The sequence below is a fragment of the Pan troglodytes genome, chromosome 3 (genome assembly GCF_028858775.2).
Source record: "Pan troglodytes isolate AG18354 chromosome 3, NHGRI_mPanTro3-v2.0_pri, whole genome shotgun sequence".
NCBI classification, from domain to species: Eukaryota; Metazoa; Chordata; class Mammalia; order Primates; family Hominidae; genus Pan; species Pan troglodytes.
Genome location: NC_072401.2, coordinates 47,578,253 through 47,680,822, shown reverse-complemented (window position 1 = coordinate 47,680,822; position 102,570 = coordinate 47,578,253). Strand labels below are relative to the sequence as shown.

The 102,570-nt window shown below is 42.4% G+C and overlaps 1 protein-coding gene and 2 pseudogenes across 4 annotated transcripts; all 3 read right to left on the bottom strand.

Moving 5' to 3' along the window:
* Positions 1-15,182: 15,182 nt before the first annotated feature.
* TMEM150C (transmembrane protein 150C) lies at positions 15,183-95,294 on the bottom strand. 4 transcript variants are annotated; one of them, XM_063809499.1, is made up of 9 exons: positions 93,970-94,074; positions 68,160-68,412; positions 36,659-36,748; positions 35,139-35,192; positions 34,975-35,007; positions 34,807-34,874; positions 28,140-28,267; positions 22,172-22,349; positions 15,183-17,729 (listed from the first exon to the last, which is right to left on the bottom strand). In XM_063809499.1, the coding sequence occupies exons 3-9, from the start codon at positions 36,736-36,738 to the stop codon at positions 17,521-17,523; spliced, it is 750 nt and encodes a 249-aa protein (XP_063665569.1). In that variant the 5' UTR covers positions 36,739-36,748; positions 68,160-68,412; positions 93,970-94,074; the 3' UTR covers positions 15,183-17,520. The 4 variants fall into 4 exon arrangements, with proteins under 4 accessions (XP_063665569.1, XP_054538907.1, XP_517190.2 ...); XM_054682932.2 differs by lacking the exon at positions 68,160-68,412 and adding an exon at positions 41,733-41,854 and having other exon boundaries at positions 93,970-94,063; XM_517190.9 differs by lacking the exons at positions 68,160-68,412; positions 93,970-94,074 and adding an exon at positions 94,227-95,294.
* On the bottom strand, positions 22,850-24,694 carry LOC107966598 (large ribosomal subunit protein eL8-like; annotated as a pseudogene).
* Positions 26,809-28,024, bottom strand: LOC104006081 (small ribosomal subunit protein eS6-like; annotated as a pseudogene).
* Positions 95,295-102,570: the final 7,276 nt, after the last annotated feature.

Below are 102,570 nucleotides of genomic sequence, written 5' to 3'. Positions count from 1 at the left end.
CTAACTAATCAAGAAAAACTCACGAATCCTGGAGGAGCAATTTTAGAAATGCTTTGAATAAGGAAAAAGAAGTCTTAGAACTATGAGAGGACAGGGGATATAAAAGATTTTATGTTGATAATTTTGATCTAGTAGCCAATTAAGAAATCTAGGGACTATGAAAATATATGAATAAAAAAGAAAGGAAATGAGTTTAGGTACATCTTAGAAATGGGAATAATTTGTAAATGTTGATAAAACCACAAATAGTAACAAAAGGATGAACTTAATACCTTTTTTGGAAAGCTCATAGGCAGATGGCAGAAAGGGGTATATCTTAATGTTATTTAAGGAGTAGTTGGAAAATGAAGAAATGAGAAGATTAGGCACTAGGATCTAGATTAGAAAGGAATTGAATAAAAAGGAAGGCACACAGCATCTAGCCAGCAAAGGATTGAGGTGGAGAGGCATTTTACCACCCATGTACACTGAGTAAGGAGGACAGAAAATCAATAGATTTCAGGAATTAAGAGAAAATTGAAGTATCAGATTTATTTTGCAAAGTAAGGGAAAAACTAGTTGAATGGAATCGTTTTTAGATCCTAGGAAAACCATTCACAAATGATGGAGAAAGGTCTTAGGAAGAATTTGAAAGATAAAGTAGATTGGCAAGAGAGGAAAAATACCTATCTAAGAATGTAAGCAGTGACACACAATGTATACATGTATTGAAACACCACAGTGTACCCCATAAATATGCAGTTATGCATCATTAAAAAACTTTTTTTAATGTGGATAATGAGCTAGAAGATGAATTCAGATGAATTCATAGTCCTTATGAGGGGAAGGAAGGCAAAAAGCCTCTGGAACTTCCAAAAAGAGGACAAAGGCACTAAATTTCCTCAGCCTCTTGTTTGCAGAGAATGTGGAGGACAAAAGCGTCTTAAAGTTGTGGCTCTTTTTATTCCTGTTTATTAATCCAGATGTACCTCTGTTCTCTTTCCTACAGTGGCGCTGATTTCTAATCTTGGGTCAAAGCCCAGGTTGGTTTTTTAGAAGAGAAGCCCTTGACAGAAGATTCTCTAATCTTATCAACATTTCTGGAGTAGCAGGACTTCCTTTTGGTCTGGAAAGCGGGTTTTAGTTGCTACGCAGAATGTCAAATGTGTAGTTGCACAAGGAAAGGTTGAAAGCCACTGGCTTATTGCCAGGGCAGATGCACGGCAGCCTTTCCCCAGCAGATGGTGCTGTTTCTCTAGACTTGATATGAAGTGTGAGGCTCCACCCCTCCTCCTCCCCTCCCCCAACCCCCGCCCCGTCGCCCGCCAAATACAGCAGATGGAGCTAAGAGAGAGAAAACTATATTTTGTTTATCCTTACAAGCCAAAAGCTTGATGTTGCAAGAGTTGGAGTAGTTTGGAAAAAATGGCAGTAATCCTGAATGAAATCCAACTATCTAATATTCCTTTTCCTCAATAAAAAATTAGTGATTTTTAGGCCCCTTTTCCAGCGGCAGTGTTAAAAAGGGATTGTTTTCAGGGCTTTTTTTATTCCCACGAGTACAAAGTTGAGTATAATATATTCCAAAAGTTTGTTAACCTACCACCTGTGCCCAGATGGCAAAGTGATATTATCCTCAACCTAATATTTAAGAATAACGTGGAGTTTTTACTAAAACACTTGGAGTAACTGACAGAAGTAAAATTTCTACCTTACAAATTCAACCCAAATTTATTCCTTAAATATTTATTAAGCATTTACCTTGCATCCCAGATCTGCTATGAGGAGACAAAGTTCCTCTCTACTCCCATTGTGCATACATTTTTCGAGAAGGGAGACAATGGTGACTAAGACAAGAAAAAATTAGATACTAGTAAGCGCTCTGCAGAGAACATAGGGTAGAATAACTTTACGGGGGGGTGATGAGAAGGTGACATCTAATCTAAATGACATGGAAGACATGTAGGAAACTAGGAGAACTGGTGTTCCATGCAGATGGAACAGCATAGCACAGATCTAGGGCAAAGCTTGGCCTTTTTCAGGAATTGAGAGCCCAGTGGCTGGATACCATCAGAGAAGTGGGCTGAAGCCAGATGATAGTGCTTTGTACTCCAGTAAGAAGTTTGAATTTTATTCTAAGTATGGTAAAAAGCCCCTGGAGGATTTTGAGCAGAAGATAACCTGAGTGGTTTACATATTTAAGGAATTCTGTATGGAATGGAGAATGGTTTATAAGTGAGCATGACTGCATGCAGGAAGGTGAGTTAAGTATATCAGGGTTGAGTGCTGCAGGCAAAAATCACAAGGAGTTAGGTGTGTACAACATCAGTGGAAGAACTGGGAGAAGAGTCAGGGCAACTACCACTGGACTGTGGAGTTAGAGGACACCTTACAGTGGTTAGCTCAGGAAGCCTGCTACCATTGCCACTGTAGCTTATGCCCACAACGCTGGCCAGACTCTGGAATGCCAGGCCCCATTGCTGCAACCTCTCCAAACAGAACACTTCCATCTCTGACTTTGCTTACCAGCAGCGATAACAATAGGAAGATTGCCTCTGTCTTGCTTCTCTTGACAAACTTTGTGCTAGTGCATTTAATTGACAATATCTAATTCCAACCTCAAACTACATGTAAGGGTGTCTAAGGAGTGCTTTTAATTTTCCAACTTCTGGCCGGGTGCGGTGGCTCATGCCTGTAATCCCAGCACTTTGAGAGGCTGAGATGGGCAGATCACTTGAGGTCAGGAGTTCAAGACCAGCCTGGCCAACATGGCAAAACCCCATCCCTACCAAAAACACAAAAAATTAGCCAGGCATGGTGATGGGCGCCTGCAATCCCACCTACTCGGGAGGCTGAGGTGGGAGAATTGCTTGTACCTGGGGGTATAGGTTGCAGTGAGCTGAGATTGTGCCACTGCATTCCAGCCTGGGTGACAGAGTGAGACCCTGCCTCAAAGAAAAAAGAATGATAATTTTCCAACTTCTCCAATTAGGGGGTAAAATTGGCACTTGAGAGAGTCAATCTACTGGGTCTGAGAAGGCTGTTGTAGTAATGAAGGTAAGGGATGGTGGTGGCTTGCCTTAGGGTGGTAAAAGCAGAAATAGAAGTGGAAAGATTCAGAATAGGTTTTAGACATGACAGTGACCACTTACTGATTGATTGGATTTAAAAGGGTAACTCTTACATTTTTAGCTTAAGCAACTGGATAGATGATACTACTGGAAAAATAGCAGTGCTGCTGATAATAATGTAAAGCCGATGTAGATCCTGATGTCAACATGACCGAAGAGCAGTTGGATATAAGTCTAGAGTTCAGAATGCTGGCCTGGCTGGAGATCAGATTTGAGAGTTCACTGGCATAGAGATGCTATTAAAAGCCATGGGATGGGGTTGCTTAGGAAGAGTCTGTTGATAGAGAAGAGAGTCTAAACAGCCCGTAGGCTCCAACACTAGAGGTCAAGCCAAGCAAAGAAACCAGCAAAGAAGATGGGAAAGTATTGGGCACTGAGGAAGGAAAACCAGGAGAGTGGCAGGGGAGCCCATTAAAGAAGGAACTATTCAAATTTATCAATTGCTGCTAAGAATTCAGTTGAGAATAGCAGTGGCCCTGCAGTCTAAGTGGAGTGGTGGGAACAGAAGTAAGATTAAGTTGAGGAGGTCAGGAGGGCCTATGAGGTCTAGCTAAAGATTTATCCATTTTGTTGATCTTTTTAAAGAAGAACATTTGGTTTTGTTGATTCTCTATTTTGTTTATTTCCACTCTAATCGTATTTCCTTCTGCTTGCTTTGGGTTTAATTTGCATTTCTTTTTCTAGTTCCTTAATGTGGAAACTTATGTAATTGCTTTGCGAGTTTTTTTTTCTTTTTTTTGACCTACAGAGTCAGCTCAGCTTATTATTTTATTTATTTATTTATTTTTTCAGACAGGGTCTCACTTTTTCACCCAGGCTGGAGTGCAGTGGCACAATCTTGGCTCACTGCAACCTTGACCTCCCAGGCTCAAGCGATCCTCCTGCCTCAGCTTCCCAAGCAGCTGGGACTACAGGTGGGCACCACCATACCCAGCTAATTTTTTTTGTATTTTAATAGAGAGGGGGTTTTGCCATGTTGCCCAGGCTGGTCTCAAATTCCTGGGCTCGAATGATTCGCCTGCCTTGGCCTCCCAAAGTGCTGGCATTATAGGCAGGAGCTACTCTGTGCCCAGCAGCTTCTTGTCTTAAAAACATGAAACACATTTAATTTTTCTCAGGAAAGGACTTAGTTATCCTTAATATTTTATTTTGAAGCTACATGAGAGGCAATCAGGTACTAACACAGGGTTTGCATAAGGATATTTCAAGTCTTATTTAGAATTTGGGTATTTAACATGTACTAGTTGCTGCAGACATCATAAAAAATAACTATAATCAGCTGGGCACGGTGGCTCATGCCTGTAATCCCAGCACTGTGGGAGGCTGAGGCGGGCGGATCACAAGGTCAGGAGATCGAGACCTTCCTGGCTAACATGGTGAAACCCTGTCTCTACTAAAAATACAAAAATTACCCGGGTGTGGTGGCGGGCGCCTGTAGTCCCAGCTACTCGGGAGTCTGAGGCAGGAGAATGGCATGAGTCTGGGAAGCAGAGCTTGTAGTGAGCCGAGATTGTGCCACTGCCCTCCAGCCTGGGCAACAGAGCAAGACTCCATCTCAAAACAAAACAAAACAAAAAAAAAAACAAAAACTGTAATCGAGAACTTCCTCAAGACCTACAAAGCTGTTTGATGGGACTAGCATGAGGACAATTGTATCCTCCGAAATTGATTACAATAGCACTGTTTCTTAAATGCCTTGAGTGACTGAGCAGCTCATATATAATAGACCAAATATTTAAAAAACATCTGGGGTTGGGGGTTGGCAGCTACCAGTCATTTATTTTAGAAATAGTAAGTACTTACCTATATGCCAAGCACTGGTTCTAAGTACTGGCTGCATATATGGCAGACACAAATCTCTGTCCTCCTGGAGTTTATATTTTAGCAGTAGAGAGAGTCAGATAATAACAAAATAATAAAATGTGTCAGTATTATGCACGTTAGAATTTTAACTGATTACAGGCTATGTTTAAAAAATGCTATACCCAGGAGATCAAGGCTGCAGTGGGCTACGATGGTGGCACTGCACTCCAGCCTGGGTGAGCAAGATCCTGTTTAAAATAAAAATGCTATACAGCAAAATAAAACTGGAAAGAGGGATAGAGTGTACAGAGGTGGCCTTGCAGGGAATGAATTTCAGAGAGGTCAGGGGTGTCAGTGAGAATGTAACATTTGAGTAGGTGAAGAAGGTGAGAGATTTAAATATATAGGGGAAGATTGCCCAGGGCAGAGGTCACAGCAAGTGCAAAGGCCCTGTATTAGTTCCTTCTCACACTGCTATAAAGAATTGCCTGAGACTGGCTAATTTATAATGGAAATAGGTTTAATTGACTCACAGTTCCACATGGCAGGGAAGGCCTCAGGAAACTTACAATCATGGCAGAAGGGGAAGCAAATACATCCTTCTTCACATGGTAGCAGCAAGGAGAAGTGCAGAGTGAAGGTGGGGAAAAGCCCTTTATAAAACTATCAGATCTTGTGAGAACTCACTGTCATGAGAACAGCATGAGAGTAACCACCCCCATTGAGAGACAGGACTAGCTGGATTTCCTAGGCCGACTAAGAATCCATAAGCCTAGCTGGGAAGGTGACCGCATCCACCTTTAAACACGGGGCTTGCAACTTAGCTCACACCTGACCAATCAGGTAGTAAAGAGAGCTCACTAAAATGCTAATTAGGCCAAAACAGGAGGTTAAGAAATAGCCAATCATCTATTGCCTGAGAGCACAGGGGGAGGGACAATGATTGGGATATAACCCCAGGCATTTGAGCTGGCAAAGGCAACCCCCTTTGGGTCCCCTCCTGTTGTATGGGAGCTCTGTTTTCATTCTATTAAATCTTGCAACTGCATACTCTCTGGTCCGTGTTTGTTCTGGTTCGAACTGAGCTTTCGCTCGCCATCTATCACTGCTGATTGCTGTTGTTGCAGACACTGCCACTGACTTCCACCCCTCCGGATCCAGCAGGGTATCTGCTGCACTTCGGATCCAGTGAGGCGGTGCCCATTGCTGCTCCCAATCGGGCTAGAGGCTCGCCGTTGTTCCTGAGCAGGCTAAGTGCCTGGGGTTTGTCCTAATCAAGCTGAATAGAGCTACAACACTCACCACATGGCCCAAGATTCCATTCCTTGGAATCCGAGGCCAAGAACCTCAGGTCAGAGAACAAGAGGCTTGCCGCTATCTTGGAAGTGGCCCGCCACCATCTTGGGAGCTCTAAGAACAAGGACCCCCCAGTAACATTTTGGCAACCCAGATGGGAATCTCCAAAGTGGTGAGTAATATGAGACCCCTTTTGCTTGCTATTCTGTTCTATCCTTCCTTAGAATCAGAGGAAAATACCGGGCACCTGTTGGCGAGTTAAAAAACGATTAGCGTGGCTGCCGGACTTAAGACTCCAGTGTGAGGCTGTCTGGGAAAGGGCTTTCTAACAACCTCCAGCCCTTCTGGGTTGGGGGCATTAGTCTACCTGGAACCAACTTCCACTTTGAATTTTCCTGGGGAAGCCGAGGGCCAAGTAGAGGCAGAAAGCTGTTGTCCCGAACTCCCAGTTAAGATCATGGCGCAGCCAGAAGTCTTTACTCAACAGTCGCCCATGCGTGCGCACCTACCTTTCCTTCTGACCCCTACCTCCTGGGTCCTGACCACCACTTTCTTGAAAGTGTAGCCCCAAAATTCTCCTTACCTCTGAATCTACTTCCTCCGATCCCTGCTTCCTAGGTACTAATGCTTCAGACTTTCACTTCCTCTCCCAAGCATTAGAGTGAGTTGTATCTCCAAAGGGATCTAGGGAAGCTCGATGCTGTGTCCTTAGGCATCTAGGCTATGAACCCACGGAGTCTTGTCCCTGGTGCCCCTCCCAATTTAGGTATATAGCTCTCGACATGGGCAGTTATGTGAGACCCGTTCCCCACCACCCTTGCCAGGGCCCCAAGTTTGTAAATGGCTAGGAGGATTGCTCTCCCATTGTGTAAGATGCTCTCCCATTGTGTAAGATGCTCTCCTCCCCCAATTTCTACCCGGCTTACCCCCCTGCAATACAATCACTAAGCCTTGGTTCCTTGGCCAGGGCCTTAGAACTGATGACCCAGTACTTTAACAACTGGAACTGGGTCTACAACAACATAATAGATCAGGATGAAGGCGAATTGAGTAAATTAAGAGGGAGGCGCATATTCCTATGGTGGATGGGGGCAATGAGCGAACATCCTTCCGCTGTGTTCCCAAAATCTATCTACAAAGAAAAGGGAAGGAGAGAGAGAGAGAGACAGAGAGGAGAGAGAGAGAAAAAAAGAGAGATTCAAAGAGAGAGAGAGAGAGAAAGTCAAAGAGAGAAAGAAAGAGATCCCAGTAGTAGCAACTTCTTTGCTAACAAAAGAAAGTAGAAAATTAGCCTTTAGAGGAAACCTCATTGTGAGCACACCTCACAGTTCAGAACTATCCTAAGTCGAAAAAAAAGCAAAAAGGGTAGCTTACTAACTCAAAAATCTTAAAGTACAGAGCTATTCTGTTTAAAAAAAGATAATTTAACATTAACCACTGAAAATTCCCTTAACCCAGCAGATTTCCTAACAGGGGATTTAAATCTTAATTACCATACAAAGGTCCGACCAGACCTAGGAGGAACCCCCTTTAGGACAGGAAGATAGATGGTTCCTCCCAGGTAATTGAGAAAAAAAACACAATGGGTATTCAGTAATTGAGGGAAACTCTTGTAGAAGCAGAGTTAGGAAAATTGCCTAATAATTGGGTCTGCTCAAACGTGGGAGCTGTTTGCACTCAGCCAAGCCTTAAAGTACTTACAGAATAAAAAAACTATCTCAATCCTGACTCAAAAGGTTATCCACGCCCTCTCTGAAATGAATTTGCATAAGAACTGTTGTTTGTGGGAATGCATCTTGATGGGGCAACTGGGTTGTTAGGAAATAGGAACCCAGCCCAGCTCTAGAACTCACCTCTGAGCGCAAAGGCAATGTTGGGCACACTGGTAAAGGACCACTAGAATCCAGCAGCCCAGACCCCTTTCTTTGTGGTCAAGAAAGGCGGGAAAACAGGTGCAGGACTGCTACGTTGGTGAGCGTAACTAATCTGATAAGCAGAGGTCCATGGGTGGTTACGCACCCTGGAAAGGAATAAGCATTAGGACCATAGAGGACGCTCTAGGACTAATGCTCATCGGAAAATAACTAGGGGTGCTGGCACCCCTGTGTTATTTTTTCAGATGGGAAATGTTCCCCCTAAGGCAAAAACATCCCTAAGATGTATTCTGGAGAACTGGGACCAATTTGACCCTCAGATGCTAAGAAAGAAGCGACTTATATTCTTCTGCAGTACCGCCTGGCCATGATATCCTCTTAAAGGGAGAGAAACCTGGCCTCCTCAGGGAAGTATAAATTATAACACCATCTTACAGCTAGACCTCTTTTGTAGAAAAGAAGGCAAATGGAGTGAAGTGCCATATGTACAAACTTTCTTTTCATTAAGAGACAACTCGCAATTATGTAAAAAGTGTGATTTATGCCCTACAGGAAGCCCTCAGAGTCTACCTCCCTATCTACCTCCTTACCCCGGCATCCCCCCACCCCCCTACTCCTTCCTCAACTAATAAGGACCCCCCCTTCAACCCAAACTATCCAAAAGGAGATAGACAAAGGGGCAAACAATGAACCAAAGAGTGCCAATATTCCCTGATTATGCCCCCTCCAAGCGGTGGGAGGAGGAGAATTTGGCCCAGCCAGAGTGCATGTACCTTTTTCTCTCTCAGACTTTAAAATAGACCTAGGTAAATTCTCAGATAACCCTGATGGCTATATTGATGTTTTACAAGGGTTAGGACAATCCTTTGATCTGACATGGAGAGATATGATGTTACTGCTAAATCAGACACTAACCCCAAATGAGAGAAGTGCCGCCATTAACTGCAGCCCGAGAGTTTGGTGATCTCTGGTATCTCAGTCAGGTCAATGATAGGATAGCAACAGAGGAAAGAGAACGATTCCCCACAGGCCAGCAGGCAGTTCCCAGTGTAGACCCTCATTGGGACACAGAATCAGAACATGGAGATTGGTGCCGCAGACATTTACTAGCTTGCGTGCTAGAAGGACTAAGGAAAACTAGGAAGAAGCCTATGAATTATTCAATGATGTCCACTATAACACAGGGAAAGGAAGAAAATCCTACTGCCTTTCTGGAGAGACCAAGGGAGGCATTGAGAAAGCATACCTCTCTGTCACCTGACTCTATTAAAGGCCAACTAATCTTAAAGGATAAGTTTGTCACTCAGCCAGCTGCAGACATTAGAAAAAAACTTCAAAAGTCCGCCTTAGGCCCGGAGCAAAACTTAGAAACCCTATTGAACTTGGCAACCTCGGTTTTTTATAATAGAATCAGGAGGAGCAGGTGGAACGCGGTAAACGAGATTAAAAAATTAAAAAAAGGCCACCGCTTTAGTCATGGCCCTCAGGCAAGCGGACTTTGGAGCCTCTGGAAAAGGGAAAAGCTGGGCAAATCGAATGCCTAATAAGGCTTGCTTCCAGTGCGGTCTACAAGGACACTTTAAAAGAGATTGTCCAAATAGAAATAAGCCGCCCCCTCGTCCATGCCCCTTATGTCAGGGGAATCACTGGAAGGTCCACTGCCCCAGGGGACGAAGGTCCTCTGAGTCAGAAGCCACTAACCAGATGATCCAGCAGCAGGACTGAGGGTGCCCAGGGCAAGTGCCAGCCCATGCCATCATCCTCTTAGAGCCCCAGGTATGCTTGACCATTGAGGGCCAGGAAGTTAACTATCTCCTGGACACTGGCACAGCCTTCTCAGTTTTACTCTCCTGTCCCGGACAACTGTCCTCCAGATCTGTCACTATCCGAGGGGTCCTAGGACGGCCAGTCACTAGATACTTCCCCTAGCCACTAAGTTGTGACTGAAGACCTTTACTCTTTTCACATGCCTTTCTGATTATGCCTGAAAGCCCCACTCCCTTGTTAGGGAGAGACATTCTAGCAAAAGCAGGGGCCATTATACACCTGAACGTAGGAGAAGGAACACCTGTTTGTTGTCCCCTGCTTGAGGAAGGAATTAATCCTAAAGTCTGGGCAACAGAAGGACAATATGGATGAGCAAAGAATGCCCATCCTGTTCAAGTTAAACTAAAGGATTCCACCTCCTTTCCCTACCAAAGGCAGTACCCCCTTAGACCCGAGGCCCAACAAGGACTCCAAAAGATTGTTAAGGACCTCTTGTTTCCAATCTGGAGATAATCCATATCCCAAACCTCACCTGTGTAAATGTTAGCAATTCTATAGACACAACCAACTCCCAATGCATCAAGTGGGTAACTCCTCCCACACAAATGGTCTGCCTACCCTCAGGAATATTTTTTGTCTGTAGTACCTCAGCCTATCATTGTTTAAATGGCTCTTCAGAATCTATGTGCTTCCTCTCATTCTTAGTGCCCCCATGACCATCTACACAGAACAAGATTTATACAATTAGGTTGTACCTAAGCCCTGCACCAAAAGAGTACCCATTCTTTTGTTACCGGAGCAGGAGTGCTAGGCAGACTAGGTACTGGCATTGGTGGTATCACAACCTCTACTCAGTTCTACTATGAACTGTCTCAAGAACTAAATGGTGACATGGAATGGGTCGCCAACTCACCGGTCACCTTGCAAGATCAACTTAACTTCCTAGCAGCAGTAGTCCTTCAAAATCAAAGAGTTTTAGACTTGCTAACTGCCGAAAGAGGGGAAACCTGTTTATTTTTAGGGGAAGAATGCTCTTATTATGCTAATCAATCCGGAATCGTCACCGAGAAAGTTAAAGAAATTCGAGATCGAATACAACGTAGAGCAGAGGAGCTTCAAAACACCAGACCCTGGGACCTCCTCAGCCAATGGGTGTCCTGGATTCTTCCTTTCTTAGGACCTCTAGCAGTTATAATATTGTTACTTCTCTTTGGACCCTGCATCTTTAACCTGCTTGTTAAGTTTGTCTCTTCCAGAATTGAAGCTGTAAAGCTACAAATGATTCTTCAAATGGAGCCCCAGAGGCAGTCCATGACTAAAATCTACTGCGGACCCTTAGACCGGCCTGCCAGCCCATGCTCCAATGTTGATGACATCCAAGGTACCCCTCCGGAGGAAATCTCAACTGCACAACTCCTACTGTGCCCCAATTCAGCAGGAAGCAGTTAGAGCGGTCATCGACAGACCTCCCCAACAGCACTTAGGTTTTCCTGATGAGAGGGGGAACTGAGAGACGGGACTAGTTGGATTTCCTAGGCCGACTAAGAATCCATAAGCCTAGCTGGGAAGGTGACAGCATCCACCTTTAAACACGGGGCTTGCAACTTAGCTCACACCAGACCAATCAGGTAGTAAAGAGAGCTCACTAAACTGCTAACTAGGCTAAAACAGGAGGTAAAGAAATAGCCAATCATCTATCGCCTGAGAGCACAGCGGGAGGGACAATGATCGGGATATAAACCCAGGCATTTGAGCCAGCAAAGGCAACCCCCTTTGGGTCCCCTCCCGTTGTATGGGAGCTCTGTTTTCACTCTATTAAATCTTGCAACTGTACACTCTCAGGTCTGTGTTTGTTCCGGTTCGAACTGAGCTTTCGCTCGCCATCCACCACTGCTGATTGCTGTCGTCGCAGATGCCGCCGCTGACTTCCACCCCTCCGGATCCGGCAGGATGTCCACTGCACTTCTGATCCAGTGAGGCAGCGCCCACTGCTGCTCCCAATCGGGCTAGAGGCTCACCATTGTTCCTGCGTCAGCTAAGTGCCTGGGGTTCATCCTAATCAAACTGAAGAGAGCTATAACACTCATTGCATGGCCCAAGATTCCATTCCTTGGAATCCGTGAGGCCAAGAACCCCAGGTCAGAGAAGAAGAGGCTTGCTGCCATCTTGGAAGTGGCCTGCCACCATCTTGGGAGCTTTAAGAACAAGGACCCCCCAGTAACACCATGATTCAATTACCTCCCACTGGGTCCCTCCCATGACACATGGGAGTTATGGGAACTACAGTTCAAGATGAGATTTGGGTGGAAACACAGCCAGACCATATCAGGCCGGTGGCCACAGCATGTCTGACTGTTGGAAGAACACAAGGAGGCAGAGGGATGAACAGAGAGAAGGAAAGGTATAAAGGCAGACCTTGTTAGGCCTTGTAAAGCATTTTAATGATTGGGGTTTTTAGTCTGAGTACAAGGAGTTCTGAGTGCTGAGTGATGAGTGCTGAAGGGTTTTAAGCAGAAGAGAGATGACGATGTAGCTTTTTTTTTTTTTTTTTTTTAGACAGGGTCTCACTCTGTTGCCCAGGCTACAGTGCAGTGGCACAATCTCAGGGCCCCCTGCAGCCTTGACCTCCCAGGCTCAGGTGATCTTCCCTCCTCAACCTCCTGGGTAGCTGGGACTACAGGTGTGTGCCACCATGCCTGGCTAATTTTTTGTAGAGTCGGGGTATCACCATGTTACCCAGGCTGGTCTTGAACTTCTGGGCTCAAGTGATCCTCCCTTCTGGGCCTCCCAAAGTGCTGGGATTACAGGCATGAGCCACGTCAGGCCTAATTTAGCTTTTAGAGAGATCATTTTGACTTCTGTATTGAGGACACACCTTAGCAAATGATGGAAGAAGAGAGACTAATTTTTATATGTTATTATAAAAATCCAGGAGAGATAGCAGTGGTTTGGACTAGATAGTGGCAGTGGATGAATTCTAGTATACTTTAAAGGTAGAGCAGACAGGATTTGGGGTGTGCGAGAGAGAAGAGATGAGGATTGCTCCAAAGTTTCAGTGTGAGCAACTGAAAGACGGGTTGTCTCTAACTTGGGTGGGAGGAATGCATTTAAAGAGACTAGATCAGAATGTGTTAAACTTGGGAAGCCTTTCAAGTGAAGATGCTATAAGGGTAGTTGAAGACACAGATCTATGGTATTGAGGATAGAGGTCTGGCCTGGAGCACCTGGGAAACGTCAGCCCATGGCAATATTTAAAACTGGAATACCGGACAAGGTCACTCAGAGAGTGAGTGTGGGTAGGAAAGACGAGTTGCCAGGACGGAGCCATGGGGTACTCCAGTGTTGGGATGGCAGGGAGAATGTGGCCCAGCAGAGGAAGCTGGGTGGAGAGAGAAGCAGGAGGCAAATTAAAAGGGCACAATATTCTGAGAGCCAAGTAAAAATGTTTTAAGCAGAGAGGTGGCGAGGGGGTGATCAAATTGTGAAATGTTGCTTATCGATCTAGATATGGTAAGAAAAGCACTGAGAATCAAATAGTGCCAACCCCACAGATGGTCTCTTTCCTCTCTTTCTGAATTATGATGGCTTCTCTAATGATTCTTTGGAACTTGCGCCTCAAAGGAATGACAATGACTAAAGAAGTTGAGGATCCTGTGGCGGTCACTGGGCTGTTCACAAATGCATCTCCCATTGTGGGCACATGGTAGGAGTGCCATGCTTAGAGAAGGCCACTCGGTTTCCTTTGCCAGTGAAATGTAAGCTAAGGAAAGTTTGCCATTCCTGGCAGGAGCTCTGAGAGCCAGGGAGCAGTCTGCCACATTTCCTTGGCAGTGAGCAACTGTGGGAGCATGTGCCGAGAGGAAACGTCTATCAGCCATGGTCGGAGTTGTTACAATGAGCAGAATCCCCTGCTGAACTTGGATAGACATCCAGTATGAGAAATAAACTTTAGTTTTATTAGTTTTATGTTGGGACAGCAAAACCTAAACTATCCTGAGGACGCAATGCCTAAATACAAAAATAATATAAACAGTGGTATCCAGTCTCCATTGATAACCAGTAGATTATATATTTCAGGATACGAAATTTTACTTTTCCACACCAGGGATAGAGGAAATCCAGCAAATAACATAGATGATAAAACTTGACCTCATTGTAAGTTCGCTTTTTTTTGTTTTTTTGGAATGGAGTCTCGCTCTTTCTCCCAGTCTGGAGTGATGCAGTAGTGTGATCCCGGTTCACCGCAACCTCCGCCTCCTGGGTTCAAGCAATTCTCCTGCTTCAGCCTCCCAAGTAGCTGGGATCACAGGCATGTACCACCACGCCTGGCTGATTTTCGTATGTTTTAGTAGAGACAGGGTTTCACCATGTTGACCACGCTGGTCTTGAACTTGTGACCTCAGGTGATCTGCCTGCCTCGGTCTCCCAAAGTGCTGGTATTACAGGCGTGAGCCACCTTATGGGACCACTGTCTTATATTCAGTGTTTTTTTGACTGAAACATTGCTATGGGTGCATGGCTATATTCGGTCTTTGTCCCCAGTTCCTGCACAGAACTTCTAAAACCTTTGACATTTACTGAGAGAGGTGTCTTTTGTTCTACATAATAAGCCTCTTTTGATCACACTTGGGTTTATGCTAATGAGGTTACTTAGGGTGGGGCCCCTGGATAACCTCAGGCTGAGGCTGGTCAGCAGAAACGCCTCCTGACCTTTGAGCTTTGGGGAGAGAGGGCGTCTGGAGATCCAGCTCCATAAAATAAACTCTTGAATGGTAAGATTTGGAGAGCTCCCAGGTAGATGAACACAGCGAGGTGCTGGGAGGATGATGCGCTCTGGGTGGGCGTGGAGCTCCAGGCACCTCCCCATGCCTTGCCCTATGCTTCTTTTTAATTTGGCTCTTCCTAAGTTGTAGCCTTCATCATAAACCTGCAAATGTAAGGATTTTCCTGAGTTCTGTGAGCTGTTCTAGCAAATTATTTGAACCTTAAGCGGGCAGTGTGTGGGAGCCCCTTTGACTTTGTAGCCAATATGGACAGAAGTGAGGGTCACCGGTGGACCCAGTATCTGTGACTGGCAGTGGAAGCGAGGCAGTCTTGTGGGACTCAGCCCTTAAACCTGTGGCACCTGACACTAACTCCGGGTAGTTAGTGTCAGAATTGAATTGTAGATACTCAATTGGTGTCCGGAAGAATCAGAGAATTGGTTGATGGTGTTGGAAAACACCCTACCAATATAACACTTAAGTTCATTTTTAACATAATATCTGACTGGGTTTTCACATGTTTTAATATTAGAGAAGAAATGGTGGTGTAAGAGACAAAGAAATAACAATTATGCATAAAAGAATTTTATTTAGTGGCCAGATCCCAATGAATAATGTCAGTCATTGCTTGGTTCTGCTAAAATGTGGTATTAGATATATTCTTAAGAAAGTGTACAATTGCATCACCAAAAGCTGTTTAATTTGGATTGTGTAGAATAAAAGAAAACTACATAAGTCTTTGTTCTTTGATAAAAATTTTAAAATATAAAAATGAAAAAAAGAAACCCAAAAGTGGTATTCAAAACTAACAAATGTCACCTTGGACTATTTACAGTAAGACGCCTTTTTGACAGGAGAATCTTGTTCTCAGCTTGTTCTTTTCCTCACATTTTACTTACAGGGATTCTCACTCCCCCATCTGATCCCTATTCATAACTTCTTCCATTCCTGTCTCACATGAAACAGCCATCTTCCATGCTCTCTCACTCATCTTTGAGTCTCTCGCTGACACTCCTTTTTCCTACTCTTAAATTATTAATAATTCTATTCAACAGACATTTATTGAGCACCTAGTATGTGCCAGGCACTGTGTTAAGAGGTGGGGAACAATACAGAGATGAAAAGACATTGACCTTTTCCTCAAGAAATTCAGACTTTGGGTTGAATTAAAAAATGTTTTTCTTCTTTTTTTTTTTTTTGAGATGGAGTTTTTAGCTCTTGTTGCCCAGGCTGGAGTGCAATGGCATTATCTCGTCTCACCGCAACCTGCCTCCCAGGTTCAAGTGATTCTCCTGCCTCCGCCTCCTGAGTAGCCAGGATTACAGGCATGCGCCACCACGCCAGGCTAATTTTGTATTTTTTTTAGTAGAGACGGGGTTTCTTCACATTGGTCAGGCTGGTCTCGAACTCCCAACCTCAGGTGATCCACCCGCCTCAGCCTCCCAAAGTGCTGGGATTACAGGCGTGAGCCCCACACCCAGCCTAAAAAATGTTTTTCATATTATATTCCAGGTAATCCCAGACCTCTATGGGGTAAATCTGGGGATTTCTTGAAAGAAAGTGCACTCATGGAGGGTCTGTCCACTTGGCTCACTCCAACACAGTTTGAATTTGGAATTCTGCTCTTCTTCATGAAGCACAGTCTCAAAAGCCCACACCTACGGTCTGAGTTCTGAACTCTCAGCAGGTGGGAACTGGGAACTGCGGGTTGGCTAGCAGGGGGGCCAGCTGTGTCAATTTGGTTTTTAGGAAGGGTATTCTTTTAATTGGCTTCTACAAATTCCAAATTTGAAAAGCCCTTAATCCAAAAAAAAAAAAAAAACCCTACTAAATTTGAGCAAAAGATACATATTAACAAAGTCTCCCCTGATTTGGACTTGCAACAAGATACTGTAAGGTGCCTATCTTTGATAAATGTCCAACAGCAGCTCTTATTACCTCTGCACATCATATTTCTTTCCATTTTTCTGTGATATTTTCTTAGCTTCCCACGTAAGCCTGCAGGTGACCTCAGTTTTTCTTTGATCATGGTTGAACCCAAAGCAAGCTCAGCTCTTGCATTTGGTCTACATCTTTGTCCATGAGGCTTAGAGAGACTCATGGTAGTTACTTAAAAGAAACTATGAAATATAAAACATTGTACATGGCATACTATGAAAGCAAACACTAAACCATACCTTCACTGCCCCCATCTTGTTCCAGGCCTGGTAGACCACGTCCCTACACATATTCACATTTGGAAATCATTCTCAGTCACAGTGCATCAAGTCCAGATCACGGCGGCAGGCTTTGCTCTCACAGTCTGTGGCATATGTCTCTCCTGGGATCCACACAGCCGACCACTGAACAACAATGAAGGGGGCTTTCGTGGGAAAGTTCTTCTCACTATGCCTTTCCACAGGCGACACAGGGTCACATCTCAATACAATTTCCGTCCTTCTATGATACACTATTATCCACTCAAGAATATTAGCGCCAGATTCAGAACTTCCTCACGAGCTGGTTCCAAGCCCTTTGGACCTGAAGGCAACGTCGGGAGTTGGCATTACTCCCAAGGAACATTTGGCCTGCCCTACTCGGTAGGGTGCTTGAGACATGTGGAGAGAATGGGAAGAGGAGGGAGTGCTGGGAAGGGGACGGATAAGAAGTGATCATGCACAAGCTTCTTGCTCTGTCGTGCATATATTTTCAGTGTAACAGCGTGTATTTCGACACATAAGGGCTTGTGCTTTTTCATTAAAGAAATAACTCGCCCTGAAAAGCTCATTTGGCAAATGTGGCCATGAATGTGTGTGTGTGTGTGTGTGTGTGTGTGAAATGAGGTTCTATGTCAAGTCCTGTGAGTGTGTCCTACTGGCCCCTCCCCCACTGTCACACCCACCTCACCAGCAAGGAAAAACTGATGGTTTACACCTGGTCAGTCTGATATTCAGAAGCTTCTGACAGGCTTTCTGAGAAGCTTAGGAAATTCTCCTGGTACTCAGAGCAAACAATCTCATAGCGGTAATGCCGGAACTCCACGGCAAAGGTGCCAAAATAAGACAGGAAGCACATGACCAGGCCCCACTGGACCCTGGCTGCATACATGTGGATGCTTTGGGCCATGAGGATGAAGTCTGGGGAGAAGCAGTCAAGGAAAATACCCTCATCAGCCACATTAAAACTGGAATCTTTTCAGGGCAGAGACAGATTATAGGAAAAGTCTGGCTTTCCTCATCACTAGAAAAACTGGTAGCCTGCTAGAGCTTGTTGAACACAAAAATCTATATGAATAATAAGTTAACATTGTTGGGCTCATATTTGGTGGTAGACATGCTTTTAGGTGCTTTCATGGATAGTATCACTTAATCCTCACAACAATCCTATTATCATTGTTTTTGTTTCTCATTTTTACATGTTCTATTTGCCCTTAAATACTCTCTTATCCAAATAATTGTCAGTTTGTTTAAAAATAGGGAAACTGAGACCAAATGGGTAAGTAACTTGCCTGAGGTCACACAGGTATTAATTGGCTGAGCTGGGCTCAAACAAGCACTCTAACTCCTGTGCCATGTATTCAATAGCCGTACTCTGTAGCTGCTTACAAAACTGGGAGATTAGGAAAAGGATTACACTTCCAAAGTAATTAGTTGGCCAGAAAAATTAAGCTATTTAAAAAAAAAATCACTGCAAATGGTGAGCCAAGACCGGCCACTGCACTCCAGGCTGGTGGACAGAGCGAGACTCCATCTTAAAAAAAAAAAAAAAAAAGAAGAAGAAAGCACTGCAAATGACTATGAATTCATAGTTATCGTTATATCTGCAGAAATAATTTTGAACATATCAAATTACTAACTGCCGACATGTAAGTTGTGTTTGGCTCTGCAGTGCTACTAACCGTGGACTATGAATTCATAGTTATCGTTATATCTGCAGAAATAATTTTGAACATATCAAATCACTAACTGCCGACATGTAAGTTGTGTTTGGCTCTGCAGTGCTACTAACCGTGTCTGAGTGGCTGGCCTGTCTCTTCTAATTTTCACTATTGTCTTTCAGACAATACTGTATAGACTAGTTTCATTCCTCGTATCACGTCTAAACTTGTATGATAAACAGATGAGGCCAGGTGGGGTAGCTCATGCCTGTAATCCCAGTGCTTTGGAATGCTGAGGTGGGAAGATCACTTGAGCCCAGGAGTTTGAGGCTGCAGTGAGCTACAATTGCACCACTGCTCTCTAGCTAGGGTGACGGCAAGGCCCCATCATTAAAAAAAGAAAAACAAATGAGACTCTTATGCCTGGATATATATATGGAGTGTGTGTGTGTGTGTGTGTGTGTTGTGTGTATCTGTATCTGTATATACACAACAGAATAAATGGAGGGAGGAGCTGGGAAGAAGGGTAAAAAGTTCATAGTAGCTTTAGTGAAAGGCCAAGTGTCTGAGGAACTAGATGCATTTACTTAGAAAGATCAGAAATGTCTCCTTAGAATTAGTTCTGTCTTCTGAAATTAGACCTGAAATCGGGAAATTTTCAGAGAGCAAGAATGTGAAATTACTTCAGCCAAACTTTGCTTTGCTAACTGGGCCTTCATCCATTCACCTGAGAACCAAAGAAAAAAAAAAGATTCCACGTGTTCAGAAAGAGCATGAATCAGAATCATTTGGTGAAAGCTCAAAACTTGGGATAGGCTGGGCAAGGTGGCTCATGCCTGTAATCCCAACACTTCGGGAGGCCGAGGAGTGTGTATCACTTGAGCCCAGTAGTTCGAGACCAGCCTGGGCAACATGGCAAAACCACGTCTCTATTAAAACTACAAAAATTAGCCGGGTGTTTTGGTGTGTGCCTGTAATCCCAGCTACTCTCTAGGCTGAGATGGGAGGATGGCTTGAACCCAGGAGGTGGAGGTTGCAGTGAGCCAATATCATGCCCCTGCACTCCAGCCTAGGCAACAGAATGAGACCCTGTCTTAAATCACAAAAAACATCTCGGAGTGATTTAAAGTCTGCACACTCTTTTGAACAAGGATGCAAAATATTGCCAAAGCAATATTAACTTATTACTTAAATTAATGGAGAAAGCATATCTCCTTTTATCTTATATTGGCAGAGTTTTGATCTTTTTGTTCATAAAGTATTTATTAGGTTGCTAGCAAGAACCAAGTTTTTTGGCTTGAACTTAAGTCCTTAAATGTTCTCTATCTAATGTGACTGTAGAACTTTGGAAAATCAGCAAAATGGTGGAACAGGAATTTGTGAATGAAGAAAAAATAAGTAGTCCAAATACTCCACTAACTAGAAAATGGGCTCTGAACTGTGTGTGTTTTCCTATTTTATTCTTTCCCCCCCTCATCTTAGGGTCTGCTTCTATTCATATTTTAAAGCTACTTTCTCTTTGAATTGATATACTTTATTTCTTTCTAGCTATTTTTGAACTTTTTATTTATATTTATTTATTTATTTATATTTCAATAGGATTTTGGGGAACAGGTGGTGTTTGGTTGCATGAATAAGTTCTTTAGTGATGATTTCTGGGATTTTGGTGCACCCACCACCCAAGCAGTGTATAGTGCACCCAATTTGTAGTCTTTTATCCCTCATCCCCCTCCTGTCCTTTCCCCTGAGTCCCCAAAGTCCACTGTGTCATTCTTATGCCTTTGTGTCCTCACAGCTTAGCTCCCACTTATGAGTGAGAACATAGGATGTTTGGTTTTTCATTCCTGAGTTACTTCACTTAGAATAATGGTCTCCAATTCCAACCAGGTTGCTGCAAATGCCATTGTTTCATTCTAAAGCTACTTTCTCTAAGGTGGGGTCTGAAGTGGTTAAGAGTGCAAGAGCTGAGCCTGAGTTTAAATCTTGATCCACCACACATTATCTGTGTGATCTTGTGCAAATTAAACTTCTCCGTGATTCACTGTTCTTACATGTTAAGTGAGGATAAAAAGAGTTGATACATTTAAAGTACTTAGAATAATGCCTAGCACACTGTCTAAAAATTGGTGATTATTATGACTGAAGATGTGTAGTTGCATTTTCTGTACAATCTACCCTTTAGGAACCTTGATTCCTTTCTCTGGTTTTCTGAGGAGGGCCTTACTGGAGTGAACACTTCTTTTATTTTTGCCTTTTATTTTATTTTATTTTTTGAGTCAGGGTCTCACTCTGTCACCCAGGCTGGATTGCAGTGGCATGATCACAGCTCACTGCAGCCTCAAATTCCTGGGATCAAGTGATCCTCCCCGCAAGCCTCCCAAGTAGCTTGGACTACAGGTGCACACCACCACATCCTGCTAATTTTTCTAAAACAAATTTTTATAGAGACCAGGTTTTGCTATCTTGCCCAGGCTGGTCTTGAACTCCTGGGCTTAAGCAATCCTCCTGCCTCAGCCTCCCAAAGTGCTAGGATTACAGCATGAGCCACGGCACCAGGCCTTTATTATTTATTTATTTATTGTTAGAGACAGAGTCGATCTTAGCTCGCTGCAGCCTTAAACTCCTGGGCTCAAGCCAGCCCACCTCAGCCTCCCCAGTAGCTGGGATTACAGGTGCTCGCCACAACACCCAGCGGATTTTTAGATTTTTTTTTTTTTTTTTTTTTGTAGAGACAGGGTCTCCCTTTGTTGTCCAGGTGGATCTTGAGCTCCTGACTTCAAGTGATCCTCCTGCCTCCGCCTCCCCAAGTGTTGAACGCTTCTGATTACTCCACTCCATGGAATGAGTGACTGATCTGATTGGTGGGATGGGAACTGGCAGGCTTCTATTGGGCCACACTACCAGTAGGTGAGGCCACTGCACTCCATCCTAAGCTAGACTCTCTCTGGGATCTGTGTGGGGCTAAGCGGAGTGAGGTGCTCTCCTCTGCCTTTCCCTGGTTTCTCTGCTTGTTACTGGATGGTTAAGTTGAATTCCAAGGTGTGAGAGAGGAGACCTGCAGCATTTTCCTTTCCAGGTTTACTAGGATAAAGGCTGATTTCTTCATCCCCATCTGGCTCCTAGCATCTATTCTCAATTGGTTCAAACTCTGAGCGGAGGAAGGGAAATGAATAGCACCCCAAAACCTCAAATATTTGAGGAAAACTACACATGCAGCCTTAATCTAGTGCTTGAATTTGTCTTCCAGAAAAGCTTCATTATTTTCCTGAAATATATAAATGTATTGGTCCTCTGAAATTCATTTCAGAGCTAATAAATGAAATGAAATAACAGGGCCATTAATAAAGTCACAAATGCATTTTTTTAAGCTGGAGGAAAAAATGGCAATTCTCTTTTGGCTGTGCATTCTCTGATTTTCACAAATAAGAACTTTTACATCATTAGTGAAATGAGAATGTATGACACCATTCCTGCAGATTGAAACAATCTGGAGAGGGCAGACCTTGTTTTATTTTTATTTCTCCATCTCCCCTTTGGCATGAAAAATTGGTCTGAGGGTTTTTGTTTTTATACCTGTTTACCTTTGCCTTAAGATTCTGAGAAGATCTGGCAGAATATCCTAACCCACTGGGTTCTTCTACAGAGACAACTTACTTGTTTTCATCTTACTGGCAAAAGAAGCTTTCCACATTCAAAGGATACAGAGGACCACACAGAGAGTGATAGATGCCGACAGAATAACCCGTGGAATTCCAACTCTCCGTCCTTCATTCTTGATGTTGACCTTGAGTGTCAGCGCAGCCTGGATCCAGCAGGTCAATGTGCCAAATCCAAAGGTCAAGGAAGTTCCGACGTTATGGATTTCTTCATCATTTGTGAGCTTAGGGATGAATGGATAATGACACATGAAGGCCCATTCAGCAAAGAAGACAGGCAAGTTGAAGGAATATATGAGGGGAAAAGATAGGAAAAGAAATATCCCAATAATGGGATGATAGATTGTAGAAAGATTAGCTCTTTGTTCTATTCTCAAATGGTTTGAACTCTGAGGGGATGAAGGAAATAAATAATACCCCCAACCCTTAAAAACATTTGTGTAGAAAAAGTAAAAGAAAACAGCAGGAGAGTTACAGAAAAAGAAATGTTTCTACAAGCATACACCCCAAACTTTTCCAGGATAAGAAAATTAGACCAGGAATTTGGACATGGTTTTTTTTTGTTTGTTTGTTTTTGTTTTGGTTTGTTTGTTTGTTTTGAGACAGGGTCTTTACTCTGTCTCCCAGGCTGGAATACAGTGGCGTGATCACGGCTCCCTGGTTCAAAGCGATCCTCCCACCTCAGCCTCTGGAGTAACTGGGACCACAGGTACATGCCACCATGCCTGGCTAATTTTTTTGTTTTGAAGGAAAATTTGTATTACTTTAATTGTTTTTTAAGTACAGAAAACTCAACAGTGTACATTTAACCCAGCTTGGTGGCAAGTTCTTTAGCCTTTGCCTTTTTGAGCTTAGCAATGTGAGCCACAGACTTGGGACCCAGGACATTGCCTCCCCAGTGACGGCAGATCTCATCGGATCTGTTTTTGTAATTGGTCCTGATAGCTTCCACCCGCTTAGCCAAAGCTCCTTTGTCTTCCAAGTTAACCTGTGTGAAGACAACAGTGGTGCAGGTCTTCCTGTGGACTAGACGTCCCAGTCTTGCCTTCCTCTTGATAATGCAGCAAGAGACCCCCATTTTATGACACAGGGCAGGCAGGAAGACAGATAGCTCGATGGGATCCACATCGCGTGCAGTCACCACCAGCTGAGCCTTTTTGTTTTCCACCAAGGTGGTGACAGTGTTAACTCCTGCTCGAAGGGCAGGTGGTCTCTTAGTGGGGACGTCCTCTTTGCAGGCAGCTTTCTTCTCAGCCTGGGCCAACAGCTTCTGCTTCTTCTCTTGCTTTGTCTCTGGTCTGTACCTGTGGGCTAGCTTAAGCAGCTGAGTAACTGCTTGGCGTCCAGGGCCTGGGTGAACTGGTTAATTGCAGAAAGCACTTACAGAGGTTAATTGCAGCCGCTTATAGAGGATGGCTGTCTGCCACTGCAACCTGATATAGCGGGGCAATTTCACAAAGCGAGTGAGGTCACTTTTGGGCTGGATGTCCTGTCCAATGCCAACATTCTTAGGCCTTTTCTCAAACCAGGGATTCACCACTTTCTTGGCCTCCTGCTTCTTCACGACAGCAGGGGCCGGAGCCACCTTCTTCACTTTGGCCTTCTTTCCTTTCAGCACCTTTGGCAGCAGCAGGAGAGCGCTAATTTTTTATTTTTTTTATTTTTATAGAGATGGTGTCTCCCTGTGTTGCCCAGACTGGTCATGAACTTCTGAGCTCAAGTAATCCTCCCGCCTCGGCCTCCCAAAGTGCTGAGATTACAGGCGTGAGCCATCAATCCTGGCCAATATATATTTACTGATGGAGGACAGCCAATTCTAGGCAAGTCAATATTTAATTGGCACAGACAACTAAAACCCTTTAAGCTCTGTTCTTCACTCTTGCAAAACTGGCCCGTCTATGTAATGTGACTAATTCATTGTGGGTTTTTTTGTTTTTTTTTTTTTGTTTTTTGAGATGGAGTGCTCTGTCGCCCAGGCTGGAGTGCAGTGGCACTCAGTTCACTGCAATCTCTGTTTCCTGGGTTCAAGCGATTCTCCTGCCTCAGCCTCCCAAAGTGCTGGGATTACAGGCATGAGCCACCATGGTGCCTGGCCTAAATAATTGTTTTTTGTTGTTGTTGTTGTTTGTTTGTTTGAGACAGAGTCTCACTCTGTCACCCAGGCTGGAGTGCAGTAGTGCGATCTCCACTCACTGCAACCTCAGACTCCTGAGTTCAAGCGATTCTCATGTCTCAGCCTCCCAAGTAGCTGGGATTACAGGCATATGCCACTATGCCCAGCTAATTTTTGTATTTTAGTAGAAATGGGGTTTCACCATGTTGACCAGGCTGATCTCAAACTCCCAACCTCAGATGATCCACCCGCCTCAGCCTCCCAAAGTGCTGGGATTACAGGCATGAGCCACCACACCCGGCCCTAATTCATTGTTAATGAGAATTTTTTTTAGTTTTATTTTCCCATAGTAATAAGAAAAACTGTCACCTATGAGCTTTTGCCACATATAGAGACCCACAGTAGGACAACAGTATTTGAAGATTCATACTCAAGGCTTTTATAGAGGACTCCCATTTAGGTTATTGCCATTGGCGGTTATAGATGTAAACTCCCCAAATCATTACCAACTGATATTTAAAATATATATCCATCACTTAAAACTCTTTGTATTTTCATGTGTATATATACATCTATACATATGTAAATATATATATTTTTCAGATTATCACCATTAGATCATAATTTTTTCAGTCAATCATACTTCACCAAGACTATCCACTTCTCCAAAAAAAAAAAAAAAAAAAACAAAGTCTATCCACATCTTCATCAAACCTAGCGTATATGTTTGTATATATATATGTATTTGAGATGGGGTCTTGCTCTGTTGCCCAGGCTAGAGTACGGTGGTATGATAAAAGTTCACTATGTATTTACATATTTTTTAAAAATTTTCTTCCTTTTCCTTTTCTTCAACATACATTTTTTAATTGCACATATAAGAAAGTAAAATCTATTGTTAAAGACATGGCTTTTAAACCCATTGTGAAAGTATTATTTTTTTGAATTGCTATTGCCTTCAGATGTTTTGTTGTTTGACATTGTTGTTCATAAGGGTTGCATCAAATCAATGTTACTTTCTTTTTACAATTTTTTCTATTGTTTTTGGCTGTAGGATTTTTGCCTCTTTTTTGGAAGAAGCCATGTTTTCTCTCACAGTTCAAAAGACATATTTTCAAAATTATTTAAAATAATGATATCTGAAATCAAATTTTGCTTCTAGAAAATTGGTTTTCCATGCTATATAAATCTATTAATTTATTATTAATCTTTAAAAAAGATAATATAGTTACATAGTTAAACTTAAAAAAATTATAATGAGGGATAGATTGAAAAGTCTGTCTCCCATCCCATATACTAGCCACCTGGTTTCTCCATGGGAAACTAATTTGTCATTTCTCATGTATTCTGTTATATTCCGGCAAACGTTCTTCATAAGTAGTGTCAACATTCATGGTCTTGAGTATTTGTGGTTCACCAAAGCCACCCAATCTTGGGGATTTTTCTAGGACTTTCGTAAAGAACAAAATGTGTTCTTCTTAGTAACTCATCAAAGCCCTGGTTGAGAGAAACAATAGTGACTGAGCACTTTACAACATGCCTGTACCCTCAGCACAGGCCAGCAAGTAGGGGAAAGACTCCCAACAAAATTTCAGTTAAAATGCCCCATGCCTTACATTTTGGATCTTAACAGGATAAACTCTCAAATATTCTACTGGTAATCACTGCCTCAGCCAATATATTCTAAGAATGCAGCTTTCTGGTTGCCTAGCTGGATATAGATGGGAGATAGAATAGTTAGAGGAATTGGTGGGATTGCCCATTTATAACTCACCAAGCAAAAAATATTTACTGGGTTGCTACTATGTGCCAGGGGAAGTCTTTGGGAATGAGTGATCCTGGTTTAATGAATCAGCAGTGCTGAGGGTAGGACAAGAAATGGCCTTAGAAAATCCACTACTATTTTCATTAGGAACGTTACTAAATGAACGATAGAATGCTGAGGTCTTGAATGCCTGTGCCATTTGGGGTGTCATTCAACAGACAGGGGGAAGTGTCAGGATCAGTGTTTGCCCTCAAGGAGGAAGTTTCTAGCTGTAATATAAATAGCATAGGTTGGAGGTTGGTGGGGAGGGAGGGAAATCAGTCAACCACTGTCATAGTACAGAGGTTTCCTTGTCTATTTTACAAATAAAGTCATTCTTGTCAAGAGTTGGGTAATGGTATTGGCAAGGAAAATTATGCTTAAAGGTTGTGACCTTGGGCTTCTGAATTTCTAGGAAGAAGAGTTAGGAGTAGCATATCTTTATACAAGTCATAAGTGTTCTGGAGAAATTCTGGGCTTTCAAACTTGACTTCCACATAAACTTGCTAATCTGAAAAGCATCCTTTTATCCAGTAAGGATGTTTGGTGTTTAGTTATAGAAAGGTAATGATCCTACTGGTTTGCTAGAAAGGTACATTAGGATCCAATTTGTTACGAAAAAAAAGTATAAACCACTTGGAAATCCTCTGTAGAAAATATACAGCTGTTCTAGTAGCTGCTTTTCTCAGTAGCCACACTGTATTTCATAGGCATATTTAACACCCTCGCACGTTTAAGAGAACTCAGGAAGGCCAGGCTGAGAGACTAGAAAGGCTGAACTCTGGAGAACCCGTGCATGTTAGGAACCAGTGTTCCTAATTTTTTGTGTGTGTATGTGAGTCTGATCTTATTTGTTACTCAAAAAATCTTTTTCCTGACTAGATTCAGACTTAGAAGCAGAAGCTCGCAGAGAGGAAAGTCTGCGTCTCTTCACAACTTGTTCCTTGCGCTTCTCTTTAGCCTCCTTCATTCTCTTGGCCGAAAGTTTAGCATATTCTGCAGCCTCTTCCCTGGTTTTCTTAGTACACTGCTTCTTCAGAGCAATAGGCTGCTGTTTGTGCTGCAGGACACGTGGAGTAACAAGACGCTGAATCTTGGGTGCTTTGGTCCTAGGTTTCTTACCTTCTTTGTTTAAGGGCTTTCTTACAACATACTGGCAGACATGATCTTTAGAGACACTGAAAAGTTTGACCAGGCGCGGTGGCTCAGGCCTGTAATCCCAGCAACTTGGGAGGCTGAGGCGGGCAGATCGCGAGGTCAGGAAATCAAGACCATCCTGGCTAACAAGGTGAAACTCCGTCTCTACTAAAAATACAAAAATTTAGCTGGGTGTGGTGGCATGCCCCGTGGTCCCAGCTACTCAGGAGGCTGAGGCGGGAGAATTACTTGAACCCGGGAGGCGGAGGTTGCAGTAAGCTGAGATCTCGCCACTGCGCTAAAACCTGGGCGACAGAGCGAGACTCCGTCTCAAAAAAGAAAAGAAAAGTTTGCGGATTCTGCTAGCTCTTTTAGGCCCCAGGTGACGAGGCACCCTAGTATCAGTCAGTCCAGGTATAGCCTTCTCTCTTTTTTTCACAGTAACAAAGTTGAGAATGCTCAGATTGGCATCCACAGTGCAACCACGAACTACTTTTCTCTTTCTTTCTCCAGCTTTCCTTGGTCTGTAACAGGAATGTAACAGGGAGGCGGGCATGGCCATGGGTCAAGATACCCTGCTTGTTGTTCCCACCAACAAACAAGAAACCTTGTTTGTTGTTCCCACCACTGATTTGGACCACATAACCCTTCCATTCTTCACCCAGAGCATAAGCAGCAACTTCTGTGGCCATATGCTTCTCATAAAAAGTACGAAGTTTCCGTTCATCTTCCACTTTAATGAGTTTCTGGCAGCCAATGGCTAGGAAGGAGATGTTCAGCTTCATCTTGAAGCAGCTGAACAGCTCCGAGTTGCCATGGAAAAGAGTCCTAGTTTTTAAAAAAAAGGTTTGTGCAGAATTATATGGGCCATATGGTGATTATACCTCAATAGCTTTGATAGTCTCAGAAGTGAAGGTCTTACCAGTGTCAGAGGGAGGTGAAAAAGGCCAAATCAAGTACCTGAAAATTACCAAGTAAGGTCATTCCGAAGGAAGCCAGACACAGAGCCACCAATCCACTAATATTCAGCCACGGGTTTAAAACCTTCGGTTTCAGTTGTATGAAGCGCAGAACAGCTACCACAAGGGCTAGGAATAAAGCAAAGTCTTAAAATGGAAGAAATTAAATCACACACCTAGACTGTGAGGCAGAATTCTATTATTATTATTTTTTTATGCTGCACTATTTTCTTAGGTAAGAGGCAGAATTCTAAAGCCGCAATGTGCAAAATTAAACTTTTCACCACAGCACATTTTACATCTCTGGAATGATCCACAATTTTTCAAAGAAACTTTCCATGCAATGCTTATGATTATTTAGATGTTTTATTATACTCAATCTGGGGAAAGCAGAGAGGCAGAGAGGACTCGAGGCAACAGGGCTGTATGTTACTTGGGTGAGGCAAGGATGATAGGACTGTGAATAGTGTTGTTCTCAGAGTTTTCAAAAACAAGGTCAGCACAGGACAGACTGGCTTAGGAGAGCACTGCAGAGGCTTGGCACACAACAAATAAGATGGGATAAAGACAGACCGACTCAGGCATCCTTTAGCTTAGAACAATGTGGAAAATAATGATAGGGCAGGAACATAATGGGAAGAAGACAAGGTTACCACATCTAGACAAAATTGCTGGTGCCAGCACCATAAACCATTCCTGGGAAGAAAGATAATGGAAAATGTACAAGTTCCTTTATTACTGGTTTTACTCTCACTTCCCTTCGATTCTACTTGGAGGTGTTCACTGTCAAACAACAAAGATAGTTAATCCAAATTACAGAAGTGACAATATTCATACTTATGAAATTTGTATTTTAACATAGCAGATTGAGGGATTTGGTATGTACTAAGAATCGTACCTAGTATATCAAGAAAACTCAATTCCTGAAAATAATATTAATTACTCATTTTAAATGTCCACTCTATCTTTTGAAGCAAATTGGTATCTGAGAATTTGAAGAGAGAATGAGGGAAGTTACTTAGATTTCAAATCTGACTTCTAATAGTAACCTTGGGATAGTCCATACTCAAGGCCCTAATCTAAGGATGAACTTTTTTTTGCCTAGTGCAGAAGTATTTTCATATTTATACGAAGAGTTGGGAGAGGTTAGTCTATAAATGATGAAAAATCACTTTCGATTAATGTAAATTATATCTACATGTAAGGAAACAAACTTACTACTAAGATAATTTATTTTGACGTTAAGATTCAGCAGGAAAGACAATTAGAAATTCAAGAATTACCCTATTTATACAGCAATTAAGTTGGTAATTATTTGCTAAAGGTTTTACTTTGATTACAGGCCATTATTAGTAGCCATTAATAAAGAAAGTCTATCCATAAATTTGCATTTCTCGAGTATGTTAAATTTCATAGTGTAACCCTATGGCTTTAAGCTTGATAAGTTGACTTTTAGTTCTAAGTACTTCTGATCAAAGAGTGGTATAAAACTTGATTAATATTTGGATTTTAGAAACAAAATAGAGATAAATCATGATTTATAAAAATCTCAAATTGTTCAGCCCTGATATATCTTTCAGTATATGCTTCAGCTAGTACCGACTGTTGATTGGAAAATTAATACATTATACCTGAGTTGACAGTAGTTTCTCAAACTATTGGTTTGAGGGACCTAGGTAGGAGTTATATCCGAAGTCTTTAACAATGACAATAACAATCCTAGAGGATGAAAAATAGGCACAATGTCTTATCAATTTTAGGATAGGAATAGGAGGAGGAAGTAGGGGAGAGGAGTAATTCAACACACAGCACTCCTTCACAAAGTGATCATCGGCTAAAGAAGCCATTAGATTAAACCTAGAGACTCAACACAGGCACCACGGGACATCCTTCTAGTAAGTTGTGTATGGCTGTTAGGACATAATAACAAGACACTAAGACAGCACACTTAATTTTTTTTTTTTTTTAAACAGAGTCTTACTCTGTTGCTCAGGCTGGAGTGCAGTGACATAATCTCAGCTCCCTGAAACCTCCACCTCCTGGGTTCAAACGATTCTCCTGCCTCAGCCTCCCAAGTAGCTGGGACTACAGGCCCATGCCACCACACCCAGCTAATTTTTGTATTTTTAGTAGAGACAGGGTTTCACCATATTGGTCAGGCTGGTCTTGAACTCCTGACCTCAGGTGATCTGCCCACCTCAGCCTCCCAAAGTGCTGGGATTATAGGCATGAGCCTATAATATAGACGGAGTCTCTCTCTGTCGCCAGGCTGGAGTGCAGTGGCGCAAACTTGGCTCACTGCAACCTCCGCCTCCTGGGTTTAAGCGATTCTCCTGCCTCAGCCTTCTGAGCAGCTGGGACTACAGGTGCACGCCACCAAGCTCAGCTAATGTTTTTTATTTTTAGTAGAGATGGAGTTTCGCCATGTTGGCCAGGATGGTCTCTATCTACTGACCTTGTGATCTGCCTGCCTTGGCCTCCCAAAGTGCTGGGATTACAGGTGTGAGCCACCGCGCCTGGCCGGCTAATTTTTTTTTAAATGACCACTGAAAAGTATTACTCTGAGAACTCTCTGCTGGTCATTTTGTGGGATAGGATGGTGCTGGAACTTGACCTAAGCCCTAAACCCAGTTCCTGAAATGACTCTTCATGTTGACCCACCCAGTCAAAGAGTTTGTTCCTTTATGCCCAGGGGAACAGAGTCGTTGGCTGCTCTCTTCATTATCTATTTCTGTCCAGTAAACACAGGACATGCAACATCTCCTGGTCCCTGCGTTGCTAGCTGTCCTATTTGTAATATGAATGGTAAGTCATCTTATCATGAACAAATTATGAAATTCAGCAGGAAACAGAAACCTATTTGAAGACAGGGATTTAACCCAACACTCCTAGCTTCCAGAATTGCATTCTAAACACCACACTTTGCCATTTTTTACCTCTTAACTCCATTATTAATCAGATCAGGGGAGGCATACTTTCCTTTTAAAATAGATTCTAGCTGAATTTTTAGAATGATGGATCTAATAAAGATTCTGCCCCTATAACAGTTTTACTAACACTTAGGTATGAATGGAGGCAGATTTGGACTGTTATGAAGTCCATTTTCAACCAAGTAGTGATTTAATTATACCTTCCTGAAAAAGACTTACGGGCCATTTCAAAGCCATCTTTATATATGCTAACTTTTACCACATTCACGTTCTGATCAATAGATATTTTTTTGTTTCATTTAAATTTTTAGATTTCACTAACAGTTTCAGAAAAGATTTTAAAAACTCATCCTTCTGTGGTTTTGGTATTTGAAACAGTCCTTTGCCATACAGGTGTCCCCTACTTAATTTTCCTGTCTATTTTCAAAAGAGCACAAATAGAGGCCGGGCGCGGTGGCTCATGCCTATAATCCCAGCACTTTGGGAGGCCGAGGCTGGTGGATCACCTGAGGTCAAGAGTTCGTGACCAGCCTGACCAACATGGAGAAACCCCGTCTCTACTAGAAATACAAAAAATTAGCCAGCTGTGGTGGCACATGCCTGTAATCCCAGCTGCTCGGGAGGCTGAGGCAGGAGAATCGCTTGAACCTGGGAAGCGGAAGTTGTGGTAGGCCAAGATTGCGCCATTGCACTCCAGCCTGGGTGACAGAGACTCCATCTCCAAAAAAAAAAAAAAAAAAAAAAAAAGAGCACAAATAGAATAATGGCTGATTTTTCTAATTACATTTTAAATTCTGAGTCTGACTGGGTTTTTAAAGTTCGAAACTCAAATAACGTCCCTTCCTTGCAGTTCTAAACTGGTACCTGGCCAAATTTTTGTTTTGTTTTGTTTGACTCTTTATGCATCAATGATTCCTATTTATGACTGCGGTAGAACACAACTGTCAATATGTTTTGCCTGAAGGAGGGAGAGTGGCTGCTATTTGGTGACTGACATCATTCAGCTATTAACTTTATCCTCACAACCTCCCCAGGGCAGAAAATTATATTCCTTTGAAGAAATTTGTCTTAGGTCTTTTTCTCTCCCACCCTGTGGAAAGAAATGCAGTTTCAAGACAAAAAGCACAACTAATTCTCTAAAGAAAATAATTGAGCATTCAATCTTTGATTAGTCTGTCAAAAAAGATAAAATATCTTTGCTAATTTTAATACATGCTACACTGACTCATTTTTAGATTGTAAAGTATAATCTATATGGCTGCTGAAAACCAGTGACTAATAGGCGGTGTGGGTTATTTCTTAAAGTCAGTTATGTAGACTAAAATAATAGTCTGAAGTCTAACAAGGGCAGGCCTGGGGAGATGAAGGTATTCACAGTTTAGAAGAGGAATCATTAGTAAACTGATTCTTTTTCACTCTCAGAGTTGATAAATAAATACTTGTTGGTTTGCTCCCATTGAACACTAATCTTAATCAATTTTATGTCTACCAGATGGCACTCAAAATGATGAAAGATAATACAGAATAAACACTGGATGTTGTAATACCTTCGAGCAAGAGCTAGCAAAAGCTTAATTGCTTCTTGGTGGAGCAGGAAGGACTGGAGAATAAGATGATGACAAATGTCATCTGGAAGAGGGGATCTTGCTTTCATTGCTTTGCTTTTGGAAATGCTTTTGTAATTAGTCAATCATAAGCCTTATAACTGGATAAACTTGTGAGCTATACAAACTGGGTTTTAAAAAAGTATACACTTAAAGACCACTGGGAAATATCAATTTGTCTTAAGCATACAAAGGAAACAATATGTGGCTTCCAATGTGCTCACTGGTTTGTTTAAAGCCCAGTGGAGGACAGACAGCTGGTGACAGCTTTTTTATATTTCAGGCTTGAGTATCACGCTTAAATGAGGTAGTATTTGCAAAGCACTTAGCATTGTTCCTGGAATAGAAATGATGGCTATTAATCATTGTTGTTGCCCCCTGTGGGAAGATCATACGAATAGATGGCAGCCTGCAGGCCTACGTGCTATAATGGCAGAGGGGCCAGGAAAGGTCCCTGACCCTACCATTCAAGGTTCACTCTTGGGGCTTTGTGCTCTGTTAAATGCAAATGCAAATGCAAATGCAAATGTTCCTTAGCAGCTATTTATGTCTTGGGATGAATAAGTTTATTAGGTCTTTTCAGAAGAATGGTGTCGAGAGTAGAAAAAAGGAGCACGTATAAAGCTCCTGGCAGCTCTGAGGCTGAAAGCAGTGACAACCAAACCTGACTGCCCAGGACTGGCCCTGGTGCCCACAGGTGCACCAGATACTGCAGGTGCCATCCTTCTTGATACTTGTGAATATCTAGGATGTGGAAGTCCTGATTGCCAGGGGCATAAAGAGGAGAGCTTTTTTAAAGACTCGGCAACCCCAGCATCAGGGTATATTTAACTTTCTCCTTAGTGGTAGTGTAGCAGCCCAGGCCTTCCGGACACCTCCTGCTTTGGCAAATGGGTTACGCTTTGGGGATGGCTGGGGAGGGCTTTGACGGAAAGGTGGTTAGCTCCAGGGGAGAATCTTGCTAACTGCACAGAAGCTCCCCAGCGTACTTCTTTTTGAAGCTTCAGGTTCAAGAGAGGCCTGATGGGCCTGACGGGAAACATTCTCCATGTTTCTCATGTTCTGGGCTTTCTAAACCAGCTAAGTTTCTGCCTGTGTTGCATGTTGGACCACCTGTCTCCCTTGATTTTCCACTGACTTCTAAAGGTATTCCCATTCTTATAGCAAATATTAAAAAAGAATACATTAAGAGCGAGTAGGAATTTTGGGGGGTGGAGGTGAAATAACGGGTTACTTCTTTGGGAGACACGTCCCACAAAGGTTGAATATTCCCTCAGTAATAATACTACCTCTTACTTGGAGTGAAAGTCTCACCATCAAAAGAACAACTTCCAGAACACCATTGTGGGAAGGGTGGGCTGTCTTTGGTCCTTCCTAACAGCATCCTGACAGTGATAGCCAGTTGACTCTTGGAGAGACACTGGGAAAGCCTGGCACTGAGGAGATGGTATACAAGGTAGATTCGAAAAAGGATAGAGTGCATGGCTGGTTCCCACCATCTCTGGAGGACTATGCAGGGTCATGGACGCACTCACAGAGGGACAGAATATTACAGGAGGGTCTTGGGCCCCAAAGAAAAAGTGAGGAACTGGGGCTAGATATGAGTACTAAAGGTTTCTTCTTTTTAAGCTTACTTCTCCATTTGCCAGCTTACTATGTCTATAGGCACAGGAGAGAGTGTAATCCTAATGCTGATGTTGACCTTTAGGTTTAAAGACAGTATCTACACACATCAACAAATATCACAAAGCCCATGCATTTTTTTCATCTTTGCTAGTGAAGGAATAAATAAAGCATTCTTTTCAAAGCAAATGTATTATACAATATTACATTCTCATACAGGATTTTATATCATGAAATATATTATTTTATGCAGCAAAATAGATCAAGTCAAGAGTATCTGAAATGATAAAGATGGTAAAGGGAAGAGAAAATGTAAGGACAGCAGGGTGAACGTAAATGGATGTACGAGAGAAAAAGACCTTTAAGACAAAGAGCTGGCTTCAGCATATTGACATCGTATGATACTAAATGATCAAATAAGTCCCCCATTGTTTTGACAAGGGTTTGGGAGAATTTAAAATACAAAAGAAATGTACCAAAGCACATAAAGCGTTCTTTACCCTCTTCTTACCTAGGAAGGCTGCCATGTTCATAACTTGACTAAACACACAGCTTGCAGGAGGATCATCACCTGCAATGCTTGAAAAAGATGAAATGTTTTATAGTTACTATATCAAAATCTATAATCCTCCTAACTTTTCCTATGGTCCCACAGGACAGAAGAGAATTGCTGGGTTACCTTATATATGGTGCATGCTTCACACCAGGTTTCCTGGATAACAAAAAAAAAAAACACAGAAGCTCAGGTTAAAGCACTGTCATTTGTGCAGTTTAACCTTCCCAGTGGGAAAGTTTTTGCTAAATCTCTTGATGAACAACGAATTACCCACAGATAAACTTTACCTTTCAGCTGAATTTAATGGTAAAATTTTGTCATCTTCCACAGCTATGAAGTATCTATCAAAAAAGAATAAGTTTATAGAACAAAGAAATTGAAAAAAAGAATCATTTGTTTCCCAGTTTTATTAAACTAACTGCACTAATTCATATTCATTTTTTCTAACTGAGAAATGCTCTTTTACAATTCTTTACCCATAGATCATCTAGTTCTTTGAAGCTCAAATGTCATTATTAGTAATATTTCCTTAATTTTCAAAACATCCCCAAAGTAATGGCCATGCTTATAAACTGGAAACTAGAAAACAAGGAAATAGAACTTACAACTTTGAGCAAACTAAAATTAGGGTTCAGTTTCTAACTTCTCGGGAATATGTGTCCTACCTTTCCTAACAAACTTTGAGGAACTAAAATAATTTTCTTAAAGTGAATATTACCTAAAATAAGCAAGTGTGGGAACGTTCTGTGGTAAGCCAGGACTTCCAGTGTAATGATATTCATTTTATAAACATATCAGGCCGGGCGCAGTGGCTCACGCCTGTAATCCCAGCACTTTGGGAGGCCGAGGTGGGCAGATCACGAGGTCAGGAGATCGAGACCATCCTGGCTAACATGGTGAAACCCCAACTCTACTAAAAATACAAAAAATTAACTGGGTGTGGTGGTGGGCGCCTGTAGTCCCATCTACTTGGGAGGCTGAGGCGGGAGAATGGCGTGAACCCAGGAGGCAGAGCTTGCAGTGAGCCAAGATCATGCTACTGCACTTCAGCCTGGCAACAGAGCGAGACTCCATCTCAAAAAAAAAAAAAAAAAAAAAAAAAAAAAAAAAAAAACATATCAGACCCAATCATGAATAACTGGACTATGAACTGAACTGCAGACGGAATCCATGGCATGTTAGTGTCAAATTCGAAAATCTTGCAAATAATTAATTCATATAACCTGTTTACAAAATGTTCATTACAACAAGAACACATGAACACAAAATAAACTAGTATTCTTCACCACTGGCTTTGCATAATTATTACTCACTCTTGTTACTTACTTTGGTTAATAGAAAATGGGAAAGGAAATGAGGACTTTAGCAAGGTTGAATTAGTAAAATATATTATTTTCAAGTATTTATAAATACAGTCATAAAGATATGCCATCTAGTATTTTTTTGGGGGGTGGGGACAGTCTTGCTCTCTTGCCCAGTCTGGAGTGCAGTGGCGCGATCTCAGCTCAATGCAACCTCTGCCTCCAGGGTTCAAGCGATTCTTGTGCCTCAGCCCCCCGAGTAGCTGGGATTACAGTCGTGTGCCATCACGCCCGGCTAACTTCTGTATTTTTAGTAGAGACAGGGTTTCCCCATGTTGGCAAGGGTCTCAAACTCCTGACCTCAAGTGATCCGCCTGCCTCGGCCTCCCAAAGTGCTGAGATTATAGGCATGAGCCACCGTGCCCGGCTGCCATATACTATTAAGGTTTACATTTGTATCTACATTGCACCTGAATCCTTAAATAATTAAATGAGCAAATACTCACACTATCCACAATCCAGCTGAAGTAAACAAAGTAAATACAAGAGGTAGGAACATCCATACGCTGCATTTCTTCCCATCCATGCCTGTACCACTGAAATAAAATAAACACGTATTAATAATTAAGGCAAAACATTTACTTCACTCTTTCAAGATGGAAAGTTTAGTCTAACTGGGCCAAGCACGGTGGCTTACACCTGTAATCCCAGCACTTTGGGAGGCCGAGGTGGGCGGATCACGAGGTCAGGAGATCGAGACCATTCTGGCTAACACAGTGAAACCCCGTCTCTACTGAAAGTACAAAACAATAGCCGGGCGTGGTGGCGGGTGCCTGTAGTCCCAGCTACTTGGGAGGCTGAGGCAGGAGAATGGCGTGAACCTAGGAGGCGGAGCTTGCAGTGAGCCGAGATCGCGCCACTGTACTCCAGCCTGGGCGTCAGAGCGAGACTGTCTCAAAACAAACAAAAAAGAAAGTTTAGTCTAACTGAAAAAAAAAAGTGTATTTTATGAAACCATGATTCAAATTGGTATCATTATTCTCACCTACTCATGTGGGAAATCCCTGAAACAGTTAACATGGATGATTGTTATCTAGCTTAAATGTTCCAGAGTTTTAGTTAAGAATTAATAGAAATTTTATTTTAAAATTTTTTTTGTAGAGATGGGGTCTAGCTATGTTGCCCAAGCTGGTCTTGAACTCCTGGCCCAAAGTGATCCTCCTACCTTGACCTTCCAAAGTGTTGAGATTACAGGCATGAGCCACAGTGCCCGGCCAGAAAATTTTTCATAAAAACATTTATCCTTGTATAAGTATTGATACATTTAAGAAAAGACAAAAGAGTTTGGGTTAGGTTAGGACTTTCGCTAGAAGAGCTAAGTACCAAAGGTATACTTCAACCTACTTTTAGTACTAATATGAACATTTATGTATGTATGGAGCTGATCTGTACATAAATCTATAGGTTGGCAGACAAAGGTGTTAAAAACAAATGGTTACTAAATAAATTAGCAATTATGAGGAGGAAATGACAAATGCTTTGCAAATCTGAACTTTTCTCATGACATGTTATTGAGCAGCAACCGCAGGAGACTAAAGATGAATGTTCTGTAAAACAATGCATTGTGTATAACTTTAAATTAGTGCTAATAAATAGACTGAAAAAAATACATATGTCTGGCGTTTTGGAGGTTACAAAAATATAGAAATAAAAAATCCCCCCTCACACAAATGAAGTGAAAACTAGAAGCTCCAGAAGTATCTATGAAAAATTATCAGTATTAAACATAAAGAAATAACTATCACTTTATGTCTTAACTGCCAGACAAAATCTATCGGAGACACTGGATGCCAACATAATCCTTATGGCAAAAACACCTGTTCTAAGGAAATTAAGTGCTCTAGTAACCTCCACTGGGGACCTGACAATCAGAAGAACAATGTGATTAAATGGCATCTCTAGGGAGATATCAATGCTCTTTATTTTGAGTTTTACAATTAAAACAAGTTGTTGTTTTTTTTACAACTTTTTACAATTAAAGAAAGTTTGTTTACTGGTTTGAACCAGCACTGCCCCATTTGTGAATACCTCCAAGACATCTGCTTTCATATGCTGGGACTCTCTGGACCTTCCAAGTGTTGAGACAAGAGAGGAAACATGATGCTCCTCGCTTCAGGCTGGCGAACCAATCCCATCTGCAACATCTCAGGAGGTCTTAGTTCCCAGAACTGGTCTACCTGATTACGTAGATCTTTCAGACTAAGAGATAGACACTGGGCCTAATAAAGTGTCTTTCAACAGTTGTGCCTTTGTCTAAACACATATCTGGGCAGTGGCGTTAAATAAATTACAGAATCTAGTTTACAGATCTAAATTACAGAATAGAGTTGAAAGACATTAGAGCCACTTTCAATAATTTAATTTGCAACTAATCTAATCCAATACAATCCAACTCAAAATTATGGACACCCTACCTGTGCCAGGTACTATACCAGGTGGCAGAAATACTGAGGCAAGGTCTAATGAATACGACTATTTATACGTAACATTCTACGCAAGATATAAAAGCTATTGTATGAACTAGTGGTTCATGGCTTTCTAGTTTATATAATACAGAAGAACAGTGAACATTTTAAGCATACACAGTATTGCTAGTCAGTCTCTATTCATTTATTTATGTCCACAAAGTTGTGGGCTCATAATAAAGCTATCCATTATGCCAACAAAAATAATTCCATAAGTAGCCAAATGTAGAGGGAGCACAGAAAATAGGAGTGATGATTGAGTAAGTAAACCAATTATTCTAGGTCTGCCAATGAAACAGGGTCCTCAAATAGGATGAGTACAGCCAAGATGCTTAGGAGATCTGGTTCCCAACCTCAGCTTTCCCAATAACTGACTAATAGGGTCTGGGTCGTTACTTAAATCTGTGACACCATTTTCTTATGGTGTTACAGAATCTAGGAGCTGAAACCTAGATTGTGAGATTCAACTAAATGAACACTATTGAATTTAAAGAAAGGGAGAAGGATGTCAAGGACAGAGTGGCAGTACCTTGGAGGTTAAGCCAAGTCTGGTATTTTATACCTTTGCAAAAACAGAATGATCCAAAGTACTCAGAATTATCAGCCCCAGAGAAAATGTTAACTATTGTTACAACAGATTGATGAATAAATCAGAATGACAACTTGTTAATGTACAATGGGAGGCACAATTGTCAAATGGACAAATACTCATGCTGGCTCCCCTTTTAGGAATGTCTATATGGGAAATCGAAATTTTCAAGCAGGGAGGTAGAGTGAAGAGGGTTAACAAGATAATTCTAAGACTATGGCATCAAGCTACAATAGCTTTATATACTAATTTCCTGGCCCAAGGTACTGGGATGTCCCATTTAGCCACTGATTCTCATTTACCTGCGCTTGTCAGCTTATATTGTGACTAAAGAATTCGCAATAGAGAAACGACTCTGATGTGCTCGCTGCTCCAGGTACTGGGGAAGGATTCCAGGAGGTTCCTGGAGATGAATGTTTAATTTGGTTTAGTTTCACAGGACTCTCTGAGCTGCCTTGGCTTGACAAGTTCAGATACCTGACTGAAAGTACCTTTTTGCAAAGGATAAACAATATATTAAATTAACTCTCTCTCTCTTTTTTTTTTTTTTTTTTTTTTTTTTGAGACACGATCTCGCTTTGTCACCCAGGCTGGATGGGGTGCAGTGATGCGATTATGGCTCACTGCTGCCTCAACCTCCTGGGCTCAAGTGATCCTCCCACCTCAGCCCCCAAGTAGGTGGGACTACAGCTGCACACCACCACACCTGGCTAATTTTTTGTATTTTTTGTAGAGACAAGGTTTCACTACGTTGCCCAAGCTAGTCTAGAACTCCTGAGCTCAAATGATCCACCCACATGAGCCACTGCCATAGGCAAATTAACTTTGTTAACTTTGCCTTACTGCTGCCTGAGAATTAAAGTTAAAAGTAGGAGATGGATCTTTTTCTTGCATCCTTCCAGACACCATGAAAATAAACTGGCCCATTGCTTCTAGTCACATTAGAAAGTGTCACCCAAACTTTACTTATATTTCCTAGCAAGAATAAGTTCCACTCTTTCCCTGAGCTAAATCACAAGTTTCCTCCCAGCTAGAAGAGTACATTTCCCTCTTTAAGGAAACAGGGGGAGAAGAATGGAATATTCCATACTCCTAAAATAGTTTTGTCTTTGCATTTTTTCTTTAAAGAGATGGCATCTCACTATGTTGTCCAGGCTGAACTCAAACTCTTGGGCTCAAGAGATCCTCCCACTTCAACCTCCCTAGTAGCTGGGACTGTAGGCATGCACCGCCACACCTGGCTTGTATCTTTACATTCTGAATTGTGCTTTTTTTTTTTTGACATGGGGTCTCACTCTGTCGCCCAGGCTGGAATGTAGGGGTGCAATCTCTGCTCACTGCAACCTCCGCCTCCTGGGTTCAAGTGGTTCTCTCACCTCAGCCTCCTGAGTAGCTGGGATTACAGGCACCTGCCACCACACCCAGCTAATTTTTGTATTTTTAGTAGACATGGGGTTTCACCATGTTGGCCAGGCTAGTCTTGAATTCCTGACCTCAGGTGATCAACCTGCCTTGGCCTCCCAAAGTGCTGGGATTATAGGTGTGAGCCACTGCACCTGGCCCGTACTTCTTTTTTATTCTACATAATATTTACTCTATTGATATTAATCTTCCAATAATACTTCACAGTAAAAAAATTAAAGATAATTCTTCCCATGTCCTAAATGGTTAATTATATCTAGGACAACGTCACCTCATGAGCTTCTAACAAATGGAGGAAAAAAGCAAGAACTGCATAAACCTTCTTGAAAGGGTTCTGGCATTTAGATTTGCTTTGGAAGACTCTCCTCCAAATGGTATCATTTATCCAAATGATTTGCAAAGCTGTTATCCAGATGGTCAACTCTTCCTAGAGAGCCAATACTGCAAACTCTCTGTATATTTCTGTCGCATGTTCTTTTCTTCCAATAAATGTCATTCCCTAAGTCTGAGTTATCTTCACTTTCTTTTACTCAATCTGTGGTGTGAGTGAGACTGCACAGTGGGGCTCTTCAACACTTCGAGTCAGATGATGAAAATCCCCACCTTCTACCGCTCGCTTTGTGACCTGGCATCCCTGCAGTTCTCTTTGTTCCTCTCAGAGAAAATGACCTGTAGCATGAGGTCTGCAGAGGCTCCCACTATTGACATTTTTGTTGCTCTGGAAGTCTTCAAGCTGCAGATAGCCAAGAGAACACCTGGCCACTTGAAAATGTACGATTTTGTGGAAGTGAACAGAATGTTACTATAAGCCCATATTAATTTATTATTTAAGACTCTTAACTCCTTTAGTTGGTTTGAAAAGGGGGTCTTTATAAAGTCAAAATTCACGGCCGGGTGGGGTGGCTCAAGCCTGAAATCCCAGCACTTTGGGAGGCTGAGGTGGGTGGATCATCTGAGGTCAGGAGTTCGAGACCAACCTGGCCAACATGGTGAAACCCATCTCTAGTAAAAATACAAAAATTAGCAGGGTGTGGTGGCACGCACCTGTAGTCCCAGCTATGCAGGAGGCTAAGGCAGGAGAATCGCTTGAGCCCAGGAGGCGGAGGTTGCAGTGAGCCGAGATCGCTCCACTTCACTCCAGCCTGGGTGACAGAGTGAGACTCTTTCTTAAAAAATAAACAAACAAACAAATAAATAAATAAATAAAGTCAAACTCACATGATTATTCATACTTCTGTCATCAAATTCAAAACAGATAGTTTGTACAGTGTTAGCTACTGAAGCTACAGAGTGAAAGAACATAGCATACCATTACCCATGCTAATCCTTGAGGACAAACTTTCTATTTTATCAAGCAGCAAATGGAAATGGAAGCTACAAATGGAAAAGTAAAGCCCAATCTTCATTTACAGCTTTAAAAACTTTATTAGGGCCGCGAGGTCAGGAGATCGAGACCATCCTGGCTAACACGGTGAAACCCCATCTCTACTAAAAATACAAAAAATTAGCCGGGCATGGTGGCACGCGCCTGTAGTCCCAGCTACTTGGGAGGCTGAGGCAGGAGAATCACTTGAACCCGGGAGGCAGAGGTTGCAGTGAGCCGTGATCGCACCACTGCACTTCAGTCTAGGCAACAGAGCAAGACTCTATCTCAAAAACAAAAAACAAAAAAAAACTTGATTAGTGAGAACCACTTACAACAATGACTGTGAAGTGTCATTGTGGTTAATATTTCCAAGGGCTGGAAAGGACTTGCTTATTTTAAATAGAAGGACTTTGTCCTCCCTGGGGCAATGGAGAGAGGTAGCTATAGTTCACAGACTCTGGAGCCAGGCTACCAGGGCTTGGAATCCAGCTCTGCCTCTTATTAGTTGTGTGTCCTTGGTTAAGTCTTCTCTGTGCCTCAGTTTCTTCATCAGCAAAGTGGAAATAATAATGGTATCTACCTTACAGGGTTTTACTGAGGATTGAAAATATGTTTAAAGCACACAGAACAGTGGCTGGCATACAGCAGACATTTCAATAAATGTTAACTGTATTATGCTGAAAGCGCTGTTGGGGGTCTTTGGTTATCTTTTTTTGTCTTGTAATTTATCAGGAAATGAGCTTCCTGCTACAGTAGTTTTTCATTCTGCTCTCAGGGCCAACTGGAATGAAGCAGAAATGATGAACGAGTCACCCACTCATGACCACGACTGTCACAGTGCCCATGAACCAAGAGCATCCTTGGTTTGTTTTTTAACCACCTGTGAATCTTATTTTTCTTTTGTGTCATGGGCAAGTGTGAAGGGCTTTTATTATCTTATCATTCATTTGTAATTACAAGGGGTAATGATGAGGACTGTTTATTTTGTTTTTCCCCTAAAATGTTTGCAGGCTCTCGGATATAAATCAGCCTGGGGAGATATGAAACACGACCAACAAATGTCACACTTGTTCTGCTAACAAAGAAAATTTTGTTTTCACTGAATCCTAAGTTTGGGAAGGCATAATAGTCAGGTGACCTGGTGTCACTTTAAGAGTATATGACTTCCCTCCATCCGCAGATATAAACAATATTATTCAATTAATGAGGCCAATCCCCCTGTTCCTACAACATTTTTCATAAGTGCTGGCAAGAAACAATATGTAGTAAAGGATTTCTATTAAACATTACCATTCCCAAAAGAATATGATGATTCCTAAGAAGAACCAATGGCAACAAGTTTTTCTCCAATGCTGTCTTGATTTCTAAAGGCAATCACCTTCATTCAACTGATAGATGACTATAGGACTATAGGGATCCTTTCATGCCAGTGACCTAAGGATTCTTTTTCTCAGAAATCAATGGAGCACATTGTCCCAACACTTTTTTTTTTTTTTTGAGATAGGGTTTCACTCTGTCACTCAGGCTGGAGTGCAGTGGCATGATCATGGCTCACTGCAGACTCAATCTCCCCAGGTTCAGGTGATCCTCCCACTTCAGCTTCCTAAGTAGCTGGGACTACAGGTGTGTGCCACTATGCCCAGCTAATTTTTGTAGAGACAGGGTCTCATCATATTGCCCAGGCTGGTCTTGAATTTCTGGGCTCAAGCGATCCACCTGCCTCGGACTCTCAAAGTGTTAGGATTATAGGCGTGAGCCACTGCGCCTGGCCTGTCCCTACACTATTGACAGAATAATCCCAGAAGGAATTCCCTTCTACCAGCACTTCAATTCAATAATACTGTCTTAGAGTTTCTATGCCAAGATCCTCTTCAGAGTCCATTTATATCTTTAATAATAATAAAAATATTGCCCACATGTGGCAGATGTAACTGCCAACCCAACAGTCATTTCTCCTCTTTTTCTTAGCTAATAGAAGTCTAATTTTATTAGGGACAGCAATGTGCTCAGCCCAAGGCTATAGGTCATGAGTTGTTAAGCCAATCATAGTGATCTCATTTTCCTTTAACAAGTACCTTTCTAGACTCCTTTGAACCTGGCCCATGAGATGCAAGGGGAAGTCTACTGAGCAGCAAATGGGAAGAATTTGCATCCTTGATAGTGGATTGTTTCTTTTCTGCCCACCCTACTTCTTTCCCACTTGGGATGCTATAGTGAAAATATGGTACCTAGTGCTATGGCAGCCATAATGTAACCACGAGACAAAAAAACATGAGGACCCAAAGTCAACATACTGAGAATGGCAGATTAGATGGTGGGAAGAACTGAATCCTTGATAACATCATGAAGACACTACCAAATGCTCAATATCACCTACCTCCAAACTTGTAATGTGAATAAATTAAAAGTCATTATTGCTTTATTACTGTAGGGTGGTAGAGCACCAAAATCCACTCTGTCTCCTTCCATTATAATTTGGTAAGCGGCTGCTCGCCTACCTTATACTTCGCAGCCTCCTTTGTAATAAGTGTGGCCCTGTGAGTAAGTTCTCTCCAATGGAAAATGAATGAAGGCTCATATGATAACAGTCTTGCATTATACAGGAAAATGTCCATTTTCTAGAGGAGTATACTATTTAGCAGCCAATTGTCACAATGTCTAAAATTCACTTAAAATTTTCATCAATGGGGTGATGAAAAAGTTTCAGAGACAGAGTGGTGATGGTCATACAACAATGTGAATATAATTTATGCCACTGAATTATACACTTAGCAATGGTCACAATGGCAGTTTTTGTTATATATATTTCACCAAAATTTTTAGAAGTTTAAAAAGCCACTTCAAAAAAGATGAAGTACCACCTCACCCATTAGGACAGCTATTATCAAAAAACAAAAAGTGGCCTCTGGGCAGGGCATCTCTGAAAGAAAGGCAGCAGCCCCAGTCAGGGGCTTATGGATAAAACTCCCATCTCCCTGGGAAGGGCAACTTGGGGAAGGGGCAGCTGTGGGTGCAGCTTCAGCAGACTTAAATGTTCCTGCCTGCCAGCTTTGAAGAGAGCAGCAGATCTCCTAGCACAGCGCTCAAGCTCTGCTAAGGGACAGACTGCTTCCTTAAGTGGGTCCTTGACCCCCGTGCCTCCTGATGGGAAGACACTTCCCAGCAGGGGTTGACAGACACTTCATACAGGAGAGCTCTGGCTAGCATCTGGCAGGTGCCCCTCTGGGAAAAAGCTTCCAGAGGAAGGAACAAACAGCAATCTTTGCTGGTCTTCAGCCTCCACTGGTGATACCCAGGCAAACAGGGTCTGAAGTGAACCTCCAGCAAACTCCAGCAGACCTGCACAGAGGGGCCTGACTGTTAGAAGGAAAACTAACAAACAAAAAGGAATAGCGGGAATGAGGAGTTATTGTTTAATGGGTATGGAGTTTCAGTTTTGCCAATGAACTGCACACTTAAAAAATCATAAATTTAATGTCATGATATTTTACCACAATTAAAAAAAAAAGACAGTCATAAGGAAAATGTGTGACTAAAATCTGGTGTGTGCCAACAAAGTCTGTTGACCTTAAAAAAAAAACCTGTCACCTGACCTAACTTGAAAAGCAGACCACATTTCTATTGAGCCTCTACCCGGACTGATTTGCAAAGAGAGATACAAAAGAAGAGGAAGAGTTTAGAAATTTGGTGTCTTGAAGGGTTGGAAAAGCCAGTGACTTCTAAACCTCAAACAGCAAGAGACTGGAGATGAAAATAAGGGTTTTGCCTTCCCTCCCAATTCTACTGTCTCAGAGGGCTCCGTATAGCTGCCACTACATTGAGAGAGGAAAACATGGAGGGCAAGGAAGCAAAGAAATAAAGTAGGCAGATAGCCCAAGTCTTGGAAAGAAGGTTGGGAGAGAAGGCTGGCATGTGAACTGGCTGGAAGTTCTGAGTACCTGAACTGCATTAGCAAAGGGACCATAGCCAAGCCAGTAATATGACTATTGCACTCTCAAACTTCCAAATTTGCACCAGCAGGCAGTGGGCTGCAAAAGCTGAACAGCCACCAAGGCGGGGGATAACCCCAGCACCCACTTCAGATTTGGCAAAGGAGGAAACTGAACACAGAGAAGCCCCTTCCCCAAGGGCAAGGCCAAGGGACACCAAGAGCATGAGCAAGGGCTCTCCTGAAGAGCAGAACCAGAGTCTAGTCCGGCAAGCTCCTCTTCTGCCGGGGCAAGGGGCCTTCCCATTGCCTGCTGCAGGATCCCAGCCTTGCTGTGGACCAGGGGCTGCTGTGTGCATTTCCTCCTCCTCTTTTTCCAATAGGAGTTTTAATTGTGTTTTTCTGCTCCCTGTTCTACCGTGGTATATTGAGTGTGAGTATGAGTGCAGAAGTCGGGAGATAACTTGCCTTTTAGTTCACAGGTTGCAAGACCATCAGGAACCATGTTGGAACGTAATGGAAATAATTCATACGTTACCCAGCGACCATGGATTTTCAGGCAGTGCATTTACTGGATGGGGCTTTGGTTTGTCTCCCTTGGGATGAAGCAAGTGTGTTCTATGTGTAGAAATTGGGGCGTTCACTGATTCTTGGTGGTCAGAGGCACTGACTCCAGCAAAGACAGCCAGCTGACTATGAACATCCATTCTTCTCTTCTTCCACTGTGTCAGAAGAATAGCTAGGCACATGGCTGCCCAGCTACATGACTCTCCCCATCTTCCTCTGCACTGTGAAGTAGCCACATGAATTAATTCTTGCCAATGGAATGTAAGCCTGCCTGGCACATACTCATTTCCTATGAACTGGGACATGATGACCGGAAGACAGGAGCTATGCTGCAGATGGCCTGGTTATCATGAGCCCCTTCTCCCCTCACTGATATGAAATAGCCACCATGGACTGTTACGTGAAAAAAAAATTCATTTTTAAGCCACATTATTATTGCCTTATTGTTGTTATAGCAGCTGAACCTTTCACTCTAGCTAATACATTCAGATACTCTGTTAATTGAAGCCCGAACACCTCACCTGATGTTTCACCCTATTCTCTATAAAAATGACAAAATCACTCTGTCCATTAGCTACTAGAGAGGTACATTGATTCTGAGGTGACACTAACTTAACAGAACGATTCTGAGGTGACACTAACTTAACAGAACCTTACTCTGGTGAATCCACTGATACCCAAGAGTTCCAAGTGACTAGGTGGTTCCCCTCAGCACAGGGAGGAATTAAGGCCAGGGAATGGGTTCCTCACTTAGCAGTGGCCCACCTTTGACATATACAATTTTTAGAAAGGTTTTATAAATATGCGCACATACGTTTTCCTTAAAGATTTCACTGTATTTTATTCAGCACAGCACCCTGAGAAGTATAGGAATGGCTGGGTAACATGACTAATTTCATTTTATAGATGACAGTGAGGTGATTGCTCCCAATATGACTGACTCAGCAGTTCTAAAGAAATCTCTTGGCCGGGCGCGGTGGCTCACGCTTGTAATCCCAGCACTTTGGGAGGCCGAGGTGGGCAGATTACGAGGTCAGGAGATGGAGACCAGCCTGGCTAACATGGTGAAACCCCATCTCTACTAAAAATAAAAAAATTAGCTGGGCGTGGTGGCATGCGCCTATAATCCCAGCTACTTGGGAGGCTGAGGCAGGAGAATCGCTTGAACCCAGGAGGCAGAGGTCGCAGCGAGCTGAGATCGTGCCACTGCATTTCTGCCTGGGCGACAGAGTGAGACTCTATCTCAAAAAAAAAAAAAAAAGAATCTCTTCTAGTCCTTCAGCCATAGGCAGTGATTTCACGTGCCTTCCTATCCCTAAGGCAAAAACAAACAAACCAAAAAACCAAATCTGTATGACAGCCTGACCACAAGCTAACTGAAAATGAGATCCTTGTGCCTGGAAGCCCCTGGTCTACAGCTTTGAAATAGCATCACAGCAACCTTCTTTCTGGCCCATAGTCACAGCTCCGAGTGCCAAAACAAACAGTGAGCCTTCACAATGCTGGCTCTCCTTGCTAGGCTCTGACATCAACACCTCAGGCCTGGTTCAGTGAAGAGAAACAATCAAACATGAAGCAAACCAGAGCACAACAAGAAATGCACCACTCAGATCCCCAGAGGACAGACAGGCCCAGAAAGTTCAAGAGATGGGGACCCGAGAAGCAAATTCAGGTTGAATCTTATGTGGCTAATGGTAGAACACGAAGACTAAGGAATGCCAGGCAGATGCATTTGACCATCAAGCCCCAAACACTAAACTCGAACCTCCTCCTCAAACAATCTGGCAGCTGCTCAGTGGATGTGTTATACCAGGGTGATAGTCAAAATGATAATTCTTCCATGCTCCATTCTAATGGGAACTCAGAACAGAGCAGGAACCATGAGCACATAGCCTGGATCCAGATTCTCTGGTTTCAAATCCAGGCTCTGCCACTTAGTAGCTGGGTGATACTGTACACACTGCTTAAACTTCTTTAAGCCTCAATTTTCTCATCTATAAAATGGGGATCATAATAGTACCTATTTCCTAGGGCTGTGGTGAAGATTAAGGGAGTTAACATACATAAGACTATTTGATAAGCACATGGCAAGCATTCAATAATTGGAAGCTATTATTGTTATAAATGGTTGTCTCAGTACCACTGATGCCCATCCCATTTGTGGTCCAGAAAAAGAAGGTAAAACTGCAGATCTATTCCAGCTGAAAGATGACTGCTTAGGAACTCAGTCAGAAACCTGACAGAGAATGTAGAATATGCTTTTAATGTCCTCTTGGTGAAGCAAAAGGAACAAATCCTTCAAATAGTCTCTTAGAAATTACTTTACGCTGATGACTTCTTTGGAAGGACAAAACACATGTGAAATATACCAGATCATAGGTTTCTTGTTGGAGTTCAGACTGATGTGGGGAAGGTTGTACATCATCCTGCATCCTTCCTATGGCCAGAAGAACTAATCAACAACTCAGAACCCGAACTCCCCAGAACGCTTAGGACCACTACATGACCAGAATGAAAAACAGTGAGACCAGGGACTTGTAAAATGCAGTTAACTGCCTGATGCCTGTCCTTCCAAAGCCTGTTGGTGCTCCACACACCTCGTGAAAGGTGACCCAATGTAGTTTCTCACTTCATACAGTACCCTGTACAAAAACCGACCTGGAACAGACCTTGTAAATTACCAGCCTTCCCTATCTTCCTTAAATCCTCTCTCATTTCCCACCAATGATGTCATTTCATGTTTATTTTAAGCACTTATAAGGTTACAGGATATGAATAAGAGTGTGTCCTCAGAAATAGGAGCAAAATCAGGAAGATCACTGTGATGGTTAATTTTAGGTGTCAACTTGATTAGGCTAAAGAATGCCCAGGTATCTGGTAAAACATTATTCCTGAGTGTGCTTGTCAGGATGTTTCTGGAAGAAATCAGCATTTGAATCAGTAGACTAAGTAAAGAAAACTCACCCTTACCAATGTGGGAAGGCATCACCCAATCCATTGAGGGCCCTGATAGAGCAAAAAGGCAGAGGAGGAATGAATTCTCTCTTTTCTTGCGCTGGAACACCCATCTTCTACTGCCCTTGGACATCAGAACTCCAGTCTCAGCCTTGGGATTCCAGACACATACCTGCACCCCTCCCAGGCTCTGAGGCCTTCAGCTTCGGACTGAGAGTTACACCATCGGCTCCCCTTGCTCTCAGGCCTCCAGACTTGGACTGGATTGTAACACCAGCTTTACAGGGTCTCCATCTTGCAGATGGCAGATCATGGGACTTCTGGCCTCCATAATTGCCTAAGCCAATTCTCATAATAAATCTCCTCTTATATATCTCTATATATCCTATTGGTTCTGTTTCTCTGGAAAACTGACTATACAGTCATCAGAAAAAGTGGCTCCATAGTTAACCAAGAAAATGAAGCACGTAGAGCAATAACATATTCTAACAACAACTTGCAAGCGCACTGCTAAGAGGACTGACATGTTTCCTACCTCTCCTTACAGAGACTAGCAAATATTCTCAGAAAGTAGTGACCAGGCTGGGCATGGTAGCTCATGTCTGTAATCCCAGCACTTTGGGAGGCTGAGGCGGGCGGATCATCTGAGGTCAGGAGTTTGAGACCAGCCTGGCCAACATGGTGAAACTCCATCTCTACTAAAACTACAAAAATTAGGCAGGCATATTGGTAGGCACCTGTAATCCCAGCTACTGGGGAGACTGAGGCAGGAGAATTGCTTGAACCCGGGAGGTGGAGCTTACAGTGAGCCGAGATCAAGCAACTCCACTCCAGCCTGGACGACAGAGCGAGACCCCATCTCAAAAAAAAAAAAGAAAGAAAGTAGTGACCGGCATGAGCTGCTCCGTGCCCTGGCCTCTGGCCAGTGTGCCCCTCAGCGGCTCTCCAAAGGCTCCAGTGTTGCTTACCAGACCCGGGATGCACTGGGCTTTGTCCTGGGCTACCTCTACAGGACAGTCCTCTCCTGGCTGTCCCTTTACAGCTTTTTATGCCAGCTGCCTTCTTCAGCCACCTCTACTTCCCTATGAAGTGGATCATACGTTGACACCATTTTCCTCTCCTAGGTGGGAGGGTAGGGCAGGGCGGAGTTTGGGGGGATCATCCTTTGAGACATACAAGGGGTTTGTCTTTTTGTTCCCTTTACCATTCCTAGACCAGCAGGCTCCTCCCTACTGGGGTTTGGCTGCCCAGTTTCTAGACAGTGAGCACTGTTGTACCTTTCAGGACTTGCCACCTGCCTGCACAACTTCCTTCCCAGGATTGGAACCTGACTAATTCACCTTTAAAGCAGCTCTACGGTACTTGGTAGAGTACAAAAAAATGGACTGAGAGAATATTCTTCTTTTAGAAGTGGCTCATCAGTTATTAGATAGCCTGTTCTCTTCCTTAGATAACTATTTATAGCATATTATTTGGATTCTCAAATCAGTTATACTCCCCCCAATATCTTGACTTGTTCCTCACCTGGGGTGAATTAAGGGCATATTCATTGACTGAAGAAGTTGAACCATTAGCATTCTCAGTGTGTCTGAACAGTGTCGTATGGGGGAGCAAACTGCTTTGATTTGGAGGACGAGTGTTAGTCTTCTGGAAAGAGACAACCTGACAGTAAAGAACAGCAATCTGCCAAACCTGCTCGACAGAAATATCCTCACTTCTTTTGTTGTAAATCTATATTTATCATGTCACCTTTTGGCCTACAACATGGTTTTCTGAACAGAGTTACTCACCAGAAAGGATTTTCCTAAGCAAACAACTATTGTTGCTTTAGCCCCATGGTGAATGCTGTAGTACCCCCTTATCCACAAAGGACACACACATTCCATGACCCCCAAGAGATGCCTGAAATCTCGGATAGTAACAAACTCTATATATACGATGTTCTTTCTCTTTCTTTTTCTTTCTTTCTTTTTCTTTCTTTTTTTTTTTAGATGGAGTCTCACTCTGTTGCCCAGGATAGAGTGCAGTGGCCAAGATCTCGGCTCACTGCAACTCCTGCCTCCCAGGATCAAGTGATTCTCCTGCCTCAGCCTCCCCAAGTAGCTGGGATCACAGGCACGTGTGACCACGCCCAGCTAATTTTTGTAATTTTAGTAGAGATGGGGTTTTACCATGTTGGCCAGGCTGGTCTCGAACTCCTAACCTCAAGTGATCCACCCGCCTCGGCCTCCCAAAGTGCTGGGATTACAGGCATGAGCCACCGAGCCTGGCCACGATGTTTTTTCTATACATACATGCATAAGATAAAGTTTAATTTATAAATTAGGCAGAGTAAGAGAGTAACAACTAATAATAAAATAAAAAAATAGAACAACTATAATAATATGCTGTAATAAAAGCTATGTGAATGTGCTCCTCCCCATCTATTTCAAAATATCTTAATATTTTTGGACCTCAGTCGACTATGAGTAACTGAAACTGTGGAAAGTGAAACCGCTGATAAAGGAGTCTACTGTACATTTCCATTCTGGTTTAGAAAACAGTCTTATAAATTTGTCATTGTGAGGTGTTCTGCAGTTTGTGCACCATCTAGTGAATGATGAAAGAAACCTGTCACACTGAGGGCTTAGACAGTGGACCTGGGCAGACTGGTCTTAGGCATTTTTGTTACCTTTATATTATCTGGACTTGTGAATTATATAGACATGCAATTCATAATTGGAAAGTAAAAACGCCCAGTAGTGCCATGCCTGAAACAGTTAACTGTTAATGGTTCAATATACATCCCCCCAGGTTCTCCCCCACATATGTGTAAGTGTGAAATTTTTTACTTAACCATGCGATGTGGACATCTCAGTGTGGACACCTTTCTATGTCAGCACCCACAGTGTCCTCCCAGTCTTGCTCCCCAAACTTGCTTTGTCCGCAGTCTGCCTTGCTCCATGAATGGTGGCTCCATCCTTCCTCTTTCTCAGGCCGAAAGCCTTGAGATCGTCTTAGACACCTCAATTTCTCCCACACCCCACATTCAATGTGCCCAAAATCCTGAGCCAAAATAAGAGTTCAAACTGAACCACTCCTTGCTACAGCAGCCAGGGAAATACTATGACAGCACTGATCAGATCATGTCATCCTTTAGCTCAATACCCTGCTAAGGCTGGGCATGGTAGTTCACGCCTGTTATACCAGCACGGAGGTGGGTGCATTGTTTGAGGCAAGAGTTCAACACCAACCTAGGCAACATAGCAAGACTCCATTTGTACAAAAAAATTAAAAAATTAGCCAGGTGTAGTGGCAGGCGCCTGTAGTCCTAGTTACTCAGAAGGCAGAGCCTTGAGCCCAGGAAACTGAGGATACAATAAGCACTATGGTCATACCACTGCATTCCAGCCTGGGTGACAAAGTGAGACCCTGTCTCTAAAAATAAACAAACAAAACACACACAAAAACTGGCTAAGCCCCTACCTCAGAGCAACTGTCCCTTCCTCTCTGACTTTACGCACTACTCACCCCTGGCTCCAGCCATTCCAGTCTCCTTGCATTACTTGAACGCATCAGACACCTCCCTGCACAGGCCACACATATGGTGTACTGTCCCCTGTCCCGCCAGAAAGGCACATGGCTGCTCCCTCACCACAAGTCTTGGCAAAAATGGTACCTTCTTGGTGAGGCCTTCTCTGAGCATCCCATTGAAAATCCCCTAACCCCTAGAATTTCCTGTGTCACCCTGCTATATTTTTCTCCATAGCACCTAATATTACATTTTATCTATTTTAATCCCAGACTTTCTTCTTCCACTAATTGCAAGCTCCACGAGGGTAGGGATTTTTACCTTTTGCTCCTTGTTTTTCCCCAGTCTCTAAAACAAGACCTCACCCATAGCAGTGTTCAATAAGTATCTGGTGAAGAATAAATGAAAGGCACTGTGCTACCAAATGGGAAATATAAGATTGAAAAAAGCAAAACAAAAGCAGAAGCCTTGGCTAAGGGAACAGAAATGTAAACAAATAACTACAGCATGCGGAACAGCCTGAAAATTGCCATACACACATAGAAGATGAATTCTTACATCCACACAGTACGAGTGATTAATTCTGACCATGGGGATTAGAACAGGGTCCATGGAGAAGGTAGCATTCAAGCTGGGCCTTGGGTAAATAAACAGAATTGTAAGATGCTGAAAGGGAATGGAAGGCTATCAGCAAGAGAATCTTGGTGAAAAGGAAATGCAAAACGTTTGTGGAGAAGACTCGGTGATGCAGAGGGGATGACACACAGGGTAACTGATTGAGATGTGACATGGGAGGTGAGGTTGGAGAGGCATCCACAGTCAGACTGTGTGGGGCCAGGACAGAACGCTCAGGAGGGGGACTGAAGGAGGCCATGCTTGGGCAATGGGCAGCACTGACTTATTAGTGATAAAGTGAAGGTGGTGCTTAGAGGATTAAATTTGCTCTTTGGGCTGGATGCAGTGGCTCACACCTGTAATACCAGCATTTTGGGAGGTTGAGGTGGGAGGATTGCTTGAACCTGGGAGGTCGAGGCTGCAGTGAGCCATTATTGCACCACTGTACTCCAGCCTGGACAACAGAGTGAGAACTTTATTCAAAAAAAAAAATTTACTCTTTGTTTGCTCTTTGTTTATGGTATTCTCCAAAACCATAAAAACATGGGAGGTAGAAACAGGTTAGGAGGCTACAGGAAGAACTACCACCCCCATATTCTAACCACAGCTCCCTGCCTTGGGAGTCCTCTGGTCTGAAATGGTAAGATTGAGTGTGGCCAGTCCTGGTTATCTCACCAAAATCCACAAGCGACCAAAGTGAAACAATGTAGAGAGACGAAAACACTGGATACTTTTGAAATGGCTTTGACAAGATGGGAGTAAGCTCCAATAACACGCCGCAGAACACATTCTGGCAATCAGTTAGCAGGCAGTAGCCCTGGCAATTTTATTTCCTGCTGAGTTAAATGATAAAATTACAAAGGAAAAGAGATGCTCGCAGGTTTATTTGGGTACAAAGGAAGTTCAGCATCTTAATGCATGAAATCAAAATTTGTACTTCCCTGAGAGGCATCAGATAGCATGGTGTATGGTCTTCAGGTTCTGCATAATGATAAAGGAATGAAAGGAAAGAGAGATGTTACAGAAAAAACTATTTAATGACACTTGTTAAAGCACAGTAAGGCTGACTTTCTTCAGGACCATGGAGACAGGTACGGGGACATCTGCAATGTGATTTGCAGTTAGGAAGAGAGATTGAGCTCAATTCCAAATACAGCATGAGCAAGTGGGAATCTATAGCCAAGGAGCTGGGTGGGGGGCTGTGGACAGAAAATTACTAAGACGAAATATAAGGGGTAAGAGGGGATTCTGGCTAAACCAACCTAACGGGATTCTTGCCAAAGACACCAGGGTGATCAGATGTCACCTGGGGGATGGTGGAGAATAGAAACCCGACATGGAGAATGATCAGGTATTGAAGGCTGGGGTTTTTTTTTGCTAAAACGGGATTTTACAAGGCATTCACAGGTGGGCCCAGTAGAAGGTTCAGGAGCCCTGACTAAAGTTTAGTCACATGAAGAATCTTTGTCAGAGGGTAGGGTCCAAATGATACAGCTTTGATGAGTGGAGGAACACCAGGGTTCTTTGTCCTCATGCCAGTTTAGATAAAATGACACGGACACATGAGGAGTGGTTTTAAGGAGTTTAATAGGCCAGAAAGAAAAGAGAAAGGCAGAAGGAAGAGGCTCCCCCGTACACAGCCAGAGGGATGGGGGCGGGGGGGTGCTCCAAAACCAAAAGAGGAGGTCCCCACCTGTCATGGATACCAGTCAGGTATATATACAGAGGTTGGAGGAGGCGGTGTTTGATTTGCATAGGGCTCAGGGGATTGGTTTGACTAGGCGTGTCATTTACGTAGCCCTGCGAAAAAGCTGGCCCTCTCATCCCCGCCTTTTAATATGCAAATGCATTGCCATGATGTTCTACACACATGGGGATATGTGGGGGTGGCCATGTTGCCAGGAACATGTGAGGCAAGGGCGAGAAGGCTGCAGGAATCGCCATTTTGGGTGGACCCAGTTTCTAATGGCCTGCATTTGTATATCAAAGTTTGCCGGCCTGGTGGGGCCTTACAAGAAACTTTCCGGAAATGCTTTAAAAAATGAAAACTTCCCAAAGACTCCTTTTCCTCTCTATTTGCCTAAAATAATTTCTTAATAACTCCTACAACACAAATAACTTTTTTTTTTTTTTTTAATAACTCAGGCTGGAGTACAGTGACGTGATCTCAGCTCACTGCAACCTTCACCTCCTGGGTTCAAGTGATTCTCCTGCCTGAGTCTCCTGAGTAGTTGGGATTATAGGCGCCTGCCACCACACCTGGCTAATTTTTGTATTTTTGGTGGAGATTGGGGGGGGGGGGGTTCACCATGTTGGCCAGGCTGGTCTTGAACTCCTGACCTCAGGTGATCCGCCCACCTCCGTCTCCCAAAGTGTTGGGATTACAGGTGTGAGTCACTACACCTGGCCTCAAATAACCTACTTTATTAAAACACAACAACTTTGGGAGGCCAAGAAGGGCAGATCACGAGGTCAGGAGATTGAGACCATCCTGGCTAACACGGTGAAACCCCGTCTCTACTAAAAATGCAAGAAAAAAAAAAAGGTTAGCAGGGCGTGGTGGTGGGTGCCTGTGGTCCCAGCTACTCGGAAGGCTGAGGCAGGAGAATGGCGTGAACCCGGGGGGCGGAGCTTGCAGTGAAACGAGATCACGCAAAAAACAAAACAAAAACAACACAACAACTAAAACATGACCATAATTCAAAATTAGGTTATAGAATCTAAGTTTATTTCATAAGTATTTTATTTTTTGATTTTTGTGTTGAAAAAAAAATCTGTGTTTTCTTTTTCCAAAAACATTCATTGTACATTTAGGTAGACATTTCAAAAAAGAGAGACGTGTCTTGGGACCCCCACGTTTCATTATTTAGCTGTGAATTTCTTTTAATCTACCCACTTCTTTTAAATCGCAAACAAATTACTTGCAGCTTTCTTTAGTCTCTGCAGAAAATTACTCAAGTAATTGTCTTTATTATGTCTTTCCTTCTTATTTATATAACCACTGAAAAAGGAGATTTTCATTCACCTGATAAGTATTTACCCAGTGCCTTACCTGGATCAGGTATTCTGTTGGGTAGTAGGAAGGTACAATTATGAAAAAGACAGACTCTAACCTGAAGGCATCTAGAGGAGGAGACAGACACAATTACGTAATCACGAATGCAAATGTAGCAACTTTGATAATGCAAACAAGTCCTACAAAGCCCAGAGTAAGGCAAACATAATCCCACCTGAGGAAGCTGGGACTGATGAATAGAGGAGGTGACATTAAGATGGTCTGGAAGGAATTCACCAAGTAGATAAAGCTAGACAGGCATCCTGGGTAAGGGACCGCTCAAACAAAGCCACAGAAACACGGTGTGATTACAAACTAAATGAGAAGGATTTTTACCGATGAGGAGGATTACAGCATGGCTATAGTACTGGGGGAGCAGGAACCTATTGCAATGTTCTCAGAGAGACACAGGTATACTGAATCAAGCATTGTGAAATCAATGAATTCAAGAAATATTTTGGAGGTAGGAGGTGACAATACAAAGAATACTTGAGGCATTTCATTCTTGCAAACGCAGCTGAGACAGGGCCGGCAGTACACACCTTTCAATGAATAGAAACTTTAAAATGTACTCTGCTAGTGAATTTGCGTGTTTGGAATAAAGTCAGTTGGGGCTTGGTAAAGGAGAAAAAAATTGTTGCATTGATAGGATCTGTAGATTTTGTTATAAAAGACAGATATGTAAATGAAAGTACATTCTGAGAATCTGATCCATGCTGAAATTGAGTAATAAAACCAGAACTGTATTGTTTCCAAAGTCTAGTTCAGTGATTTTTCTCCACTTCAAGTGGCTACAAACCAGAAAATCTAATTAACGATGGGAGGTGGGAGGGATGAGACTGAAGATTTACAGGAGATAAAGATTTATGAAAACTCAATACTCAGGATAAAGAAAGGGGGGTAGAATAGCTCTTTAATTAAAAGATAACATTCCATTCTTTGTTTTTCATTGTTTAATAAAGATGAAAAGATATCCAGCCCTTTCTCTCTGGCAGAAAAATGCTTAACAGCTTCTGAATATGGTTACGAAATGACACCCACGGCTGTGGATGGACATTAGTCTGTTTTTCCGAGCCCCCACAAGACAAGTCCCTAAATTCTGCCACAGGGAGGCCATATGATCACATGCACACAGCCTCATGAGTGGGCAGGGTGGCTGTGGTTTGCTCCCTGGGTTGTAAAACCGTCCTTGCCCAAGGCCTGATAAAAGCAGGTAGTGGAGAAAGGCTGCAAAGCCCATTTCTTAGGCAAAAGAAAAAAAAAACATTTTCTTTTGTTTTGGTTTTTGCTTTTCAGGCAGTGTTTTGCTCTGTCACTCAGGCTGGACTGCAGTGGCATGATCATGGCTCACAGCAGCCTCCACCTCCTGGGCTCATGTGATCCTCCCACCTCAGCCTCCATAATAGCTGGGACTACAGGTGTACTCCACCACACCTGGCTACTTTTTGTATTTTTAGTAGAGACAGGGTTTTACCATTTAGCCCAGGCTGGTCTCAAACTCCTAGGCTCAAGCAATCCTCCCACCTTGGCCTCCCAAAGTGCTGGGATCATAGGTGTGAGCCACTGCTCTCACCCAAGATAAAAAACTTTGATAGGAAAGTACAGAAAAACATTTTGGGGTTGTGGATGAGGAGATGAGGACAACTATATTTGAATCCAAGGAAGCAATAAGAACAAGTAGAACACATTTCTTCTGGCAGTCAGTGCTAGATCCTATCTGCTCAATTGGCCGGGTACTTTGAATGGTCAAACATATCATTTGGCCTTTGGAATCACCCTGCCTAAAAAAGTATTTCCTTGGGAAATAATAACAACAACAATAATAATGATGATGACAGGATATTGGCAGTAGTTAATATGCCCTGTGCCTAACATTCTGCCTAGTACTTTACATGGATTCTCTTATTAATCCCTTACAGCAGCTCTGTAAGGTGGAGACTATTTTTACTGCCAACTTACAAATGAAAATATAAAGGCCTACAGAGGTTTAATATCTTGCTCAGGGTCACACAGCTAGTAAGTGGTTGAATCCAAACTCCTGGGCTATTATCACTACAACTAAACTTTATTATGCTTTATGACACTCACCACTTACAAAAACCTCTCAATTAATTATAATGCTTAGATGGTCTTCTAATTAATTAAAACTAGATGGCCTTGCTTTCGATCTTTACTGATAGTCTTTCTAAAGTCTATCCTACCTCAGTAAAGACTACATATTGAGTGTAATTATGCCTTTCACTGGTGACCGAGGGTCTTTGGTTAAGAATCATGATTTTGTCTCCCCTGGCATGTCTTCCCCGTGTAATTCTTACCCATCTTTCCAGAACCGATTCCACTGTCAGCCAATCTAGGAAAGGTTTCCCTCACCACCCAGATCATACTGGGTCTTTTTTTTTTTTTTTTCAAATAATTGCCCATATCTCCTATTTTACCTCACAGAGTAAACCTCAGGTATTTCAGCTTCAGTCATGTAGATATTGTGGTGGCTTTGTACTGTGTCACCTTGGCTCACCTGATCTGTGTTTCCCAGAGTTTCCTTACCTGTGTGTTTCCGGTGAGAATGGACACAAGAGACATTTTCACACATAATTTGGAGGTGAAAGTGAAGCAGCAGCCATTTACAAAAATGCTCCCATTTTATTTTGGAATAATTTTAGATGTTCAGAGCCACTCTGTTCTTATGCTCCGAGGATCAGGGCAGGTGCTTTCGCAGCTCTCACACGTACTTGTTTTTCTGTGGCTCCCCTACTTGGTGTGGGGCATCTGCTGGGCCTGCCACTGCTCCCCCTTCCTCTAGATGCTTCTTGGGCTTCTCTGACTGCTGGGTCAGGAGTGTGTTTAGCTCCATGACGAAAGGTACCCTCTTTCTGCAGGACACTCACACCATCAAGGCTGACGAGGGCTGACCGGGTTCCAGAGTCCTTGTGGGTCCGGGTTGATGCTCATGAGTTCTAGTTGAGCTTGTGGTGGGTTGCTTCCCTGTGCTCTCCCTCCATGCCTCCTTTCCATGGATCTGTCCCTTCCTAACTCTCTGCCCAGTGGACTTCTAACTCCAGCATCAGAAGTGAAGAAAACAGCTTCACATAGTTTAACCAGCTCTACAATTAAGTAAGCTCAAATCCCTGTAAACTGTGTGTGTATACATCATGGTTTTGCTTCTCTTTGAACCCTAACACAGATAGATAGATATAAACGGGTTGAAAGCTTGAATCCAATGAAAACATTACCTTTCATTGGTAAGGTCTCATTCTGGTAATTTATTCATATCCCGAAGTCAGGTTCAAGCAAAGAAGAAAGGAAGAAGAAAAGGCAAGGAGAGAGTGAAAAGGGGTCATAGGAGCAGGAAAAATAAAAGTAATTTGTGGTAATGTAATATATGTCCACTTTGCACAGGCACTAGGCCAGTGCTAGAAATACAAAGATTAATATTAACCTTAGACCTCATAATCTATGGGGGAGGAGGACTCCTAAAGAGCTAACTATGATAGAATAAATGCTATATAATTGGCATGAATAAAGTACTACAGGAACATGGAGGAGAAAGTCATTAGTTCTAACTGACAGGACCAGGGAAGGCTCTGCAGGTGAAGCAGCACTGATGCTGGGCCATGAAGAATGAGTCATTCACCAGTGCAGGGGCTCTCGAACTTCAGCAGGCATCAAAATCACCTGCACGGGCTATTGCAACAGAAATTGCTGGGCCCCACCTCTGAAGTTCTGGCTCAGTAGGCCCCAGGTGAAACCTGAGAATTTGTATTGCTACAAGTTCCCAGGTGATGCTGATGTGCTCCTGGCCTGGGGACCACACTTTGAGAACCACAGCTCTAGTGAAAAAAGGTGGGGATGAAGATGGCACGTGTTCCAAACAGAGCAGAGGCAAATGGAGATATGCATAAAAATTCATTGGAAATTAATTTCCCCTGCCCACAGCCCCCTCTCTCATTCTCCTCTCTCTCTTACTATTTCTAGTTACTTTTCCTCGTCCCTTTTTTTTTTTTTTTAGATGGAGTCTCTGTCGCCGAGGCTGGAGTGCAGTGGTGCAATCTTGGCTCACTGCAACCTCTGCCTCCTGGGTTCAAGTGATTCTCCTACCTAAGCCTCCTGGGTAGCTGGGACTACAGGTGTGCACCAAGCCTAGCCAATTTTTGTATTTTTAGTAGAGACGGGGTTTCACCATATTGGCCAGGCTGGTCTTGAACTCCTGACCTTGTGATCTGCCCGCCTCGGCCTCCCAAAGTATCCTTGTCCTCTTTACCTACTGTCTTGGATGCATCAAGTTTTATGGTGTCTTTGAGGCACAAAAGTGGAGATGTACAGAAGGCAGGAGACAACCAGGGTCTCAAGTTCAGGTAAGTGGTCAGGCTGGACGTGTTGATTTGGGAGTCTACACAGAGTGGTAATAGAGGGAACATGAAAGCAGGGGGCAGTCAGCACACACGGAGAGTGTGTGAAGGGAGAGAGGAGCCAGCGGGAAGGCAGGGGAGGAGAGCACAGAGCACAGGAGAGCCAAAGACAGAGAAGCACCAGCAGTGGGAGGACAAAGGGGATGCTGCCAAGGAAGGGGAATGGGAACGATCAGAGAAACAGCAGAAGCACAAGAGAGTTGTTTTTTGTTTCTTTCCCTCTCTCCCTCCCTCCCTCTCTCCCTCTCTCCCTTCCTTCCTTCCTTCCTTTTTCTTTTTTTTGAGACAGAGTCTTGCTCTGTTGCCCAGGCTGGAGTGCAGTAGCACAATCACAGCTCACTCCAGCCTCGACTTCCTGGGCTCAAGCAATCCTCCCATCTCAGCCTCCCAAGTAGCTGGGACCAAAGGCACATGTGCCATGCTTGACTAATTTTTTTGACATTTTCTAGAGATGGGATCTCACTATGTTGCCCAGGCTGACTCAAATTCCTGGGCTCAAGCGATTCTCCTGCCTTGGCCTCCCCAAGTGCTGGGATTACAGGTATGAGCCACTATGCCCACCTGTAAGAGTTTTGTTATGAAGGTCAAGGAGTGGTCAACTGTCTCAAATGCCACAGGTGAGGGCTGGAGAGAGGTCAAGGGATTGGCTAGTAAGTCGATCAGTGATGGCCTTTATCAGAGCAGTTTCAGCAGGACTGTGGAGACAGACTTCCCACTGCAATGATGTAAGATGAAAGGGAGGTGGGGAAGTAGAGAAAGTAAATGTGGGTTACTTTCAAGAGAAGCTTGGCTGTGAAAGAAAGGAAAGATGTGCAGGCATGAGTAAAGGGAAACCTACCTAAAAATTAAGAGAGAAATCTGCTTTTCAAAAAATAGAGAATTGAGCATATTTTATGGTTAATAGGAAAGAAGTAGAGGCTGAAAGTATGGAAAGAGGGAGGGAATGTGTAGGGCTCCATGTGCTGCAGGAGAATTCAGAGGACGGGCCCTCAGCCCAGGAGGGGAGGGCTGAGACACAGGAAAGTGAAAGGCTTGGATCATGCCTTTTGCTCTCTTTCAATCTCTCTCTCTCTCTCTCTAGAGAGAGAGAGTGAGAGAGATGGAGTCAGAGGGAGGGCAAAGGAGGGATGGAAGAAACAAGAGAGAGAGAAGGTAGTGGGAGATACAGGGGAGTGAAGAGATATGAGTTTGGAGTAATCCCTGAGGTGTGAGGAGGGTGAACAGACTTATAAAAACCATCCTGTTCAGGGGCCAGGCACGGTGGCTCAAGCCTGTAATCCCAGCACTTTGGGAGGCAGAGGCGGGTGGATCACGAGGTTAGGAGATCGAGACCATCCTGGCTAACACAGTGAAACCCCGTCTCTACTAAAAATACAAAAAATTAGCCGGGCGTGGTGGCGGGTGCCTGTAGTCCCAGTTACTCGGGAGGCTGAGGCAGGAGAATGGTGTGAACCCAGGAGGTGGAGCTTGCAGTGAGCCAAGATCGCGCCACCGCACTCCAGCCTGGATGACAAAGCGAGACTCTGTCTCAAAACAAAAGAAAACAAACAAAAAAAACACATCCTGTTCCACACTGAAGGCCTAAATTGGCCTGGAATTCCTAAGTTTGTCTCCACAGAGTGATCAGCAGCCAATATACAATGGCATAAAAGGTAGATGGCTGTTATGAATCCGTTCTCACACTGCTATAAAGAAATACCAGAGGCTGGGTAATTTATAAAGAAAAGAGGTTTTATTGGCTCACAGTTCTGCAGGCTGTACAGGAAGCATAGTAGCTTCTGGAGAGGCCTCAGGAAACTTACAATCATGGTGGAAGGCGAAGGGGAAGCAAGCACGTCTTACATGGCCAGAGCAAGAGAGAGTGAATGGGGAGGTAACACACACTTTTAAATAACCAGATCTCATGGTAACTCTATCGTGAGACAGCACTAGGGAGATGGTGCTAAACCATTAGAAACAACCCCCATCATCCAATCACCTCCCACCAGGCCTCACCTCCAACACTGGGGATTACATTTTGACATGAGATTTGGGTGTGGACACAGATCCAAACCATATCAATGGCAAATGGAGCCAAGGCAGGGCAGATACAGCAAAATAAAAAGCAGCAAAGATGGAGACTTAGTAAGGAGTAAAGATCTAGTAACTAAGACAGGAATAGCAAGAAGAAAAATAAGGTGCCTGAGGAAACCCGTCTGGATGAGCTGCACTGAGATGCCTTCAAGACATTTAGGAGAGAAGTACGAGGACAGAAATATAACCTGTAGTTCAGAAGAGGTTAAAGACAGGTTTGGAAGTCAGCTGCATAGAGGTACTGATTCAAGTCAAGGTCACTGTTGCAATAACCCAGGTGGACTATGTAGAATGGGAAGAAAGGATGGAGCCAAGGAGAACACTCATGTTTAGGGGGCAATGGAGGAATGGAGGCTGAAAAAATGGTCATGGAAGAGCCAGGCATGGTGGCTCACACCTGTAATCCCAACACTTTGGGAGGCCAAGGTGGGTGGATCACCTGACGTCAGGAGTTCAAGACCAGCCTGGCCAACATGGCGAAACCTCATCTATATTAAAACACAAAAAATTAGCTGGGCGTAGTGGCACGCACCTGTAATCCCAGGTACGTGGGAGGCTGAGGCAGGAGAAGTGCTTGAACCCGGGAGGTGGAGGTTGTAGTGAGCCGAGATTGCACCATTGCACTCCAGCCTGGGCAACAGAGCAAGACTCTGTCTCAAAAAAAAAAAAAAAAGGTCATGGAAATAGAGGAAAATGAGGAAAGAATGTTGTCATGAAAGCCAAGGAAAGAAAGGTGCAAGACAAAGAGGTGGTCAACAATGTCAAATGTCCTTAGAGTTCAACCAGGACTAGCACTGAGAGGAGTCTGCTGGATTTAGCAATTCAGAGGTCATTGGTGACATTGGCATGAAAGGTTTTAGTAGGGCACTGGGTCAGAAACCAGGTTATAATTAAGTGGAGAAAGGGATGGGAGGAACTTTGGCTGTAAACAAACAGATGGAGCAATAGTTCAAAGAACAGTCAGGATCAAAGAAAGATTTTGTTTTTTTGAGAGAGCTACAGTAAAACAGCACATTAGTACTGAGCATTTGTATAGGCTGATAATAAGAGCTGAAAAGAGAGTATGAATAAGACAAGATAACATGTTTGCTTATCAAGTTAGCAAACTTTTAATCAAAATGACAATGCTGGTGAGAATGCAAATTGAAATGCAAATATTTCTGGATTTGTCAAATATGTAGGAAGATGCAGCCCAGGCTATATTCAGGGATAAATTGGTGGTCTTAGATATTTTCATTATAGTAGAGACAGAAAGGAGGGAAGGAAGAGAAAAAGATGCACCCTCTTCATGAATTTAGAAAGAAACATATAAGGAAACCACGAGGGTGACAATAACAAAGTAAAAGTGACAATCAATGAGCTTTTTAAGACACCAAAATTAACATGAAGAAATCCTAGAGCTGCTTCTAGAAAATTAAAATATCAAGTGTCTTAAGAAAGATATGCAAAGTAGCGTTATAAAAGTATCTATAATATATATTTGTACTGATGGGGGTATGTGTGTGTATATATGTATGTATATACATACATCTATAATTGTATATACATAGAACTTTAAGTTATAGGTTACAGCAAGGCAAAATAATTCTTGTCTATAGACATGCAAATTCTGTTCTGTCAAGTAAACTTTTTTTTTTTTTTTTTTGAGACAGAGTCTCACTCTGTTGCCCAGGCTGGAGTGCAGTGGCATGATCTCCACTCACTGCAAGCTCCACCTCCTGGGTTCACGCCATTCTCCTGTCTCAGCCTCCCGAGTAGCTAGGACTACAGGTGCCTACCACCACGCCCGGCTAATTTTTTGTATTTTTAGTACAGACAGGGTTTCACTGTGTTAGCCAGGATGGTCTTGATCTCCTGACCTCGTGATCCACCTGCCTTGGCCTCCCAAAGTGCTGGGATTACAGGTGTGAGCCACCACGCCCGGCCTCAAGTAAACGTTTAATTGACTATTCTTTCTTCCACACTCCCACAAAACAATGACTTTTGCTTCCATTTGCACATTTATTTCAATATTTATGAATCAATGTTGTTGTTCCATAGATGTGTCCACTTTCTGAATTCTCTTTTTAACTGGTTATAACATCTGCCTGATTCCCTCACTAATTAACGTGTACCATAAAGTAACGCATTCATTTATATATTTGTATGAGAGTCATGAATTTATCTTTTTCTGACAACTATCCTTTAACAGTTGCAAACTTTTAGAGAAAAGCTAATTTTAATGCTAAATCAATTATGCTCAAATATGGAAAATTATGGAAAGCTACTCAAACTTTTTTATAGGCTATTTCTGATGCCAAAAACTGATAAGCATATCTCCAAAAAAAGAAAACTACAAGCCAATTTTATTTCTGAACAAAATATATCAACTCTCACAGTTTCGAGCTGATGCAGTTTTACAGTTATTTATCAATTTTTTTACATATCTACCGTTTATGTCTTAAACAGACAAACAAAAAAGACATCAATTATTACTGTCCTTAGATCTCATAACCAGTTTTATCAATTGGTACTGCAGAAAGATCTCTTTTAACTCCATCTTTTCAATATATGGATTGTCAGGCAGCTTTCTCAAACATGCCAGTAAGTACTTTGATAATTTTTTCAATGACCATAGTTTAAGGAGTAGTTAAGCTAGATTTGTAGAAACAAATAAGGAAGACCAAGTTCAAAGCATCAGCCTCTCAATAAAATATAAAGCCTCAGAAATGTTATCCGCACAATGAAAGAATGTAAATCAGGAAAAAAGTTACCTATCAGTCCAGCTTTCAATACTAACAAATCTGGTTTGTTTTAGAAGAGGTTACCATCTAGAACTTTCACATTACTGCATTTAGTTACAGATCCAAAACCAAAGTTGGTGCTTTATCCCTAATCCCCTTTGAAATCTTGGTTTTGGTAACTGGAGTTCTGCCAGACAAGCTACATTTGAGAACAAAGTCTCTCACAGTTGGTAAGAAATTGCTATTCTAGAAAATAAAACTTAGAATATAAAGAAAGAGTAGGCCACCACAACTTACAGGGTTGTTATGGGAACAAATTAAGGGTGGGTTCTATTAGTGTTTATTTTGCAACGTTTATTTTGCAATGTTCTGGAAGCTTTGGACAATGTGAACAGCTAGAAATAACAAGTATAATTCTGTAAAGGAGGAGGCAAAAATAATTTGTTTCCAGGTGATAGGCTTATTTACCAACTAAGCCCCTCACCTCACCCCTGCAAAAGATTTAACTGAAAAACTATTACATTTAACAATAGAGCTTAGCAAAGTGGCTGAATACAACATAAATATCTAAAAATCAACAGCTTTTCTGTGTACTTGCAAAAATAATTAGAAGATATAATAGAAAAAAGAAGCCATTTACAATGTGCAAGATGTAACATATAAAGGGAAAACTTTGCTAAAAGATAAAAAGACATCCCAAATAAATGGAGAGACAGTAAAAAGTTATCAATTCTGTGCAGATTACTTTACAGCAGCGTATCTCTAAATGGGGTCCAAGGATTACTGCCTCAAACATCACCTCAGATGCTGATTAGAATGCAGATTCCTGGTTTACAGATGCCCATCTTATAGAATTGGAGCAGAGGGAGGGTAAGTTTTCAAGAAACTTGTCTTCTTAACATGCTCCCCAAGTGATTGTAATACACATTAAAATTTAGAAACCACAGCTTTATGTAGGTTTCATAAAATTCCACGAACATCCCAACTTCACCTAGAATGAGAGCCATGAAGGGGGCTGGCCTAACATGTTAAAGTGTATAATACACTTAAACACAAAGTATTTAAAGAAAGTATATCATAAACTTTAGTAATAAAAATAATGTGGTTTTGTAAAAAACCCAGCAAACAAATCAACAAAACTGAATAAACAGCACCAAGACAGACTCCTACGTTAAGTTACAACAGAAGTAAAATTGTTTCTGTGTCAATTCTTGCATACACCAGAGAACTGCTGCATCTTTTTCACCCAGTTTGGAGGGTTTGTTTGGATGAATCTGATGCTACATGGTTGTCTTAGTCCATTTTCTGTTGCTATAACAGCATACCACAAACTGGGTAATTTATAAAGAATAGGAGTTGATTTGGCTCATAGTCCTGGAGGCTGGGAAGTCCATGATCAAGGGGTTGCATCTTGTGAGGGCTTTCTTGCAGGGAAAGAATATGGCAGAAGGTGTCAAATGGTGGGGAAGGGCAAGCACAAGACGGAGAAAAACAGGGCTGAACTTCCGTGACAGCTAACCCACTCTCTCAATAGCAGCATTAATCCATTTATTAGGGTGAAACTGTCAAGACCTGATCATTCTTAAAGGTCCTACCTTTCAATACAATCACAATGGCAATTAAGTTTTGGCATGAGATTTGGAGGGGAGATTCAAACTGTAGCAATGGTATAGAAGCAATTCAGGTGGGGAAGCCACAGGTACACCTCAGAGGTACAGTGACAAGGAGAAACCATGCAATTCCCAGTCAGGATGTGTGGCCCATATGTATAAATATGTAATAAAACATCTAAAAGGGCCTTCAAGTTGGAAGAAAAAAGGGAACACCCAAGGAAATGTAGCCATTGACCTGGGATTGAGTTGTTTCTCATATGAGCAACTCTTTGTAGTAGGTTCTAGACTGGGTAGCAGCAGTAGTTTATGCATTAAAGAATATCTAATATGGGGAAGGTTGCTAGTGTAAGTTAATTTTTAAAATAGGGTTTCTCAGCAGAGGCACTATTAACATTTTAGCTGAATAATCCCTTGTTGTGGGGGCTGACTTGTGCATCCTAAGGTGTTTAGCACCATACCTGCCTCTACCCATTAGATGTATGTAGCACCCCCCTCCCTGCTGCAACAACCAAAAATATCTCCTGACATTGTCAAATGTCCCAGGCCGGGTTGGGAGTGTTGTGGGGAGGGTCAAAAATCACCTCTGGTTGAAAACAACTGCTTTAAAGGAATCAGTGAGAAATATAACAATTATTTAGGATGGGCGTGGTGGCTCATACCTGTAATCCTAGCACTTTGGGAGGCCAAGGCAGGTGGATCACGAAGTCAAGAGATCGAGACCATCTGGCCAACATGGTGATACCCCATCTCTACTAAAAACACAAAAATTAGCTGGGCCTGGTGGCGTGCACCTGTAGTCCCAGCTACTCAGCAGGCTGAGGCAGGAGAATCGCTTGAACCCGGGAGGCGGGGGTTGCCGTGAGCTGAGATAGCGCCACTGCACTCCAGCCTGGCAACAGAGCGAGACTCCATCTAAAAAAAAAAAAAAAAAAAAAAAAAGAATTATTTAATAAATGTGCTGGGAACATCAATTTTTAAATGGGGAAAAAATGACCCACCTATTTAGATACTCATATCACACACATACACTATAGGTGAAATAAAGAGTAAAAATGTAAAACTTGAAAACTATAACATGGCTAGAAAACTTACGTAAATATTTAGCTAATGTCTGGATAGGGAAGCATTTTCTAGGTTAAAAAACAAAGAAAGAACAGCTGAGCATGATGGTGCATGCCTGGAGTCCCAGCTCCTCAGGAGGCAGAGGTGGGAGGATCGCTTAAGCCCAGGAGTTGGAGACCAGCCTGAGCAATATAGCAAGACCCCATTAAAAACAAACAAAAAAAATGAAATATTGATATGTTTGACCACAGAAGGCTAAAATTCTGCAAAATTAAAAGGTAAATGACAAACTAGAAAAATACTTATAAGCAATAGGTCAAAGAACTGGCTAATATTCTTCATATATAATGTTAGTATCTATAAGAAGAGCACTAATGCATCAAAAGAAAAATGGGCAAGAGATGTAAACAAATATTTTACAGTAGAAGAAATACAAATATTCATAGTAAGTGCACAAAAATTTTGTTCAACTTCAACAATTATTATTATTCTTATTATTTTTTGAGACTGGATCTCACTCTGTCGCCCAGGCTGGAGTGCAGTGGCTCGATCTAGGCTCACTACAAGCTCCGCCTCCCAGGTTCACACCATTCTCCTGCCTCAGCCTCCCGAGCAGCTGAGACTACAGGCGCCAGCCACCACACCCGGCTAATTTTTTTTGTATTTTTTTAGTAGAGATGGGGTTTCACTGTGTTAGCCAGGATGGTCTCGATCTCCTGACCTTGTGATCTGCCCGCCTCGGCCTCCCAAAGTGCTGGGATTACAGGCATGAGCCACCGCGTCCGGCCCAACTTCACCAATTATTAAAGAAATTTTAAAATAATGAATTTCCAATTTTACTCTATCCAAGAAGAAAAGATATTTTTAAAAATGGTAATACTTAATGCAGGCAAAGAGGTAGACAAATGGGTATTCTCCATACCATTGATGATAAATGAGCAGGTCCTTTTACACACTTTGGAAAACAACTGGGTGATAGGTATCAGGAGGCTTAAAAATGCTCCCATCCTTGACTTCGTATTTCTGCTCACACAAATTCACACTAAGCGTACTGGACTGAATTGTGTCCCTCCAGAGGATGTGTCCAAGACCTAATCCCCATTACCTGTGAGTGTCATCTTCTTTGGAAACAGAGGTATTGCAGATGCAATTAGTTAAGGATCTTGAGAAGTGATCTTCCTGGATTTAGGGTGGGACCTAAATCCAATGACTGATGTCCTTATAGAAAAGAGGAGAGGAAATAGACACACATAGGGAAGAAGCACACATGAAGACAGAGGCAGAGATTGGAATAATGCTGCCAGAGAAGGCCAGGAGCCACCAGAAGCTGGAAGAGGTGAGGAAGGATTCTCCCCTAGAGCCTTCAATAGGAGCAGGGCGCTGCTGACAACTTGGTTTTGGATTTCCGGCCTCCAGGACTGTGAAAGAATAAGTTTCTCCTGTTTTAAGCCACAAAGTCTGTGGTAATTTGTTGTGGCAGCCCTTGGAAACTAATACACTAAGGAAACAATCCAAGATATGAACAAAAGTTTATATATAAAGATGTTCATCTCTGCATTATTTTTATTTTATTTTATTTTGAGACAGAGTCTCGCTCTGTCACCCAGGTTGGTGTGCGGTAGCGCAATCTTGGCTCACTGAAACCTCTGCCTTCCAGGTTCAAGCGATTCTCCTGCTTCAGCCTCCTGAGTAGCTGGCACTACAGGTACCCACCACCACACCTGGCTAATTTTTGTGTTTTTAGTAGAGGCAGGGTTTCACCATGTTGGCTAGGCTGATCTCGAACTCCTGACCTCAAATGATCCACCCGTCTCAGTCTCCCAAAGTGCTGGGATTACAGGCATGAGCTGCCGCACCCAGCCTATGCATTATTTTATAACAGCAGAAAGTTAGAAAAAAACCTGAAGCAATGAAAAACAGAGGAAGGAGTAAGTTATAGTATACCTATAATTAATTCGCAGTCATTCAAATATGTTTTTGAAGAATTTCTAATGCCATAGGAAAATGCTTATATATGCAGAAAATTCAGGATATAAGTGTATGTACAATGTAATCTCCAAATGTAATTACATATGATATATACTTATTGCCCTGATAAATAAGATGGGTAAAAAAAGTCTGAAATAGAAAATAGCATATGTCAACAATATACTAGAAGAAAAATAAACCATGACCCCGGAGAGTTTATCCCAGAAAATTTACAGTTGTTATTATCAACATGTAACATATTAATGAGTCAAAGCCTTAGAATGAACTCAAAAGATGTTAAAAAGACATTTGAGGGGCCAGGTACAGTGGCTCATGCCTGCAATCCCAGCACTTTGGGAGGCTGAGGTGGGCAGATTGCTTGAGCTCAGGAGTTTGAGACCAGCCTGGGCAACATGGCGAAACCTTAACTATACCAAAAATATTATACAAACATTAGCCAGGTGTGGTGTCGCACACCTGTAAGTCCTAGCTACTCAGGAGGCTAAGGTGGGAGGATCACTTGAGCCTGGGAGGTCAAAGCTGCAGTGAGCTGAGATCACGCCACTGCACTCCAGCCTGGGGAACAGACCTAGACCCTGTCTCAAACAAACAAACAAACACAAAAGATATTTGATAAAATTCAGTGATCATTCCTTACAAAATAGCTAAGAAAACCAGGAATAAAAAGATTTTATAATGAGTATCTCTCTTTTTCAAACTCTTTTTCAAAGTACCATCCAGCATCATTCTTTGGGATGAAAGGGGAGCTTTCCTATTAAACAAAATTAGGATGAACGAATACTATTATCATGATCATTAATGCTGTTCTGGCCGTTTTTACCAATTCAGTAAGATGAGAAGCAAAAATAAGGGGTCTAATTACAATAACATAGAATTATTATCTGCAACAGCAAGACCAGATAATTGATTAAAATATTATTGGAGTTAATGAGTGTTCATATAATGAATTGGATAAAGGATAAAAATCCAAACAACTTTTTTTTTTTTTTTTTTTTGAGACAGAGTCTCGCTCTGTCGCCCAGGCTGGAGTGCAGTGGCAGGATCTCGGCTCACTGCAAGCTCCGCCTTCCGGGTTCACGCCATTCTCCTGCCTCCAACTCCCGAGTAGCTGGGACTACAGGCGCCCACCACCACACCCAGCTAATTTTTTGTATTTTTAGTAGAGATGGTGTTTCACCGTGTTAGCCGGTATGGTCTCGATCTCCTGACCTCGTGATTCACCCGCTTCTGCCTCCCAAAGTGCTGGGATTACAGGCATGAGCCACCATGCCTGGCCACAACTTTTAAATATACAGAATAAAAATGGAAACATCTACAATAGCAACAAAACCCATAAAATATTGAGGACTACCTATAAGAAATGTACATGAACAAATCCCACAAAACTACTAAGAGACACAAAAACTTGAATAAATGTTCCTGGAAGGTAAATCATTAACAGAATACTGTGAAGAAAACCACTCTTGCCAAATTTAGAGATACCAAAGAATTCAATAGAAAAACTTAAGGAGATTAGTTTGGAATTTGACAGTGTTTCTAATGTTCATCTGGAAGAAGGAACTGTTGAGGCAAACACCTGCACATAAAATTGGTGTCTAAGCCCAAATAAGTCATAGTCATTCAATGTTTCTACCTATTCTTTTTTTTTTTTTTTTTTTTGAGACAAGATCTTGCTCTGTTGTCATGGCTCACTGCAGCCTTAACCTTCTGGGCTCAAGTGATCCTCCCATTTCAGCCTCCTGAGTAGCTGGGACTACAGGTGCATGCCACCATGCCCGGCTAATTTATTGATGTTTTTGTTGAGATGGGGTCTCACTATGTGGCCCAGGCTGGTCTCAAACTCCTGAGTTCAAGCAATCCTCCCCACACCTCAGCCTCCTAAAGTGCTGGGAATACAGTGTGAGCAACCGCACCTGGCTATTACCTATTCTTTTAATTAGTGTTTCACTACCTGGGAAGCTTCAAAACTGAAGGGTGTTTTCTTAAAAAGGTTTTGCTTTTTTCCATCTAAGCATTATTATTATTAATATTAATATTTTGCATCTTATTGCTTTTTATCCTGGCTAAGTTCTTCTAGGGAAATGCAAACCCTTGCAAAGCTCTGTGGTTATTTAAAAGAAGCACCCATTGAAACGTTTTTATTTACATAATTACTATATTTTTATCCTGACACAAAGACAGGTTGATTTATTGTTGTGTGCTATTTTTTAATTGACAAATAAAAGTTGTATATATTTATGGTGTACAACATGATGTTTTGATATATGTATGTACTGTGGAATGGATAAATCAAACAAATTAATATATGCATTATCCCACATACTTATTTTTCTGTGGTGAGAACACTTAAAATCTACTCTCTTAGCAATTTTCAAGTATACGATATATTGTCAATAGCTCTAGTCACCATGATGTACAATAGATCTTGTGAACTTATTCTTCTAAGACAGGTTGATTTGAATCCCAGCTCTGTCTGTACTAGCTGTTTGAATTTAAGCAATTTATTTAATCACAGTGCATTCCAATTTATTTATTTTTGAAAAGCAGATTAATGTACCTACCTCAAATATTTGTTATGGGGATGCAGTCACATAATTATTATCTAGTGCAGGGTTTGGCACATACTAGAAGCTTAGTAAGGATGATTTATATACTTTCCTTAGCAAGGAAATCCTTAGTAAGGATAAGTTATATACTTTCTAACCTTCTATTCCTTTCTCTGTATTTCCCCAAAGTTTTCTTATGTAAATATTTAACCCTGATTTCATTTAATCTCATAATATGGGTAGATCATAGTTGTTCACATGTATGTCTGCTATGCTCAGCTGTAATTTCTTAGAGAGAGGAGGCAATGTTTCATTCATCTACACATCTATACAGCTCCTAGCTCATTGCTCTCCTCATTTCAGATAATCATCAATGTGAAAAAACAGAAGAAAAAGAAGGAACAGAGAGGGGAAAAGAAAAGGAAAAGGATGTTGATTATAAGGATGGATGTACTATGTCTGTACTCTAGCAACAACATTTTATTTCATTATTTCTTAAATTTAATAAAACTTCAGTATTAGATGATATTCTAAATTAGTAAAAAGAGATGACTTGAAATGTACAAATCAGACTAAATCAGTGAGGAGCCCAAAATAAGCCACAAATCAATCTGTACACATTTATTGAATTCCCACTATGTACTTAAATACTGAATTCCCACTATGTACTTAAATGACGGTGGGGTTCCAGCTCTTAATTCAATAGTCTATCCATGGTTAAATAGTGACGAAATGTTGATATACTAAAACAGCCCAAGTCTCATGTATTCTAAAAAGTCAAGAAATACGTACTTACGGTTCTCATAAAAAGTCAAGAAATATATACTTATGGTTCCCATAATAGTAACAGCCTTGCCCTGCTCTATAATATTATTTTGTTTTACTGCATATGGTCTGGACTCTAGGGCTATACTTAATGCGCAGTAAGGTAGAAATACAGCTGCCAAGAGAAAAATGTTATTGATTTATTTTTTTACTTACACGTACAAAACAAGGACAGTTTTCCTAAATGCCCAACTGGAAAGCTTATAATAATTTTAATATTATCAACTTGGTCTGAGTCTTTAATGAGAAGATACTAATAAAAATGGCATCTAATAAAGCTGTTAATTAAATATAACCAAATGCCAAAATATAGGACGAAGCCAGTCAATATTTAGGAAAAGGTAAGGTTTATGGAACAAGTGGGTCTTAAAGCTGTGGACAAATGTAAATAAATAGAATGGGCCAGGGAGGGCATTTCAATGTGGGAACCATGAAAACAGAAGAAGACAGGACAGGGTTCAGATCGGTGGGCAGTAAAAGTCTACATAAGTGAGGAACTGGAAGAAAAATGTGGACAAATAAAATGGGTTCAGATTATATGTGGCCTTGAATGCCAATCCCTGTAGCTTGGATTTGGTCCTATAAATAAGTAGTCACTCAAGAGGGCTCTGGGATGCAGGGAGACCTTGTGAAAGTGAAGTTCAGGGAAGATGAGGTAAGCAGGACCTACGCATGAGACTCCGGTGGCCAAAAGGCAGGAGGTAGGGAAACCAGTGTGGAAACTAGTACAGGGTTTTCACACATCAAACCACAGTTATTTAACATTGTCTTAAAAATTTGTAATGCATGGGAGTTATCAGACTTATTTCTAAATATCAAGTGGTGGAAGAAGAGAGTAGGTAGAAGAGTTCCAGGCAGGTCAGTTCAAGCTCAGTCTTTCTTGGAACCTTATATTTGCATCAAGGTGATCGCCAGTGTCATTAAATGGATCCAGGTGAAAGACACACTAGCTGGACCGAAGTAAATGTGAAACTGAAAGGAATTACCACTAGTTAAGACCGGGAAAGACACAGTACTGAAAGTACTTCATGGTGTGAAGACCTTCCATGAGCAAGACCTCATGGAATACATATTACCTTTATGTGAATAGCACTTTGCAAAATGTTTCATGCACTGTATTAATGACTGTTATGTATATAGCACTTACTATGTGCCTGGCACAACTAATACAACAACCCTAGGAGGTAGGTACTAGCATCCACTTTTACAGATGCACAAAAGTAATAACCTGTCCAACATCACATTGCTGGGAATACTGGAACCAGGATTGGGCCCAGGGGGTCTAACTCCAGGACCTGTGCTCTTAACACTACACTCTGCTGCTTCTCATTCTACTTCCTCTTTAAGATCAATCTTACTTGTTCAACAAATATTTACAGAGTTCTTACTTGCAAGGATCTATCCCATATATTGAGTTTCCAGTGGTGGATGAGCCATGACCCCTACTTTCAACCACATACAGTTTAGAGAGCCAGACAGACAAGTATATCCACACTTTACTGCTGAAAAATGGAAACCTAAGCTAAAATAAATAACTTATCCAAGCACACAGCCAATATAGCAGGTGATTAGGCCAGGACTTGAATGCTGATATTACATCTGCAAGTCTAATGCTTATTCCAAGTAACGCTGTTACTACTTTTTCTAGCCTACTAGAAAAAAATGAAAGAAAACAACAATATAAAAACCAGAACTAACTAGTCTAGCCAGATTTCTACAAAAGGACCTGATCTTGGATGAAGACAACATTGAATGAAGAGGCTGTGACTCTGATGCAAATAGTACAGGTTACCTATGCCAATATACAACATACTCATTCAAGAGCTAAAAAATGTATCATTTCAAACATGAAATGTCCTGTCATCAATCAATATTTTTCCTAAAATTATTTCAGATGCTCTGGGTAAACCATTCACATAGGGCCAATTCTCTCAAGGAAAAATCAAGAGAAAACCTTGTGGGCTGAGAAGCTGAAGACCACTCCAATCAGTTCATTTCCACAGTAATTAAAACTGTCTTTCATTTTTCCTTCTGTCCCTTCAATGTCCCCTAAGGGAGGCCTACAGATCCTCCTTTGATACATAAGAAAATTTCCCCAAACTACCTAACTACACCATTTTGCAAGATTTGTTTTACCAAATTTTGATGGCCTTTCTGAGCTTGTCAGTGTGAACCACTATTACGAACGATCAGATATTAACTGCCCCTCACCGTCCAGGTGTAGCTGGCAACATCAAGTGCAGTAAATATTCATTAAGTTTTCACCTACTAAGGTGCTTAAACACCCTAGGGTGCCATGTCGGTAGCAGATCTTTTGATTTGTTTTTATTTCCCATAAGGGTCCTGTTCAAGGTCAATCATACATGTAGTGTGAGCAGCTAGTCACTATCGCATGACTTGGAGGGTGATAATAGAGGCCTCCTTTGCTGTTAAAGAACTCTTGTCCCAGCCTGTCAAAGTGGATGAATTTAAGGAAGAGAAGTTTGATAACAGGGAACTAGCAGGGTTATTAAGGAAGTTAACAGGTATTTATTGAACATGCCTGATGGGCCCAACACAACAGAAGGCCCTGCCCACCTGACCCAGCATAGGTGCCAGAGTTGACCAGTATCATTAAGATCAAAATGTATGGCCGAGCACAGTGGCTCATGCCTGTAATCCCAGCACTTTGGGAGGCCCAGGCAGGTGGATTCCTTGAGCCCAGGGGTTCGAGACCAGCCTGGGCAACATGGCAAAACCTCGTCTGCACAAAAAATACAAAAATTAGCCAAGTGTGGAGGTGCACACCTGTGGTCCCAGCTACTTGGGAGACTGAGGTAGGAGGATGGCTTGAGCCAGGCAGGTCGAGGCTGCAGTGAGCCATGTTTGCACCACTATATTCCAGCCTGGGTGACAGAGTAAGACTATGCCAAAAAAAACAAAACAAAAAAAACCTGAAATGTAGCGTTTGTTTTTCAGTCTTCCAAGATTGAATCAGAAAATGAAACTCTGGACAGACCAATATCAAGTTCTGAAATTTAAGCAGTAATTTAAAAAAATCTACCAATGAAAAAAGCCCCAGACCAGATGTATTCACAGCCAAATTCTACCAGATGTACAAGGAAGAGCTGGTACCAATTCTACTAGAACTAGTCAAAAAATCAAGGAGGAGGGACTCCTCCCTAACTCATTTTATGAAGCCAGCATCACCTTGATAACAAAATCTGGTAAAGATGTAACAAAAAAAGAAAACTACAGGCCAATATCCCTGATGAACATAGACACAAAAGTCCTCAACAAAATATTAGCAAATCGAATCCAGCAGCACATCAAAAAGTTAATTCCCCGTGATCGCATAGGCTTCACTTCTGGGATGCAAGGCTGGTTCAACATATGCAAATCGGTAAATGTGATTCATAACATAAACAGAATTAAAAACAAAAACCATATGATCATCTCAATAGACGTGGAAAAAGCTTTCAATACAATCCAACATTCTTTCATGATAAAAATAAAGAAGCTAGGCATTGAAGGAACATACCTCAAAATAATAAGAACCATCTAGGACAAACCCACAGCCAACATTATACTGAATGGGCAAAACCTGGAAGCGTTCCCCTTGAGAACTGGAGCAAGACAAGGATGCCCACTCTCACCACTCCTATTTGACATAGTACTGGAAATCCTTGCCACAGTAATCAGGCAAGAGAAAGAAAATAATAAATAGGAAAAGAAAAAGTCAAACTATCTCTCTTTGTGGGTGGTATGAATCTATACTTAGAAAATCCTATAAACTTGGCCAGGTACAGTGGCTGACACCTGTAATCCCAGCACTTTGAGAGGCTGAGGCTGGCAGATCACTTAAGCCCAGGAGTTTGAGAACGGCCTGGCCAACATGGCAAAACCCTGTCTCTACTAAAAATATAAAAATTAGCTGGACATGGTGGTGCACACCTCCCAACTACTCGGGAGGTTGAGGCATGAGAATTGCTGGAACCCAGGAGGCGGAGGTTGCAGTGAGCTGAGATTGCACCATTGCGCTCCAGCCTGGATGACAGAGGGAGACTCTGTCTCAAAAAAACAAAAAAAAAAGCTAAGAGCCAAATCAAGAACACAATCCCATTTACAATAGCTGCAAAAAACAAAATAAAACAAAAAATCTAGGAATATATCTAACCAAGGAGGTGAACGATCTCTATAAGGAGAACTACAAAACACTGCTGAAAGAAATTACAGATGACACAACCGAATGGAAAACATTCTATGCTCACAGATTGGAAGAATCAATATTATTAAAATGGCTGTTCTTCCTAAAACAATCTACAAATTCAACACTATTCCTATCAAACTACCAATGTCATTTCCCACAGAACTAGAAAAAACCTATTCTAAAATTCACATGGAACCAAACAAGAGCTGGAATAACCAAAGCAATCCTAAGCATAAAGAACAAAACCAGAGGTATCACATTACCCAACTTCAGACTATACTATAAGGTTACAGTAATCAAAACAGCATAGTACGGGTACAAAAACAGACAGACTAGTGGAACAGAATAAACACAGAATTAATGCCACACACCTGCAGCCACCTGATCTTTGACAAAATTGACAAAAAATAGGCAATGGGGAAAGGACTCCCTACTCAGTAAATGCTGCTGGGATAGCTGGCTAGCCTTATGCAGAAAAATAAAACTGAGGCCGGGCGTGGTGGCTCACGTCTGTAATCCCAGCACTTTGGGAGGCCGAGGCGGGCAGATTACGAGGCCAGGAGATCGAGACCATCTTGGCTAACACAGTGAAACCCAGTCTCTACTAAAAATACAAAAAATTAGCCGGGCATGGTGGTGGGTGCCTGTAGTCCCAGCTACTTGGGAGGCTGAGGCAGGAGAATGGTGTGACCTGGGAGGTGGAGGTTGCAGTGAGCCAAGATCGCGCCACTGCACTCCAGCCTGGGCAACAGAGTGAGACTCTGTCTCAAAAATAAATAAATAAAATAAAATAAAATAAATAAAATAAAACTGGACTTCTACCTTTCACCATATACAAAAATTAACTCAAGATGGATTAAATATTTAAATGTAAGGTTTCAAACTATAAGAATCCTAGAAGAAAACCTAGGAAACACCATTCAGGACATCAACCTTGGGAAAAGAATTTACCACTTAGTTCTCAAAAGCAATTGCAACAAAAACAAAAATTGAGAAGTGGGACCTAATTAAGCTAAAGAGTTTCTGCACAGCAAAGGAACTAACAACAGAGTAAACAGACAACCTACAGAATGGGAGAAGAAAATGTTGGTAAACTATGCACGTAACTAAGGTCTAATATCCAGAATTTATAAGAAACAATTAAACAAGCAAAAAACAAATAACCCAAATAAAAAATGAGCAAAAGACATGAACACACACGTCTCAAAAAAAGACATACAAGCAGCCAACAAACATGAAAAAAAAAAAAAGGTTTAATCAGCTGGGCGCAGTGGCTCACGCCTGTAATACCAGCACTTTGGGAGGACAAGGTGGGCAGATCATTTGAGGTCAGGAGTTCGAGACCAGTCTGGCCAATATGGTGAAACCCCATCTCTACTAAAAACACAAAAATCAGCCGGGCATGGTGGCACATGCCTGTAGTCCCAGCTACTTGGGAGACTGGGGCAGGAGAATAGCTTGAACCCAGGAGGCGGAGGTTGCAGGGAGCTGAGATTGCACCATTGCACTCCAACCTGGGCATCGCAGCAAGACTGTCTCAAAAATAAAAAAAAAAAAAAGAAAAGAAAAGGTTTAATCATCAGAGAAATGCAAATCAAAACCACAGTGTGATACCATCTCCCACCAGTCAGAATGGCTATTACTAAAATGTCAAAAAACAACAGATGTTGGCAAGGCTGCAGAGAAAAGGGAATGCTTAGGAACTGTTGGTGGGAATATAAATTAGTCCAGTCACAGTGGAAAGCAGTTTGGAGCAGTTCAAAGAACTTGAAACAGAACTACCATTCAACCCAGCAGTCCTCTTACTGGATATAGAGCCAAAAGAAAATATATCATTCTACCAAAAAGACACATGCACTCATATGTTCATCACAGCTCTATTCACAATAGCAAAGACATGGAATCAACCTAGGTACCCATCAATGGGGAACTGGTCAAAGAAAATGTGGTACATATACACCATGGAATACTATACAGCCATAAAAAAGAATGAAATCATGTCCTTTGCAACAACATGGATGCAGCTGGAGGCCATTATCCTCAGTGAATTAATGCAGAAACAGAAAAACAAATACTGTATGTTCTCATAAGTGGGAGCTAAACAATGGGTACTCATGGACATAAAGATGAGGACTACCAGAGAGGGGAGGGAGGACAGCAAGGACTGAAAAACTAACTATTGGGTACTATGCTCAGTACCTGGGTGATGAGAACAATTGTATCCCAAACTTCAGTATCATGCAATATATTTAGGTAACAAACTTGGACATGTACCTCCTAAACAGCTGAAATTACTTAAAAAATTAAAACATAGTTTTTCAATCACTTAAATATCAAATTTATTTTCAATAACATCTCATTTATTTTTAATAAAATGTAATATATTTAAAAATCTTTACATTGTTCGTGCAAGGGGCAGCAGGGTGTTGTGGAATGAAGGGCCCCAGGGCAAGTCTACCATCTCCTTTCCCACTGCCTTTCTGAGCATGCTGCAGTCCAGTCCCTCTGAACCAAAAGTGGCTCCCCAAATTGCTGAGCTTGCTGGCTGGGCTCTGTGCTAAATGGAGTGAATACGAAGACACAGTCCCACTCCTATGCAACTCATAGATAATTAATTAGGAAATAAGTGCAGCAGCTGGAAATTGGTACAGGAAACCAGGGAGCTCCAAAGAGAGGAAACTAACCCAGCACTGGGGCAGGTGGTGGGCAAGCGAGGAGGTAATGGCCCTGGGCTGGGTCTTCAGGGATGTGAAGGCTTTAAGCTGGTGAGGAGGCACTGCATGCAGATGCCAGGGCATGGGCAGGGCTGCAAGGCTCCCAACCACTTGTGTGTGCAGGAAACAGAGTTTGTGATGCTTAGGGAATCATGAGTAAGTCAGGGAGTGGTGATAGGTGAGCCAGAGAGGTGGGCAAGTGCCCCATCCTGGGGGTAATGGCATTGCAGCCAATGATTTGGCTTTCGCTATAGGGAAATGTGTTCATTGGAAATACTTCAGAAGGCAGAGATGGTGATAAAGAAGAAGATGAGAAGTACTAAAAAAAAAATCCCCAATTCAGAGATAACCACTGTTACATTTGATGTGCAATCTTTTGCACAAATATATATATGTGTGCATGTTTGCATGTAATATATTCATATGAATATATACACTTACATATACTAACAAAAATATTTTTCTTCAAAAATAAAATGATTTGAAATGTGGTATATATACTATGGAATATTATTCAGCCTTAAAAAGGAAGGAAATGATGACACATACTACAACATGGATGAATCATGAGGACATTACGCTAGGTGAAATAAGCCAGCCACAAAAAGACAAATACTATACCATATGATTCCACTTATATGAGGTATCTAGAGAAATTAAATTCATAGAGAAAAGTAGAATAATGGTTGCCAGGGGCTAGGGGTAGGAGGATATGGGGAGTTGTTTAATGGGTGTAGAGTTTCAGTTCTGTAAGACGAAAGAAGTTTTGGAGATTGGATGTACAGCAATGTTAATATACTTGGGACTACGGAACTGTACACTTAAAAATAGTGAAGGTGGTCAATTCCGTTATGTGGATTTTACCACAAGTAAGGATTAAACATGTAAATAATTAAAATTTAAAAAGGAAATCACTTAAAAAAGCTCTTTAAACTTTTTCACTTCTTTTTGTAATCATCTCTTTATTGGAGATATATACAACTCCGTCAACATTTCAGAGGACTGTATAGTATTCTATTGTAGAGATCTACCTTAATTTATTTAACCCAGGAGAATTATTTTTTAGAATGGAAGAAATTTGCAAATGCTTGTCTGATGGGAAGGAGCTAGCAAAGAGCAGAGAGAGGTACAGGACCACAGAAGAGAGGAATATAATAATAGAGCAAAAACCCCGGACCCAAAGGAAGTGAGAGGAGATGGCATTAGGGGTTCCGGTGATGTGCTGGTCTTAAACACAAAGAAAAATGGACATCATATCCTCTGAGGAAAGGAGGTTGATATGGTTTGGCTCTGTGTCCCCACCCAAATCTCACCTAGAACTGTAATCCCAATAATCCCCATGTGTTGAGGGAGGGGCCTGGTGGGAGGTGACTAAATCAAGAGGGCAGTTTCCCCATGCTGTTCTCATGGTAGTGAGTGAGTTCTCACAAGATCTGATGGTTTTATAAGTGTTTAACAGTTCCACCTTCACATGCTCTCTCTCATGAACTCTCATGAACTCACTCTCTCTCTCACCTGCAGCCATGTAAGACGTGCCTGCTTCCCCTTCTGCCATGATTTTAAGTTTGCTGAGGCCTCCCTAGCCATGCAGAACTTTCCTTGATAAATTACCCACTCTTGGGCCGTTCTTTATAGCACTGTGAAAACAGAGATACAGATGGATGTATAAGAAAGAGTTTGGGCAGCTGTGGGAAGTCAAGAGACTAGAGGTCTCAATGAAAAAATAGATTGAGGAGTAGGGTATGAAAGAGCTGGAAGGAGCCGGGCACGGTGGCTCATGCTTGTAATCCCAGCACTTTGGGAGGCCGAGGTGGGCGGATCACGAGGTCAGGAGATCAAGACCACGGTGAAACCCTGTTTCTACTAAAAGTACAAAAAATTAGCCAGGCGTGGTGGCGGGCGCCGGTAGTCCCAGCAACTCAGAGAGGCTAAGCCAGGAGAATGGCGTGAACCCGGGAGGCGGAGCTTGCAGTGAGCCGAGATCGCACCACTGCACTCCAGCCTGGGCGACAGAGCGAGACTCCGTCTCAAAAAAAAAAAAAAAAGAAACAAAGAAAGGAAGAGCTGGCAGGATGCACAGTTATGTTCAAAGGATGCACAGTTATGTTCAGAGAATGGGATAGTGGGGTTAAGATTTCTGAGGTGAAAAAATAGCAGCCAGACAAGAGTTTGGGTGAAGGCTTGAGAGTGAGTAGGTATGGTTTAGTGGAGGTGAAGATGCTAAGAAGGTCCAATGGAGTTTGAGGCTGAATTCATCGGTCAGACCCTCTAGGATGATGTCATTGCCATAAGTTACTGCAAGAGTTGGGGGAGAAAGGGAGGTACAGGAAGACATGGAGCCAGATTGTCAGTTCTTTAAGAAATAAACAGGAGTGACTGGGAGTTGAATGAAGAGTTGGGATGACAAAGGGTGGAAGGGGGTTGCCTCATTCAGCAATGAGACTTGTAGTTCTTAGAAAACATTCTCCGCACCCCCAAATTCTTTACCATGATTTTTTTTCTCCATAGCACATACAGCATACACTATACTATTTATTTATCTACGGTCTGTCTTCCCCACTATAATGTAAAGCTCCCTGAGGACAGAAATGTCCATTTTGTTCATTGCTCTATCACCAATACCTAGATTATGGCTACACATAGCAATGCTTCAATAAATCATATTTGAATGAATGAGTGAATGAGTAAATGGTAAAGGCCAGTTAAAATAAGGACATTCCATGAGGTTTGCTAAAATAGCAGGGAGAGTCTTCCTCAGGAAGGAGCTATCTTATAGTGTTCAGACTTAGGGACAGAAAAGTCAGCCAGGGCCTCATCCCAGTGTGTATCTGCTTTTTTTCATTTTCCCCTTTTCACGTGACTACTCTTTTTGATCCTATAAGACTCAGCTTGGGTGTCACCATCTCTGGAAAGCACCACCTGATGTCTCTCCCCTTATCTATCCAGGGCGGCTGCCCCTCATGTTCTCATGGTACCCTAGGATGCCTCTCAATTAGCATGCTTACCCCACTGTATGGTAACTGTTTACATGGCGGTCACCCCACTAGACTGAATAAGTGTGGCATATCTTAAACATGCAGTAGGCACTCTGGTATAGTTTGGATATTTGATCCCTCCAAACCTTATGTTGAAATTTGATACCCAATGTTAGCGGTGGGGACTAATGGGAGGGGTTTAGGTAATGGGGCTGATCCTTCATAAATGTCTTGGTAGCAACCTCACAGTAATAAGTTTTCACTCTATGAGTTCCCAAGAAAGCTGGTTGTTAAAAAGAGGCTGTCCCCTCCCTCCCTTCTCTCTGGTTGCCTCCTCTCTCGGCATGTGATTTCTGCACACACTGGCTCCCCCACACCTTCCACCATGAGTGGAAACAGCCTGAAGCCCACACCAGAACCAGATGTTGGCACCATGCTTCTCGTACAGCCTGCAAAACTAGGAGCCAAATAAACCTCTTTTCTTTATAAATTACCCACTACCCTCGGGTATTCCTTTATAGCAACACAAAAATGTATTAAAACGTGCTCTATAAATGTTTTTGAATACATAAGTAGAAAGCACTGGATGTGTGAGTTGGAAGATCCTGCATTTTTCCTTCTTTGAAGCTCACCTCTGTCACACACAAATCTACACTTTGGCCCTACTGAGCAAATGGGCCCTGGTGCTAGAGAAACCAGGTGGGAAAACAGCTCAGTCCCCACCAGAGCTTTCCTGTTAAGCTAAGCTAGGTGTCCACTGGCCTTCATGTGTCCATTTCCCTGCCCATCTGCCCATAAGCTTGCCTGTGATGACCCGGTGGAATTCTGAAGTACACAGGCTACCTAGCTCACCTGTGATGTTGCCTAGCCAGTAGAGCACAATGAAATCATCTGGGAAGCTTTTAAAAAAAAAGTTTGGTGTCTGAGCTCCCCGACCCACCCAGAGATTCTGATTTAATAGATTTGGGGTGCTGCTGGAATTGTAGAGTTCGTCAGATGATTTTTTGTGCAGCCACGGTTGAGAACCTCTGCCCCCTGCCTCGCTTGCCATCTCTTCTGGGCTTGTGGTGCTGTCCAAAGTAGCAACTCATTAAGAACTTCTTCAGTCCAGGGTCTGCCCAGGCCAGCCATGGGCAAAGGTCAATGGTCTGTCTGAAGAACCCAGTGGAAGGGTGCTGCATCTTAGGGCAGCACAAGAAGCCAGATCACATTAGTTAACTGGCTGGAGGAAAGAACACCTTTGTGTTCCATCTGAAACTGCTGTCCAGTAGCCACAGAGGCTATTAAAATTTGAATTAATCAAAATTAAAAATTCAGTCAATGACAGGCTAGCCAGTGCATTGTCACCTTTATGGGCCACCTGGTCTCTGTTCCAGTTACTCAACTCTTCAGTGTTCATGTAGAGGCAGTCACAGGTAACATGTAAACAATGGGTATGGCTGTGTTCCAATTGGACTTTATTTACAAAATAGCTGACTCCTATCGAAAAAACATCAAATGCCCTAAGACAAAAACATTTACTTAATATAATTTCTAAACACAAAGAGATAATGATTTATTTGGAAAGGCAAGGTAAATATGCAACAAGCAAACAAACTAGAAGCCGGATGAAACCGAAGTAAGCCTTAAGGTACAACATCAGAGTCATGTTAAGTTGTCTTGGACAAACAATATGTTGAGAACTAATATAAAATATTCATAGACCAAAGTGGAATGGAGTCTCATCCTTCTGTGATGGCTATGGTCAAGCCAAGACTCTAAGAAATAAATTGCGTGCCTTCCAAAGGCATTTTCTGGCTCTGAGACACTGAACAGGGGAGCAGTTATCATCCAGAAAATCCTCTTTAATTTCCCATTTCGATAAAATAAGTTAGAACTTGTGTTATGAACAAGAAAGAAGAGTGAAAAAAAAGTCACTCTGAGCCAAGGACTGTGCTAGGGACTTCACAAATATTGTCCAATAGCTAATAAAAAGCAACATTTCTGAATTGCTACATTTATGATTCTGTAAGTGAACACTGATTTGGGTCAGTGGCTTGATCTTAAAAGATCACGACGTGCCACTATTTGATCATAACTGTATCGTTCTGCGAATCAGTTAATGGAGAATTTTCATCTTTATTTTTATGTGCATAAATATACAATCAAAATTTTGTTATAAAATGGCAAGCCACTCCTTTTCCTATAAATCAATTTTATGCCACATGTAAGCTGAAATTAAAATGGGGAAACACCAATCAAAATGTCACAGAAAAGATAATCAGCTTTCTCAAGAACAATTCTATTAGCTGCTAAAATTACAGGAGATAAATATGGTTCTTGTGAATACTGTGCTGTCAATGACAAGACTGGAAAATGTTTCAAAATGCCATACTTTTGAAGTCTATGGTATGTGGGAACATAATACCACAAAGGCAGAAAAAATGTCACCCACAAGTTAATATTCCTGCTACTACATGTAGGTATATTTTAGTTATCAGTGTTTCTACATAAATATACTTTAAGTTTCAGTGCAAACTAGAATTTAGAAATTCCAGGAGATATATTTCCATTAGAAATTCCAGGATGATTATATTACAGAATTCTAATTTTAATTTGCAAATACTCCAAGTTCAGTAAAAAAATACTATTTCTATTGGGATTGCATTACAATGGTATCAACATTTCTTAATTAACACTATTCACTCATGAATCAACAGAATGAAAATAACTTGAAAGACTATTTTATCAACCAGCACAGTTTAAAAAATATATAATGTTAATTTTAGCTACATACAGTTTTAATTTATGCTTTAAAACTTCTAATTATTGCCATTTAAATATTTCTTTGGCAGTCAAGTCATCATAAGTGTAAAAAAAAGAGTAAGAAATCTACTTTGTTAATAAATGAAATGTTTGATGAATAGTAAAGCTATGCTATTTTTGGAGACATTTATGTTTATATTCAGTTGATTGTCATAATTCATTATAATTGCTTCAAAGTTAAATAATATCATTTAAAGTATGGGCTAATTTCCTATACCGCCATAGTTAAGCATAGTTACTTCTTAAACTTTGTCTACACTTGTCTAAAAGTATTACCCCACTTTCAATGTTTTCTCAAAGGCAGTTCATCTTGCCCCTTTGTATTCCACAGATAGAGTCTGGATCACTGTCCTCGGAGATGGAAGATTCTACAGCCTTGAACAAAATCTGAATAGCTTTAGAATTTTTCACATGTTAGACACAGCTTCTGTACTTTTTAAAGGAAAGTAAGCATGATGGCAAGCTGTTGCCTCTTCTAGTCTACCTGACAAAGTCTATGGACTTTAAGTGATTCGATTACATTAAGTTTGACCTTTAAGGAAAACTGAAATCTACTTCCAAAATGAAATTAGTTTTACTTTCTAGATTGCACTGGAGAAAAAATATTTCCAGCCTCACTTTCAAGACTTCTTTTGTCATATGAAATTCTTAAAACAACATTGTTTTCTATATATTTTATTAAAACTATGTCACGAGGCACTTGTGGGCAGGAGGTGATTTTGAAAAGACAAATAACTTAGGATGTAGTAAATAGTGGTAGATTTATAAGACGGACGTATCCACTGAGACCATTTGTCACTATCTGCTACAAACAAATGTGTGCAGAAGTTAGGAAGTGGTTAGCAGGGAAGGAAGACAGCTCTGGAGACAAAATCTGTAGTCAGTCTCTGGGACAAGCATATTTCTTTGGGCATATAGCTGTTTTTTCAAGGGCATTAACCTTCAGAGACCACAGGCTGGCAGCAGTGAGGTCTCTTCCTGCCTAAATGTGCAATGATTCCCCTATCCCCCATCAGGCCTCCTCTTACACAGAAAATAACTGGCATCAGCTTATTTCCGCACTTGTACAATGCTCTACAATTTTTGAGCCTCACAGTTTTGTAGATGTACATCTATGTATTGCTATCACATTGTAAGATGGGAGGTGAGGTGGTTGAACGCTTGGGCTGTCACCAGATTGCGTGGGTTCCTATTCTGCCTTCACTACTTACTGGGATGTAGGTACTGCGGGATAATGGCAATACCTACACCAAAGGACTGTTGTGAGAGACAAGATAAGATGCAAAGCATTCAGCATGGAGGACTTGGTAAGCACTCAATAATGTTACTCACTGTTAGCTATTATTTTTGTCTTAGGTCAGTGTTTCCTCAAGTGGATCCCAAGCCTAGTTTCATAGGCAATATTTTACATCATGAACCAGTATACACATATACACTTATGTAATAATAATGCAAATAATAAATATGCATATATGCTGCTTATTACATATGGACTGAGTGGTGCAGAGTTAGGATTTGAACCTAGGGGTCCGGGGTCCTGCTTTTCTAGTGTTGGTTTTTTTTTTTCTTGGAGGGAGGATTACAGGCACACATCACCACACCCGGATAATTTTGTATTTTTAGTAGAGACGGGGTTTTGCCATGTTGGCCAGGCTGGTCTTGAACTCCTGACCTCAAGTGATCCACCTGCCTTGGCCTCCCAAAGTGTTGGGATTACAGGCGTGAGCCAACGTGCCCAGACTCTCTAGTGCTCTGAACCACTACTCTCCACTGCCTTGTGGCCTGGTACTTGTTATACACGGAGGAGCCAAAGTTTCATCAAACACTAGTAACCCTCAATAAAAAGGATGCACAGTGACCACTTCTATTACACATTTTATTTCATCAAGAAAAATGCTGATCCTAACCTGCTCAATTGATTTTATGACCCAAGACATGTAATTTGAAAAATACTACAGTAAGTGTTGTAAGAAAAATTGTTTTGAAAACACTAACAGCCAGGCATGGTGGCACACGCCTGTAGTTCCAGCTACTTGGGGGGCTGAAGTGGGCGGATCCCTTGAGGCCAGGAGTTCAAGAATGCACTGAGCATTCTGGGTGACAGAGTGAGTGAGACTGTGTCTCTATTAAAAGAGAAAAGAAAAGAACAGAAAACAATAACAATAAAAAGTTAAATAAGTATATGTATCTCATCTTAGAGGCTTTACCATGCTATTGTGCATTATAAATCTCCAAAAAAAAAATAAAAAAGATTATATGGAGCATTTATTCAAGCATCCCCATCACCCTATGGGATGGACACTAATTTGGGAAATGTTATCAGGGGGTGTTAATATCTTCAACACAGAGATAATTTGGGAGTTATTTCAACCTATAATTAGTAGGCACAAACATAGTCAATAAATTTTTAAATAATTGATTGAGGAAGAGTCCCTTCCAGAGGAGGGGAACCCCCAGGACCCTGAGCTCTGGCCTGGAGAGAAGTACCCTAGATACCTATGCTGGGTGCGAGAGCATCACTCACCCAAGAAACATGAGAGGCAGTGTCTTGTAAAACAGTCTAATTAACAACATGTCCCTCTCCATGATCAAAATAATGGCTTTAATCAAAGCAAATTAGTTTAAAAATGGAAACAACATGCTCGATGCTAAATCAAATCCCATTTTAATGGCTTTACTAAAAATAATGGTAGGTTACACCTTAAGTGGATTTGGTAATCTCCACAGGCTAGACTTGAGCAAGAGGATCTGGGTTTGAAACCTAAGGGAAAGAAACCAGACAAGAAGGGCAGAAACCAACAGAGGCAGAGGCTTCGGCTGCTCCTGGAGCCAGGGGTACCCATTTGTCAGACTTTTCACAGGGTCTCTGTGATTGTAATCAGGGGAAGAGTGCGAGAGTTGTGCATCACTACCTACTTCCTAACTTTCTCTGAACCTCCTCTCCCTTGAAAAATTGAAACGTACAGAAACTGACTCTAAGAATACATGATCTATAATGTGCAAAAGAGCAAATAAGCCCAAGTTCATGAACACTGACACGAGGGGCCAGGCATCTAAACAACTCTGGGTGATGCTCATTATTGAGGCTAGCAGACACATAGAAATTAAAAAGAGAAACAGTTTTTAGAGTAGGGTTGAACTTCAGCACAAAATATCTTCTTTAGAGCAAGTACAAGTGGTTTTTCTTTTCTTTTTCTTTTTTTTTGATATAGAGTCTAGCTCTGTCACCCAGGCTGGAGTGCAGTGGCACGATCTTGGCTCACTGCAACCTCTGCCTCTCCCGGGACCAAGCGATTCTCCTGTCTCACTCTCCCGAGTAGCTGGGATTACAGGTACCTGCCACCATGCGCAGCTAATTTTTTTTGGTATTTTTAGTAGAGACAGGGTTTCACTGTATTGGCCAGGCTGGTCTCAAACTCCTGACTTCATGATCCACCTGCCTCAGCCTCCCGAAGTGCTGGGATTACAAGCGTGAGACACTGCACGTGGCCTCACAAGTGGTTTTTCATAGCAATAGGATTATGAAGTCAAATCTCAATTCTGGTATTATCAATGCCAATTGCCACTTTTTTTTTCTAATTAAAGGATAATTGCCTTTAAATGCTATCTCTCTAGGAAATATGGAGAGAAAATTCAGAACTATACTGTCCAATATGGTAGCCACTAGCCTCATGTGGCTATTTAAATTAATTAAGGCTAAATAAAATGTAAAATTCAGTTCCTCAATTACACTAGCCCACATTTCAAGTGTTCAATAGCCACATGTGGCTCATGGCTATCATACTGGACAGATTACAGAACATGTCCAGCAATGCAGAAAGTTCTTTTGGACAGCACTGATCTAGAAAAGGCTGTTTATAGATGCCAAAAAGGAAAATATTAATTTCTTACTTAGTAAAAGAGCTTCAAGCCCTACCTACCAAAGCTGGTTTGACTCAGAATAGTTTGGGGCTGAATTTGAAGGCTACTGCCAAAGATTTCACGATTATCTCAAAATATTCTAAATGGCTGATCTAAAATCTCTTTGCATGATGACTGATTTTCCACTGCCACAAGTTGTCTTTCAAAATCTAAACATACCAGAAAAAAAAAAAATCTAAACATACCAGGAAATGATATTTGGTGATAACAATAAGTTCCAATAATTATGAACAAGTTTTAAAATACTTAGAACAACTATGAAAAAATATAAAGATACATGGCACCATCAGCTCCAGGAGTAAAAATTTATAGTTAAAATAAGTAGGGGCTGTCAGGCTTCTGAGCCCAAGCTAAGCCATCATATCCCCTGTGACCTGCACGTATACATCCAGATGGCCTGAAGCAACTGAAGATGCACAAAAGAAGTGAAAATAGCCTTAACTGATGACATTCCACCATTGTGATTTGTTTCTTCCCCACCCTAACTGATCAATGTACTTTGTAATCTCCCCCACACTTAAGAAGGTTCTTTGTAATTTCCCCCACCCCTAAAAAGGTTCTTTGTTAATTCTCCCCACCCTTGAGAATGTACTTTGTGAGATCCACCCCCTGCCCGCAAAACATTACTCGTAACTCCACCGCCTATCCCAAAACCTACAAAAACTAATGATAATCCCACCACCCTTTGCTGACTCCTTTTTCGGACTCAGCCCACATGCACCCAGGTGAAATAAACAGCCTTGTTGCTCACACAAAGCCTGTTGGTAGAGTCTCTTCACACGGACCCATGTGACAGGGGCTGGGCACAGCGGCTCCTGGCTGTATTCCCAGCACTTTGGGAGGCCGAGGCGGGTGGCTCAATTGAGGTCAAGAATTCAAGACCAGCCTGATCAACATGGTAAAACCCCGTCTCTACTAAAAATACAAAAAAAAAAAAAAAAAAATTAGCCAGGCATGCTGGTGGACGCCTGTAATCCCAGCTACTTGGGAGACTGAGGCAGGAGAATCGCTTGAACCCAAGAGGCGGAGGTTGCAGTGAGCTGAGATTGTGCCTCTGCACTCCAGCCTGGGCGAGAGAGTGAGACTCCGCCTCAAAAACAAACAAACAAAAAAAGTAGGGACACACTTATTACACACCTGTGTCTAGTCCTACGCTTTTCATGAACTTAGACCTGGATTCAATAACACTTGGACCCTATAATGTTTTGGGAACTTCAGCACACATCTCATTGGACCCTTACCAGAACCTAATCACACCGTAGTGCTGATTCGAAGTGTTACAGATTCTTCTGTGAAAGGGGATGACTGAGAAGTAATACATTATCTTGTCAGTGCTTGTCTTGCTTAATTGGTTACTGAACTGATCCCAAATGGCCAGATTACAGTGAAACCAAATGGCTGAGATTGCGGGGTCCAGCTAGCTTTTCCTCTCTCATGACTCCAGGCTGCCCTGCTAATCTGACCCACTGTACTAAAGAGGTGTGGGTCACAGGGGAGACAAAGCAGGAAGACAGCCAAGAGTGTAAAGCAAAGGGCCTTCTCTCTTGACAATTGCAAAGCAGATAAAGTGAGCCCAAAAACCCCTGCAAGGTCATTGTGAACATGATTGTGGTAGTTCTACAACAAAGGCTAAATATAACGCATTATTGTGTTCACGCAAAAAAAAAATTACTCCATAGAGCAAATTATCCCCCCACAAAGCAACATGGAAAAGGTATTTGTAAGAAATGCATGAATTAAGCAATTGCTCTGAAGACTTAAATGCCAATTTAAATACTGCAAACAGATTGCATTCAGCTAATGGCAGATTATAATAAACATGCATTAAAGTGTTTTTCAAATACTTTAATATATTTGTGAATGTCATAACATCTATCAACTAGTCATTATTGTTAGCAAAACTTCTTTACCCTTTTATTTACCATGTCCAGTTTGTGAGCTTCCAACTTGGGGGACTTGCAAAACATTTATTAAATAATGTATAAAGGACACACCATTAAAATTCCTATGCTTATGCCTTGAAGATTAAACTCACATTTCTAGCTCATTAATAGATGACAGCTATAGTTAATCCTGGAAACATGGAGTCTCTAGAACACATACAAGAAAAAGTTTGGGATTTGATACATGAGAGCTGAGACTAAAATTCTTTGATCGTTCACATATATGGGCCTAACAATTTTTCCTTGAAATAGGAAACTTTAAGTAGGTCAGTTTAATGACTGCTACCATGGAGTTTATAAATCCACACTCAACTATCCTTTCGATGAACTGCTGCCCAGAATGGAGTTATAGCCCTGCACTATTAAAATGTCTTTGGTTCAAGCAGAGAAAAATGCAGAAACTGATCCTGCCATTTAGGCTTTGTTATTGTTTTAGATCCAGTAACTGTTTGGTTTTGTTTTTCAACATGGCATTAGTATATCTGGTTCCCCAACAGGACCTCGCATGTAGGACATCGGAGTGGGTTCACTCGGGAAGATGGACTTCCATTCTACCTGAGCTATGTTCCCACATGCAGTCACAATCCTGGCCCAACCGTGAAAGGCGGTCTGGCCGGAATAAACCTGACCAAAAAGATCAGTGAAATGTTTGGGACATCATAAAGTGCTGTGGGGGTAGGGGTGGAGGAAAGGAATGAGTAGAGAGAAAAGGAGTATGAATTTAAAATGGGAAAACCCTCTCATACTCCATTTGATTCATTTAAGGAGGGGAAAACCACTCAAGGACTCTCTCCAGAACCCAAAGCTAATCACTTTTTTATTGCAGCAGATTACCAAAGAGCCTAGGTAACCCACCTACCACGGCCTCCCGCCGAAAAACTAAAAATCCCATTTCTTCCCAAGTGTGCGCCCACGAAAGGAAGGAAGACTGTGCATTTAGAGTGGAGGGCGGTACACAGGGCAAAGCAAGTTAGTGCCTCCTTCCCAGATCCCCTGCTTCCCGAGCCAGTCTGACCTGGCTAACGGCAAAGTGAAGGGAGAATGGCACAGGGACCGGGAGGTCAAACTTGGGGTCGCTTCTCACCCGAGTCCACCCGATAACGAGATGATGGGGCGGCGGGTGGGGACACCTGTCAAAGGACGGGGCCGGGGCCGGGGCCGGGGCCGCAGCGGGCGGGCTGGCTGGCGGCACTGCGGCGGCGGGGACCGAGGCGCGCCGGCTCGGGCGTTCGCAGCTCGCGGGGCAGAGCCGGCACCGACTCCTGGACTTGCCGGGGAGCGTGCGCCCGCGGAGGGCTCGGGCGGGCGGCCCCGCGCCCGGGACGCTATGGGAGGGGGCCGCAGCCGAGCAGGGCCCCGCAGCCGGGCGGACCCAGCTGCCCCAGCCGCGCTGCAGCCCCCGCCGTCCCCGGTCTCCGCCTGCGGGCTGCGCGCGGGGCCGGGCCGGACGCCCCCTGGCTGCGCGACGGGCCCAGGCAGGGGAGGGGGCGCCGCGCCTACCTGCTCTGGTGCGGCGGGGCCGCTGTCGCCTCGAGGGGCTGTGACCTGCTGCGGTGGCGGCGGCGGCAGCAGTCGCGGCGGGTAGGGCGCTTCCTTCAGGAAGGGGTGGGATCTGCTCACCCGCCCGCCCGGCCCCCTCCTGCCGCGCCGGGGCCCGCCCCCGACTTATTCTGGGGTCCCCGCTGCTAGGCCTTCGGGGAGAGTTGATCCCCTGGGTCTCGGGCTTCTGCCACCCCCCCGGGGCCCCTAATAGTCACCCGGGGCAGGAGCCGGGTGTGGACGGGCGAGCCGCTTCCTTCCGAAGCCTTTGTGGACGCGTTTGCCTGGCGCTCCTCATCCAACAAAAGGAAGGACAGAATCTTGGATCCTCCGCCTGGTGGTTATTTATTCCTGACCTGTTGTAACCTTCTGCCTGGCTCTCTTTCGTCCGCACACCTAGGGTTTTTGCACAAAGCAGCTAAAATTCATTTTCATGCCCATTGACTGAATGTAGTTCTCCTCCACTCAGCGCTGTCCCGCGGTTTTTGTTTTTTTTTTTTTCCTTCCTATTGAACAAACACAGAGCCAACTTCGGACCCTGGCAATGAACAGCAGACACCAAGGCCGACCTCCCAGCGCCAGCTTGCAGCTTTCCTCCCTGGGTCTCGTCTGAGTCCGTCATAAACTGTGTTCATCAGCGTTTTGACAGCTTCCCCCACCCCGGACCCCCAACCTACCATGGGACCCCATGGCACCATGTCAGTGACCTCTAGCAGCAGCATGGATCAATGCCATTTTTATCTTAGGCTCATCATGAGCCTGGGTTCCAAACACAACCTCTCTGGCCTCCCACAGGCGGCTCTCCTTTATCAACCGGCCTTTGTCAGTCCGCCCTCTATTCTTTTGGGGGCTTCCGTACCACACCTGTCTCCTTTAAACTGCTGTCTCTACACAAGCAGGCATTCCCTTTTTTTCTTTTTCTTTTTCTTTTCTTTTCTTTTCTTTCTTTCTTTTTTTTTTTTTTTTTTTTTTTTTTTTTTTTTTTTTTTGAGACGGAGTCTTGCTCTGTCGCTCAGGCTGGAGTACAGTGCCGCAATGTCGGCTCACTGTAACCTCTGCCTCTCGGGTTCAAGCGATTCTCTCGCCTCAGCCTCCTGAGTAGCTGGGATTACAGGCGCCCGCCACCATGCCCGATTAATTTTTGTATTTTCAGTAGAGGCGGGGTTTCACCACGTTGGCCAGGCTGGTCTCAAAACTCCTGGCCTCAAGTGATCCGCCCGCCTCAGCCTCCCAAACTGCTGGGATTACAGGCGTGAACCACCGCGCCCAGCCCAACCAGGTGTTTCTAAGAATCTTCTCCAATTCGGCATATTCAAATTCTGCAATTAATGTTCGGTTCCAGAACTCTCCCTTCCCCACAATTCTTGTGATTATTGTCTACTATGTGTATATTGATTCTTTTTTTTTTTTTTTTCTGTATGTTGATTTCTTGTTACTGTTTTCTCCTGGCTACTAGACTGTAAGCTTCCTGAGACCAGGGATCTTGCCTTCTCTTGTTTTCCTTATTTTAATGAGTGGGACTGTTATCCATTCAATTAAAATAGCAAAAGCAAAAACTGAATCTTAGTCTAGACTCCCTTGAAAGTATATGCTCAATTTTGTGGGAATTAGCTTATGTCTATTTTTCTGAGGAGAGTAACTACACATTAATCAGACCCTCAAAGTGGTCTGACTCCCCCAAAGTTAAGATTGCTTGAGGCCCATCCATGAACCCCTCCTCTGATGATACCTCTACTCCCTGTCCCCATGCCATTCATTTCTCTCTGCAATAACGGAAAGAGTCCTCTAGCTAGATCTTCCAGTTCATTCTTTCAGAAGTAGATCCAGCCAAAGAATTAGCTGTCCCTCAAACACAGAAGTGGTACTCTGTTTTCACATCAGAATCACCAGTGGGGGCTTTAGAAAATGATGCCTGGGTTCACCTCAGACCCAGAGTCAAAACCTGATTGGAGGTGGCGGGGGAAACCAGAACATAGGTATTTTGACAAAGAACCGCAGGTGATTCCGACATGGCCATGCCATATCACTCCCTTTCTTGGGAATAGGGCTCCCAATTTGTAAAATGCCCTTACTTTCCCCTCCCCCATTTTTTTGTGGAAGGATTGAGAATCCATGCACCAGGTTTAATTTATTTCAACATTTTCATTTTCATTTAGAGCCAGGCCTGTGTTTCCTAAAAAAAAACCAACTTGAGTTTGTGAGGATCGCAGGCTCGGTGCCATTCCTCAGCACCACTAAATCACCACCGCCTTCATCTCCAAAATGTCCCTCCAAATAAACCCAAAAAGCAAAATGAATTACATTCCTGACAGTGATATTAACAGCTGAAATTGTGTGTTAAAATGCTGGCCATGAAGGAGAGTTGGTTGCTATAAGCAGATTCTGTTAATGTCATGAGAGTTCGAGTGAAGCTTCGAGAGTACAAGCAAAACATGGGCTTCTCTGTGCCTTTTTCTTTGTATCCCATCTGTTAAAATTTGTTGTCCACCATGTACTCAATATGCCCTTAGATATTTTAAATCATAAATGGGTGTAAGACTGAAATACTTTTCCAGAACCGGTTGTCCTTTTTTCTTTTGAGTATTTTTTGGGGGATGAATTTTAAATGAATCTCTGAAGGCTTCCAGCCAGCACTTGCTTCTACCTCACAAAGACCAGTAAAGGCCCCAAGGCAGCTTGGTCCTGAGTATTTTCGGAGTGAGAGTGAGGAATTGTTGTGTTGATGAGGCAAGCACATATTTGTGAGGATCTTCCTACATCCTCTTCTTATTCCTTTTTTTTTTTTTTTTTTTTTTTTTTGAGGTGGAGTCTCGCTCTGTCGCCCAGGCTGCAGTGCAGTGGCGCGATTTCGGCTCACTGCAACCTCCGCCTCCCGGGTCCATGCCATTCTCCTGCCTCAGCCTCCCGAGTAACTGGGACTACAGGTGCCCGCCACCACGCCTGGCTAATTTTTTTTTTGTATTTTTAGTAGAGACGGGGTTTCACTATGTTAGTCAGGATGGTCTCGATCTCCCGACCTCGTGATCTGCCTGCCTCGGCCTCCCAAAGTGCTGGAATTACAGGCGTGAGCCACCGCACCCGGCCTCTTACTCCTTTTTATAGGAAGCTAGCTCTCGGAGTATGTGCTATGCCTTGGCATCACTTGGGAGGTTGTCACATTGGTCCATTATAAAATGTGACATTGAATAAAGGTTCTGTCCCACTTCTGCCTCCAATTCAAAGGCCATCTCTGGAATGGCCATTGGCAGTGAAGGATTTAGGTTCTCTGTCTAACATCTGCAGCACTCCCCCTGTTCCCAAGAACTCCTACACCACTGAGCTTGGTTCTGCCCTCTCATATGTGAACTCTCTTCCTCTTATTCTCAGAACTCTCATGTGTGTCCTACCGATGGTAAGGAGTTTGATCACAACTGGCTGTCTTTTTAAAAATTGCGTACAAATATTCATTTTGTACCTTTAAATGATCTGTTGATATGTTCCAAAATGATTCAGTCTGTGAGGAAAGACCAAGCACAGAGTTAGAGACTGGGGCATGGAAGAAATAGAGCGTAAGGCCCAGAAAGAGATGCCAGCCACAAACTTTGTAAAATTTTGTGTCAAATGGAGATCCATACTCAGAGACATCAACATTCTACAGAACCACAACGAGGCATCCTAATTTCAACACCATGTTGTTCTACAAGGCTGATGTCCTAACTCTGGTGCACAGCACAAACATCCATCTATCTGAGTTGGGGGCAGGGGGCAGTTTCCTGATATAAATGAATTTATTATCTAACTGAAACCACTACAGAACATTTAGAATTACAAAGAAATTTTATATTCTTGCTCATTTGCTTTCTCTTGGGCAGTCAATTTGTTTTTGTTATTTTATGATTCAAATCACTTCCCTAATTCATTTGAAAAAACAGAATTGAGAAGCACAGCTCATAAATAACGCTCTCAGGGATTCTGGAAATCCCTGCTGCTGGTCCAATTGCAATGACTTTCATTATAATAAAAATCTCTGTATAACGAAGTTATTGCCAAACCTTATCCAACAACTGGTAATCCAAGTAGTCTCTGATAAACAACAAAATCAGCTGGGCGCAGTGGCTCACACCTGTAATCCCAGCGCTTTGGGAGGCCGAGGCGGGCGGATCATGAGATCAGGAGATGGAGACCATCCTGGCCAACATGGTGAAACCCTGTCTCTACTAAAAATACAAAAAATTAGCTGGGTGTGATGGTGCATGCCTGTAATCCCAGCTACTCAGGAGGCTGAGGCAGGAGAATTCTTGAACCAGGGAGTCGGAGGTTGCAGTGAGCCGAGATCTCACCACTGTACTCCAGCCTGGGGACAGAGCGAGACTCCATCTAAAAAAAAAAAAAAAAATCAAAGAAAGTCATTGGAATGGCATTTTATTGTTATCAAAACTGCCTATTAAAGATAACCTTGTTAGGGCAATTGGAACGATAGTGAGAGTACATCTAGTCACAGGATGTTAAATGGAAGCCTTTATTTTATTCCCATTTTTAGAGAGGCCTCAGATAATAGTTGTCAACCACACTCACATGCCAAACAAAGTTCTGTACTACTATGCAGAATTTGCAAAGGAGTGTTCCTGAATTTCTCGTTTACCCTGTCATGTCATAGGTATTCTAAGAGGCCCTTTCTCTGCACTTAACAGGGAGGGGAAGGGGCTTTTCTCTCACCTTAAGTCTAGTGAGAAAGACTTCAGGAAGACCTCTTGGAGAGCTCCGTGGATGTCCCCTGCAGTTTAGGGAATACCATGGACTGGTGCCTGCCTCATGCCTGAGAAACCTAAAGGACCAGAGTTAGTAAAAGTGGCCTGAGTATCAGGTAGGGACTGTGGCTGGGGAAGTAATTTACTCTCACGGAAGACAAGTCTAAGAGAGTGACATACAGCAGGATTGACCTTGATTGTACCCAAGAGGATTGCTTGCAAAGGCAGGGGTCTCTGCAGAAAGAGGCCAGAGGTTTGCCTCCAAATGTGCAGGGTCCAGGGCAAGACTCTAAAGCGATGAGGCAGAGGCGAAATGAACCTGCTCATGCCAAGGGGATGATTGGGTGGTGAGAAGCTCCCCAGCAGGGTGGCTGTGGTAAGCAATGTCCAACAAACCCATCACAGGGATCATAAGAGAAAGCATCAGCTGGAAACATCTGCCATGGCCAGAGGTAGCCATGGTAGTGAGAGCCATCCAACACCTTTCCGGCTCCTCAGCTCTCTCTTCCCGTTTTCCATCTTGGAGGGACCGGGTAGCCAGTGAGAGTAGAAAGAGGTGGAAGCACTAGGCTGGAAGGAAAACACAGGAAGCCTACCATCACCCACATTTTCCCGCTGAAGTGTGGAATTTTTAAGATTATTTTACTGTACCACATATTTTTAAAAAAACTTTTAGGTTCAGGAGTACATGTGCAGGTTTGTTATATAGGTAAACAGCATGTCACAGGGGTTTGGTGTACAGATTATTTTGTCACCCAGGTAAACGCATAGTATTCAATAGGGATTTTTTCAATCCTGTCCCTCCTCCCACCTGCCAGCCTCAAGTAGGCTCCATGTCTGTTGTTCACTTCTTTCTGTCTATGTGTACTCAATGTTTAGCTCACACTTCTAAGCGAGAATATACGGTGTCTGGTTTTCTGTTCTTGCATTAATTTGTTTAGGATTGTGGCCTCCAGCTCCAGCTATGTTGCTGCAAAGGATATGATCTCATTCTTTTTTACGGCTGCATAATATTCCATGGTGTATATGTACCGTATTTTCTTTATCCAGTCTATTTTTTTTTTTTTTTTGAAACATAGTTTCACTCTGTTGCCCAGGCTGGAGTGCAGCTCACTCCACTACCTCCGCCTCCTGGCTTCAAGCAATTCCCCTGCCTCAGCCTCCTGAGTTGCTGGGATTACAGGCGCTCGCCACTACACCCAGCTAATTTTTTGTGCTGTTAGTAGAGTCAGGGTTTCGCCACATTGGTCAGGCTGGTCTCGAACTCCTGAGCTCAAGTGATCCGCTCACCTCAGCCTCCCAAAGTGCTGGGATTACAGGCATGAGCCACCGCGCCCATTCCAGTCTACTGTTGATGGGCATTTAGGTTGATTCCCTGACTTTGCTATTGTGAATAGTGCTGCAATGAACATACAGGTCCATGTGTTTTTATGGTAGAATGATTTATATTCCTTTGGGTATATACCTAAAAATGGATTTCTGGGTCAAATTGTACTATGTATATATATATTTGTGTGTGTGTGTATGTGTGTGTGTGTGTGTGTGTGTGTGTGTGTGTTTGAGAGAGAGAGAGAGACTTGCTTTATTGAAATATTCTCCTTATTATAGTAGTTTGGAATCGAACCTATAATGTCTCCAAGGTATGCCTGTATCTTATCTCTTCTAACAACTTTTTTTTTTTTTTTTTTTGAGACGGAGTCTCGCTCTATCACCCAGGCTGGAGTGCAGTGGTGCAATCTCGGTTCACCGCAACCTCTGCCTCCCAGTTCAAGTGATCCTCCCACCTCAGCCCCCCAAATAGCTGGGATCACAGGTGTGTGCCACCATGCCCAGTTAATTTGTAATATTTTTGGTAGAGATGGGGTTTCACCATGTTGGCCAGGCTGGTCTCAAACTCCTGACTTCAAGTGATCCACACACTTTGACCTCCCAAAGTGTTGGGGTTACAGGCATGAGCCACCACACCCGACCTGTATGATGCATATTAATTACTGAAATGAGAGTGTATTTTTGGCTAAAAGTAATCAGAGGCCTTTTAATTATTTGAGAGTAACCTAAAATGTCATAGGGCCTGTGTATTCAGTCATCTGAGGGGCAGGAAAACTGGCTCCACAGAGCAGATTTAACGGAAGAAAATAAAGCTGCATTCTGAATGTACCCATGAGCCCAGCTGGGTCAGCATATCAGCTATCCATTCAAATACAATGCACTCCATATTATATCTTAAAATCTCTGAGGATGTCTCATTCTGACATCTTACCTGAATTATTAGCATGTCATATGTGTCAAGAAATTCCCTTTGTATGTATATAAATTATAGTTTAAGCTTCCCAACAAGTAAGTTAGAAATAAGGATACTGGATTAAAAGAGCCAGGAATCTAAATGTTGCTTAGCCTTCTATTAAATAAGTATCTGTAAATAACTGTCTGTAAATAACCGTAAATAAGCTGTAGTTTCCTCCTCTTAAAGGGCCTGCATAAGATGATTGCCAAGGCCTCTTTCAGCAAGAAAATTCTATTTGGAAAGGCTACAGTACACCACAGATCAAGGACCAAGTTTTCAGACTGCTCCACAGGTGAGCAGCCGTCAGACCAGCATATCTGGCGCGAGATCGCTGCAATGGTTTGGAGTGATAAGGAAGAACTATTTCCAAAATGAGGTACTGACAAGCACAGTGGTGCCTTCCTTTGAAGGTGACATGTTACCTTGGTGACAGTTTCCATATTATGCACTTGGCAATTGTGATCTGGGAATTTCCGAGCATTTTCCTGTATTCTCTGGGGTCCTGTATCACTCCTGCCATCCTCCTCCAGTGAGAAACAGAGTTGCAAAGCCATCTGTGACTGGTGTTCAGAGGGAGAGCCACAAATGAAAACCAGATCCTATGTTCTGAAATTCACTGAAATTTTCCCTATTTTACTCCATTTTCCCTATTTTAACTAGGAGATTCTTGTCTGCTACAAGAGAATAAGCCAAAAGAGTGGGCAATTTTGATTTTAATCAGTCCCCTCTTTGGACTTTTTGCCAACATGCATTAAGCTTATGGAAGTCATCCATTCTCTATTGATTTAAAAAAACCTTCTAAATTAGAGAGCTAATGACTAATCATTTTATGGTATCATATCCTTTTCGCCACAAACGGCTGTTTTTGAGGACTTTTAGTAATTCTTATTCAGTTTTTTAAAGTTCTAACCAAGTGATGTTTCTTCAGCCTGATTGTTTTATTGTCCCACTCTGCTGTCTGCCACCCAACTGCCCAGTCTTTACCCTGAGACCTTGCTATGATCCAGCAACTAAAGAGTTAACAGTAAACGGAGAAGCAGGCCTCCTAGATCTGCTGAGGTGGGTAGCCAGTGTCTGACAGGCTGGTGTCCTTTCTGCACTGATTGTTACATATTTTAAATGTCATCCCTGATTGGGGTCTCTTGGAAAATATTCTCAACTTCTCTCCAAAAAGCATCTTTTTATCATCTCTCTTTCTCTCTCCACCCTCTTAGAAGTTAAAGGTCTCCAACTTTGTTTCCAAGCCAAACTCTATCAGCTGTTATCTTTATTCTGTCCTCTCCTAATACTCTCTCTTTTGGTACCTGATCCCTCCCTCTCAAGTGGTCATTCCTCTCAGCCTACAAACATATGCGTATTTCCTCCATCCTAAAAACACCTTCCATAGATCCTGCCTTCTTAGTCAAACTCCAATTTCATCACTTCCCTTCCCTTCGATGAGAAAATTCTCAAAAGTTGCCACCTCCCCTTTACTTCCAGTCCTTGCTTTACTTTCAGCCCCCACTAATCTTTCAATTCCACACCTCCTCTGTCAAAAATGCTCCTTGTAGC

Bases quoted from the DNA above. Each gene is read 5' to 3' on its own strand.
- TMEM150C (XM_517190.9), bottom strand. From the start codon at position 94,306: ATGAGGAGCGCCAGGCAAACGCGTCCACAAAGGCTTCGGAAGGAAGCG. The intron at 35,193-36,658 runs GTGAGTATTTGC...CTTTTTTGATAG, and splicing joins TCAGCTGGATTGTGGATAGT to ATACTTCATAGCTGTGGAAG. The intron at 17,730-22,171 runs GTATCCTTTGAA...GCTTCTCCCCAG, and splicing joins CACTCTCTGTGTGGTCCTCT to ACTTCATCCTCATGGCCCAA.